The sequence below is a fragment of the Anser brachyrhynchus genome, assembly GCF_964034855.1.
Source record: "Anser brachyrhynchus genome assembly, chromosome: 6".
NCBI lineage: Eukaryota > Metazoa > Chordata > Aves > Anseriformes > Anatidae > Anser > Anser brachyrhynchus.
Genome location: NC_137700.1, coordinates 8813652 through 8957830, shown reverse-complemented (window position 1 = coordinate 8957830; position 144179 = coordinate 8813652). Strand labels below are relative to the sequence as shown.

At 40.8% G+C, this 144179-nt stretch overlaps 2 protein-coding genes and 2 long non-coding RNA genes across 4 annotated transcripts in view; 2 read left to right on the top strand and 2 right to left on the bottom strand.

The window, feature by feature from the left end:
• Positions 1–5215, bottom strand: part of LRMDA (leucine rich melanocyte differentiation associated) — a 668732-nt gene extending 663517 nt beyond the window's left edge. The window contains 2 exon segments of the mRNA XM_080597575.1: positions 406–506; positions 4096–5215. Coding sequence (XP_080453701.1) covers positions 406–506; positions 4096–4125 — 131 coding nt within the window. The 5' untranslated portion in view covers positions 4126–5215.
• A 24892-nt stretch (positions 5216–30107) lies between these two features.
• ZNF503 (zinc finger protein 503) lies at positions 30108–34157 on the top strand. Its single transcript, XM_080597567.1, has 2 exons — positions 30108–30907; positions 31989–34157. The coding sequence occupies exons 1-2, from the start codon at positions 30590–30592 to the stop codon at positions 33507–33509; spliced, it is 1839 nt and encodes a 612-aa protein (XP_080453693.1). The 5' UTR covers positions 30108–30589; the 3' UTR covers positions 33510–34157.
• A 15365-nt stretch (positions 34158–49522) lies between these two features.
• Positions 49523–130523, top strand: LOC308197319. The gene is made up of 3 exons (XR_013952812.1): positions 49523–123940; positions 127585–127720; positions 129960–130523. It is a non-coding gene; the product is annotated as an uncharacterized lncRNA (long non-coding RNA).
• An 8304-nt stretch (positions 130524–138827) lies between these two features.
• Positions 138828–144179, bottom strand: part of LOC308197321 — a 6304-nt gene continuing 952 nt past the window's right edge. The window contains exon 3 of the long non-coding RNA XR_013952814.1: positions 138828–142328. This is a non-coding gene — a long non-coding RNA (uncharacterized lncRNA). The remainder of the gene's footprint in view (positions 142329–144179) is intronic.

Sequence of the window (144179 nt, the reverse complement as noted above, 5' to 3'; positions counted from 1 at the left end):
TGGGAAAAGAGTATTACAAACCATTTACAGTAATAACCAGAGATCTACAAATAAAAAAGGAAAGGAAATAAGCACACGCTTACTTGTTTTTAGTTTAAGAAAAATTCATGTTTGATCCCATTCTTCACTTCTTCAGGTAATGTTGTTTATTTTCCATTTTGAGCAGAGAACTAACCGTAAGCTCTGCACTGACATCATTTGCATTAACACCAGAAATTTACACTCACCTGGTTGCTTGTGTTCCAAAAGTAAAAGAAAAGGAGACAAACATTGTCTATAAAACAGTATCACCCACTTGACAACAACTATGTATGTTTCTATTTTGAGAAAAACAAATAAATATTATGGTTTTGGAGCTGGTGTCCCAAATTGCACTTAAAAAAAAATCTATACATTACAACATACCTCAACAAATTGAAGCTAAGATCTAGCCTTTTTGCCATATGTCCATATTTTCTTCCCAAAAATTCTGGAATTTCTTCACAGTCTTGACTAATGTAGGACACCTGAGAATCAGAAGCAAAAAGGAAGCATTCCGTAAGTGGATTATTTACAGTTTCCTGTCCAGATTCTGCCTCATTGATCCAATGAGGACACACAGTATAATAAACATTCATTACAGCTTTGAGCTTCTTCTGTTTCACTGCTAAAGAATCTATCACAGTCTCATTTTTCTATCAATAGTCAGCTTAATACTTAACACATGCATAGCCCTACATACAACGCAGCAGAATTTTATTTCAGATAAAAATTATTTGATCAAATACATTGCATTTATTCCGTTAAGTAGTATATCATACTCCATTCCACTATTAATACTTTGACCTATCATTACTTTGGATTACCCTTCTGAACACCCTAAAAGAAAAATTTCTGAAAGATCAGCAGACTTCCAAAGGACTTTCTAGATTGCCTCTCAGTATGCAAAACGCTTAGAGATCACTTCAGAAAGTTTGGTCCAGAAACACCTAAGCATTGTACCATCAATCCATTCTCACAGCTGCTCCTTGGGGAGATTATTATTTTCAGAGGTATGCTAGGAACAGAGCAGGAAGGCTGCTCAAGATCTGAGAAATCAAGCATACAGCTTTGTTTGGACAGTGGTGTAAGTCTTAAAGGTCTCTGGCTTCAACACCCATGTTCAGGTTATACTCCTCGTTATACCCAAAATACTTGTCAATGTGTTTCCTCCTTTCCATAGCTGTCTATCTGACCCACCTTTATCAAACAGAGGAAGAATTAGAGGTAGAAAAAAATAAAATATCTACTCATATTTCTTTTTAGCAGTGTTGACGTAAGTGATGATATTTAAAAAAAAAAACAAAAAACAACTTCACATATTCTGTCTGATGTATTGTCTTGGAAGTCTGGCTTAATTTCTTGAAAGAATCCCCACAAATCGTGCCAAACATACTGTCATACATGTATTGTCTGTATTGACTCATCCAACACCAACACTTCAGATTCTGTGCTAAAGAAACACCGGTTGTCCTTAGATGGCAACCTGCTAGTCAGGTGGATTTCAATGCTCTGTTAGACCACTGCCTACAAGATACAGCTGTTACCTCCATGTTGAATGCAATTTTGCAATCATACATCACTGGTGTTCACACACTACAGGGTGTTAGGTAAAAAAACACGCCAAAGGGTCAAGCTCTGTCTTGATACTACTTCATTTTTTGCTAAATAGAGACTCCTCTGCAGAACAGACTGACAGTCTGTACTTTTGAAAATCATCCCTGTTTCTTACACTCTGAAAATGATTGCAATCTGACACTACAGTATTGCATCCAATTTAATTCACTTTGTTCAATACCTTAAGCAAACAAAGCTGACTACAGTGAATTTTTTTTTTTTATGAGCAGAAAGCAGGCAGCTTGAAGTTCCGTTTAACAACTTCTTCCCTCTTAAACCATCCCTGCTCTTACAATATATAGTACATATATATATATTCTGCTACTAGACATACACATGACTTTAGCGAGTGTAAGGATGAAAGGGAAATGAACGGTTCTGGGTAGTTCACATCCTAATGGTTCGGGCATAACAGCAACTGTCTTTCAGAATTCATTGAATTAAATATGCCTCACATTCTCTCTATATATATTTACCCTCTAGTTTTCATCCAAGAGAACCACAAGATATTTTACAATATACAAACGAGTATGCAAACAAGTATCACTTCGTTCTTCACTGAAAAGTAGATTTCTATAAACTAGCGCCTGCAAACCCTTGGAGAGAAACCCCTTAACTAGTAGAATAATACTTTGGATTAAGCAGTAATTCAGCACAACATGTTGTAATGTATATAACTAAAATTTGATGCCCATTAACATTAGGAGTGCAAGACTATCTTGAGCAGCTACAGAGACAGCAAGAACACAAGCCACCACCACTCTTCTCACCCACAGGGACCATGGGTGGAAAAGGAGCAAGAGATTCTGACCTGCACTGCCACTACTCCAGAAACTTACCTGGCCTCATCTGTCCTAGCTCCACAAGAACAGAAGTTGAGGAAGAAAGCTCATACAAATGTGTTTTGGGGCACACAGAAAGCAAAATACTTAAGATATTGTAAAGCTTCAGCCTTTGAACTGGTAAAATATACAAATATATTTGCACAACTGGTACAAATAGCTTATTCATAGATGTATCTCCAGGTGAAACATGGTTGTCATGACCGTTTAATGCTCAGGGCCTCGTGAAAGGAACTTTACTTGCACAAAGTCCGCTTCAGCTCATTCGCTATACAAGCACCGTTTTGAATTTAAAACAAACAGATCTATTTTTCCACAAAATACAAGGTACGTTTGCTTCAGATCTCTACACCCCACATACACAAACTTGCCTCAGATACCCAAGAGCTCTCTTTATTGTAACGACATCAGCAGCTGCCAGATCACCAGCCATGCAATACATAATAAGCCTTTTTAAACAAAGTTTTCAAGAGTATTATTTCCTCACTCTTCTACTCTTTAATCTTTGAACAATGCTGATATAAAACAAGGCTTCAGTAGACTGGACAAGTTGAGAATAATGTTTCTTCATTTTCAGTCTTTTGTTTCAAAATAATTTTCCCTGAAAACAATAAAAAGTACACAATCCAGTACTCTTCCTTTGGCATCCATCTCAAATACCCTCAAAATGAGGATGAGCTTTCAACTGCGTATCCAGAGATGCCACCAGTGAGAGAGGAGAGCAAACCTACTTTCCCAAGATGACTCTGCTCTTTGGTACAAGCCACATCAGTAACAGTAGGTTTCTCAGATTTTCTACACCCATTACAGGGCATCCCGTGGGATTAGAAGTAGATGTAGATGTCTCCATTGCCTAATTCTCCAAACTGAATGCGGGCTGGTCATAATCAACCATTTATATTACTGGTGCCCAGCTCAACATCCCACAGAAACATTCAGGAATTCTCTTACAGAACCCAGCAAGAGACCAGCTATGGGCAGCTCGGACACTCTCACAGGCTCTTCAATGCACTGTGTACAATTCAGGAACAAAGTATGTTTTTACAAAATATTTAAAGTGTAGGTTAATTTCGGTATCGGCTGCAACTCTCTTCTGCTTTAGCTTTAGGGGGAAATGACCGCTTAATCTGTCATCACTATAGAGTGACACTGGGATCTTAGTAATTCGTAAGGCAGCATCTTTCTCAGAGAACGCTGCCCAGTAGGCGCTGTACGAGCTCTGGACACGGCACGGTGCCTTCCCCCGAGGGGAACCACACCTGGAGCACGTCTCCCGCCGGCCCCACCGCGCCACGTGCTGGTAGCGGGCGGGACGCGGGGCTCTGAAGGACTCGACCGGTCTCAGGGGGAGGCGCCGCAGCGACCGGGCGAGCCTAAGGCCCCAGCACGCTTACACCGGTACCGGCGGCCGGGCTGCCCCCAGGGAGCCCCGCACACCTCTCCTCATCCCACCGCGCCCCCCGAGCCCCGCAGCCGCCCGGCAAGGAAGCCACGGCAGCCCCGAGCGCGCCGGCCCGGCGGCCCCGCTGCCGTTGGCGGGGCGGGACGGGGCGGGGAGCAGTACCGTGCCGCCGGCAGGTGGGGCCGGGCCGGGCCGGGCCGCGCCGCGCACACTTACTTGTGCTCCGCTCACCACGACCCCTGCCATGGCCGGGGAGAACAGGGCGGGGGGCGGCTGCAGCGGAGCTTCCGCAGTCGCCGTCGGCTCGGGGCCAGGCCGGGCCGGCTCTGGCGGCAGTCAGCTGACGGCGGCGGAAGCGCGGCCAGGCCGCGGCAGGGGGCGGTGGCCGCGCAGGGGCTCCCGCCGCGCCCCCGCCCCTGCCGCCATGGGGCCGGCTCCGGGGCTCCGCGCGGTGCCGGAGGCTGAGGCGAGGTTACCCCACTACGCGCGGGACGGGCCCGCGGCCCCCTAGCGCTTCATTTATTTATTTTTCAATTCGTGTGGAAAACATCCTTGGAGCCACCACAAATACCTCTCAAAGCACTCTTTCCGGGCATTTTAGTTGCCAATTAAAATAATGCAGTGATGGGAGGCTGCCGCTGATTAGGTAGAGTAAGGAAACGGAAGGTTTTCCGTAAGAATTCTAGTTTTTGAAGATATTTAGGTTTCTTATGCTGGGATCCTAAATCCTGTTAATCATCTCCCTACCTCTTCGGCTGCCTAAGCACCTTTAAAAATGTGTCTCTAATACAGCGTAACTCGCTGAAAGCAGAGGCATGCTGTGAGGGGAAATAAGTTGCAGGAGGAGATGTGTTCCACGCTGCAAACCACTTTCTACAGCTTATTCAGCATCACAGCAGAAACTAATACAGTACTTGCTCTGCCTCGTACTATCAACAGAATAAATTCATGGTACAACTGTGGCATTACACTTTTGCCAGGGCCATCCCTTCCTTTGTTGGGCAGGAAACACGGGGCTAAGAGCCCGGGGGTAAATAAATAAATAAATAAAAACCACCATTGTGCACCCCCTGATATTTTAATGTATCGCATGTAAATAGAAACGGGCCAACATGCAGAAGATCAAAACCCAATCAGTGAACAAATGACTCCATTCCTTTGCATAGATCTAATTTTCCTTACATAGTATAAGACCAAGAAGAATCAAACCCTTCATCCGCAGCAAATAAGCAGATCCTACGCTAATGAATAAAAGTTCTGTTTCTCTATGTAAGAGCTTTCCTTCAAGGCGTACTTGCTAGTTCAGGTCATCACTCAGCATGCTTCAAACAATCAGTGCCTGTGTTTATTTACTAGATCATGTAGCAAATAACATACGCCAATAAAAACAAGTGCTATGTGAACTGTAAATGTAAACAAAGCAATACAGTCTACTCTTCTGTATCTACCTCTTTTTATCTCTCCTTTAGTTACAAGCATGCAATTCCCATCAGAACGAACAGATATAACTCAAGGCACAAAGTGGCCTCCTGATATAGTCAGCTGTGTTTGTCTTAATGGAGTAAAATCAGTTCAATACTACGCTCCTGTAAAATTGGAATAATTATATTGAAAACAATTTAGCACGTCGTTATCCATATTATTAGTATTAATTTTAGTAGAGTGCTAGCTGTCACTTTAGGGAGATCTCTGAAGAAAGAAATCCTGCCTGAATAGTTTACCAAATAGCACAGACAAATAATAACGAGTCTGTTTTTTCCACCTCCTTACATTGCCAATTGCATTAACCTGCCATTGATCCTCCTACTTACTAGGCAAGACCTTGTCTAGAGGGAGAAGTTGCAGGTCCCGCTCCCTAAACTAGGTGACTGAAATTGACTTTATCATCTCTTCAATCAGTTTAGCTGAATTTTGTAAATTACAAAAACAATTTAAGGAGGTGGCAAACTGTTTTAAGTGCATCCGGCTTATAATCATTCTTTTAAAACCAGTTCAACATTTTCTTGTGTAGACATGGCCTAGATTATTATCTGTCATGGACAAAATAATAGATCCAAATCCCATGGTGTGTAACAAACAGGGAGTGCTACCGACCACAATGACAAAATGGGCCTATTATACTGTAGAGGAAGTGAAAAATAAGATCTCTAGCAGAGGAATGCAGAGGAGACATGACTGTCTTGCTACGATGCTTCCTTAGACTTTGAAAACTTACATCTTGAAAGTGATAATTCTGCTGCTAACTTCCTATCTATCTGATGACTGGCAACTTTCTCAAACTTTATTTTTTTGGAGTCTGTTTTATTTCATACTTTCTATGCACCTATCACCTGCACGTAATTTTCAAAAAGAAAACTCACAGCTGCGACTGTCTACCACTGAAGGAGTATTTTGGAATATCTCATCTGAAATTGTAACTAAATTAAAACATTGTCTTAGATTTCAAATATATGAGTCAATATGCTCATTAGTTATCACCTCACATTATTATGAAGCTAAAATGCATTGCACTGTTACATAAATACAGGCAGGCTTTTATTAGCTGTTGAGCCTGTTCATCATCAGTGTCATTTTATAGCACAGATTCCAGATCATCATGAAGCTTCCTCTGGTTTCAGAATGTTTTTTCTTTCACCTTACAATATATATTTATTCTTTTGAGCATTGCAAAATGCTACCGTCTCAAATCCTGGCCCTGCACAACCTGAATCATCTGAATGTTTTCTTTAGCTTTGATAGAGCTGCCTACACGAGTAAAGCTTTAAAGGACTAAATTTGTACTTACAGAATATATTTTTATTGGTGGTTGCTTAGAAGCTGAAAGTTTTGTAAGGATTCTTTGTTCAGATTGAAATAATTTATGACAGTGGGGCTTAGTTGACCTTTGAAACGTCTTTTTTTACAGTTTGTGTATACACAAAATATAAAAAAAAAAAAAGCGTTTTATTTAAATTATCAGTGTTTCACTGCACCGTTAGAAGCAGAAAGTGGCAGTTCTGTATGGGCCATTCAAATATGATTTCCTTAAATGTTCAGCACTGCTTTGCCTAAAACTTCAGTAGTGTTTAACATGAGTTGCAAACAGACAAAACCAACACAGACCTTTTCAAAAAATGTAATTTTTCTTGTGTAAAGCTACATCCAATTAGTTACACCAATCTGCTCAGTATATATAATTTTACATACACATAAATATATATATATTATAAGTTGAGCAGACCCATTCCTGGAATAAGAAGCACAGGATGTTCAAAACAAAATAATACCCATAATCCAGGCCCTAAACAACTGGGAAGTAGTGTATTGGGAGCATGACAGATAGCTTATCAGACCTACCCCTTTTTCTGTGTTCTGCACATGGTGACAGAGCTCTATGTCATTTTAGCAGTCATGAGCCTAAAATGTATACACAGCTACAATTTTGAAATCTCATTGACCATTTGGTTCAAATAATTAGCTAATACATACCGGAAAATTTAACATAGCACCAAGCACCAAACAAATTCTGTCATTTTATATGAAACCTATGTATAGAGGTGTTTTCCTAATTTAAAGGTATGTTGAAGGTTTGTAAGAGGGAAAAGTAGCAATCTTGAATGTTTTATTAGCTAAAATATTTCACACCAAGCTAACCAAAATGGCTTTCCATCTTATGGCACACTATGTATGTCTGCATGTGCGTGTACACAATCATCTTACATGTCAAAATACCTCAAGCAACAACCTGTTGTCTTCCAAAACACCCTACAATTCCACCTGACAAAATGGTGTGCTGTGAACAAACGAAGTTTTCTGTTTGTTGTTGTTGTTTGTTTGTTTGTTTTTTGTTTGTTCGTTTGTTTTTTCATTTCAACTAAAAAAAAAGTCCTAGCCAACTCACAAAATTCTTCCAATCTGACCATCAGAAAATTTGGCTCAGTGTTTACCAATACAACACATTTGTTGATGCTCACGATGAAAATGTTTTTGCAAAATATGGGAGTTTCCACAGCAATACAATGCATAATCCAAACTGAATCAATTTACATGAAAGAGACTGACTGTAGTGCAGACATTTTTGTCTGTATCACCAAAGGAAGCAGAAGGTTTTATTCATACATAGCTTCACTTACAACTGTTTTTAACCCCAAATAGTTAAAGATGGTGTTTAATGTCCACACTAATAACTTCAAACGTCTCCCAGGAAAGAGCATTACTAGGACTCTCTGCTATGAAACAAACAAAAAGAAAATAAGCATGATGGAGTGAAAACAAAATGCAACAAAGTACATAGTTTTATCTCATTGACAAAGACAGAAAGAAATACAGTAATGATGACCTCATTTGTTATTCCTAGTCTGTACTGCTAGAAATCAAGCTCTTCTTTTCCCATCTCCACACTATTTCTTATATTCTCACTTATAAAGACACGTAACAGCTAATGATAAGTTATAATGATCTGAAAAGCAAGTTATGCATGTACGCTCAATACACTAGTACACCTTTCCTTAACTATATTGTTGTGACAGTGTGATATTGTGCTTTAAAAATTGAGGATAAGAACATCCAAATTTTTTTTTTTTCTTTCTGCTGATGAATTAAAATTAGAGGTTTGTTTTGTTTTTATTTTCTCTGAAGTGCATATCCATGGCACATGTCTGAAAGACTGCACGACACTTTTTGTCCAGAAAAACAGACAATGAAAAGTGGTAGAACTGCAATATGTACTGCAATATGCAGTATAGGTACTACCATGTATCTATGTAGTATTTTTGAATTTGCTTTGAGTTTGATACTGTTAGTTAATGGCCTCAATTTACATTTTTCCATTCTTCTGGAGACTCTTACAGCAGAAAGTAGGGTTAACTTTTTTTTTTTATCTTTTCCTACAACAGAGAACCACATTGTCCAATCTGGAATGTTTCCTATGAACACCTCTTGCATCTTTGATCAATTCTTCCCCTAATTCCATTTAAATAAGGGAAAAGGTCATTTGGTAAGAATTACAGATTCTAATGTAGGCCCAAACCTTTCTGTGGGACAAGGATCTGTTCCCTCCTATGCAGTAGCCCTGTGCAGTGCAGCACACATATACTATGTGACTTCTGCCCTTCTGCTCCATTTAGTGAAGGGCTAGCACTGCACCAAAACTGGTGACAAACTGCTGTTAAGTTCTAGAGGATTACATATTATATTTACAATTAGTACAGAGCAGCTAGATCTTATGGCAGAAAGTTTCCAGGGCTTTGAGAATGGCCCAGATCTTATTGTTACACATTTTTGCCACAATCTTCACACTCTACCCTAAATCAGAGCCTGATTCTTTGATTCCTCCTGTCTGCATGCAGAGCAGAATTTTGTCTACAACCACCTCCAGGATATATTTAATTATTATTTTCCTATTACATGGCAGCAGTGTGCTATGAGCACAGTGAGGATACATGGTGATTGTGAATGAAGACAGCTCTGACAGAAGTTCACTCGCTATTTAATTGCAAAGGCACCTTGAAGTTCAGCATCTCTTGACATCTTTGGAAAGCTTCACATTGTAACCTTGTTAGTATTCTTCTAAGATAACTTTGCATATAGTCTTTATAAATTCAACATACTATAGACTAAGAGTTTTCAAAAAAAAAAAAAGAACAACCTAAAAGGTTTGATGACAGTAGGAAAAAAAAAAAAAAAAAGCCTTTCCTGACATTTTTATCCAGTAATCTGGCTTCCACCAAAGTTAATGACAGTTTTGTCCACCACAGCATGGCCCAAATACAATTAAAATCCCTTGTATTATATAGCACACTATAGCTGTTAGGCTAGAATTACGTTTAATAAGAGATGTGTTCAACAGCTAAGACATAGTGACAATTAATTGCACAATTTACCTTCTCAAAGTGTTTGTTATGATACAGGGTCTTTTTCTTTTTTTAATATGCAAGACTCTGTTTCATTTAGACTATAGAATGAACAGAGCTAAGTAAATTTAACTCAACCAGGCAAAATATCACTAAGTTCTTTAACGCTATATATTACCAGAACACCGAGCATTTTTGAATGCATTTATTCTTAACCTACACCAAGAAATAGAGAAATCCTCTTCTTCCTAGGCTACAGCAAGGGAACTGAGGCAAAGAAAAGCTGATATACTTGCGTAAACACTTATGTTACCTGTGGTCAGCTAGAACTGAACCTACATCTCCTCCCAAGACCTAGGTTGATACCCTAGCTATAGACAATACTCTGTCTTGGTTTGGCCTGTTCAATGTAAATGAGCAATGGCATTATATAATAAAAAATATTACTTCTGGTCAGGAAAAGAGGAAAGTGTAGAACCATCATTTCTTTGCTCCCAGTGGATGGTACTTGCAGGCAAAAAAAACATTCAAGGTTGAAAGGCAGTTATTCTCTACGTCCCACCTAGAGTACATAGCATGCAGAAGAAAAATGCTGGCACAGGACATCCACAAGCTCTGTAGATTATTGAAGGATTTTGAAATGTTGCCAAAACTTAAAATATAGGGTGAACCAAAGACAAGAAATGGGGTTTTTCAATAGGTTATAATTCATGCAATCTAAATGTTTTCTAGTTTGTTTGTTTTTCCATAAAGCCAACAAAAAGAATGACGGGATTATCCTCCTGCCAAGTTTCAAAGGCCTATTGCTAGCCATGCAGGCACAGAACACTTAATGAAAGATCGTAAGATTTTTTTTATTGGAAAGTATTCAGTAATGCTTGTTTGGAAGCTGTTGCTACTGCTTCTCTTGTAATTATATGTTGCTCACATACACAGAGGTTGTTTTTTATTGTTTTTTTTTGTTTGTTTGTTTTTGTTTTGTTTTTCTTTTTTGAAGCCGAAGATGACTGACTCCCAACAAACCTGAAGTGCCATGCTTCCCTACAATCCATTATGTATATGTGAATTTCAGTGGCTGACTGCACTATTGTGGGAAAGTAAATTGCAATAGTGAAACAACTGTATATCTTTGTGCATCAATGCTAGTTTGGTCATAAGAATGCAATAATCAGAGCTGGGCAAAAAAAAAAAAGGATTAAAGCTACGATAAAATCTCATTTGAGGCCATCCAACATTGCAGTTCTATTCTGAATAACTGGTTTGAGCTTTTAAAAGTTCAGTGAGGTGTTTTCTTGTTCTAGGTCTCCATCACAGTATCTGGGGCAGAGACTGCCTCTCACACAAAGACAAAACAGATTATTTCCAGAAATGCTTGAAGACAAAGATCAAATGACAAAGGAAGTGGCTGCAGAGGCCAGAGGAGCTTGTAGCTGGGATGATGTCTCTTGTTTTAGCTGTTCTGGTAGTTCACTGTAGAACTGAAATACCAGACCAGCCAGGCTGGGGTTTTTTGACTGGTCGCTTGATTGCTTCAGAAGGAACTGTTTTCACCTGATGAATCCACAGAGACACAATCTGCAATGTACTTTGCCAACATCACTGTATCATAAGAGAGACCTATCTAGAAATGGGTATATACTATTGAAAATACCTGTTGGAAAGAGTTCTCAGCCTGCCTTCACTCTGATGGAAGGTTGTGTGGTCAGGAAGGAGCTTGAGCCAAGGTGTGGAAATACCTGACATTAGCAAACAGGTTCCTTTCCTGCTTTGCATCTATGTACGTGGCCCCATTTTTTTAATCTTACATCTTTGAGCTGGTTATAGAGGCAAACAGCAAAACCACAGCTTTCCACACAGATAACATACAACACTGCTGCTGAAAAGAGATCAGGAAGCAGGTATACAGCCCAATCGGAAGTCAACATATTACAGGCCAATATGGAATAATTTCTGTATCTGAAGGAAGTTTTAGCTCCCTATTGCTCAGTTCAAAAAACAGTGGCTATTTTTCTTTATACCTTTTGAGTACCAAAGATTCCCACAGAAATGTATGGAAGTTGCTAACAATCTGGATAGCTATGAAAGAACAGAGCTCAAACAAAATCCATCATCCTCTGCAGTTTGTTAAACAGCAACTTTTCCCATTACTCAATACTTTCATCCACCCATCCTTCTGGGCGAGGAGGGATAAATATAGTTCAACTAGCATTAATTCTGCATCATCTGGAGACATTGCTAGGAAGAGAACACACAAATACATTATGCAAGATGGAAGAGCTGAAAGCTGAAAGTTACAGACGTACAATCTCTGAAAGCAATATATTGTCAATTAATATAGAGACATATAAACATAACAAGAAACAGGTTTTACACTCCTTGGAAATGAGAGAAAATGCAAGGGAAATCAAGATGGCTTAGTTTAATTGCCTCTTCCCAAGCCTTCTTGCTGGTGACTTTAGTGCTTTACTCCTCTCTTCCTGACTTTGCATGCAAATACACTAATATAGAAATCCTTCAAATCCCATAACATATATAATCCCCTTTTCTAGGAAAGATAAAAGTGAAAAGGAAGAAAGAAGCTGAGCCAATGTAATACCTCATTCATTGAGGACAGAGTGGTACGCCATAAGTTCCACCTTAAGTCTTAGTCTCCAAGCTCTCAGTAACAAACAAATCTTTAGATAAGCTTTCTCTGGTGAGAAACACAAAAGAAAGAGCAGAGTAAAAACAAAGAGACTTCCAGTTTACACTGAAGAGATTATTAGAGACAGACCAATGCTAAACTTAAGGAAATTCTTGTTTATATCTGGGAATTCCAACTTTGACTCTACATATAAAAGTATCCAAAAATATGCTGATATTTGGCTGTAATACTGGGACCCATTCCCACAATCACAAGAGGACAGCACAGAGCTTCAGATTAATAATTATTGCTCTCAAGTAAAGATGGACTGTTAAAATAATATAAAGCTTTTCACACTTAGGTTTCTTGCTGGAATTGCAGTCAGATGAGCAAAGCTTAAGTTACTGCTAGCTGACGGTGTTGGATAACATAAAAGTAATTGGGAACAAAGTATTTCAGTCCCAGTTGAGAGAAGTCTTTATCACAAAATCAGCCTAGATACCAGAGTTAGCATATTTGGGAAAAAAAAAAAGGCAATGATTGGATGGTCATAAAATGGACATAAAGACTAAAGCCACTTAAAACTCTCCCAGGCTTTGTCTCCAGACCAGAATCGAGATAGCATTACAATGATGGTGTAAGGTCTTCAATTTCAAAGTTGACAAAGTAGCATATTTCAAAACCATCAGCTTCCCAACACAAAAAAACACCACAGGGTTCTGGTTTCAGTTTTCTCTGTAAGGGTTATGGCTGTATATCTGGGTGACATAATAGCTCACATGATTATGTAGCATGTTAAACTACCATGCTATATTTGGCTCACTTACTGAAGATTCTGTACCCTGTTAGGACAATGCTGGGTGAATTCTGTAATTAAAAGCGAAAACTAAAAGAGATATAGTCACATATGACACTGTGTTTTTAGCATTCAGTCACAGCAATACTACCAAAAAAAATTTATATCAAGCCAAAGAAAAAAGTTCAGGAAGTTTAAAATATTATTATTCATATAGCTTTTGAAAATTATTTGTTTTCCTCTCTGTCTTTGAGGAAAAAAAAAGAAGTTTATTTTTGGTGGAGTAACTCAATTTATGTGACAGAACCCAGCAAAAATGAAGCTGTCATGACAAATATCATCATGGATCAGGATTACAGGACAGAAGAATAAAACACAGCTTGCAAAAAATGAGCTCTTAGAGAAGTGGCACTGACCAACAAAAAATACTTTATTCTCAGCTCAAAACTCTTGAGAAATATGCACAGCTAATTCTCATGATGAAGGGATAGAAATATCCAGATTAGCCAGCCAAGTTTCTAGCATTTTTTCCCAGTTTGTCAGCTGTCTTAGAATTCCCCACCAAAACAAGAAAAAGAAAGAAACAGCCATTACACTGTGAGTTTGTAAGAAGGTTCTATTTGTAAATAGTCTTCAAAGTGCTAACCGGTAAGGAACAGAATCTACAAAATTTTACAGGCTTGAAATCCATGTGTTGAAGTTAAGTAGTAGCAGTCATGGACAGCTATAATCTGTGTCTGTTAGCTTCTTTAACCCTATGTCAATTCATTAACCACCTATTAAAATGTTTATTGATAATTTACTAACCTTTTCAGGAATTAAAACCTTATTTTCTTCACTCGAGAACATGCCCTCTGGTTCAAATGCTGCTGGCGGTACATGGCTGGTAAAGGTTTCACCCAGCCTTCTGGCTCTCTGACACCCCAGACGTGCCACTGAAGCTGCATAAACTCAAAATACAGTTTCATACGCACATATGAAGCAGATAAAGCAGCCTGGACACAGCAAGTGGATCCTCTTGTGGAAAATCCTGACTATCTGGGACCTAACCCAGATAACCTGGATCCTTTCTTCCTTTCTCCTCAGTCTTACACTTAAAACAAATCTGACTTAAAATTGGGTTGAAAAAAACATTAAAGTCTTCATAAAGTGAATAAAAAAAAAAAAAACCTCTGGTGAAACAACCTCACAGATGCAGCAGCATGGTGTTATTCCACATGTTAAATTGTATTAAAAGAGAACAAGAACTTAAATTCAATCCTTCACCACCATTAATTTTTCATTATGAAAAAATGCATATGTTAATGAAGCTGGAGAACTGTCTATACTGTCAAAGACAGAAAAAAAGTTCCAGTTAGGAGATAACCACAGGTTTGGAAATCTTTTCTTACCTGAAAACTTTGAGAATATCTGTTGTATAGTATTAATTATAAATAGTTCTGTTTAAGCAGAAAAGCAAAGACTAAAACGTTCATCAAAAACTAAATAGGTAAATGAGCAAAAAGAAGACACCGACAAGTCCACTGAAAGATTTTAGAGATTCTATTTTAAACTTAATGGGTGCTTACATGAATATATGCATTGGCATCATACTGGCTCATAAAATCATGTATAGAAAATAACATTTTCGAAGTTTTATCTAGAGGGAAATTTTATTAGTGTTCATCTTTTTCTAGTGAATAGACAAGCATGTTAATTTCCTTCTACTTTTTCTGTCTGTTTCAAATTGTGTTCACTGTTCAGTATTATAATTTGTCTTTCAATAGAAAGATAAGTAAATGTGTTTGTAAAAAAATGTTCATAATGATCAATTCTTAGTGTTATTTATACTGGTTATTTTAAAATATAAAGAAAGCCATACCTAACATTTCTAAAGTGTTGTCTAAAGTGTCATTCATCTGCAAATTTCATGATATTTTACATCTATTAATCAATTAAGCCTTACTCTACCTATCTCAGTTAGGCATTAATATCCCAATTTTACAGTTAGTTACACTGAGGATAGCTTGAAAGGTTAGCTGTCTTGCTAATACTGCTCCGGAAAGGGGATAAAACCCAAGAATCACAATCGCTTCTCTACGGGTAATAAAAAATTAAAAGCCTTTTCCCTCTTGCAGAATGGAAAATCTCATAAGAGTAAAAGGCAAAAATAATGGACAAAAGTTTGGGCTTTTATAGAATTTTTACCTTTTCTTGTTAAACAAACTATTGTGTTATAAACCTGCTCAAGAAAGGTGAATACATGTGATCAAGAGATTTTACAAGCTGTGGTCATGGAGACCAAAGAAAACTCAGTGGCATAAAAGTATATTCCATAATAATCTTGCTTCACCCCACCTCCCAAGACACAGTAAGCATCTGGAACAGAAGAGACCTCAGCTTTGAAGAGTTTTTCTTAGCTGGCTCCCTCAGAACAGGCAGAGCCTCCTTTATCCTTGTTTGTGCATTAAAAATGAAGATACCCACTTGACCTAACTGTATAGTATCACATTAATTCTATCAAACTTGTCAGCCTAATGCCACTAGAAAATAATTTCATTTCAATTCTCTATTCTGTTTTTAGTATGCAGATTAGAGAAAGGTCACCCTGTTTATCCTGTTTCTGAATTACTGTTGACTGTCACCGATTACAATGGTAAACCAATATGTTTCCAGGTGCATATCCCAAATGTAACCTGTACGAGTAACCATAACTGGGTAATTTTTCTATATGTTTTCAAGATTAACAACTTGAATTCAAAATTGGCTGGTTTAAATGTGCACTTTATTACCTTAAATTATAATCCCTATTGCTTTTAGGCCTCTAACCTGATACAGAAACAACTACATGTTTCTTATTTTATATCAGACTGAGCATGCTCTGTGTATGTGAAGGAAAAACATGCTAGTTTGCTATCTGGTGCTATCTTGGTTTTATACTAACACTCCTCTCAGAGGGCTTAGTGACAAATTACGGTCCCTTGGCATTCACTCTGTTGCAGACTTTGCACCAGATGAGACAGGGATCACACAGAGGTGATATTGTTTGATCTTGATGTTCTATCATCATCAAGACTGTCACCATGTCTATGCACTAAACAGAGAGAATCAAGATTGCAGAGGCAGTGCTCCATTCTGGCACTTCCTCATTTTTTCCGTGCCTGACTTAGCATGCTTAATGTTCTTTTCATTTACAGTCACTGTAATTGTCATTGAGGGTCTGAGCCAGATACTCGAGTACATCTATAATGTCCATCTATCAGGGAGAAAATCCTAGCTCCAAGTCCTGTTTATGCAGATGGGCTGATCTCCAAACTGGCTCCACAACTGTCCCTTCCCACCTCCAGCCACAGGCCACTCTAGCACTCTGCATATACTGTAATCACTTAATCAATGCTTCGTGTCTGACATGACTTCTCAAGTACTCTCTGTAAAAGCAGTCTGCACCCAATGTATCAATTAATTAATTAGTGGCAGTTCCCACTGTTCCAGAAACCTGTTAGAGGACACCTAGAGGATAGCCATAACACGGTGGTGCCTGGCAGCCCCAGCTTTCTCACCATGGAAAATTAGTTTGGCACAGAGGAAGTCTGTAGCATCAATTCTCTGCCCCAGCATAGCCTGTACCAGTAACAGGTCCCTAAAGTCATGTCATTACCCACAGGCTCTTTTATTTGCATGAATACAAGAGATATCTACCTATAGTCTTCCTGGCCTACATTGATCACTACAGGAGTGGTGAACGCCATGTCCAGTTTTATTGAGAAGTTTTGTATAGGGACAGATGAGCACCCTCTCTTCCCAAGCAAATTCCAAGCAAGGAATTATAATACTAAAGTATCCAAAAAGTTAGAAATGAATGTGCGTTACATCCAGAAACTACACACCAGAAACAAACAATCAGTGACCTTCCCAACCCTGTGAATGGGCCATCCATGTTACTGAAGGGACTGCAGGAATGTGCTGGGGCTTATGCTTTCAAAGTTAGGGTGGCAGAATCAGGAAAGAAACACAATCTTCTGCCTTAGTGAGCTGTATGTGACTGAAACACAAAGTTGAGGAAAAGGCATGAGGGATGCCAGAGAGAGGGAAAAATTCTGTGTGTCCCCATGTAAGCTTAATCTGAATTCTTGCCACCTGTGGTTGTTACGTCCAGGAATATATACAAGGAATAGATAGGACTTATCTTCCCCACCCTTGTGGAACCACTTTGAAAATGGTGCTAGGAAATTTGATACAGGTGAGGAATCTGCTAGTGGGAGCACAATTGTGAATGGCCACATGCAGATGTTTTTCAGAGTGAGTCTGCGTTGTGAGCACACTGTGCACTAGTGATGGCACATGTACAATACCGCTTGCTGAGTGTGTATGCCCTGCTCTTGGCCACTAGTGAGCTAAACTGTCACTACTGGTGTATAGGCATATACTGTAGTCAGTACTATGCAAGTAATGAGCAAAGTCTGCAAAAGCATTGGTTAAAGAGGTGTTTGTTTGTTTTCCTCATCACTGTGGGTGATACGGAATGAAGGGATTCTGGAAGCCCTTTCTGGCCTTTGAAGACAGTTTCTGCGATGGGCACCCCCTGCTTGGCTGTCCACTGCCATTCAGCATAGATTCCCTACAAGCTTCCCAAGTTATCATTCCTTCCCCAACTTTGAGCAGGTATAATAAAATCAAGGCACTTACCCAAGCTGGTCTCGTCTCATCCTGGAATTTCCATCCCATGGATACCCGGGAAACACAAGACAGGCAGAAAATGGCACCTCCTCCTTTTCTCCCAAGAGGACTTTGGAGGCTCTGTGTCTACACTCACCCAACCTGACACAGAGGCCCTAAAGTGAAAAGCTGAGCAATCCAGACAGCCCTGCAATGGCCTTCAGGTCAGAAACCCACTGCAGCTCAGTGTAGTGTAGATACCCATGCAGAGGTGCCCAAGTGGTCTGAAGATGTTCCTATCTTTTAAGTAGTTGGTTTTCAGGGTTACTCCTTTGAGTTGCTTGTTCCTGTGCTCAGAACCAGCTTTGTTAAGGTGCCATCATGTCACCTCTTCTTGTGTGCTACTGAGAAACTCTTCCTCAGCATAGGCCTGGGCTACCTCCAGCAGGCCTGATCTCCTCAGCTCCCATTTCTTACCTGCGTGCCCTTACAACCTGATAGCTTTGCTATAATATTTTTGCTAGTTCAAAATAAGTCAGAATGCTAAAAAAGTAAAGGCTACTAACTCACTTATTAAAGATCCTCACCACCTCCTTGGCACCTCACAAATTGCACAAAGGTGTGAGGGGGAAAGCTTCTTTACTTTGTAACTAAGAAAAATTGTCATCTGTTTTACGGTTTGACTTGAAGCAAGCAAAAGAGTTAAACTGTTTTTATACACATTTCTATAATGCAAGACACTTTCAGTGTTTCAGGTGGCATAAAAGCACTCAAGTTAGTTCACCAATTTGCATAAGTAAAGTAGTTTAAATTATGTTAAAAAGGTATTATGACCAAAATGTTATTATTAGAAACCAACACCTTGAAAACACTAACTACTGAAAAATGTTTTTGTCTAGTTTTATAAATTATCCAAACGTTGTTCCTCATCCATTACTGACAATAACACCTGAGTGATATGCATTATGCATTAAATATTTTTAAAATCATTTAGAACTATTTGTATTAAACAGTGATAGCAGATATTCACTTAAGTTTTAGAAAATGTTAAAGTCGATAGTATGTAGTATGTATCAGAATATCAGAGATTAGATTACGGTAGATATCTTCAGGCAATTTTATTTATACGGAGTGGAAGGGTGGAAGACTAACCATTTTTAATCCAAAAAGCTCAGATTGTGATTTGATCCAAACTGATAAAAGTCGAGATGTTCATATCTGAACTTGTGACTTAAAGGTGAACTAAAAATCTTCAGCGCTAAAGGGCAAAGAATAAAAATAAGCAAAAAAAAGTATATGAGCAGGCACAAAAATTTCATGTAACTTTACTTTCAGAAAATGAAACATGGAGCCTGTAGCCACTATCTTATTTAGCTGGAAGTCAAACAAAGTCCGTATCAACAATGTGACCACACACTGGCCGTTAGGTCATCAGTGAGAAGAATTAGTGGGCAACTCTATTGCAGAAATCCAGTCACGCAACTGGTCTTTTTGCAGAATCAACAGAGAGGATATGAATGAACTGTTCTCTAATTATTCTGGCAAGGCAGAGGAGGACATTCTGCACTTCATCCTCTGGTGTCATCAATTTGACGTCTTTATAACTGTTAAATTAATTTTCTGTACTTCAGGAGTCTGTTTCAGTTTTTAATCTTACAAAGATGAAATTCACCCTGCCTTACAATGTCTGAGAAAGGCCCCAGCGCAACAAATCCATACTGATATTCTAGTGCCCACGACGAGGACTGGTAAGTGGATGAATCTGTGGAGGCTGCAGGGTTTTTTTTGTTTGTTTGTTTTTGTTTTCCTGAGACACCTCATAATATTCCACAGGAAAAGCATACCTTGGCCTTCTGGGAAGATGTAAGAGTATTACTGATAAACATTTGATCTATCTAGAGACATGAAGCCAAGACTGTGTAAAGGATACCAAACCATATTCAGACAAACACCACTCCAAGAGGTAATACTTTTATATATATATATATATATATATATATACACACTATAAACATAAATATACCCAACGCAGGGTAGGGTATCTTGGCATCCCATGATTATTTACTGTTTGCAGTAAAAATGTTATTGCTTTCATTACTCCAGCATAAACATATAAATAGAACCACAATACTGCTATAGAAAAGAAACATATTTCCTTTCAACCTTCTTCTCCTTGGTTACACCGGATTGCTCACCTAGAACCCACCTGAACTAATCCTGTCCTTTACTAGTGCAAGTAGTGCAAGTAGCAGGGATTTTCACCCCATGTGAGTCACAAAAATTTCAAAACTTGGTCCAAAAAATCATGGTCAACTTCTCTCCATATCCACAACTCAGCCCCACGCCAACCTTCTTTCATTGTCCTTGTTGCACAGGCAATTTTAAGAGGCACCTTGAAAGAAGCAGGCAGTTCTGGCCAAGAATAGCTTCTACCTCCCCTGTAAAGCGCCTGCTACAGAACATGCAGTGGTTTATATGAATGCTATAGTTACAAATATATAGTCTTTAAAAAAATCCTGTCTACTCTTCCTAGTTTTCACAATGAAGAAGGAGAAATGACATCAGATTCTTATCCCCCCCCCCCCCGTTTAACTAATATGGTTTATTATTATTATTAACAGTAACAGATATGAATGGATACCAACAGACCAAACTGAAGCATCTCTATGGTATTTTAAATTGAGTTGTAATGTTTACTGCGCTCCTTAGATATTATAATTTGGGTCCGACTATTCTTCTTTCTTATTAATATACTTTGATATTAAAAACCTATCATACCTATAAAAGCATCCTACTTAAATTTGCTTTTCCCACTGAGATCATGATAAAAATGTGGGAATGAAACAATGGTTGATTACTGAACTAAAACAGCTGCTTACTACAGTCCAATTCTGTTCATGTATAAGTAAATGAGAAAATTTTGCCTTTTAGTCCAAGGAGAGACGAAGCAAGCCATAACTGAAGTAGCCACAACACTATTATATTATCTCTGTCTTAGAGCTGTTCAACCGAAGAATACTCTAATACAGAGTTAATAAATTACATTTCAAAAAGGGTATTTTGTTAATTGATTTTACCTTTGTATATTAATAACATTCAAACAAGACAACCAAAGCTATAAAATGATACCATTTGTACCTCTGTCACACTAGCATGGAGACTATTCATGATTTCAAGGTCACAGGTAAAATAATAAGAAAACCATATTGCATAAATCTAAAAAAAAATAAAAAAAAACACCTGCATGACCACTAACTTCAAATATTATAGAAATATGTGGCAGCTACTAATTCAAAGGACCAAATAAATCTCATCATTGCACACACATGTTGTACTACATCATTTCATGAGTTTGAAAAATCAGTGGAGGAAACAGAAACCTCGAAGCATGTTTGCTTCTGGTCACCGAGTAATGCAAAACATAAAACTTGGGGCAGCACTGGCATATGAAATAACACTGTTTGTTATGACAAGAGAGCACGACACCCTAAACAGGAAAAAAGATGATTCTTGATTCAACTTCACTATTATGCAGAAAGACACAGTGCATTGTGTTACTGCACTGCTTTAGGGAATATGAGATTAAGTTCTTGGCTTTGTTATGACATGGTAATGCATTAAAGCATTTACTATTTTATCCTCATTAAAACTCTTTGTAATTGATAACTAAATAGCAGGACCCCATTTTACAGATACAAAGCCACACAATAAAGTTGCATGCTGTTAATGGTAAACCTGGAACTGGAATTTAAGAGCTGCTAACTCTGTCTAGCCTCTGTTCTTCTGTGGCCACAATTTAATAAGTTTACTTGAACGGACCACTTATTTACTGTAAGGACTTGTGACCTTGGCCAAGCTCCTGTTGCCTTTAATCTCTGCTCCTGACACTAAAGGTAGTACATTTATCAGAGTTGGGAGTACCTGAATGAAGCTGGTCTGGAAAAAAACTCTTCGCACTCTCATACTGCAGCCTTACTTTGTCATCCATTGAGCATATGAACTTTCTGTGAACGAAAAAGAAACAGAAAAAATAAATATGTTTCATAAGGCAAAGAAATGATTTAACGGGTAACTCTCTGGTCTGCTAAAGACAAAACAAAAATTAAAATTAGATGAAGAAGGATGTGGGCTTAGTTCTTAGTCTCCTTAAATTCTTTAACTTTTGAGGGAACAGGCAGCCTTCACAAGAAGACTGGCTTTTGTTCCCTTAAAAATGTATCTTCACTGGCACAGATGATTCCCACAGGGAAACTTTTACAATGCACAATTTTCTTTCTTAGTTTTTGCTGTTTTCTATACAACTCATGTTCCAAAAACTTGCCAGAGAAAACAACAAACATGCAAAAAACACATAAGAAAACACATCGAAGCTCGAAGAACAAGTTTTCACTGTTTAACCCCTCTTCAGGTAGTGAAAGTACTGGCTGAGAACAAATACTGCTACAGACCTTCGACTACTGCCTTTTTTTTGTTGTTGTTGTTTTGTTTTTAACAGGAAACTTTGTAAGCAGATTTTCTATCATCACCCCATTAGAAACCCTTTTCCTTTTGACACTTTGTAGGTTTTTTAACTTACCATGTGATTTTTTTTCCCTCTCACCTTAGTGGTGGTGGCTAACTCATTTTGTCTCACTAGACCACAGGGTGGAAGCGGCTGTAAGTTTGGTTTTATGCGAACTCTGTATTTCCTAATATTTGGTGTGTTTTCTCCCTCTTCTTTTCTTTCTCTAACACCAGGTAAGCCACATAGCACAACAGTGAGCAAAGAGGTGAGATTCCGGTTGGAATGATGTAATGCTGAAAATTAAATTTACACACAACTGTTCAGAATCTGGGTCATAGCTGGGTCACTTCTCTGAGTGGGAGGCAATCCAGCAAGGAGCACTGGATAATGATTTCTCTATGCTGAGGCCCCTTTCGTGAAATATAGCACAAAGCCCCACCTTGATATCTGAATCTAATCTGATTCAATGCGTGTAACTATTGGGACTGGTGAGGGGTTATATTATTTTGTTATACGCTGTGCTATCTCTCCTTTTCTTTTGAACCTACTAGCACCCAGAAATAAGCTTTCCAATGTCTGAACTCTTACCCAGAGATAGCAGTTTAGATAAGGGCAGGTTGGCTGAGGCTTTTTACAGAACATAGCACACTGCTCAGAGGTAAGGGGAAAAAAAATGTTTCTTGTTTCTTGAACAAAGAGGGGGTTGTCTTGGTTGCTCCTGGACTGTCTCCTCTAGCCAAAGCTATTCTTCCCCAGCCATATTTGTCCAAAGTGCTCATTTCCTTCCGGGTACAGCTATCACGCTCCTTCGCAACCTCGAAACGAGCTTTGTGTAAGGGCTGCCAAGTGGGCTCCTCCTGGAGATGGTTGGAAGTGTCTGCACCGGGCCTTCAGGGGAGGCACAGGCTCATCTAAGTGATTCAAGCTGGTGGGATGGGCTTTGCAAAACACCTGAGAGACTGAAAAGCAAAACAGTAACGTCGAAAGGTAAAACAACCCTTGCCGTCTCCTTCTGCAGTACCAGCCCTTGATCTCTCGCATATTGCCTTGCCAATGAACTTGCACTCTACCTGCAAGATTTCCCGCTGCCACATGACAATTCCGCACTCAGCCACAGGCTGACAACCGCGGCACCAGGAGAGCGTCTGTCAGGGCCATTTTGCATGAAGCACACGCAGCTCCTACCCAGCGAAGCCCTAATGTGTTGATTTACAGAGTCCTCTTGGCTGACATGGGAAAATGAGTCTGGTCATGGTTGATTTAACATTTTATGGGCAAAGAGTCAGCCTGTTATAGTAAGTTTGGACTACTGCGAACATTTTACACATTCACACGCGAGTCCACAGCAGAAAAGACTCAAGACGCTAAGCGATTCCGACGCCCGCTTCGCTCGAGCCCTGCCGAAAATTTAACTTTGGTTAAGTTGCGACGAAGTGCGGACGGAGGCACAGGGCAGGGGCCAGAGGAGCTCGAGCAGAGCTCGGGGTGGCTGCGGGGCGCAGCGCCCGCGGCTCTCCGCTCCGCGCTGCGGGTCCCGATGCAGGTCCCGGCCGGGGGGCGGGCTGCGGGCGGAGCGCAGCGCTGCGGCTCCGCCCGCCCCGGCGGAAGTGGCGGCGGCCCCGGGGCTGCCTGGAGGCACCAGACCCGGCCCCGGCCCCGGCCGCGGCTCGGCCCCGCTACAGAAGCGAAGCAAAGGAAGCGCGGGGCGGCCGCCGGCTTCTGCGCTCGCCGCGGCCGGCGGGCAGGGAGGCGGCGGGCAGTGCGGCAGCTCGGCCCCGGGGCGCCGGAGCCCCGCACCGGCCCCGGGAGAGCTGCGGGGAGCCGGGGCTCCGCCGGTCAGAGCCGGGACCGGCTCTCGGAGCGGGGTGCCGGGAGGAGGAGGAGGAAGAGGAGGAGGAGGAGCACTCCTTCATCGGCCTCGTGGGAATTGCCGGCGGGCTCCCGTTTGGTCGGTTTCACCTCCTCGAAACCGAGCGGCCGTACGCGGCACTGACAAAATCAGTAAAACTTCACCTTCGACTTCATTGATCTGAGCAGACAGGCAGAGATTTCTACGGTGTTCAATTTAGGGAATTAAAAAAAATCACTCCGCTAACAGCATTTGGTACGTTTCTAACCCATATGTCACCTCGGTGCTTTAAATAATTATATTTGCATGCAGGGAGTGATTCATAAATATGTCAGGATTGTGAAATATAGGCAGGCATTTCAAACTTTCTATTTAAAAAACATGAATTATGGCCGCGAAAAATGTGTTCCCATTTAAGGGTGATACGAAGTATTTGGTGTCTAGTACGGAGGCCCATCCATCATATAGACAATAAAGAGAGTTTTTGCCTGACGTTGGAAATTTATGGTTGCCCTTCTCTGCCCTAATAACTCAAGCATTGTGTCAGCCTGTGACAGCCTTTGCAGAAAAACAGCAACCCTGTTATCAATCAAAAAGCCCTTTTACATTTTTAGCAAAACTCTGATCATCCAGACACCCTTTTAATGTATATATTACATCATTATAGATCATTCTGCACTTTTACTGCAACTCAACAAAATGATCCATCACTTCAGGACAGTCCTGATGAACACTGATGTAAATTATTTGCACGTCGCTAGTACAGTACAAAATGAAAAATGAACTTTAGGTGGAATTAATTTTAGGGTGTAAAAAGCTGAAGATGAAAGCGGCTGGGATCAGAAGACACCTAAATGCATCATTAGGGATGACTGAAAACAAGCTAATAGTTATTAAAATTAAGATTATTTTAACCTTTTCGGATCGTGGACCTAGGCTGTTTCGAGGAGGCAGAGAAGACGCAGCGCTCGCTTCTTCCTGCCCCTACCCTCGCCCCGACGTGGCTATCTTGTAATTACTTCGAGGATTATTGTTCGTTTGGGTGCCTAGATGAGGTTAATTATTGGGGTTCCCGTGCCTTTTCCAGCCATAGCCTTAAAACTTTTCCGCCTTTATAACAAGACGTTGTTCCTAACGCTGTTGGGGACGCATCTGGCTAATCCGTTCAGTTTCCATAACAAAGTTGTCAATAAACACTCCGTGCCTTTTGGATCCAAGCGAAGAAGCTAAAGATCGCCTCCACTTGTGTGCCATGGTTAATTTCTGAAGGATTGCTGTAACCAAATGTGTGCGGAGTTAGTTGAATTCTCTCACGTAGCCTCCAGGCTTTCGCAGAAGATAAACACAAAGATGCCTTTATGATTGCTGAGCCTCAATGATCAGACCAAGGTGTTACAGAAGCTAAAAGACTCCTTTTCACTCTTAAAATGCAGACAGCAAACACTAGGTCGAGTACACGTGCACGAATTAGGAAACGTGTTCGCTTGCTTTCGGCTGGTGGTTTTAATCGCGGTACACTCAGTAACCTGAAAGGCAACTAAAAATCTCTGCGCTTCGCAGGAAGCAGCCAGCCTTTGCCGTGCCACCAGACTCGTTTGGCTTGCTCCGTCGAGAAAGTTACCTTAAGGCTTATTTAAAATAAAAGCTGTTTGCATAAAAACCACCTTAAACATGAAAGGGGACGCTTTGGGGAAGTGGTTTACCCTTTGGTAAAAGGGTTTCAACACGGGCGTAAAAATCTTCACATTCATACATGAAACTCGCAACGTCAATAAAGGAATCTATCAAATGGCTTACAAGAGAAGGGCGGTTTTTGTTAGGTGTATTAATCGCTTCCCCCACCTCAGCGGAACAAAAGGAGGATAACTACACAAACTCATTCGAAAACATTTTAGGAGGAGGTATATTTCCGAAAGCAGTAAGCAAACAAACAAACAAAGTAATTTGCTGCTCGTTTAGGAAAATATCACAGCCAAATAAAACTCGTGTTCACTTAAACGTGACTATTATTTTGAAGACGGCTTTAAAATCATCTCTGCTTATAAGACGATTACCTACGTGTCATGCAGAGTAAAATATATATCTCATATATATTAGGAAAGTAATTACAATCATAAGGGTAAATATTTTCAAGTACTGTGCAAACAGAGGAGAGGTTTGGAAATCTTGCTTTCTCTTGGCAAGCATTCAAACTATTTGCTTTAATAACATTCGGGAAGAAATGCCCCACACCTCTGCCAGATACCTGGGCAGATGTATCAGCTGTTATCTGGGTGCATGCAGACTCATATGCAAGAAGGAAAAAAAAAAAAAGAAAGAAAAGAAAGAAAAGAGAAAGAAAGAAAAGAGAAAGAAAGAAAAGAGAAAGAAAGAAAAGAGAAAGAAAAGAGAAAGAAAGAAAAGAGAAAGAAAGAAAGAAAGAAAGAAAGAAAGAAAGAAAGAAAGAAAGAAAGAAAGAAAGAAAGAAAGAAAGAAAGAAAGAAAGAAAGAAAATCCAAAATGTGCGAATTCGTGGTGTGGTATTTCTCATAAAGCAGCATATTTCTTATCCGAAGTATTACCATCTGGGGAGGTTTAAAAAAAAAAAAAAAAGAGGGAGATGCATCGTTTACAAAAATCGATTGCAATGCATCATACCTTCATAAAAGCCTTGGGATAGACGGTGAAAGGCAAGCACTACCAAAGCAAATAAAATTGACGCGCAGGACAGACAGGTAGCTGAAACGCGCTATGCACAGAAATACAGCACAGGCACAACTCAGCAACTGTGTTTCTGTTAATTAAAAGCTTAACCTTGTTCTAAAGCGATAGAAGAGAGAGGGGGTGGAAAGGGGAAAAAAAATCGAAAGGGCCTGTAGGGTTGTTGCTGTTCAGTTTAAAAGACTAAACGCCCTTTACCAACATGATGTACAGAACCTGACACTAAAACGGCAAGAGAGCGGGCTCGCAGATCAGGCATGCTGGTGCCGAGGTTTCCGCAGTTCCCTATCCCGAGGGAAAAACAGGCAGTCCGGGTTTTTTGGCTGATCCCGACCAGGCTTTGCAGCTCGCCAGCCTGACCTGTCAAGCGGATTATTTTAGAGGGAGATTAATAGGGGAGGCGGGCTGCAATAATAATCGTTTTGTTTGATGTGACAACTTTGATAGGCGTTGATTTACTTACAAACTGATAGGCTTTTAATTGAGCGCCTCCATCCAGCTTGAGATGAAAGGAAAACCGCATTGAAAAGCTGCCCGAGTGCCCTCGAGCCTCAATACTGATTAGCCATCTCGACAGTGAATAGTTCAAGGCATTTTCAAACTTTTTTTCCTCTCTCGCTCTCCTCTCCTCCTCAAATATATGCCAGCCCACTCCTTTTTAAGAGAAAATAAATCATTTCCATTGTGTGCAAATAAAATCGACTTGACATGCTTGCCAATAGCTGGTAGGTAAAGGAAAGTGTGGACTGGCACTTGTTAATTAATTCCTCCTTTGCTCTCCTTTTTTTAAGTTACAATTTTCCTTTGTAAGAGGAGGAAGACGGGTTCCAACCCTCACTTTTTGTTGTTGGTCTTTTTTTTTTTTTAAAATGGAGAACAAAAGCTACAGCCACTAAAACTTCAACAAGACTGCACAAGTAAATGCCAAAGAGCAAACCGTCTGCGCGGACTCATTAAAGAAGGATCCCTCGCAAAGGTAACGAGCAGGACGGAATCCATCTTCTTCAGCTCAAGAGAGGCAGAGGGCCGGCCGGGGCCGAAGCCAGCCCACGGCCCGCTTTCCACGCGTGGGCAGCCCCAGCCCGGCGGGGGGACCCGCGCAGAGCCCGGGGGCAGAGGGCGGGGATGTTTCAGCGCTGGTTTTTTTTTTTTTTTTTCTTATTTTATTTTACAAGCTTTCACATAAAAAAGTTTACAGTACCGAGTGTGATTTAAATCTCATTTCAAAGGCTCGGCGGAAAAATAAATAAATAAATGAAAAGCTGTCCTCTGAAGTTACTGCTTAAATGACCCGCTAGTGCTCCTGCTTCAGCCGGGGAGCTCGGGGTTCGCGTTCCCCATTCCCCCCGCCGGTGCGCTGCCTGTTTTACACATGTCCCGGGGATCGCCTCTGCTTCCCTGCCTCGGCAGTCAAACAACCCCTTCCCGAAATCCCCCTCATCTCTGCAAGAAAAGGGAGAGAAGGGAAAATGGGGAGGGGGAGCCTTCCCACAGCTGACTCTACCTTAAAACAATTAATCTTTAGTCTTTCACCCTGGGAGGCAGGATAAATACAACGAGAAAACAGATAGGAGTCTCCCCGGTCCTGTAAGGAAAACAGCTGTTCCAAGCACTTTAATGCAAATGAACACAAATGAAGGTTTCAGCTTTTTTTTTTTTTTTTCTTCCAGAGTTTTACTGCACTCCATTTATCAATTGGACTTGACAACAAAAGAAAGAACTGGGGGAAAACCTGGGGCAGATTCAAGTCACTTCCACTCTGTATAAAGGAAGGGGGGGAGCTCCTTAAGGGCAAGTTGTAGCTCTTGTCTATCCTACAGCAATATCATTTTTATACAACATTTCTTTCTCTGCTCTCCCCTTCTCTCCCCCTTCCCCCTCAATCCTTTAATTTTCACTGTTTTACAAGACGACCGCGGCGACTGCGAAATGAAAGTACGTTTATGAGTTTCCACCGCAAAGTTCTGGCAATAAGCTCTCTGTTTTCAGAGAAAACGCAGAAATTAAAAAGTTTGTTAAAATTATCTTTATAGAAGCCGGGGGAGTTCCGCGTATTTACCCTATTCTACAGACTACGTTGAAAGAGTGAAGTGGTTTTAATAAAAGACAGCAGAGGTACTTACTTGGCTGCAGGATTTAAAGGGTACCGCTTTACGGGGGGGGTGGGGAGGATATCTAGGAAAACGTGCCTTATGTCTACCTCGTAAGGAGCGAAGATCATTAAAGGCTATCTGATCCATCTGCTAAGGGGCTGGGGGAGATCGGTGTTTCGAGGGAAGAAAAGGGACTTGGTTCAGCAGATATAAAGGCGAGAAAGTGGAAGTCCTTCCTCTCGCCCACCCCTTCCAGGATCAGCGCCTGTTCTGGTCGGAGTCCAGGTCAGGAATTGGACGCGACCCCTAAAGCACTTGCCTTGTTCTTCACTTGTCAAACGTGTTTTATCTCTAAGTGACCTTTTTGTTAATGTTGTAGATTGTGTGGGCCACCATGTCAGATCCGGAAACAAAAGTAAAAGATTGATTAACACATTATTCCTGTGGAAAAAAAAAAAAAAAAACGTTATGGGATGAGGAGATGGGGGGTACAGCGGGATGGAAAGTACAAAGGGAAAACAGACAGGCGGGCGGGGGCGCGGCGGCAGGGCTGCGGGCTCTGCTCGGGGCTGTGCCCGGAGCCCCGGCACGGCTCGGCCCGGCCTGCCGATGGTGCAGGGCCGCGGGCCGGTGGCGGCGGAGAAAGGGGAGCAGGAAGAGGAGGAGGAGGATTGGGGGGGGGGCACGAAGCGGCGCGTGGAGCCCCCCCGCCCGCCGCCGCCGCAGCGCCTCGGCTCCCGCCCGCCGCGGGCGGCGCCGCGCAGGCCGCCCGGCGCTCTGCAGGTTCTCGGCCGCCGCGGCTCGCTCCTTGTCGGGCGGGAGGGGGCCGAAAGAGCCCCGCGCCCGGCCTCGGGGCCCGCAGGCGGCGGGGCCGTGCCGCGGGGTCGACAGCAGGGTGGAAGGTCGGGGGCCCGGGGCCCGGCGGAGCCCCTCGGTTGCCCCCCTCGGAGCCGTGCGGCCGCCCGCGCTGGCTGCGTAGGAAGGAAAAGGCTGGCGGCCGCTTGATGTGAAACAGAGAATTAACGCCCAGCCCGTCCCGGGAGCGAAAACAAGGAAGGAGGGGAGGGGAGAGGGAAGGCGGACGAGAAAGGGAAGGGAAAAGAAAAAAAAAAAAAAGAGCGAGCGAGAGACCATTAAAAACAGCGCAAAAAAGCCCCAGAAAAGGGAACGTCACATCCCCTTGACCCTCCAATCACCTCGGGGTCCCATTTGATTGGAAGGCGGCAAAGGCTTTAATCTCCGGCTAATTCAGCTGCTTTTGAAGTGAGTTTCTCCGCCAGATCCCGGGCTGGATGGGCAGCGGCTCGCAGCGCAGCTGAGCGGCGGAGCCCAGCGCCCGGCCCCGCTCAGCCCCGCCGAGGGCAGCCCGCAGCGGCCCCGGGGCACGGCGGCACACGCTCGCAGCCCCCCCCGCCTCCGGCGCAGCCCACGGATTACTCGGCTTTTTTTTTTTTTTTTTTTTCCTCCTTTCCTCCTCTTTCTCTCCGGCCAGCTCCCCCTCGCCCCCCCCGCTCCCCACCCACGCCCTCCCCGCCGGAGCGAGCCGCAGGACGTTTTATGGTTGTTTTCCCGCTCGGGGGGCGTGCGGCTTTTTTCCCTCCCCGCCCGCAGAAGGCGAGCGAGCCTTTCCGAGTGCGAGCGGCGCGACTTGCCCCAGTTTTCATGCGAGGTTTTGGGTCATGATCACATCGCCCTCGCTTTCTGCTCCGAGAAGTAGTAGTAAGCGCAGCAGCAGCCTCAGCGAGCCCGGAGGCAGCCCCCGCCGCAGCCGCAGCGCCGCCGACCTCGCCGGGCCGCCCGGGCACGCTGGGAATAGCGGCAGCAGCAGCAGCGCCGCCGCCAAGCCCGGCTTCCACGCCGTGCCCCCCTCGGACCCGCTACGCCAAGCTAACCGCCTTCCCATCAAAGTCCTGAAAATGCTCACGGCGCGGACTGGACACATTTTACACCCCGAGTACCTGCAGCCTTTACCCTCCACGCCCGTCAGCCCCATCGAGGTAAGGAGCCGGGAGCCGTCCCTGTCCCCCCCCCCCAGCCTGCCCCTGCCCGGGCGCTCGCCGTGCATGGCGCCCGCTCCAGCCAGCCGCCCTGCCGCTCGCCTCCGCTTCGAGACGCGCTCCCACCAGGAAACGGGCTCCTTCTGGCCGAGCGCTAGCGCCGGGAGCCGCTCCTGTTTATTGTTCCCATGTTTGCTGGGCTCGTTCGCGAGGCCTTTTAAAATAAACTTCCTATTTTTCTCTTTTTGTCTTTTTCCCCTCCTTTTTTTTTTTTTTTTGAGAGAGAGAGAGGAGGGTCGAGTGGAAGGAAACGACCCGCTCTGGGGTCACGATCCGGCCACGGAACCCAGCGGCGCTCGGAGCAGCGACCAAGCGGGCTTCTGCACGGAGAGTTTGGGGCGGGGGGGTGCGGAGAGGGACAGGCTGAAGCGCGGCTGCGGCAGGCCGGCCGTTTCGGCTCCCCAGCCCTACGTGCCTTCGGACTTGGGGGGCCCTATTCGGCCCTTTTCTCCGGTGTCGGTCCCCCTCCGCGTACCTCACTGTGTTAGGGACCGAAACTCGGAACCGAGGTGGGGGTGGGAAGGGTGTGTCCGTGGGAATGAATGATTTCATCGGTGTCTCTGCGGAGCGAAGGCGCTGCTCGCCCCTGGAGCCCGGCTCTTCGGGCTCTGTTTATAAATAGTGTCAGCAGTCAGGGCGCAGAAATGCTGCAGCCGCTCGAGTTCCCGGCCGGCTTCGTGCGTCTGCCCGCCCGGCGCGATGGGGAGCCGAAGGGCGAAGCTCGGCGCTGCCCGGGCCGCTGCCCCCATGCCCGAGGCGGCCGCGCTGGGCTCGCCCGGCTCCGAAAAGCCCTAGCCCTCTTTAAAGGCTTTGTGGAAAATGGTGCATGCAGGGGAGGGTGCTGTCAGGGTGATGAATGCGCACGAAATTGTTCATCGCTTCCAGGCTGTCCCCTGCAAAACGTGCGGGACGAGTGTCCTAGGTACGCTCCGGGTTTTTGCTTTTTTGTTTGTGTTTTTCCCCCTCCGTAGAACCCCCCATTAAACCTCTGTCTTTATGTGCGCCCTTCTGATTTCTGCAGCTGGATGCGAAGAAGAGTCCCCTGGCCCTTTTGGCACAAACTTGCTCGCAGATAGGGAAGCCGGACCCGTCCCCTTCCTCCAAACTCTCGTCGGTCACCTCCAATGGCTCCGGAGGCGACAAGGACTCCAAGTCGGGCCCCTTGAAGCTCAGCGACATCGGCGTGGAGGACAAGTCGAGCTTCAAGCCCTACTCCAAGCCGGGCGCCGAGAAGAAGGAGCCGGGGGCGACGGGCTGCGCGGGCGTCCCCGCTGCGGGGGTCGCGGCCGGGGAGAAGTCGGGATTCCGGGTGCCGAGCGCCACCTGCCAGCCGTTCACCCCAAGGACAGGCAGCCCCAACTCCAGCGCCTCCGCCTGCTCGCCGGGGCTGCTGCCGGCCGAGGGCAAAGGCGGGGAGGACAAGAAGGACTCGGAGGGCTGCGGAAAGAGCGGCAGCTCCGGCTCGGAGGGAGGCCCGGGCACCACCAGCATCAGCCACAACAGGATTAGCGTGAGCTGTGCCGGGATTAACGTGGAGGTCAACCAGCACCAGGAGAGCACGCCGGGCTCCAAGCCCATCGCCTCGGACTCCGCCTCCTCCTGCAGCAGCACCACCGCCACCTCCTCCACCTCCGTCCTGGGCTCCGGACTCGTAGCCCCCGTCTCCCCCTACAAGCCGGGCCAGACCGTCTTCCCCCTGCCCCCGGCGGGCATGAGCTACCCGGGGACGCTGGCTGGAGCCTACGCCGGCTACCCGCCGCAGTTCCTGCCGCACGGAGTGGCGCTGGACCCCACCAAATCCTCCAGCCTGGTGGGGGCCCAACTGGCCGCCGCCAGCAGCCTGGGCTGCAGCAAGCCGGCGGGGTCGAGCCCTCTGGCGGGCGCGTCGCCGCCGTCGGTGATGACGGCCAGCCTGTGCCGAGACCCCTACTGCCTGAGCTACCACTGCGCCAGCCACCTGGCCGGCGCCGCCGGCGCCTCCTGCGCCCACGACCAGGCCCTGAAGTCCGGATACCCCCTCGTGTACCCCACGCACCCCTTGCACAGCGTCCACTCCTCGCTGACCGGCGCCACGCCGCCCTCGCTGGCCGGCCACCCTTTGTACCCCTACGGCTTCATGCTCCCCAACGACCCCCAGCCGCACATCTGCAACTGGGTGTCGGCCAACGGACCCTGCGACAAGCGCTTCGCCACCTCGGAGGAGCTGCTTAGCCACTTGCGGACCCATACTGCCTTCCCGGGCACCGATAAACTCCTCTCCAGCTACCCCAGCTCCTCCTCGCTGGCCAGCGCGGCGGCCGCGGCCATGGCGTGCCACATGCACATCCCCACGACGGGCGCCCCGGGCAGCCCGGGCACGCTGGCGCTGCGCAGCCCGCATCACGCGCTGGGACTCGGCAGCCGCTACCACCCCTACTCCAAGAGCCCGCTGCCCACCCCCGGTGCCCCCGTGCCCGTGCCCGCCGCCACGGGACCCTACTACTCCCCTTACGCACTCTACGGGCAGAGACTCACCACAGCCTCGGCGCTAGGCTACCAGTGAGCACAGGCGGGGGGGCTCCGGCGCAGCCCGGGGCCTGGTGGGGAGGGAAGGGAGCCCTCCGAAACTTTATAAAAGTTGGAAAGGAAAAAATAAAAAAATATTAAAATCGGACTTTTTATAAAATAGTGTTCATTTGAGGACTGGATCCATGAGCACTGTATTTATTTATGTTAGCTTCAAGCGGGACAACGACTCATAAAGTGCATTACTTAACTGAGCTCAATAGGTAAAAGTGGAACACCCATTGTAGAATATAAATAAAAAGATAGAGGTCTTCTCTTTAATGTTACTTTAAAATTGCTATGATTGTATTGTACGTTCTTATTTAATGTCTCATTGAAACAAAAAATTTACATGCATGTTTGTTACTAAAAAACAACCCGCAATTTGTCAGTTATAATTTCAAATTGCAATTATTTTTAAGGTGTATACCCTTGAAAGAGAATTGGTATTTTTTTGTATGTATTCTGGAAGAAAAACAAAAACAATTCTATTCCAAAAACCTCATTTGCCTTATTTTGTTCTTTAAAAGGAACATAACTATTTTTAATTTTTAAGTCCACCCTGTAAAAAGGGTTAAGGTTTACGTCATGTACTAAAATAGACAATGTATTGCTTTAAAGATTAAAATTCCGTATATTTGATGTATTAAAAGGTTTTACTTTTTTTTTTTTTTAATACGCTTTGATTCTGTTATAAACCCGAGTAGGTCTTGGATGGAGGCGATTGCTAATTTCTCCTTAAGCGTTTATTCAATTTTAATTAAAATTTAAAAAAAAAAAAGTTTTTTTTATTGTAACCCCAGGGCTCTTTTTTTTTTTAAAAAAAATCATGGTTTTTTTTTTCCCTCCACTTCTACTTCAGTAGAATTCATAGGCACGAAATAAGAAAACTAAGAATCGTTTACATCTCTTTCACTTTCCTGAGGAAAATTAACTTAAAAAAATTACTGTGAAAACCGTTTTCTTTTTAAACTGGGTTTCAATTAAAAGACTTCGTTCTTTCTTTAGGAAGAAAACCGGGGAAGGCAGGACTTACTTGTAAAAGAGTAAGAAGATTATCTGAAAGCTTTTTACAGTGTAATGCGTAACCATTCATCTCCTTTTCTAAATGAGAAGTTCAGAAGTAATTGGGGAAGCGCTACTTGATCTCATCCAGTTATTTTCAATTTCTTTCTTCAGTTCCTACCGCAGCACAAATGATCATCAAGTTTTTATTTTTTTTAAATAAAAAACCGGACGCTCTGAGAACTCCTTTTCTTTTTAAAAGGAAGGGACGGGGAGGAAAAAGACCACAACCAACCAAACAAAAAGAAGCCCGTCCGCTACTCAGCCCGAGTTTGCTCTCTCCCGAAGCGCAGTGCCAAACTCGACGTGATGCCGAGAGGGGCTGCCCCTGCCCGTGCCGCCTCCCTGCCTCCCAGCTCGGGCTTCCCGGGGCCCGCGCCCGGTTCCGGCTCCAGCTCGTCGGCCCGCGCCCAGGTAGGAGCAGGGGGCTGCGCCGCGGAAGCCCGAGCCGCCGCCGCCGCAACCGCGGGGAGAGCGCTTGCGGCCGTGGGAAGCGGAAGAGCCGCGCTCCGCCGCCCGCCGGGCGCTTGCCGGGAGAGGCGCAAGCGGAACGGGCAGCCCCGGCCCCACAGCCCGGCCGGCCCCACAGCCCCACGGCCCGGCCGGCCCCGGCCCCACAGCCCGGGGGAGCGGCTGCAAGCGGCGCCGTGCCGTGACAAAGGCCGGCGCTTTCTCCCGCGCTCTGGAGCACCCACAGGGTAATTACTGTTCAAAGTTTCCCGTGGTGCCCAGATGCTAATTAGCCTAATACATTTACTCCCGATAATTAGTGGAAGTTAGCGGTAATGTGCAAAGCAGAGAAAAGCGGGCGGCTAATGAAGCTCCAGCGCCCGCCCAGCCGTCCCGGCACGGAGCTGGGCCGGCGGTGCTCGGCTGTTCCGCGGCTCTTCTGGGACGCGGATCCGTAACGGGCACGGGAACTGCTTTAACCAAATGCCTCTTTTTTCCCCTTACATGGGAAAAAGACCGGTGCGCGGCTCTGCCTTAGGGAATGTAAATGGAGCTCTCGCCGTGAACTGTTGAGCTTGGGGAAGGGAGGGGAGGGCAGCGCTGCGACCCGCGCCAGGCAAACTTTGGCGACCAAGTAGGACACGGCCCCGAGCACAGCCAGCTCCGGGGAGCGGGGCTCTGCGGCCCGGGGAGGTGCCGGCGGCGGAGGGGCCGACCAGCGAGCCGGGGCAGCGGGAAGGGCCCGGCCTGCGCCCCGCTGCTCGCCCCCGCCGCTCGCCCCCGCGGCCGCAGCCCCAGCGGCGCGCCCGCCCCGCTGTGGGGCTCCGAGCGCCCTTCGCTGGGGGAAAATCGCGTCCCAGGCTGCGGCTGGGAGAGCGAGCGCGGCTAAAAAGCACCGCAGCCACACAGGCGCACTGCTTCCATGCGCGTTTTACGGTTACAGCTTTCTACCAGATGCACCTCCGTCTTGTCTAGCTAAAATCCATCAGCCGTCAGGTGTGGCGGCTCTCGCTGAAACAGACAGCGAGGGAGATCTCTGCGTGCTGGAGCCCTGATCGCAGTTTTGTGCATTTCGGCTCTGGAAAGTTGTACGCGAGGATTTCTGATGCGAGTGCTAAAAAGAACACTTAGCATTATTACTGCTGATTTGCTCAGGTACTGTCACCGACATAAATGAAAAATTAAGAGAGCTTATTTTACATGTAGCATGGTGGTGGTAAGGAGGTCTCTCTTCCAGGCTTGTTAAATATTTGACCTGGCAAGTGTCACGTAGTATTTTTATATTAATCTAGGAAATTTGCTATTTTTTCTAATAGAGATTGACTTATGGACGCTAATGTTTTTAGGTAAAAGGGTTGCATTTGTTATTTTATTCCCCCGTTCTTACTAGCTGGATGGGTTGTGGAGTTGACAGAAGCCGCTGGTCCATGCCATCGAACTAAAATAATTTCACAGTGAAAAACCAGCTCGAGAGGACAAGCAACAGAAGGGCAAAACCCATCAAAACCCCAAATTCAGATCAATCTGACCAGTCAGGCATACATTAGTTTAAATTAAACAGTTTCATCCTTCTCACAAATCTTTTCTGAACATTAAAGATAAACTCATGTAATATTTAAATCAACTCTTGTCAGATGCTAAGTGCAACTGAAGAATCAAAAAAAAATTAATGAATTTCCATCTGCTCTCAAAGGCTTACTCTGGATGCCACTTCGACAAAATACTTCTGATAAGCAACGCTTAGAAAAGAAGGGTTCTGTTTATCTTATCTATGGGGAAATGTAATTAAGCTAGTTTTATGAAACAATAAAACACCAGACTCCACAGACAGCAAAGGAGCTTCTGCAATATATCCGAGCCTATATGGGCATATGTAGCTTGGCTTACACGCGCAAGGCGATACCAAACACATACATACATGTTTGTTTCCCTGATTTCAGAGTGCAAAACGTACGCTGGAGCTAAAATACAGGGGTGCCTTTATGACGGAAAGATTTTACTCAGCGATAGGAGGCTCCATTTTCTAAGACTGGAAAGTTACTCACTGCCCATCCCCTGCCTTCGAAACTACCCTTGGTACAGCAAGCAAGGTACGCGCAGTGCGAGGACTGGATCTGACGCCCTTCTCTTTACTCTGAGTTTTTTCCTGAACTGTCCACATCTGCACTCGAAATCACCCAGCAAGTGGAGTCCTGAAAGGCCCAAGCTTTCTGAAACGAAAGTAAATGTGCATTCCTGTTCTGCAAAAACGTAGATCTTCATAGAACTTCAGTCTTTCATATTTAGAAAGGACGGAGAGAAATATTGCCTTTCTTTAACACCACTGGCTTTCACTCCAGGCACTTAGTAGAGCACCGCTCAGTATCCCCTCCTCACTCCCCCCTCCCCCCCCCCAAACAAAAAAAAAAAAGGAGAGAATCTAAAGTTGGAAAACTGCTGGAGGCACCACCATCAAATCGCCTTTCCATCCAGATTTTGAGGAGCATTTCAGACCTTCCTAGCCCGTCACCCCACGATCCCCTCTGCGCCCCGCGGGGCAGCCCGCACCACTTCGCGAGCAGACCTGCGGCAGGCAAACGCTCGTTCGTGACCGGAGGTGTCTAATCCCTGCTAAGTCTCTCTCGCAGCTCACTCCGAGGGAGTTCGGGGCACATTGCCTTTTTTTTTTTTTTTTTTTAATGCAAAATGTTGCGAAGAAGTAGAAAGGTGTCAAAAGAAAAAAGACGGACCCTGAAACCGTATGCTCTCACCTCTTTGGAGGTGGACTGCTTTGGCAGCAGAGACAGGACTAAAATTCGAGCAGATTATACATTTGGATCTGTGCATAAACACGAAGAGACTGGCTTGATGCTGGGTATTTCTCCATCAAGATCAACCAGGTGCTGCTGCGAGACTCCCACCTCTGGCCGCTCGCTGTGTGCGTGTGTGTACGCACAGCGCCGCACGGACTTTGTTCTCTCTTCACGTCTGAAACTCATCAACCGCTCTCCCCTCCCAGCCACCCCGTCCCCTCTGTGAAAAAAGTAAATCCGTTCAGGCTTTTAATATTGTAAGAAGCCTTGTGTGTATTTTTTTTTAAATCTTCAAATGAATTAAAGACAACCTGACAATGCTGTCATCTGTCTTCAACGTCACATCAAGGCAAGAAATAATGATAACAGAGCAGCAGAAAGACGCCCACTGAAACCTGGAGGATATATATACACATATACACACACATATATGTATGACTCGAAAGAGTTTGAAAGAACGAAATTAGATTACCGTTCTTAGTCTACCGCGGTAAGACCGTCTAACGTTTTATTTTTTAGCAACCACTCTGTATTTCCCGGTTTATTTGCGAGGAGGATCCGAAACCCTTGTGGGAAGGGGTCGGAGAGCGAGCAGGCACCTCTCTCGCTCCGAAACCACAGCGGTCCACGCACAGCACCCGGCCACCCTCTCCCCCGCCGCGGCTGCGGGTTCTTGCCCTTGCTCGGGGCCGCCGCCCGGAGCGGAGCCTGCCTGGCGAGGACCCCAACCCGGAGCCGGCTTCCCTTTGTCTGCGGGGCCCGGGCAGGCTCGGCGCGGCCCGGGGCCGGGCTCCCGCCCGCCAGGCGGCGCTGCCGGGCCCCGCGGCGGGGGCAGCGCAGGGGCAGCAGCGGCCCCGAGCCGCGGAGGGCGCCGGGCTCGGCCGGCGGGCGGCGGCGCGGACCTCCGGGACCCGGGCACAGCCCCATGGGCAGAGCCCCCGGGCCTGGGCCCGGCCGCAGCCTCAGCCCCGGGCCGATAACATCGCCTAGTGCGGGGCAGGAGGAGCCGCCGAGCTCAGCCGCGGGGAAGCAGCGCGGCGTGAATGGATTTCGCGAGATATACACAGATAGGGCGGCCTAAAGAAAAAGCGTGGTGCTGGTGCTGTTGCTTTTCTTTACTTTTTTTTTTTTATTATTTTATTTTCCTTTTTAAATCACTCTTGTAATCTCATTCAGTCTGAAGGGTAAATAAATTGCAGTTGTATGAAAAACAATTGGTGCTACATGTGTTCATAACAGATGGGATCTTATCACAGTTTAACTGTAATAAATTCTGACTTCTGGAAATTGTAATCTTTACTCCATGTTAGATGTTGTCTCGCTCCTACTGTAATAATAGCGCTGCAAACTTCTGAGAGCAAGAAAAAGTTTTCAGTGCTCGGCGTACTCAGCAGCCAGCGCATCCTCCTGCAGCCTCTTCCCCTTGGAGGCTCTTGGGAAGTTTTGGTGAAACACGTTTGAAAAAAATCCAGAGGAAGAGAAAACTGGCGCCCATGGAGGCAAACAGCTCATCCTTCCCTCGGTGGGCACCGTTATTTACTGAGGCCAGTGATAATGGTCCTTAAAATACATGCAACAAAGCTAAGAGTGAGCTCCCTGTGTGGAGAAGCCCTGGCAAATGACAGATCACGCTTCGCTCTGCGAGCGGAGAAAATGTCAGAAGAAACCCAGCTCCCGAGGAAACCGAGACCAAACTTTAGATTAATCCCCCTGCGCTTCACATCACAAAATTACAATATAAATTTGAATAACCACTGAAAGAATAAAATTACAACAATAAATTGCTAAAATTCACTGAGGCTGCGGGACTAATTATTTTCCCCATCTCGGCTTCCCATTGCTGTTTATCAAGTCGCAGGATAAATGCTTGTAAATCCATTACATTTCCATAAATCCTTTCGCCGCTTTCTTTTTGGCCAATGCTTTTGCAACATTAATTGATTTTATTGCACTTTCTGAAGTCACTGTATATTAAACTCAAGCAAGTTTGCTCCGAAAGCGCTGCTTTTTCCATCATCACATGAAACCCGTGAAAGGGAATTACTGAAGCTACCGCAGACTCTAGTCTCCTTCCCCCCCGCCCCCCCGCTGTGATCTTGATGGCAAATGTGAACTGCAAATTACAAGTTTCTAATAATCTACGCTGTTACAGAAAACAGCCCCTTTATCGCTGGTGAAAATTATTATGAATCCAAACAACACATTTTTCCCATTGTTTTTAAACGGGGAAAGGGGGTGGAGGGAGAAGAGGGGATGAAACGCTACCGGGCAGTCGAGATGGAACACTTAGTGAGTCATTAAGGTTGCTGGATGGACAGCAGTTCGAAGAGGATTTGCTATGTATAACCGCAAGTTTAATTCGATTTACAAGGACATGGGCTGCAGCTTCCTCAAACCCTCCCGCTTTGTCCCTGTCGCCTCAGGAAAGCAGGACCCAGCCAGCCTTAAACCGAGGGCTCATTTCGCACTTGGCACCAGCCAGCCCCCGGTGCCTCCTGCCACTGGGAGCCGCAGCGAGCAGGCAGGGCGCTGCCCCGTCCCTCCGGAGGAGCCGGCACCTCGAGGGGCCGGGGAGCCTCGGACCCCGGCTGGGGACAAACTGCTGCAGGCGACAGAGGCTCGGGGCGGGACAGCAGCACAGCCGGCAGCCTGCCCCTACCCCGCTCAGTCGCTCACAGGCGCTGCTGCCCGCCGGGGATAGGGGCACGGAGACACCCGGCTGGCTCCCGCCTGCGGTCACCCCGCTGCCCAGCCCCGCAGGAGCAGGCACCTGCAGGCTCCTAGCTTCTCCAAGAAAGGGGCCGGGTCAGGCAGCCCCGGTGTGAGGACATGCACGCTGTGGGAGTGACCCCACTCCTGACACCCTTTCAGCCAGCACAGAACTGCAGCTGCAATATGCATCAGTCTCACTGAAGCTCGTAAGCTTAGCCCCAGGTTCGACTCTCTTTGGTGGAGACCTGCTCTCCTACCAGTACAGATCAACTGCTATCATCTGCTGCTTTTCTCCATCTGAAGGCATAACACTACATATCAATTCCCAGATCTGAAAGATTCAAGCCCACAATTCTCTCTTCTTATTAGGCCTCCTAATCACTGGGCTATTCTAGTGTGGGAAAAACCTCCACCCCTTCTTTGAAGATGTTTCACTTTGCATAGAAATGCACTAGGCCAGGGAAAAGAGAAGGTAGGAACAAGACTAGTCTACTGGTTGTAGTGCTTGCCAAAGCCTGGAGCTCAGGTCTCCCAGTCAGCGCTCAGAAAGAGATTTAATCAGGTTCCCACCTAATTTATCTTCACCCAAGAAAACAAAACAAAAGCAAGCATTCTACAGAAAAGAGGTAACACTTTCAACATCCCCTTTGCAACCTAGATGGTAATTATAGAATTGGAAACGAGTTTACTCAGGCAGGACAGGAAAGGAATACAGAGCTATACCCACTAACTAGTTAGGTAAGCAACAGAATAGGGACCTACAAGTCACCTTTTTTTTTTTTTTTTTTTTTTAAGAAACCAAGAAGCCACTACTGCATGTCAAGTGATGACAGTAAGCTTTGCCTAAAAGGCCTTAGTAAAAAGAGCAAAATTTCTCACCACATGCACTGATTACACAGCAAAGTAAAACTGGTAACAAGGGTCTTGTACTAGAGCTGGCAGCACAAGGAGAAACGTTTCTCCTCTTGGGTCTGTATTTGTTACTTGGGCCCACCCCATAGGGAAGGACTGGTGACCATCCCATCTTAACACACTCATGCACACCCACTGCTGCTCATCCCTGCCAGCATCAGGCTCCCCAAGTCACCAACAGAAACAAAACCAGTTAAGAAACCATTAATTGCCCCTAGTGGTATTTTTCTCAGATTTCAATTAGAGATATATATATTTTTAAATAGTGTAGCCATTTTCTCTGACAGAACACTTCATCTTATGACTCCAGAACATTCACTTCTTTTTTGTCATCCTCCTCCCTACCCCCAGATTTCCCTCCCTTTGCAAGATTACAATTTCCTTAAATATATATTGCACCAGCAGGCTCTGGGAATGTGTTCCAGATAAAACAGATGAGTAGAAATAAGTTCTTTTTTAGAAGGATCAGCTGCTAAAGACATTCCAGTAGAGGTGTCAAACAGATTTTATGAAGAGAGCTAATCACATTTTTAATTATGGTCTTCATGCTGACATTACAGAGTTGGGGTGAAAAGCTATGCTTGATCAAAAGCAGATATCCTATTTACATCAATAGGTTTATAAAAAGATTGAGAATGGAATTTAGACCAGATGGATTTTTTTTTTCTAAGTTTATTAACTGTATCTTTTGGTTGAAAAACAAATGGCTGTTGATTTATCTACAAATCAGGTACTGACAAAGTTTGAGAAAACTGGCTCCTAGGAGTGCCACAATCTTGTTCTAGAGTTAAATGAGTTGTGTAAGTGTTAGAGCAGGTCTTACCTCCTCAATAGACAGCACATTTTTTACACTATTTTAACTTAACCTGCTTCTACACTGTCTGAATTAGAAGGGTACAGTTCCCTACATGGAGATATTATCAGAAGTAAGAAAGAATACTGGTAAAGCCTGCTATTACTGATAAATGCTACCAATAGAGGTTATCCCTATTAGAGAAGGTACTCGCGTACCATCATAGCTGCATATATACCAGATCACAGGTTAGGGAAAAAGCTAAATCACTGTAAGGAAGAAAATATTTACTTTGCTAACTAAAACAGTTAAACTTGTATAAACGTCATGTTCCACACGGTTAATTGTGCTTGCTGGTTAATGGGATTGTGTCACTTTACATTTATACTTTTAAGCTATTAAACATACACATACACTAAATTTAAAACCTGGTGTGAAATTCTGGTCAACCTGAAATCAAAAGTTTTCTAACAAGCCTAATGAAGTCAGGATTTCTCCTAGGATAAGAAAAAGTCCTAAAACTTTCTCATTTATATGGAATTAGAATTTGTATTAAATATGTGCAACACAGTTCTGTTTCATAGAAATTTGGGAAGGGGCTTAGGAGTGCCTTAGATGAAGCCCTGGGAATTTTGGTTTTACATCCGTGATGAGAAGGTTCAGATAAAATCTGGAGACCGTTCAAGGTGGATCAGAAGTAAACAGGTTAAAAAAAAAAAAAAAAAAAGGACCTTGAACACACACACAATCATGTGTAGATGTAAAACAGAACAAAGAAGTAGGTTTTGGCCATTGTATCACACGTGCAATCAACTATGAGCTGATGCCTCCCAAGGTAGCAAGAGTATGGAGAGTTTAATCATCACATCTGCCCAGTCACCTCTCAGCTTTACTCAAAAGATTGCTACATTTCAGCAATGGGTAAAATATGTGCATTTTCAGCTTGTATATATTATTTACACTGGGTAGACTTGTCCAGGCCTTCTTCCAAGAAAATTATGGAAAAATAATTTTAAAATTAACTAAAAAAATTAAAATCCTTTTAAAATCCTTTTAAAAAAAGGCAAAATTACAGGTTCTATATGTAAAAGAACAGCTTTTTTATGCAGAGCACTTCTGAAAATATTTACATCTGTTCTGATTGCAAATCATACTGAATGAAACTAACAATAGTTTAGTTATATAGCTCTGTATTTAGTTCAGTTTCTGTATGCACAGATACACAGACTCATTTACACACTAACTTGAGTACTAGCAGAATGGGGTGGTGAGTTTTACATCTTCATCTTGAAAACAATTATTGCATAACCATGTTATTTCATCATCTATTAAATGTTAAGCTCATTTGTGCAACATTATCCTAGTCTTGGTGTTGCAGACACTAAAGTGAGGACAGACATTTCTGTGAAGTCTCTTTTGATGTATTTTGTAATAGTTCAGTTCTGGAAAGAAATGAATTGTGAGCTTTAGAACAGATAAAAGGAAACTATGCTCTCCACACCCCCGTCACAAGCTCTCCTTAGGAATGTGAGTACATATAATTCTGGAAGTGTAATAATCATCATCTTGCTCATTACCTGGGACCTCCAGGGCTAAATTACAAACCTTTACACCTCAAGTTAAATACCCTAGAAAGCAGCTGTAGCACACTCATATCCGCTGCTGGCCAGACGCAGACAGAGTGGGAGGCATAGTGCAGTGAACAGTGGGCTACATATGCATACTTACTCAAAAGCAAGTTAAAGATTGGCTAGAGACTAATCCATTTTATAGGCTAAGAAATTGATTTTCAGAGGAGCTGAACTGCAGGTGCTCAATTCTCTTTTTTTTTCTTAAAAAAAAAAAAAAAAGCTCAGCTTAACTCTAGTCATAGTATTAACAGGGTTCACTACAATATAGGAAAGCATGGGAAATATCTTAGATTCTGGCATTGCCTAAGTCAGGGTCCATTGTGTGCCATGTGTCAGCTATTTTTTTTTTTTCCTGGAGCTTGTAGCTGCAAATCTAGAGACAGAGTGGACTACAAATGCTACCCAGAGCAGCAACATCCAGTTATTTTTGGATGCAATGTTGAATGCACTTCATCAAATCCTCATCAAAACAAAAGAAAGGCAACAAGATGCTTTATGTTCTACTACTAAGTAATGAGAATATTAGAAATAAGCCAGTTGCAAAGTCAACTCTGGATCAAGTCAGACAAAACTGATTTACATTTATCAGAAGAACAAATAAAGTAGGTCTCTAACTAAAGGCTTCAGTTTCAGAAGGGCAAACTCTTGTGTGGTCACATCAGCTGGACTGGGGAGCTAATAGATTGAGTACTGAGCAAAGGCTTAGCATTGCTTTATGTCAGGAGTGTTAAAATGGTCAAGAATCTTTATTCTAAATACCAGAGAAGAAAAAGAAACCCAGAATAAAGTATCCCAGGCCTAACTGGATGTACTATCACCTCAAGAAATGTATTACACGTAAACAAAAATAATATGTGAAAAAACCCTTTTCTTTGCTAATCAGTCCTTATCTAAGAAGCACGGAGGCGAAGCAAAGACTGCCAAAAGAGAATCTGTTCAGCTCCGCAAAGGATATTAAAATGGATGAAAATTATTTTTCAGTTACATAAATAAAATCAAAGAAAGAAAGGAATGCAGCAGAGATTAAGGATAATGCAGGCATGTTCCCAACCTCAAATTGATACATTGCATTAATTTAAAGAAGTGCAACACAGAGCATAGGGTGAAAGGTGAACAGCTAATAGGAATGATGTTAGAAAATGAAAATCAAGTGAAGTAGAAACAAAATCAAGTCTGTTAACTAGGCTTCTAGAGTTTAGAGCTGTAATCTCCACCCCAACTCTGAAAGTTCTAGAATGAGAAACCATAACAGTAGCAAGGACTTTCTACCAAACTTAATCAAAACAAAACTACCACAAAAAGAATGAACAGACTATTCCAAGAAGGGAAAAAGGAGGTCTGAGATTGGCATGCTTATCATTCTGACCCAGTAATAGACAAAATTTTGCAACGACTAATTGAAAGCAAGAAGGCACAGAAAAGAAGAATATTTTAAAAAATACAGTCTGGAATTATTCAAGTTGGATCACAACACACTAAGAGACTTTGATAAAAACAAAACAAATACCAAAACCCAACCCTAGCGTTCTGAGCTACAGCAGCATCATCAGTATCATTCCTCAGGATTAATAAGGCTCTCCTAAAATACAATCGGACTGTAGATCATTGGTGTAAGGCAGCTGGAGTAATTTCCAATAGAGACATGGAAAATTAATAGCACAGTGTAAAACACTGGGATGAGCTCACCTGAAATACCTCATAGAGTCTAGTCACCTGTATTCAAGAGACCAACTGAAACTAGTGTAGGTAGAGAAGAACTACTTGGAAGATCAGTGAAATGGAAAACCTATTTTATGAAATGAGATTAAACAAGTTTGATTTGTTTATTCTACTGTAACAAAAGCTGAGAGGACAGAATTGCTGTTTAAATTTGTTAGTTAAAAAGCTGAGAGGGGGGAAAAAAGGACTATTTAGAAGAGAATTTTGGCACAAGACCAAATGGATTTTAACTGGCCTCGAATAAACTAGGTTTGAAATTAGAAGATGGTTCCTAATCAACACAGCACTGGTGATGAACTTTTTTGATGGTTGGTGCAGGGCTTTTTTTTGTTTTAAAGCTTATAGTGGTAGCTCTTTTTTTTTTTGACTCTAACCCAAGTCAATACCAATGACGAAAGGCTCACCAGCAATGCTGTAAAGCTCTCAAGTTTTTTTTAACAGCTGTCCTCTGGGAACACTGGGATTAAAACACTCAACTGTTTTTAAAGTAGAGTACAACACATTTTGGAAGAGAATTACATAACCCAGTGACTGTGATGGGAAGGGAAGGACTCAGCAACCCAGCTAGCATCATCCCATCTTAGGGCCTTGCAGCGGAGGAGTTAGTAGACAGGCCCAAAACACAGCATAAATAATAGCTTTGTAATAGAAGGAACCTGAATGGTACTAATGGTTAGGCAAACAACAAACTAAAACAATATATTTCCTTCTAACACTTAATTTCCAACCCATTTTTTTTAAAGAAGCTAGAAATAAATCACAAACAACCAGTTAGAGCCAACCCCATTACAAATAAAAACTTCCTTCTGAAGAGAAATACCATCCTGACAAATTATTATTTTTCCTTTTGGAAAATAGATTATTAACAAAACTCACAAAACCTTAAGTAAAACAAGTGAACTTTCCTTTAAATGAAACACCATGCTGCAAGGTGAACATATAGTGAACATACTGAACAATCAGAAAGGCCATTTTGATATCAAACATAAAATCATCTGTTTTAAAGAAAAACAACACTTCATAAAGAAAGATCTCTTTTAAAAGCAAAGGGAATAACATTTGAACCAAACAAGACCTAGGTAGACAATCATTTGTGACAGGATTTTCCTCAACATACACTTTAAAAAGACGTTAAAGAAATTAACGTGACTACACAAGATCTTCTTCAGGAAAAATAAATAAAAAGTTACTTATTAGTCACTAACCTGCTTGCAACTCTCACAGGTGCTCCCTGACATTGACACGTGGGCTCCTCACACCAATGCTTAGCCTGTGACCGAAGTTCGGGGAGAGCGAAGAGCCAGGCATTTCAGCACCCAAGCCTCCATCTTCTGGGGAAACATAAAAGGGCACCTACATCCCTCTTCCCAGACAACAAGATACTGAGCTGCCTGCACCAAAATCTCACAGCAGCCCTTCTTCTCCTTTTAAAGAAGAGCCAAATGTGACAAGAGTCAATACTTCCCAGGTGAGCAACTTGAATCACACAGTTTCTCTTAACTAGTGTTACTCAACGGCCCACACTGTGGATGGATTCTATGGCCTAGCAGATTTCTGTGAGGTGGCTGTAAAGCCTGGGAGATAGCTTCAGTGGCTGTGCTCAGGTATTTTACACCTCGGCCTGGGTTTCCTCTCCACAGAAACTTGGGAGTGGGACACACAACCCCCCCCAGCAGGCATGTCTGGCTCCATGCATGGGTTCAGGGCCGCAGTGCTGAGGTGTTGTGCCGCCTCGCCTGTGGGGAAGGCACTGGGGAACCTTCCAGAACCCTCAGAGGGTCCCAGCTGCCCCAGGGGCCTGTCAGCCCTGTGAAGGCCTCCACAAACAGTGCCTGTAGCTGCAGCAGTTGCACCAGCTTTGCTCTTACACACAAGGAAGAAAGGAATGGGCATTTTATATTCTGAGTCAAGGTGCTGTTGATATGACAACCCTGAGGAAAACTCCATGTATAAGCATATCACGTGCTGTACGTCCCCTTGCTCCAGTTAGCTGAGGCAGGTGAGGGAAGAGTGGTTTGGATTGTGCCGGTTCTGAACATCCCAGAGCTGCAAAGGAGAGGCCTTAGGCCATTAGGAACGGTCTTTTCCCAGGCAGCTTTACCTTGAGTACTGGGCAGCTCATGATCTCTGAAATCTATACCGAGCTTGTGCAAGCAGAGTGACACAAATATAGATTGCATCATTCCTAAATATACCTTTATTTTATTGCAACATAGATTAGAATAACCAATGATGGGTAAGGCTGATGATACATATTTAAAGAACAAAAACGTATCTGAAATGAAGGAATTACCTTCTTCACTGATCCTATTTTGTAAATTTTGAATGACCTCGCAGGCAAGAAAACCAATTGGTCTCGTGCTTGCACATTTCTGAAAATCTTTACCACTGAATGTTTGTATAATGCCTGGTATCTGTAGTCTGTTGTGACAGGGATATGGACTCATGCCCATGGCATGGAAATAGTAAATGTGATAATAGTACTGACCTCTTCATTAAACCCTGTTTGGGGACTAAATTTGTAACTGCAGTAGGAAAAAATCCAGATCGATCTTCATGGGCTCTTCAAGAATTGTTCTCTGACAACTTGCCAAGGCAAGTTCATGTTAAACGTGCCAGAACCCCCAGCACCACCTAATTTCTTATGGACAAGAAAGTAGCCATTTAGTGGCTGGCAACTTTTAGGCACAACTGAATTAAAAGATATACTTGATTATTCAGAAAAAAAAAATAAAAGATACTAATCAGGCCACCCAGTCTGTACTTGCTAAACACTGTACTGGAAAAGAATATTAAAGGCTGTGTGTGCGTGTACAAAAACTACACAACGTAGAACATGAATGATTTGAACTACATATTAATGGTTCCTACTGATATTTTAAATCATGGGAACAGGTTTCAGTTGCGTACATTTATTAATCTTATGTCTCCCTTTAAATGTATAGCTTGCTGTTTTACTTTTTTTAAAAAATAACCACAGCTAAAAGCAGTAACAGGGATAAATAATAGAAATGTAACAGTAGAAGTTCCAGGGTTTGGACATTAATGTTTTTTTAAGGCTTTCAGACAGCACTCATGACAGGACAAATACCAGTGACAAACACAAATACTTAGACTAGGCAAAGAAATGAAACCCTTTATGTTTAAAAGGACTAACTCTTTTAAATGAGGAAAAATGAACTAGTGCAAAGATTTTTCTTATTTTTCCAAAAGAAAAACACGTTTGTTCTCCTCTTATGAACTTCTATTTCAAGTTGGTGTAACATTGTCACATTCAAACTCTCCCTCATGGCTATTCAGCAAACAAAGGAAGAAAAGGTTTTTCCTTCTTTCCATAGAACTTATTAGTTTGCTAATGACATTGAATGCAATATATGAAGGATATGAAGTTCATAAAGTCTCCAAAGAACATGAGAAATAACAGGTTCATAAAGGTGGGGGGATTGTAAGATCTATGCTTATTCCTAAAACAAAGGCGACCTTTTCAGATCTGTCAGCTGCATTTAGCAACAGATTTCCTGTAAATGCAAGCAGTGATAGACTGATGATTTATCTATGTACAGAGTTGCACCGATTTGACTGAAGGCTTGACTGCGCATAGAATTATTCAGGAATAAAAGCATCATTCTTACTGAATAACTTCTTGCGCAGACATGCTTGTTCTGGAATACAAACCAGAGTAAGGTAATCATGTTATACGATAAGCCTCTATATGTAGAATATTTATACAGGGGTGTTACCTTTGAATTCCCACCATGACTCAACCTAAAATCATTTTCCAGCACAGATTTATTTTAAATAACTATTTAAAAAAAACAATCTTTATTCAAAATTGTGGGAATTCCTTCAATTGAAAACAGATTTTAAATACATGAAATCACCACAGATTTCTTAGACTTTCCTTACAGATTTCTCTTAACCCAGATTCTTACCTGAGCTCAGTCTGGATTTACGTGCGGCTTGAATCCATGTCCTCTCATTCTGGGGACATATTGACTTGATGGTCTTCCAGTATCAGGTCCACACTTCCCAAGTGTGAAGATTTTGGGCCCTTCTGTTTTTTATTCCCACATTCGTTCTCTGTGTTAGACATTGCTTCTTACAGCTGGCTGTGCATCAACAGTTGCTGGTCAGATGTCTCTATAAACTGATTGTCGGATGGAAGATCACATGCGAGTTCTGATCACGTTCTGGTGTGAGTAAAGAAGAGAGTGTAATTTTGGGAGGGACATGCACAACTGTACTCTGTATGAAAGCTTGTGCAAAAAACAGCAAAGAGCAAATGATTAGCCTTTGGCGTGAAATAACTAAAAATTTCAGCATCAAATCCTGCATAATGAAGATGCCAAAACAGTTCTAAAAATGATCTACTTCCTTCCTCTCTTAAAAGGATGTTCTAAGAATGTTCTACCTTCTTCGTCACTTCATAATCAGCACAGAGTTTGCAGTCTCACAAGGAAAGTCTTTAATACAGCACAATGTGAGCCTTAAGACATAAAAGAAATGTTCAGAGGCAGTACTATAGGAGAGACATGAGAACATACTTCTTCATGCACTTTCAGTATATAACTCCATATTACTGTTATAATCTTAAATATAGTTTTACTATTTCTAGCTTTATGGCATTGTCTATGATGTATCACAGTGGATTAAGTTAAGGATTAAATTAAGAAATTATTTTGCCACAATTGTAGTGGGCATCTGGTCTCTCCCTTTTCAGAAGGGGAAAATAAAGATGTGGTTAGTAAAATATGGACATAATTTTAATTTTTCTCCACTGCTAGTTGTTAATGCTTGAGAAAATTTTTAACTGGAAAAACCCAAGACAGCTGGAGATCCTGTGCAGGTCAAGCATGGCCTGTTCTGTAGAGTTCCCTCCTATAACTAATCTGCTAAGCAGACAGCAGGAATGGAAAATCCTTTTAGTATAGGTGCTGTCCTGCTATAGAATTGCAAAACCTTAGGTCTGTACAAAATAGGGATTAACATCATTTTAGGAATGATGGAAGGAAGCCTGCATCCAGGCTTCCCTAATCTGAAAAAGTAGTAATGTGTCAGCCTTTTAGTCTGATCCCTTTGTGCCACAGTCAGGTCTGACAGTTTTTGATCTTAGGTGTATTAAATCTGTAATTAACTAGCCTCTCTGTGAATTAGTAAACTGGCCTGAAACAGCTTGTGAATGAGTAGAGATTAAATAAAGGCAAATTAATTAAATAATATTATCAACTTCTGGCCTTGCAAGGTGCTTAGTGTAGAAGGAAAGGGTTTTTTCTTTCTTTCCAGTGATAGAAAATCTTTGTTCTTTCCTTGATTTGGTAGAACCTTCTACCTTAAATAGCTCTGAGACAAACATCCAGATTACTGGAGAGCAGGTGGGGATCCAACAGGGATTTTTTTTTCTTGGATAACCTGTGACAAGAAATGCATATAGATATGTAAAGCAGATTAAACCAGCACCTCTTATTCTTGGAGGAACTGGAAAAGGTAGAAGAGAAAGAGAAGCAGTAAGAAAACAGGGATGAAAATGCAGCCCCTTCATTCTTTGCTGCTTAGCTACAGAGATGAAGGAGCAGAACTGACGGCAGTCAGAGGATTACCCTACTGCCCCACTGCCGTACGTTGCTGATTCCTGCTTTAACATGGGTACCAGCAGATTGCCCTTCACCCTCACAGCCCTGCAGAGACTAGCAGGTGAGGAACAAGTCTATCAGCAGCTATTGTGCAGTGAGCAGCTATTCTTGGTTCTCACTAATTCCCACAAAACCACCCAGCTTTCCACCACTTATGAGAGTTTATTACCTGATATGAATGTTCCTTTAACACAGACCTTTTCAGTGTTGTTAATTAGTGCAGGCAGTAGGGATTCCAGCAATTGTTTTCATCACCATACTTGGTATTTCAGTACTTTCTTTTGTTAATGAATTGGTTTAATTATAAAATATGTTAAGGTGTAAGTACTTGGGGGGAAAGGAGGGGTTATTATGAAAGGCTTCTGATATGTTCAAACTATTTTACTATATTAGGAAAAAATACAGTAAGTAAACAGTACAGTACATCAGCATGCTCTATTCCCCCATTATAGCATCACACAGGTTACCTCTCAATGTGGAGATGATGCACACAGTCCTAAAAGTATTGCATATCCTTTTTCTCAGTGATGGCAGATGCTTTCTTCTTGTTAGTACTAAGCCTTCAGCCTTTTTCTCAGTAATTTTCTTAATTTTCATTCTGCACCTAATTTTTAGGTATACAGACATAGCACAACAAAACAGCATAAAAAACACTGGGCACTCTAGCGTCCTAGCAGCATTAGTGGCATTTTTCCTTCATATATATATACACATATATTTTATTTTTTTTCACTGATCTGCAACTGTGTACTTAAGCTGTATACCATAGTCTCTCAACAGATTTGATTCTGTAAAATAATGGTAGACGCTGTTAGAAAGTCTTGTCCAGAAAAATAAAAGACGTAACCTAAGGACACAGCACCTTCCTGTTGAGTGATGCTCAGCATCTTTGTAGTCAAATGAGTCCTGCATAATAATGATGTAATACTTTGTAGGTATCACCTATATAAGTTGATGGAGATAATGGACTGAAGCAGAGCTTCTGGGTCTGAGGGCAAGGGCTGGGAGAGGTCCTGGGTGGATCGGATCAGGGCCATTCAAGCCTGTTGGAGCACCAAGGGCCTTCCACTTCAGACTGACAACTTGACAGAAGTACTATCACCAACTCATGTCTTGTAGGCTATTCAAAACTCATTAGTTGTTAAGAACTCTTACCTTCTGATGTTCAAAGACTTCCTAGAGATGAAACAGTCATTCCAGAGTTGTCATGGTCCCTGGAAAAACTGTTAGAGTTCAGTTTTGTCACTCCTGTATGTTTTTTAAGTCTGATACACTACTTCCACTCAAAACCAAACCTTTTCACCAGTGAAAGAGAAGTGGAAAATGCAAATTGCTATTCTGTAGAGGTGGGTGTGTAATTCTCAGTATGTCCAGGACTCACAGTTGAAGAAAATCATCCCTGGGGTTTCTCTTCAGTAAAGTTTCACTGCAACAAAAAAATGTCAAGTCATCTTTCAATCTAAAACTTTTTATTCTTTTCATATGGAGCAAGCTTACTGACTGACATGCACGGGCAATTACCTCAAGATAATGATTACTCTTACTGCAGAAGTGTGTGAATTTTAAGCTATTCAGAGAGTCTAAGTTTGGACCATTCTAAAGGTTATTCACTAAAGGAAAATGAGTGTATATAACAGGCTTTCTGTTTACAGTGATTTTTAAATACAGTTAATATTGGCTTATTTCATGTAAATAAACTAGCATTGAGAAATTTAAGGCTGGGCAGAGGTCAGATTTTGCCATTTAGGGTCTGTTCCTAGAAGCCCTCTTCTCTCAAATATACATAATGCAAGAAAATTAACGTTTTAGTCAATTAAGTTTGTTTAAATGACATTAGGGAGGATAAGCCCAAATTGTTTCAGAAAGTGTTATCCTAGTGTTCAGAGACCTTGTACTTAGGCAGCCAGCCAGAATCTATCACCATGGCTTCACAACAATCAAGGCCTTGACAAGTTTTATGTCTAAAGAAAACCAGTTAGTCAATTAATGGTTAAAGACTTCAAAACATCTTTTTGTTAGTATGACACTGGTTCAAAAGATAAAAGACTAAGCAAATCTTTTCAACAGTTTTCTTTTCTTTTCTCCACCTCTTCTGAGGAAAAGGAATGAAAAAAAAATCCAACCACAAATCCTGCTAGAACGCATAATAGTTAACTCGTAGCCAGCCGTTTAGAGTAACTCTTCCATTAGCAATTGCTACATTTCCTCTAAAACAGGAAGTTTCAATAGATTTTACGGTTTCAGACTTGAGGTCTTTTCTTTAATTGGATGTCTCCATTTAATTTTGAATGAAATAGTTTTTCTTTTATTGCATTCTGATACATGCCAGCTTCAACAGAGAAAGCAAGCAACGTAATGCTCATACGGCACATTAAGAGCCACATTCTGTTGTGGCTTTGCACTTCAGAGACCTTAAATTCTACAAAATTTGTTCATTAAAAGGCTTGACTACAGCAGTCTCTACATTAGCGTTAATGCAATAATTGAACGAGGCAAAATTGCTTTTTTGCAAAATCTATTTTTGAACTCCATGAAGGGAGTGAATAACAAATTGCCTGCCTTAATTTCTCTGCATATTCTTTACCTAGCTCAATCAAACATAGCTGTACTTAATGCAGAAGTTCCTCGATGAAATTGCCTTGGTAATACAGCAAATCAGTGTACCACCACAGAGTTTTTTCTCATCCCGAAGTCCAACAAGATATCTTTTTGGAATCTTTCTGTCTTCAAAGGACACATGGTTGTGATTCCTAAAGCTGCTCAGATTTCACTGCTGCAAGTGTCGTCAAGCAGCCTCTCAATATGAGTCTCCCACTGGATATAATGTCAGTACCTGCACACACTGTCTTGTAGATTTTCCTTGCTTACACCTTCGGCCTTCCACAACAGCCATTTGGATGCACTTCTAGAGTAGTCAAGGACATAGGGTGGGCTGATTCCTTGAGAGCCTTTTAAAGAAAACTTGGCCCCAGTACATGCCTACCCAACTCTGCTGGCATTAGCAAGTTTTGGAAAGAACAGAAATTGATTGCTGAAGGCAAATATAGTGCCTTCTCTTAGTGGCCTAAATTGGGGAACCTATCCCTATTCAGGATTAGTTTTCAAGTAGAAAACTGTGCTACTGCATTGCCAGACTCAGGTTTCTGTCTGTAATTCTGCAATTCAGTTTTCAGCAGCTCCCATGAACAGCACTGTCTTCCACAATACCACAGTTTCATAGACAGCTATGTGTAGGAAATACACCTAGGATATATAATTTAGATCTTCAAGTGCATACAGTGGTTGTAACATCTCCTGCCTGAGTTTCAACACCAGTCTGGAAAATTATTTGGCCTAAAGCTACCTGGGACCCTTCTACTGTAGACTACAACCTTTTCTTTCTTTTTTTTTTTTTTTTCTTTTTTTTTTTTCTTTTTTTTCTTTTTTTTTTTTTCAGATTAGCTTTCTTCCTTTACCAGTGAACAGATCTTCAACAACTCTCCTGTTGCAAAAAATTATATATGATTTCCCATATTCTGCTCAGAGTTTCAACTGTCCTTTAACTGAATCTGTCCAAATCATTTTAAACCTGTCTTTGTGACTTCTGTCTTTCTCTCCTGGTTCAGTAATTGTCATGCTGGAAGGCACCTGCAGAGAAGACTGATGAAGCATCTTCCAGCAACCTTCAACTTCCTAAATGTATAAATTGTTTATTTAGGGTTCAGTCATCAAGATCAAATAGTCTCTTCACTTCTATCCTGGTAGCAGCTTCATCAGTAAGGTAGGCACACATAAATTACACATTGACATAATTTTCAAAAAAGCAACTTCAAAGCATCAGCCAGAGTTCTTCACCTGCATTTAAATAGATTCCCCAAACATCATGGAGTCTTAGAAATGGCAGAGGACAGACTGGGGACTGCTTGTAATTGAACTAACAAATTGTATACCATTACTCATCTTGTCCTTATTAGTACGAATAGTGGTTAATGAAAGTTGTGGAGATGGCTTCAACTGTTCAGGTTAAAGGACTCTCTTTCCACAAAGCTACCATGACTCTGTCAACCTGGCTGATAGCCTCTTCACCTCATAGTTCTAGGAAGGGATTTTCGTCTATGCATAAATTCCCTAAATTAACCATTACTGGCAGGTGGGTGGTGAAATCATATATTTCTAGTGAAGCCAGCAGTTGGGATTTTCAAGGGCATTCTTAGTTTCAACAAGAACATGACTGAAAGAATGTGCACCCTGATAAATCCTGCCTTTGCATTTTCTTTTTGGCCAGAAACCAAATTGCTGTCAAAAGGTGCTGCTCATCAGGAAAGGAAACCTTTGTTTTGTTTAATTTAGAAGTTATAAAGCATAAAACTGTGAAACTGTGGTAATAACATTTCAGCCAGATTAAGCAGGGTTGTAATATATTGCCAAATGTTTCCTGAAGCAATGAAGATTCAAAGTGTGGTTTCCTCTTTTTGCCCCAGCTGTCATATTATTATTATTATTATTATTATTATTATTATTATTATTATTATTATTATTATATTCGTATTTATTTTGGAGGGGGGCTGGGACAGGACGAGGGACAACTACTCATGCAGTTATTTTCAAGGATTTTCCTTAACTCAGGTCTAGAGCAATTAGGAAAACTGGAGAAAATGTTTACCACGGTTTTCTTTTGGTCAGTTGCAATGTTGCTGGAAATACCAACACTTCAACACGTGAAACATTTTCATTAGCTTTACCAAGGTTAACAGGGACTGGCTCTGCAAAAAGTCAAAGGTGGTAGATCTATGCCCAGGAGCCACAATATATTGGAAAGCTAAATCATCTCAGTAAATCTGTCCCTAAACCACCAGAAAGAACTGAGATGCAAGCATTATAGTTGTCCCCTCTTTCCAAATCCACAGCATGAATTCTCCTGAAAGAATCTGCTTTCCAGAAAGTATCATGCATCAGCCATTAAAAACAAGCAAGCAAGTAAAAAAAAAAAAAAAAAAAAAAAAGACTTTTCCAGATATCTCAGGTTGGATGCTCAGAACAGCCAAGTCATGAAACATTTGTAAAAACCATGACCATGGTCATTGCTGCAATGCATTTGGTAATCCGTGGATACTCTAGGATTGACCTAGAATATCCTTACAGAGCATGTATAAGACTATAGCTGGGTATAGTTCCTCTTGGGGTTCCCAGTTCTCTATCTGTCGACTGAAAAGTTTTGAGATGGAGATTGGATTTTCACTAGGTAAAAGCTAGGGTAAAAAAAAATTCACAAATCCACCACAAACAAGCCCACGTTTGAACATATTATAACCCAGCTGATCTCACACACAAAGTAACTTCAGCTTTTTCCCTGAAATCCATTGGGAACCAATTTGGGGGTTTAAAAAAAAAAAAAAAGAGGAAAGAGGAAGAAGAAATTCCATTCTATTACAGTAAGATGTGCATATTAAGCTAATCATTTAAGCATGTTCTTCAAACTTATAAATACTTACATTAAAATTAAGCACATGAACCAAGACTTAATCAACTGTAGTTATCGGATTCAGCCAGCAGTAAGCCACAAGCTCTGAAAGGCCCCATTGAACTGATAAATGTAATTTATTTTTTTTAAATCTACAATAAAAGTAGTAATATCATTTTATGTGAAATGTTAAAAAATTATTGCAACAAAAATTCACTCTCTCTCCCAAGCTGAGGGCTTGGCCCTGATCCTGGTCTCACTGGAGCTGCAAGTGTGGTTTCACAGATACCTCTAATTTACACGGTGAGAGAGCTCAGCGTGCCCTTTTGTATACAAAATTTTAGCATATGGCAATCTCTGATGGCTGATTACCACCCTCCCTCTCTCCTTCTTCCTTTATAACTGGGTTTATAAAGAAAACGTTGACACAGCCTTAACTATGGCAACATTAGCATTTGCCATTATAATTAACAGATTCTTTTTTTTTTCTTTGTGATTTACATGCATATACTCTTCCCAGTGCTGTAGTTACAGATGGTATATCTTGTAACGTATACTATCCCTAAAGAACAAATACATTCTTTTTAGAATACGTCTCTGATAAATTTTATTTAAATGTAAAAGGTAATAAGCAGAAAATGTAGTTTGTTTACAAGTTTTCTTTATGGTTGTTTGACTGTCACTTTTCTGCAGATTTATGATAATCATTCTTGCAACAAAAACGTTTACTTCACTGTCTAAATAATAAGGTAATTTGTTACAGCTAATTACTCAAGTGCTTCCTTAATCTCAATTAAAAGATTCAGGCTGATTTTCTACATTTCTGCAGCAGTATGTTCTAGAATATCGTGTTAATGTATTCCCAATCACATATTTGTTAAGGAATGCATGGTCCATGCAAAACTGAAATGCTAAAATACATAGCTGTAATTTTAAACAATGATTTATTGTGACATGGGATGTGGGACATTTCCACAGCTTTTGTGATTGCAGTAATGAAGCTGTAAACCAAATAGCATGAAATGAAGCAAGGCCTTACAATTTAATCAGCTCGTAAACAGATCTACTGCATCAAGCAAATGACATTATTATCCATCCGAAGTAAATCATGCTAATCTCAGGAGATAAAATCAACATCATTAATGGTCACATGTCATATTCATCAACACTAAACCATCCCTTTTGACAGATTAATCCTAACTACAGCTCCCACGATGTATGGTAATAGGGCTTGTAGCATACATTTCATTCAGCAGTAAGGCTAACCAGCACTCTTAGTCTGCTATTACAAATAATTTTTTTATTGATTTACATATTTTAAAATGCATTTAAGGTGAGGTACCATTAAAAATCCTGTCACTATCACATATTTCTTCCTCACATTCTCAGCCTGTATTAATAGAAACTACACGCTGTATGCCATATAAATGCTTTCTTTAGCATGCTGTTAGTGGTAATTAAAGATTTCTGCCTGTGTTTTTCATTCAGCAATGAAAATGTGTCCTTTTTATAGGGTGTAAAGAACTATTGACAGTATTATTCCAGTATCTCATTTGTAGTGTAGTAGTGCATAGTGCCTCTGGTCATGGATCAGGGCTCCACTGAGCTAAGCAGGATCCCTATGACTTCATTATCCATTATCTTGTAATTAATACAACATGAAAAACAAGGTGCGTTTATGATATTCACTCTTCATTGCAGTTTATTGTGTCCTGCAGAATGGTTGTGTATTTCTGCTCAGACTCCAGCTCCTGTGTATTGCCTATTTGTTCCAAACACAAAATATATTTATTTATCATGAGACTGACCCTGTATGAATGCTTTTGAAAAGTGTCCACTATTCAAAGTGTCACTTTCCTTGAACAGGCACTGAATTATATTGACAGGCACATTATCAAGGGCTGCTGACTGACAGAATGAATGACTGCGGCTACATGCCGCATTGCCAGTCACTGACTGAGTGGGTGCAAAAATTATCTACAACCTTTGTAGATCTAAAGGAGCCTGAACTGAGGCTAGAAAAGAAGATATATGCAAGTGATTTACTAGCGCAGCATTTATCAGCTTAGTACAAACACCTCAACTATTACCCAAACTACTTCACTAATGTAGTAATTCATTAATGGTTTATTCTCTCTCCTGAAACTGTTTTTTTTAGCATTCCTTTTATGCAATTATTAATGTCATGTTATATAATATGTGTTTATGTTTCACCAGGGAAATGTTTGGGGTAATAATTTTGAAAGTAACCACTGCCTTCTGCATTTGTTTTTACGGCAGCGTGGGTTAAGATGCATCTCAGTATGACTGTAAGGGCGAGGCAAAAATGGTATTAGAGAGTGCCTGTGGCTGACACATGGCAATCAGTAAGTTGGGTTAAGAGAGAAGGCAGAATGCTTCCTGGGCTGTGCTGGGACTTAAGGAAAACACTAAACTAACCACAAAAAAAAACATTTTATTTATTTGCCAAAATAATTTATTAGCTGGACTTATTTTTGATTGACATAATGGCAGCTTAAATAAGTAGGCCACAAAGATCGACTTTTTGTAAAATCACATCTATTGACTAGAGTAAAAAATGTTAATGAAATGTCTCAGTAAGTGCATTAATTTCAAAACCTCAAAGTACTAATGTCAAATTTACTGGAATCCACTGACCTTTGAAGAGCTTTTAAAGATTTTATGACTTAGATTGTCACATTACTTACCAAGAAACCTTAGGAATCTGTTGTATTTATCCATGCTGTTTGTGATGTTGGGGTTGTGAAGACTTTCCGTGTTCTGTCCTTGTCCTTTTTACTCTCAGTACTCCAATACCTGAAGTCCTGTATAAGAAGTTTCTTAATCTTTGATATGCTAAGGTATCTACGCAGCTCATCAGTGATGGCTGTTAGAGGACTAAAAGAGTCACTGGTGAGGAACAACAAAAAATCATCTTTCTCATAGGATGTTGTGCTATTGCATAACGTCTTAGTGAGATCATGGTGGCATTGAGTGTCATTTGTCCTCCAAACCCATGGCCTAGTACCTCCTAGATGCGTCTGCTTTTACAGGGGTTCACTGGTAAAGCCAAGATGAAAGTAATGTTTATGAAAGGATATGACTTAGGTAGACAACAGGAACAAGCCTGTTTCTTAAGCAACACAAGCAAAACTGACAAATGGACTTTTTGGTGGTATACATGCTTATATAGCAGAAGTTTTGCCAGCTCAGGTGTGGTGGAATTGAATGGAAGAAAGAAACTCACTCTTCTATAGCTGTGCCACCAAAATTTTCTTGTGAAGACCAAGTCTTAGTAAGAAAAAGCACTTGGACAAAAATAACTACGATCTAAAAAGACAGGACAAAGGATGGTTTGTCTTATTTTTTTTGTCTGCAAAGAAACAAAGGAACAAAAACATAGTATTATCTGCCCAAACATACACAAGAAATCTGAGGCAAAATAATGTATCTTTTTACTGGTATAATTAATTTAAATTTGAAATTTTGATAGTAGATAACATCTGATGCCTTTTCCACATCTAAACATCGCTTTCTGTATGGATTATCAGAGAATTTTTTTTTTTGAAAATCACAACATCTTTGAAGATATGGTCACACATTAACACAGCTGCCTATCTGTGGGCTCACAGGTCACTGATGCACTATTTGAATGCTCACCTAAGTCCCTGGTTTACCTTTCTGTGGCTCAGGTTTTTCAGAACAGTCCTTGGATCTTACCCAGGTCAGCACACAGCTTATATGCAGGCTGTTGGTCAGCCGCCTCAGTCTCTTGCTCCAGCAGTATATAATACAACAAATATTGTCATCTGCATGTACATTTTGAAGGGAAATTACATGGGCGGATCTTTTTTTCCATTGAGATGACTAAAAACATCAGAAGTAGTAGGTTAGATTTCATATAATGGGCAAAACACAGCAGGAGTGTCTCTAATAGCTCACTTTTACTTTTATGCCCATTAGGGATGTGGATTAGAAGAAAGAAGATCATAAAAAGGATAAGGACAGTCCTATGGGACTAGCTGATATTTAAGAGCAAAAAGACATATTATTTTTATTCTTATTCTTATTTATTTCTTCTTCTCAGAGTACAAGTTTTAATCAATAAATGATAAAAACTTCGAGATTTTTTATAAGGTATTTGGCAGTGGGACTCATATAATAGCCACTGTTGTACTAAAATACCATACCATCTGTAACTTTTTCTAGCAGAAGACTTAATAAAAATACGATTAACTAATGATAATATTACAGAGAACTAGTTAATCCATTTGTTTCCCTTTTGACATACATCTGTAATAGGAAGTCCTGTTTGTTTTTATTAAGTCATGAAAATATTCTATCAGTTTAAAGAGCTACATGTTGAACTCATACAGATAAGTGGTTCATTCTCAAAATGATAAAACCTGTCAAGATATAAAGATAATTTCATTCCTTGAAAATGAAAAGATGTCGTGATTTAAAATACTGTGCTTTGGTTCCATGCACAGGATTCCTATAATCAATCATCCAAAATAGACTATACTCTTTAGGAGCAACCTGAAAGGAGACAAGCTGAAAATATGCCTAAAAAACCATCTAAAAATATTTAAGAATAGAAAGCATCTTAATTTTTATGTGTATGTTTTTTGCTATTTTATAGGTTTTGCAACTTTATGTATCAACATACTAAGCAAGATAGTGCAAAACAATGTTTTAATCCTAGTAAAGTCACTAGTTACATGTTAGTAATATTATCTACATTATCATCTCTCTATTATCAGGAAGTGATTACTGAGGAAATGACCCTTAAACAGTCAAGAATAATAAAGGCAACTAGAAGATGCCAGGTACCCAAGACTGATATACAAGGCTGGAGTCTCCTGTGTGTACATTTGTGAAGGATATTCAGAGCAACATACAACAGAGTCATAGTACTATTATTTTACTACCATTGTGTGCTGGTGAAAATGATGGTGGAATATGCAGCACTGGAAATTCAGGCCCTGTATTTCTCACCAGTATGTTGTCAGTTTGGATTTGGCTCAGGGTTGTAATGACTAGTGAAAAAAATCGTTACATTCTCACGTGTTAGTCAGTGTGGAATAAGTTGTTGGTTATTGCACTGTAGCTCTGAGGTTGTATCTGAAATCTAGAATGTCTTTAAAAGTCAATGTAAAGGATAAAGGGTGAAGCAAAAATTAGATTACATGAAGGGTTTATGCTACTACAAAAAAGCGTTCAAGAGTGATGGGAATTAACATAAGCTAGATGTGGGGAGTTCGTTCTGTAACATCAATAATAGAGTGAAAAAACAGCGGAACATGCCTCAAACATGGTGGCTTGGCAATGTGAATTCGATAAAGGTACCAATGCAGCAGAGGCCTCGTGATAATAACTAAAAACTCCTGATAGCTGATTTTCCATTTTGCCACTTGGCATATAGAGTACGTTTTTGTGCCTATGCAGTGACAAACTAGTGCCTGCTTTATGATCTACATCACTTCTGTGACCCAGCTTTTCCTGATGAGTAATCTCCATTGCCACTGTTTGGGTCATTAAGAAGAAAACCTTAACCTTGGAGTTGACACCTTCATTTTCATCTCAGCTGACTGTGGAGCCTCTAATTTAGAGAAATGGAAGTTCTTATGCATAGTAGCAAGGGGAAGAGTAACAGAACTGCAAGCTCAAACCTAAGGAAAGAAGAAAACACTGAGGATCTCCTAAACATGCAAAATATACATAGCTCACCAGTAAGCAAAATTAGGCTCTCCCATTTTCTCATCTACAAACTTAACAGTGACATAAACATGGATTTCCATATACAGTCTTGCAGCTTTTTTTTTCTCCGTGTTTAAAAAGAGGAAAACCCAGACTGAACAGAAAATACACCCCCTGTTAAACCTGTGCTATAACAACATATACATCTACACAGAAGTTAATGTACTCGTGGCTTTAAAGATTCCTTTCAAAGTTTCCTTTCTCACGCAAGTTACAGGAGATCCACCATGCAAGCATGGGGATCATTACAATTAATTTAAGGCACACTGAAAAAACACAAGCTGGAACAAAGCTCTCATTTCTTGTAGTTTTAGCCAATCTTTACCACAAAATGCATTAATTAATTTTGAATTTTTATTTTAGAAGAATCATTTAGAAAAGGCCTGTCTACCTTCCTTTTTTTTTTTTTTTCTTTTTATTTCCTTCCTATCAAATGCCATTTCTGATGCTGGAGAAGAAAAATCAGCTTACATCTTTGTACATACAGAAGAAGACCAAAGCATGTGTGCTGTACCATTTCTTAGCTGTTGAGAGTGGAGTTGGAAACAATTCTTTTTATACAGTTTGGATTATAAAAGAACAGACTTAACATGGAAAGACTGATTGGCTTCAATGGATGAGCCACAGCTGTCTTACAAACACTTCAGTGCTCATATAGGCAATTCCCTAGGTCTTCATTTTAATGTGAAGTTCGACTCTGAAAAGCAGTCATCAAAGCAACAGCTCTGTCCAAAAAATACGTTTTATTTACGCGTGTAAAGCACGCTTCTTTTAGTAGCTCAGTTAACTTTTGGTTACGTATAATACTCAGAGGGAGCTTGAGTAGTCAGGCTCTGAGATCATGACTGCATTCTTAAGTGAATTCCAGTGGCAAGATCAGATAGCATCTGGCCTTTATGAATCAACATAGAGTGCTTCCTAAGAAGGGCAGGGTAGTCCTTTGTTCCCATTTACTTTTGCATGGGAACAATCATAATCTACCTACTGACCAGAATCACTTCCTCCTAGCCTCACCTGCAGCAGGTAACGCAGCCTGTCACTCTTACAGCCAGCCTAGCGAGCCACGCAAACACAGAAGTGTTCATGCAGTAAGTGACATCTGAGCTCTTGGGAGTCCTTGGCACCAGTACCTGAGCACTGTGGTTTGACCCCAGCAGGCAGCGCAGCACCACCCAGCTGCTCGCTCGCTCTCTGCAGAATCACCAAGTCCAAGTGCCAGAACCCATGGGCTGGGATAAGGACAGTTACTGGGGAAAGCTAACGCCATGCATGCAAGCAAAGCAAACCAAGGCATCCCTTCACTACTTCCCATCGGTAGCTGGGAAGCAGCCAGCAGGCTTTAGACTTCATGAAGTTCCTGAGGTAGCATTACACCTCTGTGTCTCGTCCCACCCCCTGCCAAGGAAGCAGTGCATCTCTGTGGGACCATCTAGCCTATGGCTGACCAGGAACAGTCCAGTTTGACTTGCAGATGCTAGAGCATTTCTCTTGGGTCGGCATATAGAGAAGTCCTTCTCTTGCAAATAGAAAACGTTTTGTTTAAAACAAGTAGTGAAGTCCTCAAGGCTTTTTTCAGTGTCATTTAGTGGAGGGAAGGAAAAAAGCCTTCAAGGAGAGCGTATGAGTCATGGGATTGGGTTTCCAGAGGGCTCTTTGGGATTCTTTTAGACCAAGAGTTTTCTAACACTGTCAGAGCAGGGGCTGTGTGAAACTCAGCAATTTTGACTGTCAAGCTATTTTTCAGTTCCAGCTTTCATCACTTTGTGCCTTTTGGGTCTAACTTTGCCTCCACTTAAGTGGTTGTCAATGTAGAATAAATCACATGAAGAATACTTAGGGCCATGCTCTTTGCCCAGCCCACATAATAGAGGAAGGAGCTAAATCCTCAGAAGTAAAAGGGGTACACTCTCCTTCTCAGTATGGTTATTGAAATCCTGGAGAACTAACTGATAAGCTGAAAGTGAGAAATAGTTGTTTTCTCTAGCATGCACTCCATTAAAATCTGTGAGGACTCAGGGCCCTCTGCTGCTTTTTAGAAAAGCAGGAAAAAAAGCTGCTGTGACTTTTGAGCACAATGTGTGAGTAGGAGAGAGTAGAAATGAATGTATTGCACAATGCATGAGTAGCTTCAGTACAAATTAATACATTGTGATGGGTTTAGGGGACAAAGGGGTCTAGATCTGGACCTGGAACAGTCAAATTCATGGCTTTCAGTAGTGAGGCCAATGATTCTTGAGTTCCAGCCTTTGCAACTGTGCCTTGCCACTCATTCTTTTTCAGATACAAAATATTGCAGACACTCTTTCTGTAAGGGGCACATGTTAAAAGACACTGTGACTAGCTAACAAATGGGAAATTTAACTACTACTTCTTTACATTTTAGGGTAGGAGGTAAAGTGGTCTCTTGATGTACAGTTTTAAAGAAAAAAAAAAAAGTGTCCTGATTCAGATAGACTCTTTCATAGGAAGCTCACATAAGTCTGAAGACTTTACAGAGGAGTCAGCTTCACAGTAGGAAAAGCTTATTTTGTTATTATTAGCAGTCTGAGGTGTGCTGATTATTTTACTCCTGGTATTTTGCCATCTCTTTTAGCATGTGTTGCCACAGAATGACTCATGAGAAGGGGTTTTTGAATAGAGCTCAGTCATTTTGGCACAGACGCCAGCTCTGATCATAGGGAAACCATTTACTTTTCCAATTACGTGGTCAAGGCACAACCCCAAGTACTGCAGAGTCTTCTCTTCCCATATTAACCTAGCAGTACTGGCCAACTAATAAACAGAAGAAAGTAAGTGTTTGGTGAATATTATAGTCAGAAACTGTACACAAAAGTCTTCAGGCAGTCAATTTCCCTTCATTATTTGCATGCTGCTCTTGAAGAGTCTTCATGGAGTCAGCTTTCAGAAATGTATTTCAATAGCAATACTACAGATATAAGAATTAGAATTTCTTTCTTCAATAGTTAAAGTTAGAAGTGACACGTAACTGACCTGTCAGCTCCGATCCTTCATCTGGTGAGGGTTTAAATCAGCTCTCTAGTGGAAAACAATCTGGTGTAAAGCTGAGCTAGACCTTAGCTAGACAAATCTCATTAAAGCACAAACCTTAAACAAACGTAAAGCTTCATTGTCACCTACACACTTGTTCTGCCTATCTAATCCACACAATGGTCTGTTGACCATGAACCCTTCTCCCCTGTGGGAACCAAGAGCAATCTCCTTCACACTTCTTAACTTCAAAACATTCCTTTCCTCCCCTCTTTTTCCCTTAATTCTGCTCTCCCTCTGATCATAGGAATTCTCTCAGTAACTCTTTTTCAACACTGGAAAGCATTCCAGTGTTTCAGTGTATCGCAGATCCTCACATCAGTTACTGTTTACAGGGCTGCAGCCCACAGTTCGGCAGTATTGGGCTGATGCCCCAGTCATTGAAGTCAGAAAAGATTTCACCACAGACTATAATGAGCATAGGACGAGGACCATGCAGCAAATTTTGTATTACATCCAGGTGCGTTTTTATGTAAAAGGTATTTTTCACTTAATGTAAATGACAGGGCTTCAGTATCCAATGGGTATATTCTTTCTAACTCTGCTCTGTGCAAAAAGCTTTTTCATTTACTACACTTTTGTTTCAAGCACACAAAATGAAGCGGGGTAGTTAAAAACAGGCAAGTACTGTACCTGATGATTTACCATATTTTATTTACATTATTATATAGCTATTAGATGTAATATTGTCTGCTCCTGTCACTCTCTGCAATGTGTTTGATGATTCAGGGAATAAATAAAACCCAGGGTTAGCAAATAAATGAGAGCAGAATTGGCAGAACACCAAGTCTGCTTTATTTGACTGAGAGAGAGATGTGTTACATGGCCTGTTTGTTTAAATTTTGCCAAGAGCTGAGATACACCAGGTGTTGTAGACTGTGGAGTAGAGTCCTTATAGTGTTTGCAAAAACCAGATTTCTGTTTACTGGTTTGCTGGAATACAAAGCCAGAAGGTTTACACTGAAAAGTTTAAAGAATGGAACTCTGTGCTACTCTTTTTCTATCATTTTAATTAATTAAAGTACGAGCAATACCACATATGTACTAACAGTAACTATCCGGTCCCTGTGTGTCTGCCTCTGTGAGGAAATACACAGTATATGTAATTATGTCAAAGTATTTTAATGATTATCCTAGTGATTCTGAAATACCACAAGACAATTCTTTAATGCAAATTAAACCATGCTAACTTTATTCGACGGAACTTTTAAGTTCAGTAAATGGGAGCCAGGTCTGAAAGATCTGCTCTGCCAGGGCTCTTCCCCCAGGTACCTCTTCCAACAGAGGTGGCTACCGATGGTGGGTTAAAGCCAGGCAAATCCTGAGCTGGTCTTTTAGCATGGGTGTGGAAATACACAGCTCCAGTGCCACAGAGAGACCTTAGTAAAGCAGATCAAGCACAAATGATACTTAAAAATGTGAACTTTTACTTATGATCACACTGTGGATGTGCTCAGACATGCTTTGCAGAGGTGGCTGGGCCGCCAGCTTCGTAGAGGCCACCAGCTGTTGGTGCTGCTCTCCACAGCTTCCTGCAGAGCCAGCAGAACAGGGCAGGGCAGTGATCCTCAGCCACTCTGTGCACAGTCGGCCAAGGCCCTGTAACCTACCATATAAGACTGTTTGAAGTAATCCACTTAACTTCGCACTGCTATGGGGGCAATAACCTTTGGCAGTGGAAGAGGTAAAAACAGCAGGAGTATTGTCTTAAGCTAGTAAAGCAGTTTCTGCAGTGAATGTCAGACCACAGCCTGAATCAGGTTCAAAATTGACAGAGGGTGGGGGTGAGGGAGAGAAGGTGTAAGGAGGGGGAGACAAGGGGAAGGAAAGAGAGGGGGGAGAGGAGAGAAAGACAGAGAGAGAGTACTATTTCGCTCTAGCTCTATGATCTGTTACCAGCCCTCTGAGCAAAACATATCTGTCTACCAACAAAATAAAGGCTAATGCATGGGAGGCTTCTTTAAGTTTCACCCAGTCATTAATTTGTTTTAGTGATTTTCTTTTCTGCCTTGAATAGAAAAAGATTACTTTTTAAAAACCAACTGCAGCAGTGGTGACATGAGTTATCTTCCAACCAAAGTACATTGTCTAGGATTCAGTTATCTCTGAGACTGTCTTTTTTCTCTGTATCTTCTAGTGGTTATAACTTACAACTGCCTAGAGTGCTTTTATTGTCTGGTTCAAACATCTTGATGGACAAAACATTCCTACCGACTCTCTCTGGAACTCTCTCTCTCTCCCTCTCAAAGTCTGCCAAAGCCTGAGTTTCTGCGTGCACAGAACATACAGCAAGTAAAGTCTGCTTAATCTCACTTTGCATTTAGCAAGAGGATATTGGGATAGTTCCAGAAAAAGGCTGAGAAATTTGTGTTGATCTAATGAAGACGATGATAATGCCATGCATATGTTCAAGCATGTACTTTTGTATGTTGCTTAGGGTGGCTGAGTTGGGATAAATAAAGCAAGGAGATCCCTGGGATAAATTCCTAATGCCCGCAAAGTCAGAGGTAAAATTGCAATTGACTTCAGTGGGAACAGCATTTGTTGTCGTTGTTCTGTAATTTGCTAATGGTAGCATATCAGTTCTCTGTCCATACAAGAGACATGGAGATTACTGCTGTACAAAGAAATATACACATTTCTTAATATAACTTTCCCCAAAAGTTTTCTGACACCAAAGTAAAAAATCCACTCATTTTCTATTAATATGAGCACAAGTATTAAAACATAGGATGGGTTGTATGTGTGAAACTACTGTTTATCTCACTGCTGAAGTTCTTTTAAAACCATTTTTAATGGTTTTATGAGCAAAATAGACTCGATACGTCTGATCTGCCATTGTGTTACTCCATTTGTATGCCCGTGCAACTCCATTGATTTTTGTGCTATTACGGCAGCGTAAAAATGAAATAACACAGTGTTGAATCAAACCTATTCAAAGACTGACTGATGGTCCTGTTCAGAAATCATATGAATTAAGAAAAGCAAAATATGTTGAGAGGAGGTGATGTTCCAGCTGTGCTGTAGTGGGAGGAAAGATCACACAATGTAACAAATAAGCTGGTTCCAATGATAAAACACATGTTTCACAGTGGAGAAATGATGTGAAATGTCAGGACTATATACGATTTGTTTAAAAGCCTCACCATTGTCTAAAAATAGCCTCTAGCTTGTGTTTTTCCTCTTTGAGAACTATGCCGATCTTCAATTCTACATCTCTATTTCTTCACAGAATAAAGTTTTCTAAGTATGGGTTGCACAGCCAGTAAGATTTGTTGCTTTGGGACCTGGGACAAAATCTAATTTTAGTAGGCTCTATGCTTCTGCTTATAGTGGTGAGGCAGAATATCAAATGAGCTGTTTAGTGGTGTTAGAGCCACATGTTTGCACTGGTTACAAGGTTCATTTTCATAATTCTTTAAATGTCTGGCCTTCACCCTAACATGAAAGTGAGCCTTATTCCATTAAGCCCTCAGTTCACCCAAGTTACTAAAAAATGGGTCCTCTGTATATTCTGAAGTTTAGTTCACATTAGCCAGCTGCTTGGTTAGGGTAATTTAAACCAAAACGAGACTATTGCTTCTCTCTAAATAGGTGCTGTAGGCCACAGTATGTTGTGGGCTTAAAATACATTATATCACTTTAAGACATAAGCCTCAAACATGAGAAAAACGTGTGTGATAAAATAAGACCAACATTGTTTTTGACCTAGTTTGAACAAAGGTGCAGAAAATCAATGAGCCCCAGAGCAGCCTAAATGCTTTGTTAGCCTTTTACTACAACATTATATATTACATGCAAATAATGGCACAAATTTAATGCTACTATTCATGTCAAGTGATTTCTTTGAATCTATATTTTATATTTTACAGATCTTGAACAGTAACATTTTTCTTTTTAGTGCAAAGTTGCTCAAGGTTCACTGGAGACTCTTTTAAATTGCTGCTTTCAGAGAAATAACAATGTAAAATGACATTATGATGTATAGCACCCTTCTGAAGACTTGAACCAGTGCAGCAGCAAGCCACTAAAGCCTCTGGGAATGAAGCAATCTCCAGAGCACTATTGTCCAATTGTCCTAACTGGATCATTTTTAATTAGTTGCAATTAATTTCAAGTGACAGCACACTGAAATATCAAATCAAAAATCACAGGAAAACACTGGAATTTGGAAATTATCATTGTTAGATAGCTTCTCCAATAGAGAGGAGAAACAGATCTGAATATTAACTGCCTTAATCTACATAATTTTTCATTAATTTTCTTTTTATCTTAAAGATAAGACATGCAGTGATGTTGCAGAGGCAGTGACAGAGTTTTAGCACTTAGCCAGCTGACACGCATCAGGCTAACAAGTAGTCCGCACCCTCTTTCTCCTGGAGAGATTAATATCTATCAATTCTAACAGTTGTCCTGTTATGGCTAAAAAGGTTTAGGGTTATGAAGACAATGTAACAGGCTACAAATTATCTACATTTTTGTCCTGTCCCAGTGGGTTCATTATTCCTGCAGGGGACTCAAAAGATGCAAGTTGAGAGACAGCCCTTATCAGTAGATTTCAAAAGAACCCAAGATTTACCCCTCTATGAAGGCATGTTGGAAATCCTGCCTCTGTCGGTGCCAGAGGCATCCAAATGGAGGGCTTTTGCTACCAAGACTTGAAACTACCTATGGCCACCCAAGCCTCCAGGCAATGCTAGCCTTGCAGCAGTCAGTCATCTTACCCCTGCCTGCCCTTACACGAGTAACCTGTACCCATTCCCCATGGCTTGAGGGTGAGGAGCTGCTGAGTCTTCTCCTTGCTGATCAGTACAGTCAGAGCACTCGAGAGTTCACACAGAGGTTTGCTGTATCCTAAGGCTAGAAGAAATACATACCAGAGAATGGCTGCTTTTCCTTCTGTGTCTCCTTCGCTAGGATCAATTGGCACCAGCGTGCCTTACAGATATAGACAGAAACGCCATAGATCATATGTATCGCACCACAGATAGGTCACTGAATTTAGAATACTGAATTATGCTGTTAAGTGTTTCGATTTTGTAGATATTGTCAGGCCATATCTATGACAAATTAAAATGCTACATCATCTAATCTTGACACCACTAGAGACAAAATATGTCTGTGAGGTTAAATGGGTTCAAATTTTCAATAAAGTTATTTTAATGACAAAATATACCTCTGCAATTCAAAGTCCAAAACAAACGTTCTCAAGTGAACTTAATGTGAATGAAAGAAACTAAATCACCATCTGCAGAAACTGGAATTCTAGACTGACAACACAATAGACTGGAGAAGACAGAGTACTCACTATTCTGTGTGCCACTGTGCTTCCTTCGTAGCCAAAAGGGAAAAAGTATCCTGAGGAGCTGGTGTGTGCTCATTCAGTCCTTACTAACTGGCACTGAATTTGCCTGAAGGAGATTGGGTAGTATTGTGAGGTGCTTGTCCCCTTCTCTGCCAGCTCCTCTAAAAATAAACTAAAATAAACAACTTAATTCACAAAACATTTTTCAGATTATAACTATTGATATGGTCAAAGAGCAGAGAGGTCGTGCAGTTTGGTCCTTGTGTAGTTTCCGTTCTTACCAACACCATGTTATTCCATCTCTCTGTGATTACTCTGCAATTTCAGGTATTTTTACTCACCAGATTTTTAGTTTGGGAATTTGATCATGAAGGTGACTGAGTTAGGGGGACTAGGAACTGTCTGAAATAATAGCAATACTTTTCTGAGCACTAACATATTCATGTAATATGTGGGCAAGGCAAACCATATTTTTTCATGAAAATGCACTGTGAGGAGCAGTGATAGTTCCATCACCATTTACCAAACAATGCAAAATAGAAACCTGTGTAATTCTCAAAAAGAAACTCGCACTCCCTCAAACAGGCCTCTGTTATTGAGTCATGTTTGTATAATGAGAATGTTTCGTTAGCCTTATGAAATCAAGGAATCTGCTCATTATTAAATGATTTCATGCTGGCAAATATGATAACTAAACATACAAAAAGACTTCCATAAAAATCAACTTATTACATCCTGTATCTAAAACACTTTACCTTCTTAGCTGAAATTATCTATATTTGTTCATGTAGGAAAGGCAAAATGTTCAGAATGATTGAATAAAGTTAGCTCATACATTTTTAAAATATGATTTACTCAAAGCAACTCAATGTTTCTGTCTTATATTAGAGCCCCCAAAGACCAAGTTTATTTTATTACAGCATCTTGCTCCTCCACCTGAAATCAGAGCTTCCAACAGGCCAGCTGCAGTCTTTTGGGATTTTACACTAGGAGTAGGCAAGACTGACATAGATACAGTAAAAAATAAAAGCCCAGCAAAGTGAAGCCTCAGTACAGAAGACCCATGAAAAACTAGGGTCTGATCCAGAATTAAATTCTGGTGTCTTGATACCCTATCCAGGCTCCTCGTTACTGGACAAGTTCATCTTTAATGAGAAACTAGACAGATTTAGACTAGCTCCTTTTTACACCACTACCTATCTAATTTCTGCTGCACGGAAGCATCACCAATACTTTAATTTCTTTATTTTCTGTTAATACTTTCAAGGGTCTGTTTTTCCTTAGAGGGACAGAATCTGCCTTTAGCTGAGAACCAATGCAAACTGCAATAGGATTGAGGTCTATCTATTGCTAGAACATAATTTACACATTCGCAGCAAGACATAGAGGGAAAAAATTGTTAAAATATATCTTTTTAGTGATGTACATGCTTTTCTTATTACACAGTGGATTCTCCCAAATTAACAGATGTATTAGTAGCAAAGATAAAATAACCTGCCTGTATCTCCAAGTGCTGGCTAGTGCATGGGTTTAGTTGTTTGTTTTGTGTATGTGTTTTTCCTTCTTTTTAGTTATTTGGCTTGATTAACAAGATTCACAATAATAACATGACCTTTGACGTTGTTCTATAATTCACTATATTCAGAAGCATCTATTTTTATATGTATAATATCACACCATAAATGGTGTTGTCTTTTAACAGTGTGACAGGAGCTTAATTCCTGGTGCCTATGAATCAGGTGAAGAGCTGTCGATGATAGTGAGTTAGAGATTTACAGTAGACCAGACAAACTATAAAAACTTATGGTAGGGATTATGAGTTATCAAGATGTGCTGAGCTGGCACATGCTGCTGAGTCTGTGGTCAGCATTATACAGGGGGAAGCTACAGCGCCACAGCTGCACAGCATTCTATTACTACCGGTTAGCATCAGAGCAAGTATCAGCAATGGGAAGACTTTAAAAAGGTTTGAAGGCAGGAGGATAAAGAAGGGAAATCAGGAGAAAAATGCATGACGAACAGTAATGTCTCCAGGACTGGCAACTCTTAAATCCAAAGGCTGCTAGCAAACAAACTGTATGTTCAGCACTTTAACAAAACCATTCAAGGAAATAACGTCAACATCAAATTGAAAGCCTTCTATTCCCTTGTTCTGGCAGGAAGCGTGAGGAAAGCAATAACTGTGGGAGGCTGCAGTTTGTCATGCAGTGATTCTTTCTTCATTGCACGTATTATCAACTGTTTACCTGCAATGGAGGAATGTGCCAGGTAGGAAAAGTGTCTCGTGTTTATCATGCTTTTCCTTGAACTCTGTTCATTCATTTCTGGATTTATATATACATATGTATATAAATATATATAAACACATTGCTTATGGCTATACGTATGTTTGCATCAGTAAAAGCAGAGAGGCAAACCAGCTTTTTTCAATCACTGACCTTTCACAGACCACAACAGAGTTACTCTGATACAAACAGCTGAAGGTTAAGTGTAAGTTTTATTTGCTCGAATTTGACTAGATATTCTGAATGAGAGTCAGCTTGAGAAATGAGGTATGTTTACCAGCAATGTGCCATGCTTCCAGCAGTTTCAGGCTTCTTCACTGGAATACAGATGTGACTTACTAAGGCCTTTTACATTCAATTATTTCACTTTTCACTAAGGCCTTTTACATTCAATTATTTCACTTTTCCCTTAGGTGCTGCTGGCCCTTTGGGACAGACTCAGAAAATCATGGCCACAGTGACAACTTCTGGGTTTCTCTAAATGCTCTCCTTTGCACATAATTTGGAAGAGAATGAGAAGCTGGGGATATGGTACTTAATCCAGCCCTAAATTGGCCATTGCAGCTTGCAGTTTGAGGCAGCAGTATTCTGTTTTTCTTTTAGTGACCTGGGCAGGGAAGTTGATAGTACTGAAAAAGGTACAGAAAGTCACAGCAGCATATTGGTTTTGCCAGAGGAAAATAAAAATGTAATCCTATTTCTTTAGAACAAAGAGAACATTTGCCCTGTCAGCAACCATCTTCAGGAACTTCCCCCCATCCTTCCAAATTCCATTTTATCTGAATTGAGGTTGGTCCAACTTGCCTTTTAGCCTCCCAAGTGATCTGGTTCTACAAGAGCAAAGAGATTAAACCTTCCGGTGTGACAGGAGAGAGAGACAGCTGAGTGTCATCTGCACATTAATAAGTCCACTTATGGTCTCAAATGTTCTCACATACATATAAAATAAAAAACTGCCCAGAATGGCATCCTGTAGAGTTTCCCATAACAAAGAGCCTACTAAAAGAATCATCCCGTAACATTCTTTAAGATTTATTGAAAGGAAAAAGAATTGACTCAGCGAAGACCAACCAGACCATTCCTACCAGATACCCAGGCCAGCCAAGAACATCTTGTAATTAATTGTGGAAAAAGCAATCAAAAGATACAACCTGTAGGCCTTTTGGTCTGAACTGAACAAAGTATACATGACTTCCTGAAGTAATCAAATGAACTGCATGCACTTGTGTCTTGGGGCCAAAGCTCTTCCTCAATTTCTGAGTTTGATCTCTGTCAATTTAAGCACCAGAATGATACGAGGTAGATGCACCGCTTGTTTCTTACCTATTGCAGGAGATAGATTTTTGATATGCATCCTGATGACCTGCTAGAGGTTACCAATGTCTTAACCATCTATAGCAAAGTGCTGAAAACTCAGTCAGTGAACCACTGCCTCTTTTCCGGTCACCCGGAGCACACAACTATCTGTCTGTAGAACAAAGTAACTGAGCGGTGTCTCCAGATTCCATATGCAAGAAGAAGAAATAAAAAAAAAACAAACACCACCACCAAAAATTTTGGTATAAATGTGTCCTCTAAAAACACTCTCACTTTCTCAGAATGTGCCTAGTAAATTTGAATATTATGATCTGCAAAGTACACAGAAAATTGCCTACCACACAGGAAAGTGGTCTGTCTACATGTCTGCAAGCAAGATGCTCACTGACCTACCAGCAGTGATTCTAGCATCCAGGAACTTATTAGTAGAAGACAGCCATATAACATGTGGTTTTATTTACCACTTCCCAAATTTTTCAGTGTGCAAGAGCAACTCAATGGTTACTAAACCAAAGACTATGTTAAACACAGACACTCCATGAGCAGATTTTTTTTTCTCCCCAGTTTAAACAGGGATGCTACTATTAACATACTGGGCTGTGGCCAAGTCAGTACTCATTGTACTGAAAAGCAAGGTTAGTGCTCACAGATGAGCATTACTGGTTATGAATAGATAATAGGTTACTATTCTTAGATTGAGCTGTGCCATAAGGGCTGAAGTGCTTTGCTTGAGATAGTCTAAGCAGAAAAAGTTCAGTAAGCCATCCTTCTTTTAGAATTTCCTGTTTTCAAGAATGCATGTTAGACAGATGTTTTCTCACATGCAGCAAGCCTCCATTTTAGGATACAATAAATTCTATAATAGGAGTATGATTGCTTTAAATTTGAGTAACTGATTTATGTTGGTGACCTGAAAGGCATTATAATACATGGCAGAAAAGAGAACTAACACAACATCAAAAGCACGAGCATACGAGACTACTAATCATGGCAGTAAGTGAAGTAAAATGCTTTTTCATAAAATGCAAGATTTTAAAAACCATTACTTATCAAAGTCATTGTAGTTGGTAAGGCTGAAGGAAGAGACTTAAAATGCTACAGTTTGGTGGCAGCACATATGTGAGAAAGAGAGAGAGGAGTGGATTTTAAGACCAGATACTTCAACAAAGCTGACTGAGAAATAGAATTAGCTTCTATATACAAGACATAATTAAGAATTTAATTTTGAAAGCTTTACTGTGCTATTCTTGTGCATCAGATCAGACCCTACAGTTACAGGGGACATACTGTTTTTCCCCCCTTCATCCAGAGCATGCTTCAAAAACAGCCACTCGGTTTGGTTTCTGCTCACTGTCCAGTGCATAACCTACATCCCAAATCCTTTTCATGCCTTTTGTGCCATAAGAGCTACATAGGCTACACAGCACTGTCATGCATTTCTGGCCAGAGTACAAACATTAAGCAATGTCTCCTCTGCTCAGAATGGCAGGTGGAAAATGAAGGAGATAGGACTGTTCGAGAAGCAACAGTATAAAAGTCTAGACAAGAAGCTAGTTTCACTGGGGCAGAGAAGATTATAGCTGCAGTTCATGTCCTGCAAATTGAGCCTAGTATTGGGTCAATAAATAAAATAAAATCTAATAATCTAAAACCTGTTGAAGACAAACTAGCAGTTATGCCGTAAGCACTGTTTATTTTAAATGTGGAACAATAGCACAAGTCATCTTTTCAGTCTTTCCAAGTCTGTCAGTCAAGACTCAGGTGATGAGAACCAAACTGGCCACACAGCCTTGTTTTGGTTCCTTTTGCATATGCGCCGTGAAGCATTCTATCTATTCCATACAACTACTGCCTTATTCAGAGCACATGTGGGATGCTGCTCTGGACATGCCCAGGACAGCACAGGCAATGAAGGCGGTGTGTGGAGGATTCTCACCGCATCTATTCCACTCGTGAAAACACATGGGGAAAAAAAAAAAAAAGAAGAAAGATAAAAAAGCAGTTAGGGTTAAAACTATTGAATGCCAATGTAAAGTATTGGAGCTTATCTTTCTTCTTTTACAGGCTTTTGGAGATTTTATCTTTAAAGCTGCTAATCTAAATAAATTCAGATATCTACCCTCACTGCTAACATTGGTGTTTCACGCATCATGCACCTGATATGTATGGTGTAGACAAACAGCAACATAAGGTCTGCCATGTAGTTAGAGAAGCATTAAAAACATTTATGTGAAAATAAATCTGGGAAAAAAGAACGTAATTGGGATTATCTCTTTGACATCTCAGTGCTAGGTGTACAGTATTTGGTACTTTTTGAGGGGCTGTGCTTTCCTTATAAAAAGACAATTTCAATCTGCCATTCAACAAACATCAACTTCTCACTCACTTCTGTGATCTCTTTTTCAAAAGATCTCACAGCATCTTAGTTTCTTTCTTGTGTTTGGAGAAAATGTTCGCTTTGGCCCATCTGCTATGCTAATCACAACTACTTGCAAAGGATTGCCTTATGACCGTTATTTTAGTATTTTTGAAAGCTTTATGAATTTCTTTATGCTATATAAGCATGCTTTTGGATAGCCTGTCAGTCAATGCACTAGAGTTTTGAAAGTATTTTAATCTAGTACACACTGATTATATATATGGTGCTTTCCATTACATAATTACAAACAGTTTCACTTCAAACAGATACAGACTTCCTTCATCCCAGAAGCACAACCACCTCTAGCTGGAAATACCAGCAGCTGGTTTTCAATTGGAAAGGACATTGCAAAACCATTTTGGTCAAAATATGAAATTGCAGCAGCCGGAAAATCCTCTGTTGAAACTACTTGGAAAATTCAAATGGGCATAAAGCCACATCGCCAGACTGGAACACAGCACAGTGTGACAAATAACACGGTCTTGTCAAAATACTCTGCTGCTGTAAGTCACTGTCACCACTCTATTTTCAAAATAGCAATGCTGATTTACCTCATATGATGAAGGGGGTCCTCTTTCTCAGTTTAGGATCATTAGAAAGCTGGCACATCCAGCAGCACAGATACCCCACTTTGTTTTGCTGGGACACTGGTGTGGGGAGGTGCCACAAGGCTCCTCCTTACATGTTTTTTCTCTGATGTCTGTCATCCAAATATTGATCCACTGCTCAGTTCATGAAGACTGACAGGATTGCAACTTTTGCTGGTATGACAGGACAGTTTAATTGCAATCTGTTTTTTTTTTAAGCACCACCAACTTTAACTACGCATTTTCCCTATAAGTTTACAAAACTCAAAGTTGCCTCTTAAGGATAAAGAGATGTCTTCTTCCTCTCTCTAAGGAGAAGCAGGTAGATTAAAAAAAAAAAAAAGTTCAATAGCTTTATCAGAGGGAAGTGAAATTTATTACATGAGAAGGACCTGAGAGGCTTGGGATTGAAGACTGTATTGATATATGTCTTTGAGGAGTTTAACTAAAATGTTATTTTGTATCTGCCATAAAGTATAAGAAAATATTGATGGTGCTTTTTAAACTTGATGTCAGTGGGGTATAATCAGAAAAGGAAAGGAGAGAATAAAACACGGAAGATCTTTCTTCCCTTGCTGAAGGGAACTTCCATACCTTTATTTTTAGAGATTAATCTAATGTTATGCTTATTGGGTTAACTGGGCTTCAGCTTGTGGTTTGGTTTAAAGATTTTTGTTCACTTTAGTCTTATAGGGATTGTCTGTGTGACTGTAATGTCTTTTGAAGGGACAAATTGGCAAGCACAACTATTAGCTGGGTGACATCAAAGAGCATTAATCTTTTGTTCTATAGCAAGGCCAAGACCACATTAGTGCATTTCACCCAGTCATTATTAAGACTGTAGCCCAAGGGTGTAATAAATGTTTTATGGCATGCAAACCAAGGTAATGGAATGCAAATTCCATAATACATCCATACATTTATTTTCTAATAGAGTAAATGATGATGTATTTTATCCAAGAAGAGCTGCTGAACGACAGCACAAGTTCAGAAATTCAGAACTGAAGATAAATATAGCCCTTACTTGTTTTGGGACAACTATGTGAAACAAGAAGAATAAGAGATCTATTCTGTTAGAAATTGCCCAGTTAAAAAAAGCTTTAAGAGCAAACACTTTCATCTTATTCTTTAATGTAAATCTCTTTTCGGGAAGGTGGATGTGGTTATCTTATATTTTTGTTTCTAATTACATTTCCCTCTTTGAATACTAATGGATTATCTTGCTTATATTTGCCTTAGAAATATATGAGAGTATTAATGTGTGAGATTTTAATAGGTATCAGGGAAGGCATTTTCCCAGCAGAACTTAAGTCATGTTTTATTACTTTGTATTCAGAATCTGATAGATTAGGAATTATTCCTCAAGTACAGCAGTTTAAGTAACCTAAATAATAATATAAATACATGTCAGTGTTCTTGCTACTTTAACCTGTCAAACTCTGTTGTAAAGGTTCCAGTAATCACAGTGCTGGTTGACTGGATTAGCGTGTGAAACCTCTGTAAGCCATTTTATCTGCCCCTAAGAAATGTTTTCATTTCATTCTTACCTTATTTCCTGATGATGCACAGTGCTTTTGATCTGACCTAATAGACAGTTTCATGTTCATTCATTGCTGTGTTTCTCAGATAGAAATACAGTAACCGAGAGAGTAAATTGTATTACAGAGTATAGCCCAAGTACACACTCAGGACTGATAAGTAAGTTTGAAGACTATAAAAACACTCATAACTAACTAGGGAGAACAGACAGGGAAAGTTTCTCAGTGACTGCTGCACACCAAGGTCTGTCTGGAACTTACACAGCCAGAACAATTCAGTAACCTATACCGCAGGAAAGCAAAACTGATGGAATTCTCTTTTCTCAAACCCTTTTCCCCAGGGCCACATCTTTCCCATTTCATTCATACGGCAAAAGGTCTGTCAATGCAGTGTAAAAGCTGATGACAAGGACATCACAGTCTTCTAGCCCCTCACATCATTTTTCACCGGATCAAGTTGCATCAGTGACCTTGGAGCCACTATTTGTAGGACCCGGTTCCGAGTCACATTCCTAACTGAAAGCATTTATAGTCTGATCCAAAGCATACAGGGATGATTGGAAATATTCCCACTGACTCCACTGGTCTTTGGATTAGGTCTTTTATAGAAATACAATCTTTAATATGTCTCTGCTAGTGTTTTCTATCCTCGAGTGTAAGTTCAGAACAGAATAACTCTCTGGGACAAGTTCATTGCTAACATCAGCAGAGTTGCCCATAACTAAATCTGGCACCAGGGAGCCTCATTCTGTGTATGGAAGCAGTTGCTTTACATTCTGGTGCTCCTGATGGCTACGGCATGCAAACACTATTTTTGCAGTGAGTGAGTATTTGCAGGTGGGGGGAAAAATTTTCTGCCAAAGGGAAAGAAAAAGAACATCAGCGTAAAGGGATCCTTGAGTAACAGCGGTTCTGACTGAGAAAGCACAATCAGTTGTTGCACCGTGATTCCCTCTGCAATTGGCAGGATCTCACAGAGGTGGCAGTGCACTTATTTAGGCTTTATGGCCCAGAAGTTCTAGCATGGGGTGATGAAAACAAAGACAAGCAAAACCAGACAGAAAATATTCTGAAGAAAGCAAACCATTGCAGTTAATTTCAATAGAACAACAGAGGAAAAACCTGCTGTTCAGACACACAGCCTGGGGTGTTGCTGAAATATGACTCTTTTAGCACACTAGGCATTCAGACCTATTACTTTGCAGTAGAGAAGGAAGCCAAAATGAGGAAGAGAAGTCATACAATAGAGTACATCTCTCTTACCTAATTGTGATAAATATGTCCCAGAAAGAAGACATGCAGTTGTATTTAAATTTGGGAAGTTCAAGAAGGAAATAGATTTCTTCTCACAGATTCTTCACATACCGGAGCCACTAGTTGCCAACTATGATAGCAGCCTCGCAAATAGCCCAGTATTACTTTGATGTTTCTTTGAGTTTAGTAAACATGGAAGCCTTCCTAAATTACATCTGTGTCCTACCTCTTAGACAAAAGCTTGGGGTTGATGAGGTATGAGATTACCTGGAATACCTATCTGCTGTGAACTGCAGTCTGCTCACTGCTTTTTCAGGATTTGGAAGAGACTGGGATTGAAAGCAGCATGTTGCTTCTTACAGCACTGCATCGTGGAGCTTTCACTGAGCTTCAGGGGCTAGTGGAAGTTTTTAGCTGCAGTGTCCTCTGTGACTGGGCACGACCTTATTTCCACTTTATAATTTACTTATAAGACCTATTCAGAAGACTCACAACACTATGCAAATCACCTGCTTAATATTCAGAGTCTACAAAGACTAATATAAATGCTGTACTTCATGTAACTGAGCAGCAACTTTGACTTTACTCTTCCTGAGAACTGGACAAAAACCACCAGGATTAGACATAGTTTGTTACTATTAGTAATCTGAGTTCTGGCTAGTAAATTCAATAACTTCAGTAGCAAAAAGGCTAAAAGCTGTAATGAAAAAAAAAAATCAATGTTCACCTGTCATTTAGTATCCAAATCGAACAATTAAAATAGTCTTTGGCATGACGTAAGCACTTACTATTGAAACAGAGGATTTATTGAATATCTGATATGGGGTGGTGGCCTTTGAAGACAGTTGTTAGAAAGCATTTAAATTTACTGTCCACTTTTGTAATATTTTTTTTAATAATTGTTGTAAAACATGATGCTAACTTAGCAGTTATAAACCTGTCTGCTGTATAAATTAACTAAGTGGTGGAATCTCGCTGATATATCAATGAAAAAAGTCAATTTTTATTTAATCTTTTGAACAGAGTCTTTTGCTTAAAAATCTGAAGCAGATTGAGATAAACTGTATGGTCCATTTTTTTTTGACTCTTAACAAAAGGAAAAAAATGTGGAAACTTGGGCAATACTAAAAAATAATAAGAACTCCTCTCCCAACTTTCCCTGGGATTTACCTACTTAGAAATTCAAATGTAATCATCTCAAAAATTGCTTTGGTTTATATATATGTTACCAGTGAATTTCGCTTGCAAATATTGACTATATTCATCATTACTTCATCAGCTCATTCCAATGACTGATAGCATTAACCTCTGCTAAGTGACATTCTAAACTTGCAGTTTTCTAAGTGCCAACTCTGAAACGTAGTTCACTTCTTGGTCCATCCTCCCCCTTCATTCTAGGAACAAGAGCTCTTTCATTTGCTATTTCCTTATGAATGATTAAGGTGAACTTGTTTAAGTTAATAGTTAACTCTTAAGCTGATATTAAAGAGCTTAAGAGGTAAAATGAAAATGCACAGAAGTTTATGCATTTTTGAAGATGACAAGAGGTTTATTCCATTTTATGGTTGAAACCCGTAAAGGTTAATTAATTTCTATACATCACTAGTGCAAACATCTCTGGTTTGACTTTAGATTTTTTTTCTTTTACTGGTGGTATAGATTTTAGAAAAACACAAGATATTCATGAATAACCCACAACACAAATCTTTCTTACTGTAACAGCTTCTGAAATTAGCCTACATGCACACATTTGTGCTAGTCCAAGACATAGGTTAAGGACTGAAAAAACAGCTGTGAGCTTGGTTGGGAGAAAAATAGTTCAGAAGTTTCTGCTTTCAGATGTCTCCTGTTAACCATCTGAAGTCGTTAATTAATAATTAAAATCACAGCTACTTACTGTAATTTTCAACCAATCCCCAGTGAAATACTCAGTAACATTCTCTTACTGTTGTGGTTTGAAATAAGACTCTTGGGTACCAGTTTCCCCACCCAATTCATTCAGACAAGGGGATATCAACTTAGCTGAAATGCACCTTCCCTCATTTACCACCACAAACAACTCACAGTTTATAAGGATCATAGCATTTATTCATGTGAGTATAGCTGCATAGCTGCTGAAGCTAGAGGGAATAATGATCAGCAGTGTCCTTTGATGCGCTGCAGCTCTATTTCCCCTGCACTCCTCCAGACAAAACTAGGAGAGCCAGCACAGTTGTTGAGGTGGTTACGCAAAGGCAGAAGAGTGAAATGACACCATACTAAGGAAGGACACTATTACAAAAGGGAAACCAGTAGGGTGAGTTTTTTTTTTACTGCTGTTGGTTTTTAATGGATTTATTGAAGAAAAAATTAACTTGTATTCACAGTGAAGTAGTGTAACATGGCAGAGTTTATTGAAATTGGGATCTTAGAATAAAAAAAAAAGTATAAGAACATGCTCACAAAAAACCTATACTGTTTAGAAGTTCTCCATGCATCGATTTCAACTGTAAACAGCATGAATATGCTGTATAACCCTTAAAATGCTAATGATTTATTCTGAGTCAGGTTCTTTCTATCAACCTGAATATACAGAAGTGTACAAAGGTGGAATGGGAAAGACTGCTTTACAGTTTCCCTTTGAGCTAATTGCTTGCCTGTGAAATGAAGACACCACTGAGTCTGGGCAAAGGCCTTTTAAATAGTGGTATATTAAGGGACAGTGAGTGATTCAGCACATTCCTGTATGCTGCTTCATTCTGTATATAAGATAGACAAGTTCAAGTGTTTCCAGACATTTTAAATGCTTTTGTTTTGCCAGATCTCTCTCTGTCTTTCTCTTGGCAGGTTAGGAATGTGTTTTTTTTGTTTTTTGTTTTTTGACTTGCTTGCAGCCTTGGGATATTTTCTTTCTTGAAAATTTTGTTTTATCATCATATTCATCTACTCAGAAAAGACTAAAGCAGAAATTACAGTCACAAGTTAAAAATCTTTCTGATAGAACAGCGTGATGTAGACAGTGGCAACTCACTTGTCACTTCTACCACTGCAAGTAAGAAGATTAAGATCTATTTTTCAAGCCAATTCATTTCTCTGTACCATCCCAGGAAAGAGCCGCCCTTACATCTTTAAGCAACATCTGAAAGATCAGACTTAGGTATTTAACAGAGATATAAACCAAGAGACAAGGGAAATGGGACTGTAGGCGAACATAGGTTTATTTTGTTATTGATAGCATCAATTTCCTGGTGTATGGCACAAGTCTATGATTACAGTAAGTCATCAACACAGTCATCAACAGCATGATGAGGAAGGGCAAAAAGGAGAAACAATTTTGAGACTGACACCTAAGACACCATTTGGCTACAAATGTTATCTGAGATGTTGCAGATGTTCCTATATTAACTCACTTATTTGACTGAGAGCATCAGCCACCAGGTCACAAGGTGTGAACCCCATTAGTTTGATAACTTTTAATGTTTTTGAATTTATTCCAGATTTCCAGCACCAAGCACTTTAATCTCAAGGAGCCTCATCTAGTTCTGCACAATAGGGGTTGGTGGGGATAGGGTGTAGACAAGTCCTTTTCCAGAGTCATATTACTACTTGAAGGGGAAGGGTAGAAGGATGTTCTCCTAGTAGAAATTGTACACAAGGCTGCAGAGTGGTTTTCAGATTATTCCACCCTCCAAGAAAGGAAAAAAACTCACACCTAATTTTTTCTGCCATTTCCTCCAGAAGCAGCATGTGCTTTCAGCTAGTAGTTTTCAAAGTTTTCAACAATTTTAATAACTGGAAGGCTATGTCTGTGGCTTGACCACATACAAGAGAGAAATACCTCCATCACATCTCCTCATAATGATATATGTGCCTTCAGTGAATGAACAACATACACAGGAATTCATTCATTTCATTTCTAGATTTCATTTCAGTGATGCACTGAAACACTACTCTGAAACACAGGTCAAATCTCAACCATGAGCCAAATCTCAAAAAATGGTGCTGAGCTATTTCCCTGAGCATGGAGAAGTTATACCTAAACAGAATTGGTTAAACATGTTTGATTGGAGAGTTTCTAAGGAAAGTGTAGCAAGAAGTGATTAAAGCCATTCATTTAGCATCATTTTTACCTTCTGAACCACGAATAAACCAGTAATAAATGTGCCTGATAAATGAACTATTGCCTGTTAGAGAGATGCTGTCTAGTAGAGCTGACGTTTTGACAAACGTGACCACTGCAAATTCCTTTGTGCTCCTGAAAGAAGTCCTGAGAAAATTCCAGTCTGAGGAATTACATTGCATGTACCCCAAATTCCCCTTTAAGTTTCAGATGAAAAAAAGACATTTCATATAGTGACCATTTAAGGGATAGCTAGCTCACCAGGGACTGCATTTTGTCATTACTGTGAGAAATGATTCACTCATAAACCCTTATCCGTGGAAGGACTTTTATCTGTGCATACATCAAAAAGTTAAGGAATAATGTCTCAGTGGAATCAGCTGATGGCTCAGGTCCTACCTTGCAAATGATTTTCCAGTATTTCCAGAATACGCTGGGTAGACAACAGATGAAAGAGGCCTTTAGTACTTTTCTCATTCTCCCTGAATCCAGCGAGACTGCAGTGACTTTACAGGAACAGTCTCCAAGCACTCAGAGGACAACAACAATAAGAAGAGAGTCCTCATGGTTTGAAAATACTGTTGCCAGTGCATCTTTGTTTTACAGACTGATTCTGACATCTGCTTTCCGTTAATACTCACAGGGGGTAAAAGAAGGGATTTTTACTAGCATAACAACAGCTTAATCCTAACATGCAATTGCCATGGAAATTGGTGCCTCAGCATCCTCTAGGATGCTTTCAGACCTGCAGACTTGACCCACAGCGCTGTCTGAATTGCCAGTCTGAATCTCTGTTCTTTCTCACAGTGGGGTCACAAGAGCTCTGCCTGTGTTAGCACTCTTAAGCAGGACCCTGACTTTCTGGAAAAACCCACTTTCATATATAGAATTAGATTAACATCTGAGCTCAGGACCAGTGGCACATAGACTTTGTTTTGACCTTCTGAGCAAAATCTACTTTAAAAAAGGTGTCTAAGTCTGTTCAATAAGTGAAGGACTCTCAGTATGGACAGATCGTAAATTCTCATTACAAAGGATCCAGTTTCGTCAAGAAAGGCTCAACAAGATCAAGACAATCTGGAAACAACCTGGCCAGCTGTAACTCCAATGCAATGGCCCTGCAAAGAGTTAGAAAAATTAGGCTAGTGCTGCCCTCCCCCATTTTTTTTTCCAGTGAATGTTTGTTATCATTCTTTATTTGCAGCGAGTTTCAGTTTGGAGTGCCTGGTCAAATTAGCTATATCTACTCATTTCATAAGGGACTTCTGAAAGGCTCAGCCTGAATCCTTAAACACTGAGGGATATACCTGAGTGAAGGTCGCTGTCCCACCCTATAGCTGTTTTTTGATCAGACTAAACTTATGGTCAGAAACAAATCAATGATATATTTGCTCTGAAAATATTCTGTAGTCCATGCAAAAGTATTTTGTCCTACAAAAAAACACAAATTTTGAAGAAGGACGTAGTTATCTATACGTGCCACCATGGCCTATCACATTGCTTAGAAACAAGAGGAGGAAAAGTTATGATAAAATGGGTTCCCAATCATAAATAGGAACTTATTTCTTCAAGTGAGGAGTAGATCTGAGAAGCTTTACTACTTTGATCAGCTGTTATTTGCCTTACATTATAGGTTCTTGTAAACTTATACTTTAGATTTAGCATTTCTAAATTTTGCAGCATCAGTGACCCACAGTCACCATTTGTCCTCCAGTCTCACTCTTCACATGTCTTTATGTCATGACTGTTCTCAAGTGATAAATATTTATAGCTAGCTGCAGATGTTGTTTCATTTGCAAAAGAAAGATTTACAAGCAAGGAGAAACTGGAAAAAATGAATATTAATAAACTGCACAAGAAGAGAAAATGAGAAATACTATATGGCTTGGATCCATGAGAAGAGCAGGTCATCAATTTGTAATGGGCAAATAATTCATAACAAGTAACATATTCAATACATTTCATCTCTTTTTTTATTCTAGCACATTGCACACCAGCAGATAGTGATTTTCTCTAATTTACTTGTAATTCACATTTTCCAACTAAGTACTTTCTCCAAAAAGTTATTGGTCTTAAATAGTTTGTTGCAAAGTATTTCACAGTAAAAGAGAAAAGTTGCGTTTGGGCAATTTTGATTGGACCTTAGATAAGTTTTTGTCCCCTTACTAGATAGGTGTAACTCTTAAAATTCAGTTTTCTGATCTAAATTCTCACATCTATGGATTTCTGCTTTACTTTCAATGAACATTTCCAATACCTAATGAAAATACCGTTGCTACAAACTGTTCTGCTAGAAAACTCATTGCCTTCAGTAACTCTAGATGACTAGAAAATTAGCAAAAAAAAAAAAGCAAAATGAACTGCCTAAAAAAAAAAAAAAGAAATTGATATTCAACAGCAAGTCACAGTAGCCTTTAAGTATGTAATCGATTAGCATTTATCAGAACTTCAAGACAGACTGGAGTCAATGCATTCAACAACTTACTATGTTAGCTAGTAAAAAAAAAAATGGGCAAAAAAGACCTGTCCTTTCTTCTATGTGTGACTGCAAAAATGTATACATGAATGGATACAAGTTTGCTTTTGTATTCTTCTTTCCACAGTTATGGACCATTCAGGGTTTTTCTGCACTGATATTGCCTACTTGGGATAATCCAAAAAACAAACAGAAAATCAGAACAATGTTGGAAAGGCTCAGCTAAGAGAAACACCTGAATTTCTATGGATGTTTGACAGTCAGAGGAGGTACCTTAACGTGAAGGAGGCCCAGACTACTGATGACTAATACAAATTCAATTTCAATAAAAAAAAAATCAGATGTAAGGAAATTAGATATTAGGAAGAAATTCTTCACAGTTTCACAAGGGTGGTGAGGCACTGGCACAGGCTGCCCAGAGAAGCTGTGGATGCCCCATCCCTGGAAGTGTTCAAGGCCAGGCTGGATGGGGCTTTGAGCAACCTGGTCTTACTGGAAGGGGAATTGGAAATAGGTGATCTTTAAGGCCCCTTACAACCCAAACCATAGAATATGATTCTATGAAAACCTCTGCCCTATTCACTTTCCTTATTCACCCACAGACTCCGAGGCAGGATGACTGGAGTGACCACTTTAGACAGGCATGTTGCCCTAGACACCTCTTTTGTGATGCTAACGGTGAAGCATCTCAAAGGAACAAGATAACAAGTCTATGTATCCTCAGCCTGTGGTGTTTTGGGAAGCATCTGAGTGGAGGGATAATCTTGTGCACAACTGCAATGCTGTTCGACAGCTATGTATGCATATATTCAGTCTGCAGAACTCTCTAACTGATGCTGCATCTACATATTTGCGTGCATTCACGTATTTGTAAGTGTGGGAAAAATATTTGATTTTACAATGGAAAGAGGATGCAATTTTTAGCTGTTGAAGGGAACTCTTCCTTTGTGAAGTGGGCTGAGGGGAAAAACCACAGAGCCATTTTCCAGGCACTGCTCAAGGAACTAGCGTGCAGTGACATTAGCCTGGCTCCAGCTACAAGCATCAGGCGTACATCGCTACGCTTATGTGCAATTCTGCTGAGAGGGCACTCTTTCCAGCATGACACAATAGACTGCTAAAAGCATTTATCTTCGGAGTTGCACACTTTTAAGTGTTGTCATTTTTTAATTAGAGTTCAGGGTTCTTGTTTTGATGGGCAACAGAAGATATGCATGCCTTCAATACATACACATCACAGAGGTCTACACGAAATATCATGCAAGCTCAGGCATGCCAAGGTGGAAGCTCATGAAGGCATCGGATATAAAACCTCAGTCTCAATTACAGTGTGTGAAAGATTGGTATCAAAATTCAGATAGCTGTGTCATTTATTAACACGATCTTACTAAGGGCTTGTTGACTCAGATCTATTTTGTTATCTGCAGTTTTTTCGGTTAATATACATTCTGTTGAACTCATGAGTGTGTTTCCAGTAAGAGCGATACTCTTCTGTGAGTGCTCAAGGACTGCAAAAGCACTCACAGTCAGAGCGAGAAATCAAATTGATTCCTCCAGACCCTATCCTGTTGTAAGACATTTCATTTGTGTACTGCCATCTTAGTCTTGAAAACGTCCTATTCAGAATTGTGGCTTAGACCTCCCAGGACCTCATCAAATATGTTCAGCTTGTCACTAACCTCACTGGCAGGCATTCTAACATTTCTCAGCTGTATCTTGCAGATGGTATGAGTGACGTGAGCTTATTTAAAAAGTGGGATATATAGGAACTTCCCCAGGAATGTAGAATGTAGATAGATCCACCATGAACACTATCAAATATGCTTGGATATTTTTTGAAAAGGAAAGCAAAAATGAATATTTTTTAAACAAACATGGTTTCTTACAGCAATGCTATCTATCCAACACTCCATATACTTTTATATGTACGCTTAGCATAACGTTACCATTTTTCCCTTTATTTCTTTCCCAGACCAACCCCATCGTGACAAAGCAGTGGAATAAGAGAAAGGCCACTTGGGAATCTGTGGGTAAACTCAAAAATATCTTAACTCAGGCTTTATGAAAGTAGTAAATATAATAGTGGAAAAAAATATTTTGCTACAGTTGACAAAACTGATTCTTCTGCCCACAGATGAAGAAGAGTATTTTTTATTTTGACCTTGTTGCTGGGAGTAACAACATTCTGTGCTGCAGCAAAGGAAGAATGGGTGGCGGGGAAAGTTTTTTCTCCTCTTCCTCTGACCGATGGGCAACTGGGAAACTAGGATGCAGGAAGATTTGGGGAACCTAGCAGAAAAAAAACTATACTCTTCCTCCCTTATCTTTCCCTTCCACCACTTACCTAACTAGTCTTTTACCCACAATACCTGATTTAACTTGCCGTGACATGATTTTGTAGCACTTCATACTATAGCATAAGTAAACATCCTGTTAACCTGGACCCCAATCTGGCTGGTGAGGGGTATTTACTCTGCTCCTCCAGCCTACTGTCCTCAACCCCAACACTCCATAAAGACTCCGCTTCATTCTAGCATGCCAGCCCTTGGTTCCAAAGCTATGCAACAGTAATAGAGTACTATTAATAAAAATAAAGAAAGACAATGGGACAGACTGTAAATTTATCACATCAGTGATATTTTGGTTTGACTCACATGCCACTTTCAAAGGGAGCACTCAAAACACATGAAAACCTGGGCTGACTCTGCCTTCTGATGTATTGCTTCTGTTGTTCCATGGCTTGATTTCTACAACCCACCTTTCAAGTTTAAGTAAATTTTTCAGATTCAGATTTTTTTTTTTTGGAGTTCATTAAGGTCGCTACACTTTGCAGTTTGTTGTTCACCAAGACCTACTTTTTTTCAAAAGGAGAGTTAATACAACATGTTGTCCTTCAGAGACAGCTTGAAGGAATAATGGAAAGATCAAGATGGCAAACAGGAGATATTTTATTTATTATTTTTATTAGGGACATTTGCCTGTCCTAGAATATGTAGCCTGGTTGCTAGTTTGCATCTACAGTTAAATTAATACAGACCATCTCAATCTGTTAGACTATTTCGTTTATCATTTTTAACTTTTTTTTCCCCTCATCAAAATCATGTCCAAAGTGATGGATCTAAATTCTCCCAAGCTTCCTTGAACATTTTTCACGTGTTTTATGAATAAATTAAATTCCCCACACGCGAAGTCCTACTGTGTAAGAAATCTCAGTGTACTGCTAGATGGGAGGATGAAAATGATTATTTAACAGAAGTTTTCCAACTCTCCCAGTTCTTTACCCTGTGGGCACAATGCTTTGAACTGGACAACTTCAGAAGTTTAATGGAATTTCTCCTACTTATATCAAGGCTAGATCTAGCTCTGTGAGAAGAAAGTAGTTTGTTGTTCATGAGCAATGTCTTTCACCTTTAAGGGCTAGTCAAGATGTCACGATGTCTTTCAAATGGGGCTTCAAGAGGCATTGGAAGTTATATGAAAAAGGGTGCAGTGCCAGGAGCAAATGAAAGAATAGCAATGTTCCAAAAGTTACTCTAATAAAATCAGAGCCAAAAGATACATTTTTCTAAGTCCTTAAAAAAGCAAAATTAACTTTGATATAAATGCAAGTTTTGCCTGCTTAGAAACAAACTGACTGTGGTCTATGTATGGAGTTGAACAATCAACAGTTCCAATATTTGAGGGGTGTTTTTCACCACAAAAACACAACTTAAAAAGACAGGTTTATCATTTGAGACATAAAACTGAAGGTTTTATGGACAATTCTGTAAGAACAAACACTCATTATTGCATTAGTTAGTAAATAATAATGATAACAGCAGATTGGTGATTGCTGTCAATGAGTAATGAGCTGATGCTCTTTGTGTATTTATTGTTAGATTTTCTGTGCTCATCAGAAATTGAGTGTAATTTTGTTCACTGCATATATCTTCATATTGCAATCAATATAACAGTACACTTTTCATAGACATCAGACTAATATTAATTTGTTTTTATTTATACACCATGGAAAGACAGACAACATCTTCACTTCTATGATAAAGCCTTCATTCAAAATAAAGTATGGTTATATCATCACTGGGGTTAAGAAGATTTTATGTTTACTACTCAAAAGATTAATGGGTCACTCAAGCATTTACATTCTCATACATTTTTATGACAGTGCTATGAAGTAAATTTGATGTATGTTCAGAAGAGAATGATAGGTTTAAATGTCTAACAGCTGCTCTTTTGAATTTCAGCAATGTTTTAAGTGTTGCTACCATTTAGCACTTCCACTGCTCAGTGCAATTTACTGTTCGCCTGCATTAGTTATTTGTATTTGCACAGGAAGACAAAAGGGAAAGAATTAGGTGCAGAGTAGAAACAGTTTTACTTCCTTCAAGCCACCTGAATCTAATCAATTAGGCAGTGCTGGGAGAAAAAAAACACACGTGTTACAGAATGTGTATTGAAAGATTTCATTGGAAAAGTATCGTAGGTACAGAAACTGTGTGCACAAATACACACCCTTTGCTGGGTCTGGTTTGAAGATTATTTCACTTTTTGAAATGCATTAGATGTCCTCTATATCACAAAAGCAGTTTTGATGAGTAAACAACCCAGAGGGGGGCTGATTTCAGCCAAACAAGCCATTGAAACAGCTTGGGGATGGGAGTGGCAGTAGCAGCAGGAAGTTCTGGTCTTTTGGCTCCAATCAACTGAAACAGCTTCAAATGCTGCTGCAGTCTTTTTCTGTGTGAAGTACACAACACTGGATGTAATGCACTTGGTACACGTCACTTAAGACGAGACTGTTTAACACAGCAGGGGAACATGGTTCTCTAATAACCCCCTACTATGAGCCAGAGCCAACACAGAGGCAATCAAATGAGAAAGATCAGAATGTCACTACAGGCAAGCACAAGCTGTGTTAGGGGACAGGGTAGTCACTAGCGACCACACAGACCTGCTTTTGCATGCCGTTGCAGCTCCTTATTCCATACATAGCACCAGTTGTTTCAAGAGCACCTGTGGGCTTCAGCTGTCCTCACAGTGCATGTAGCAGGGAGCTCGGGCTGCTGCGTGTAGCCCTTCTCCAGCACAGCCTGTGCAGCATACAGAGCCTCAGTTCTAGGATGAAGGAGCATGTGTGTGACCACACGTTCCCATCTGTCCCCTTTTTGAAGAGGGCTTAGTTCGCCCCTGAGTCAGGGTTTCACAACTGTCTCATTATGTGAATGAGCAAAAAGACGGCTACACTGCATTCCAAAAGCAGTCAATAAATCTTTCAGAAGCCTAATTTTATTTTAGGAATGGTGCCTCAGGCAAGACTTGTGTGGCTTAGAAAGGAAGATGTTTAAAACATTTGCAAAAGTTCTGTAAACCTGGTTTGCCCCGTTTCTGCTCTCTGTGTTACGAGATTCTGAAGAGACACAAAGTTTAACGGCTCCACTAAATTGGAGAATAGAAAGCACTCCCTGACACTTATAGGAGGCACAGGCTAGGGTTAATCTAGGGTTATCATTGCAATACATTTATTTCATGGCCAACTTCGTGACTGCCTGGAGAAATACAGTCAAATTTAGTCAAAGAGGCACTCTGTTAGAGTTCTAGAGTTACGAGCCAGAGCTTTAACACCATCCTACAATCACTTGCTGGCCATGCAGAACAGACAACACAATTCCGGTAAACATCAACTACGTATGTTACTGGGTTGGTCTTATCCTTCAAAAAAGGATTTTCACTATTCCTAGACACATTACTCTGTGACATCCTCCAGTCTTAGAACAGCTTGCAGAAATGCAAGCGTAACAATTAGCCTTGGTCCCCAGCACCACTTGGCCCCTCCAGTCCCTCACCTTGCCCACCCTTCGGCACCTCCAAACCAAGAATCCACAAGAATCCCATGCCTTCTGCAGAGGCAGTCTATGACCACATACCATGTCCCTGTCCGAGGCACTCTGCCATATGGGAAGGAAGGTTGCTAGCTCCTCAGCAAGTCTTGCTACCTGAGAGAGGCTAGAGTTAAATGGGGAGGGTACAGTCAGTGACTATTTTTCATAATATGGAAACTAAAGGTGGGGGGGGGGGAGGGGGGCAGGACTTTATACTTATTGTTCTCTGAATGATGTATATCTAAGACACTCAGCCCTCCTACACTAGCAGACATCCAAAATCTATAAAATTTAAAGGAAAGAACAAAAGAAGAACATGTCTTGTGAACTTTTTGATGCCTCAGAGAAGTGAGGCCAGCTGACTCAGGCATGCAGAGAGAAGTAACTCTGAACTACAAAACAGAAGTAACACAATAGAGCCGCCCATCCCTAATCTGCATGCTGGCTAAGCAATGCTTTGAAATGATCCACAGACTGCAGAAAGACAAAAGAAACAGTTTATACATTTCCAGTACAGATAAGCTACTTCTTAAGACATTTTAAGTAAAGCATACAAAAATATGATCATTCAAATTATTGGTCACTTTATCTGAACCCATTGTACCTTGTTTTTCCAACGCCTGAGTTTTCTGCTGTATACAATGAGGCTCATAATAGTTTTCCACTTTCCTCATATGTTGATGAATGATTTTAAGGCACTTGGACTGAAGGAGATGTGTCAGCAGAAATACAAATTCTTAAATTTAGTGTGTGGCAATACATCTAAGAAATAACTCATTCCATTAGAAAACTGCAGAATTTGAACTTCCCTAAGTTGGTAAAAATGCTTGAATCAAACTTTTTCTCCACAAATATTTCCAGAAGAGATGAATTTCCATAATGAAGTATTAAATAATTGTAAATTAAGTTGGCATTAATTTCCATAATGGGCACCTTTTGAACAAAAAAAAAAAAAAATCAAGATCATTTTTGAACGACTTCCAATGTCAAAGTCTTTTTTTTTTCCTATTTTAATTGTTATTTGGACAGCTTTTCCTCAAATTAATATTTTCAATATTTTAAGAATCCTAATCACAAATTTATGATATTTTTATTCCCATTTGGTAAACCAGAAAGTCTTATTATTATAATGATACTGCCTAGCATTATTTTCTACTATACATAGATTAGTTGCCTCCAAACATACTTAATTATGACTAATAAAAAACAGATAAATAAGTGCAGATACAAAAATTAGGACAAATATAATGTTATTAATGTTGCTTTAATTTATACTCGCAGGAAAACTTAGAGCAAGGTATAAATTTACTAGCTGAAGAAAATAAATGAAAAGATAATTAAACTCTAATTAAAATTACACTGATGTACAGCTGCAATGATGAGCAATTCTGGCTAGAGCATCATTAGCCATGTACGTTAGCATTTGTTTGTACTTATAGCTAGGCATGAATTTGGAGAAAAAAGATTTTATTTCAGCATCCAAGCACATACTTAGTTCCCCTAAAGATGGTGTATTTAAGTCGCTCAATAGCAGTGGATTATCCATGTGCTTAAGATTAAGCCTGAATGAGCGCTTTGCTGAATTCAAGTCAAAGTGATGCTTAGTGACAGGCTTCATTTGTGCATCTGTGCTAGCTACTAGCAGGGTAAGAGGATGTGGAACCAAACCACACCAGCTTTCATGACTCCGTGTTAGGGATGTGTATTGGGTCTGTCCAAGTCCCAAACTGTCAGGATTCAGTTCTGGAGAGCGGGCAGACAAGGCAAGATCCTGACCAGCAGAGCTGGACTAATCACTGTGCAGTTAAGAGCAGAGGTTGGCTCAAGGTACAAAGCGTAGCATCAAGTGAGATCAGTCTCAGCACTCTGCATGCAGACATATAGGTAGTGCCTGCAACTGACAGCACATCGTGCACAGCTGCAGCAATTCTGTGTGCATTTCTTTAGGAGGGCATACAACAGCCAAAATACCATGCCAATTGCCAAGGCAAAACAGATATGCAAGACTGAATGCATCTTTGCATACATGCAAGATGAAAACCATGGTGTCATACAGTTTTTTGAGCCACATAATGAGTCACTGAAGAATCATGAGTGGGAAGGGGTCCTCTGCAAGTGCATCTAGATACACACATACCCTAATCTGTCTCATCTACTTGATACGCAGCTGAATAGCATTAAATATCTACATTACACTTCGATGTCCTCAGACACTATAGGCAGTCCTTATATCCTACGGCATGCTGGCAGACTACACTAGACCAAGTAGTTTGGTTGTAGGTTTTCTCCCTTCATTACCCGTCTGCAAGCATATTTTTGTGGCATCATGTTTCATAGCACCCTATTTTTTGCAAAGACAAGTGATAGATCAGTTAAGAAATAACCTCTGTAAGCACAGAGAATGAGGAGTAAATGAGTGAACATACCCTTTGAAGTCCACAAGGTGGGAAAAAGTATGCTTCCAAAACTTAGAAAACAATTCACTAATTTCTATATCCAGAGCAATCTCCTGCTGGCTTCTAGCAGCTGGCCTGAGTAACCTTGGTTTTAAGAGAGCTGTAGCTACATTCTGACTTGCTCCAAAGCTTATGCCACTTTTTGCAACTGCAAAGAAAAGAAACTGGATTTAAACTCTAGCAAGTCAAGTTGATTTGGTTTTACACTCGCTTTCTCTAGGCTGAGGGGAAGTAAAGATACTGAGCAACCAAGAATTACTCACTAATTTCTATAGTCAACTGAACGCTCTTTTATAGAATTAGAAATGAAAGCAATTTAATGTAGTTGCAAAGAATTCTTTGGTGTCAACAGCTGTTTATACGCTTATGTTTTCCCCACTAACTACATAAAACATTTTCAGTCAAAATAAGAAAAAGACAGCATTAATTTGGGCCTTTGGCTTTCTTCTCCTTGTACCTTACTGACTATTCTGACCCACCTTTAGACTAGCAGGACCACACTTCTAGTTTTTCACCTTGGGGAAGGCCTCTTTGTAGTTCAGGAAAGAAACATCATGGGACAAAATACAAAGCACTCTGAACTTGAGCTCTCACACTGTGGTCAGCATTAAAGCCTGGATTATACAGCTAGAAAAATTACAAAGGAAGAGGCATCTCTAACCGTCTTGAATTAATTTTTATGAAAGAAGAGAAATCTATGTTATAGTCCTTTCTTAAAAAGCCTCACAGGAAAGGAATAATTATGTCTATAGACAAAGCATTTTAAAAATCCTATTGTACTTGCATTTAAGTTAATAGTAAAAACTCTGCTGACCTCAGGAGCATAACACTTTACATTTGTTACCAACACACAACCGTAGGAAGTTATATAACATAATTGATGCTATTTTCCCTTTTAAATTAATCTTGTGGAATTAAATCTGTCCACACTGTGTTTTCAGGAAAGATTTTCTGCAGTAAGTTCTTCCTGGTGTACTATATATTAATTTCTATTCCAATTAGCATCCAGAAAGGTCTAGGCTCCGCCCAAACATTTAATTGTTTCAGGCAGGGAAGAATCCAGCATCCACAAATTCTGCTTTATACTCTTCTCCCCATTCTTAAGGGTATCCTGATTTGCAAAGCTAAAGCATCAAGATTATAGCTTAAGAAAGCTGTTCTGAGCACTCATGCTGTGAAACACTCATAAAACAAGGCACAAGCAGAGCTAATGCACAGAACAGGGAGCAGATGCATCAAGTGCATGACGAGATGCCCCTGGTGAGAAGGGGCTATCTGAGAGGTGCCACTGCTCTCTCTGGTCCCTGCCCTTTACATCTTACACTATTATGTTGCTGAGCTCACTCCAGCAGTATATCTGGCCATACAAGAAGCAAACTTGAGCAGACCCAGCATAGACCCTTGTGCTAGGAGAGCGAAAGACCAAGCCATGCAACACTCAGCAATGCCATACTTCCCAGGGAGTGCTGGGGGCAACACTGGTGGCTGTCAAGGCTCCTTGCACAACCCTACATCTGGAAGAGGGGACAGTGGCTCAAAGTACTTCGGAAGCCATGCCTTTCCTAACCTGTCTCTCCGTAAGCAGAGGGAGTTGGGGCCTGATATTTTGATTTTAAGTTTTATAATTCTCATTCCTGACAGGCAAAATCCTTTTCTGCTAGTTGCCTTAAAGTAAAATAAAAAGAAAGGAAAGAGGAGAGAAACATTTCTAGAATTATTTGTTAATATTTTTTGGCAGCTGTACATGTACTACTCTCTTGCTGTGACCATAATCGAAGCCTAATGTTGCTCCCAAGGAATTCTGTGGCAGTATTCCCACCAACTGGAGTGCAGGCAGATCTGTGGCCTTTGTTTGGTCAAAGCTGTTCCAGATGGAGGCCAAAGGATTCCCACCCGGCATTCCAGTTATAAAGAATGATTCTGCCCTTCTCTTCCAGAAGCAGTTTTCTGGCTCCAGCTACAGTAGACCTGTTGGGACCAACAGTGGAAATGTTCCACTGCCATCATGCAGCATGACCCACCCCATGGGAGAAAATGGGTAATGCTAGATTTTACTAACTGCACAGCTGCCTCAGCAATGCTGAGATAGTTACATTTGGTGCAGTTCAGTTTAGAGTTGCAGATAGTGAAAGGGTTTCAGATAGTCACAAATGTAGCCACAGCTGGGATAGAAATGCAATTTTTACACACCAATGAGACAGATTTTGAAGGATGTCAACTGTCTAGTTAGTTTCACACAGAACACTGAAATTCCAGTACCACTACACATACCCACATAGAACCACACCAGAAACATAATGCAGGAAAAACATAAACTACAGTAAAAGGGAATCTGACAATCATAAAAGTAAACATTCTTTAGTTTACCAGTGAGGTTCCCCTGAGATCTTAATGATGAAATAAATGGACAGAAAATAAAATGCGCATCTTCATAACATACAAGAAGCTTAGCAGTAGTTCTGTACCAATGGAAGTGGGCCTAGTTCTCAGAGAACAGACACATAGGAACACTAAACTCTTCAGTATTTTCAGCTGAGCATCAAAATAGCACCGGTCACCTTTGAAAGCTTAGGCTGCTATCATCATTCATTGTGTATCACCTTTTGAGCAAGACATTTCCTCCCTTGACTTTGTTAGTAACTCACTGCTGATGTACAGCTCTAATTCTGTAGGCAAACTGATTCTTGTTCATCCAAATAGGACTTCTGCGCAGTGACCACAACTTTAGGTTGGTAGAAAAGTGCTGTCTCCCAAGTTACCATAGTACCCAGCATGATTTTTTTGCCCTAATATGCTTGATTTGACAATACCATAAGAAAGTTGACAAGCTCTCTATTCAGATGGGAAGATGCACCAAATCACACATCAAGTCCCTGCACATCTCCCATCCCTGTGACCACTGTGGCCTTAGCAAGGCTTATCAAACTTAGCAAGTTATCAAATCCATACTTACTCAGAAAGTCCAAGTATAGGAAATGAAACTTCTTCCCATACACTATGTGGCTGAGCCCGTGCAGGCTAAAAGCCTTGCACCCTGGTTAGCACTGCATGAAACCCTGCAACACCAGTGAAGAACGCGTGTGTTTAAGGCACCCACATGCTTACATGGAAGACTTCTGTATTCCCAAGTGGGATGGGTACTGTTACAGCACAGCAGTACCTTCGGTACACAGTGTAATCGCCAGCTTAAGAATTTGTTTCATAAATCAAGGTTGCCTTGTCTTTCTGGTCAATTTAGCCATAGAAACCAGACAGATCTCAAACACAAAAGGACATACAAACACTCTGTTAACATTTTCTAAGAACTAGTATGCTAAAATGTAACCCTTTTGTCAAGTTTCATTAAGGGATGGATTGAGAAACAAGGGAGCATACGAAGCAAGTTATTTAGGCATCCCTGTAACATATCTAACATTCTCGTACATTGAATCAACAGTCCAAAAAAAAAAAAAACAGGGAGTTCTGACTGATTGTTTTGCTTTTCCCTCTGCACAACTACTATATGGGCTTGACTTTTTTTTTTTTAAACAATTGTAGACTGTACCTGTTTGCCAGAGGCACTTCATTGGCTCAGTTATGTTACAAGGCTAGAGAATAAATACAAGTTTACAGAAGTTGACAGAAAGCAGAAACAGGAGGGTAGGGAACATGCTTATATATAAACTACTATTCACTGAAACAAGCTTGTTTCTTACTGTCTTGGGAGGTGCTGATTTAAAAAAACCACACAACACAACCGAACGCTATTTTTCTATAAGCAAATAGCTTTCCTTAACTTTACCAGACACCAAACCCGGCTTTGAGTTTGTATTAATACGGGTGAAGTTGGTGACTGTCTCCAAGATGACGTACTAATGAAACAGACTTTGTAACCAAGAGGCAGAAATAACTATAATGCTTTATAGGCTTCTGAAACCTGTCCAAAAGTTTTCCCTTTGCTACATTTCAATCTGATGAAAGAAAGTCAAGGAGCAGGAAAAGCACACATGATAAGGTATGTGATGCTTTGTGTTCAGCAGGCAAATTTTGTATGACATTTTCTCCCTTCCGTTTTCTCAGTGAGTGAGTGAAAGCTTGTGCATGTTTGTCAGACTGGCCCTCCATTAAATGTCTCTTCATGGAAATAAGGGGATATTTATGCACAGTGACTAATGAATGGATGCATTCCAGCATCTGCTATTGTGTATTTCCTGTAAAGTCATTTATTATTCTATCTAACAAACACAGTGTTCTTGGGTTGATGCTTAAGATTAATGAGGCATTTACTCCTATTCAAGAAACAAGTTCAGAAGACACATTTTCTCCCATTCAGCTGGGCAGATAGTTTAATTAATTCCATTAATACATATAAGTCACCAAAAACTGTTTTATGGTAACACTGAACAAAGTTGGCAAAGCAGGGAGATTTCAGAGATAAAGCTACAGCATAACACTTCTCTTTGTTTCCAGGTAGTGCAGGATTCTCCAGGCAGAAGGGTGATCTTAGGGACTGTACAAGTAACAAACAAACAAGATGTAATGAGCTGAGGTAATGACAGAATATCAGTCTTAACTCTGCTTGTGTGGGCTTAGCAAAACCCTTAATGTCATTTAATTACAATTTTTTGTATGTGGATGCATGTCATATCTTCCCCAGTAGTACAAAGAGAGGAAAAGAAAGAAAATGCCTTCTCTCTGAAATGTATGAGTTAATACAATAGGCTATAACCAGTGCCACAGCCTATGGCTTAAAGATATGTTAGGGGAACTTTTCGAAATGTGTACTACTGCACTGATATGACAGGAGGAATGCAATGGCTCTTTCAGTGCTCCTAGAGTGCATTGCTGAAGTTTCTGTATGGGGCCTTTTTTGTTAGGGATGCATGAACACATTTTACCTAATTGCCAGGCCCACTCAGGCCAGCATAGAAAGCTGGAGCAGGACTGTTGCTGGGTACACATTCCAAAAGTTGAGAACTGCAAAGCAAGGAGTGAGCATGCAAGTATGTATGAGGTGGGGACACACAAAAAAGCAGTGAAAGGGGGCATGTAGCAGGGCTTCTTAGCCCTTTTCTCAGGAGCAAACAACACACCAAAACAAACGTATACCATACTCTTATGATGAGGATAACCTCCCTGCAGCAACTCAAAGTGATTATCTGATGACCCCCACTCTCCTGAATGCTAGAATAAACAGAAGACATTAAGCAGCTTGGAGACAGAATCCTTACTGAATTAGAACAATAGTCCAAGGACAACTTCCATTGGTGATCCAGACAAATAAATACAACATACATCCATGTTACAAGTATAGATGGTTGCCTGCCGAGCTTCTGGAGGCAGAACACTGACTTCATTTGTTTTAACCTCCTAATTATAAGTTTTCTTTTCTCACTTTCACTGTCTTTATCTCAAAGACTGATTACAGGAAGGAAAAAAAAAAAAAAAGGCCAACACCGCCCCAGAAGCAAAGAGACTTTCAACATTAATTGTCTCTCCAAACAAGAGAAATAAGCAAAGCACAACTGGAACTGCTTATAGAGGAGCAGTAGATCACCATATGCCTCAGTTGCTGGTAGTGCTGTGCAGTGCTCTGTCACCACACAGCTTTGCTACCCCAGCTAACACCTGCTGAAAGCAATCCTCCTCATGCAGTGGATGACTCCAGGCACAGGGATGGATGTAAAGTTTAGTATAGTGCCTGCTGGAACAAGGAACTCCTGGACAATCGAATAGAGAAAGGCCATTAGCTTCTCTGTGTTACTGTAATTCCTGAAGTAAAATAACAAAGCCAATGCAGCCTAATATGATAACCAGGAGGCCTTGAGGGACACACTTCAAGACATCTAAAACCTGTCCTACAAAGAAACAGTTTTGCTTACACTGGAAATTCGTCAGTTAAAGGAATCTCTATGAACATCTTGCTTGTAAGATCACCTTATCTCCCTGACAGTCCCAGCCAGAAGCTCTAAATGGCTGTAGGACCATGAGGACTTTCTCAGCCTGAAACAGTTGATACTACCAACAGGTGAAGGGACGTACTATGAACAACAGACCTACACCTCCCAGAAATGCACAAACACACAGATTTCAGCCACACTCCCCAGAAAAGGAAAAGAGTAAGAAAGACCCAGGAAATAGTATTTTCTTCATAAGAAGCATTTCAAGGAACATCTAGCTATTTTAGATACTTATCCCTCTATTGTGGGAATAATATAGATATCTGAGGATAGGCAAAATAGAATAGAATATGATGTATGATCTAATTCTCAGTTCAATTTAAGAGAACAAACTTGATATTTAAATGTACTACTTCAAATTGTTTTGAAGAAGTTTGACCAATAGCCTCAAGAAATTTTATTTTTTTCCCCTTCCAAAGGTTTTCGAGTGCTTAGCCTGTGGCTGTTAGCATTAAGTTTCAAGACACACTGTACTAAACTGTATTAGGCATGTGAAAGGACTTTCATTCCTCATTAGCTGTGCATAAGAAAGGATTGCAACTTTTAAAGAGAACTAAGCAGCTTTGTAAAAAATTCAAACTTCTCTTTAACAAAAATCATACTTGTTAAAACTTTTTTTTTTTACTCTGATCCGAACTATGCTTCAACTCAAAGCAAATAAAGTCATCAGTTGACTCCATTCTGTTAGAAGACAGCATTCAAAAAAGCAAGTCCAATGGGTCCTTGAACAGTGGTCCCTTGTCTGTCACATCAAGACATGGCTTATACTTCACACACTATTGACCATGAAAAGCAATCTTGCGACTTTTGAAGCCCTATCACAAAAAAAAAAAAGGCAAGAGAAAACTTCTTGAAATGTCGAGGATTGGGGGGGGGGGGAGGGGGGGGCTGACTGCTCTCATCTCCTGTGATTAATGACTTGTGGCCTTATTGTGTAGAGGCTGTTAATTAGCTTCAGACTGATTAAGGCTGCAGAATGCAAAATTCAACTTGATAAATCTGGATGGCCCCCACTTCCCACCCCAAGCAAGCCTGATGCAGAAACTGGCATCTACTTTCTTGAGAAAAAACACTATACACGTTCTCACTAGGAACTAATGTAATCCCAAGTGGCTCTGGAGTTCAGCTTCACCCAACCAGAAACTTGAACTGTAGCATTTTTCTGCACAATATGATGATTATTTGTCAGACCTATCCAGGTTTCCTGTTTTTTGTCTAAAAACATGCTTAGCACATTTAGTAAACAGATATCACATACTAACAAGTCTTTTTCAAGACCCTTCTAAAACTTAGTTCAAAAGCAAAACAAAATAGCTAGTGGATACTTATAATCTTTTGTTATCCGTTTATTAACAAATGAGAGCCAGTAAATATTAATGTCATAAACAATTACAGCCTTACTGCCTAGCATTTTGACCACGTCCTTTACTGAAACTTTAGTTTGCTAAAACTAGCTTGCCATAGCTGTGGAGGTGGAGGTCTAGCACACCAAATTTCAATCCCTTCTGCCCCCCTTCCTGACCTTCCCCCCCCCCCCGCAACGTCAGATTAAATCTGCTTGTTAAGTTGATCTTCTCATGGAAAGCATTACATTCTGCTAACACAGGAAGGTCGCAAATACTTATGCCAGATTTTTAACACTAACCTCATCAAACTGATGCGCTACAGCATAAGACTGATTAGCTTAATAACTGATTACTCGTCCTCTGGGCACCAGCAACCAACTTGAAAAACTTTAGCAGCTCATATAACAAAGTAATATGAGTCTGCTTTTACAGAGACCTACATTTCCAACAGGGAGGAAAACAACATACATTTGCAGAACACCTCTGAAGAGGGAAAGCTTCTTGGTTTTGGTGGGATGGATTAAAATACTGATAATTTTCCCCCTACTGAGTAATACCTAGATAAAGAGACCATGTAAATATTTGTGCACAAAGGACAAATTAACCAGATTACCTTACTGGCATTATTTTTAATTTTAATTACATATACACTTCTGAATAACTTCAACATGTCAAACAGTCAGAATTCAAGAGGCTTCCTTTCATGCTCTGCATTTAGAATTAGAGTCATAGAATATCCTGAGTTGGAAGGGACCCATAAAGATCATAGAGTCCAACTCCTGACTCCATACAGGACCACCCCAAAGTTTCCCAAAATATCATCCACTTGTGTCTCCCTCCCCCTCCAACCAGCAGTCGGATTGATTGCTTTAAAGACACAGGGCACCTGTTATACCAGATGCTGTGTGTTGTATAGTAAAAAGACAGTCATACTCCAAAGAAACAAGGTCCAGTACTGCAAAAATAATTCCATATAGGTTATTACTATGAGTAACTGTAGCAGGCCTCCCCAGGGGGCAAGTTTCCAGGGGTGGTGCTAAGTTTGTGATGAAAAGCAACAGATGGTCATTGGAAATAGTAACTTCAGGTAATGTGAGATGACTATGATAGGCAATGAAAATAGAAGGGCATCACTCACAGCCTCTTTCACACCCTCAACAAGAAGCCTAAGCATGTGTCTATCCTGAAACATTTCAGCAATCCCTTTAAAGTCAGTAGTAATCAGTTGTTTTTTTGTTGTTTTTTTTTTAAATACTTCTGTACTTACAAGCTTATTTTCACTTTAAAGTGTATACACTGCACAGTACAAACATTAATAGACCAAGTTCAGCACAGCTGTAAGGTGGCACAGTTCCTCTGACAGCAACGGATCAATGTCTCACTCAAGATCTGGGATTTCACTTTATAAGCATTTTCTAGACCTTACCCTGTTTCTCTTTCGCCTTATTTTGCTTTCAGCAAAGCTCTTTGTAGCATAACAACTCACCATCTTTCTAGTCAGACTTTGTTTATAAAACCTTTATTGTTCAGGAACAATATGGTTGTGACCTGTTAGAAGGAAGGACTGCAATTGGGGCCCTCTCCATACTTTCTCAGGGCACACTTTGGGATGGAGTGAATGGAACACACAGCCCTATTGATGTCAGCCAGAAGAGGAAAAATAGACTCCCCCAATAAATCTAAACATAAATCTTTTTGCTCTATCTCACCATCTGTATGAATGCACCTAAAGCACAAAATTACTAACTAGAGCAAGTATCCCCAAGCCTACAAAACTGAAATGCTGCTTGCAGACCATAATGAATTTGGTTTATATTTAGGAAGTTTTGGAGGAATTTACAGGCATAAAAAGCAACAGGTGGAAACACAGCTTGGGTCAAGACAAAGTGAATGAGACTGACTCTAACATCATGAATTTGCTTCAGTCTTGTGTGTCAGTTCCCTCTGACCCCTTATAAATTTATTTAGGGACGATATTTGGTACTTCTTATTGTTTCTTAATTTCAGGGCTCTTAGGGCAAACATTTCAGTGAACTTTAATGGGGAAGCACGTGATTTTCAAAACCACAACTTTCTTCTGCACTCTGAGTAATGACTCATGCAATTCAACTTAAATGATCAAAGGGCAAATCAAAATACATTGTCCTAATACCTGAGTGGCATTTGGGGCCTTAGCTGGTAGCAAGCAACTCAATTTCATTGAAGCCAATGAGCCATGCTGGCTTACACCAGCTGTTCAACTGCCCCTTCTGCCTTAGTTTGGTCCTTTTGCATCACACAACCCATTATAAAAGTTATTGCTGTTTTTTCAAGCAAGAGTAAATCAAAGCCATCACTTTCTTTTTCCTAGTCTGTAGGCACCCTCAAGCCTCCTCTGTTGATTTTCAGCTCAGTATTTATCAAAGCTGCTCTCACAGGCACATATGTAATTAAGAGAGGAGCAGACCATAAAGCAATAGCAGTAAGTAGCATTAACTTCTTTTCCTTCCCCTATTGTCATCTTTGTAATGCAAGTTCCTCAGGGCAGAGCACACACAGTTTTGCCTCTATGACTCCATGCACAGATGTGATACTGACTGTATCAGATATTCAACCAACTGGAACCAACTATACTACAACTGTAATACAACCAACAAGACCAATATTAATTTTCCTCATTCATTTTCTCTAATTCATTAGATTTTAGATTAGATTCATTAGATTCATCCTCCCCACTCCAAGCTCCCACCCTGATGCTTCATTTTCTGTGCCTTCTTTGCATGCTTAGGGCCACTACAGCTACTTACAAGATACTAAATCCCAACCATTTTAATTACAAAAGACTGAGGGGCTAGCAGAGGCCTTTACAACTATCTAGACATATCCTGGTGGCTAACAGGGTAGATAAAAGCTTTACTATATTTGGGGGGGGGGAACAATCAAGTAGAAGCGAGTACAAAATATTATTAGGAGATTGGAAAAAGTATTGAAAAAGTATCTAGACCTGGGTAATTTTCAGGTCATAAAGGAAATACAGCTTCACCAATGAAATGTATACCTTCTGCCAATAGAGATTGGTTCAGTAGAATTCATTTTCTGAAATCACTGATCTACAACACAGAATAATTAGTGCTAAATATATACTTAAAGAAATTTACTCAGTTACTTTGGCAACATTTACAACTATAATGAGGTAAGTTCAAGCGTACATCTTAGACACCTTTGCTATCTAGATTCTGAAAAAGGGGAAAAAGTTCATAAGTCTTAAATAGTTTAGATTTCATCTTATTCATTCCATAAAATATGTCTGCAAACAAGTGTTTCTCTCATTTATGCATTATGGAAAAATCCTGGGGGATTTACATTAACATCTATACACTGATCAAATTAATCACAGCTATACTCAAAGTTACAATTTAAGCTTCACTACTATATGTATGCACACACCACACACGTATGCGTAGACGCACTCATACATTTCCCTTTCTGAATCCCACAGGCCTTGACTAAATCAGTGTTGCTAGGAAAAACACATTAAAGTGTTTTAAGTTTATTACCAGCTACAGAGCTTAAATATAATTCACACCAAGTATTTGGACAAGGAATGCAGTCCTCTTTCTGGGCAAAGGAAGGTCTTAGACCATTCAAAACCCAATTCTACCCCAAGGTGAATCAAAAAAACCTCTATCAGCTCCAGACCTTAAATGACCTTCAGATCACGACTAACAGATGAGTGCTGGGAACACAGTATTTTTGTGAGGCTGAATGGTACTGGTACAATAGGCTCAGTCACTTGTGGAATACCACCAATGACTTGGGTTTTCTAATTTTGCCTCCAATGCCACAGAGCAACTATACCACAAGCTAAGCACTTGCAATGAAACAGCCACAACTTTATACATTATTTGAGAAGCCTACATTTTATCATTCTGGTTTTGGAGGTCAGGCTACGTCCATTCAAAAGTATAGTTCCTCTAGTTGGTAGTCAATGGCACTTGCCTTCATTCCGATTAACAGTGTTCTTTGAACCTGTTTAAGAACACAAAGGAAGACAGCCAAAGAATAGAGAGCTTGCTTCAAAACAGAGCAGAGATGTAAAGGGAAGAGTTTTCTGCAACTTTAGTGGATGAGGCCTTCCAATAACAGCATCTAAGCATGTTTTAAGTGATTAATACATGTGCATTCAACATACATTTTCATTATCATTTAAAAAAAAAAAAAGAAAAGAAAAAAGCCAGAGCAAGCATCAAAGCAAGCAAACAAATTGAACCGTCAACCTGATTACTTAAGCGTTTGTGGAAAAACTGAACACACTTCAGTGCAGTGGCTACCTTTTTGTCCAGTGCCACTGCAGCTTCAAGCACAGTAGGGTTCCAGTTTGTAAGACTTTCAAACACACTGCATTGAGCAAAAACAACACAAATCCTGATTCGGTGAAATCATTTCTATATTTGCACTATTACTTATGTTTTTCTAGCTTTCATTCAATTTTGACAACAACAGAGTTTTTCTATAATATCTTCCATCTGAGCAGAGCATATGAAAGTGCTTTGCAACAAGTAATTACTGCTCGAGATACAAAAAAAAAAAACACAAAATAAATATTTAATTATTGCAATGAAAGGCAAAGAATCCCATCTTAATCAAGCTATGCTAGAGGGAAACATTAGTGTAAATGCATCAAAACTAAAAACATGACAGTAACTGATTTTGTAAAATAACAGTTCTGCTGAATCAATGCATATTCATCACATAACCTTATATAGCAAACTCTAGGCAACTTAATTTAAATTCCTACTTAGAAAATATTTTGATGCAAAATAATTATTCAGGTGGCTTAAGTAAGTTGCATACCTATTGCTAATACAAGTTATTCATATTTGATCAGCATTCTCTGCTTTGTATCAGCTGACCTGGACATACCTACTTAACAGCTATCTGCTCCTAATGACAGAAAAAAAAGGGGAAAAAAAGCCCTGGGGGAAAAAAAAAAAAACACTCTTACCTTATACAGTCTCAAAAGAAAAGTAGGATACCAATCAAACAGAGCTGCTCCTTACTCATGAGACAAACACAAGGAACCATACTACAATCTGAAGCAAGAGAAGGAATCCCCTGCGGTTCCTCCAGGACTTGAGAAGGAGTTGTCCATCCAGCAATTTTCACAAAGAATTCATTCTATTCTCTGTTTTGAAAGTTCAGAACAAAAATTTTGAAGAAGTTAAAAAATAACTCTACTACAATACTCCTTTCCCACTTCCAAATAGCCAGACCAATTCACAACAGCCACTGCCTATCCCTTCAGTACTACTAAATGCATTTAGCAACATACAGAAGAATGTTTAAAAGTTTAATTGCATATGTATTTTAAACCCCACTTCTAACAAGGGTAGAATATCTATGTTTTGTTCTAGCATAAAGCACTTTATGAGAAATTATACAGCCACCCTACCATCCATAGGCAGTGCCCTTGCTCTTCAGTGTTGAGCAAAATACCTTGCTAATCCACCTCATGGCTTTCATAGTCTAGTGATTGGTTCAACAGCTCAAAAAATCACCACTCACCCAGTTCATATGTCCTCATTAGCACCTGCTAATGCTCATACCTGCAACCCCTGCTGTCAGCAGGGACCTGTGGGAGACTGTAATGACAACCAGAGTTCAGGGGATGCTGTGATACCACAGGAGAGGGTGGGGTGGTTAGAGGTACAGTTTGGCCAGGCACTCCTTTTTCTACCAATGTACTGTGTGCAAAGTTAATCATGGTAATGCAGAAGTGAAAATGCTCATTTCTGCTTGAGAGCCGTTGTGTCCCAAGCACAGCAGTCAGGTAGACAAGACAGCAGAAACAAGAACTTGAGAGATATTAGAGTGCTGAGGTGCACTAGGAGGGCACAAGGGAAGACAAGCAGAGCACAGATTTGGGAAGTGAAGACCTGTGGCAACAAGCCACAAACGTACATGCAGGTTATGCATCTGCTTAACAAATAAAAATGTCTAAAAACAGATTGTCTGCATATTGCGTACTAGGTCTCATGATGGGAGGTTTACAAGATAGTAGTAAGGGCACACTGGTTAGCACCAGGAATAACAGAGACCATTTTAATTTACAGACATCTTTGAGGCAATATGCATTTTTAGGCCAATTTAATACAAGATATGTAAGGAGAGAAGGAAGGACAGGAGGCTTTTTAGCATACAAACACTTTTTTGATGGCAGAAAGGACATAAAAATCAGTAGAAGGGGAAAACCTGCTTTCTTGGCTTTTTGGTTGTGATGCAGAAAACTTTGGAGAAATAAAACTTTTATTGCTCAATATAAACCAGCTCTCCCAAGCCAGGTCATAACAGATTAAGGGGAAGCCAGAGCGTCTATTTCCACTTAGCAACTAGGAAATTAACTTTATTTTCAATTGTTTATTTTGTACTACAAAGCTACCCAGAAGAAAAACACTTAGCATATTTTAGATGCCTTATAAAAAATGTGCCTTGTGATGTGGGGGGGGAAATCACCAGTACTTAAAGTTGGTAATTAAAATTATTAATTACAGTGAAAATAATACATCCATTCTCCAAGCAAGCCATCGTAATGCTTAATAATTAATTGTAATTTCCTGTAATAAATACTAATGAATTCATTTACAAAGTAATGTAGCTTTATATGTTTATTCACTTTTCTATGAAATATTTGTATTTGTTATGTCAACAATTTAATATGCTAAAGTCATTTATAAATATTTATATTAGTTTCAACACTTCTTAATAAAAAGCAGTTGTTTCACATAAATACCAAAGCAATCTTCAGAGCACATCTGTGTCCACAGCAAGCACTCAGGCCTGGCTTGTGAGTCCTTTTACCATCTGTGAGCCTGCATGTTGACAGTGCACCAGCCAGATTAATGTCCCAAAGAGCAGACTGAGCAAGCCTGAGGGGACCTTGCCCTAACCTGGGCTTTACCAGCATCCAGCCTGCCTCTCTCCAGAGCCCAGCCTTTCTGTGGGAAAGAAATTCAGTCAATCCTTGGAGAGAAGAGCCCCAAACCACTGAGTTTAGCAGCTCTGAGTAACTTCTCCCACCCCTGTACAATTTCCTATCTTTCTTGAAGTCTTGGTCCATGCTTCTATCGCATCAGCTTCTAAGCATTCCTCTTCCCACACAGTCTGCTAGGACAGCAAATATAAAGTTATGACAGCTTTTTCTACTCAGCTGTTTGATTCATCTGTGAACGTTATTAGGCGCCGTGTTAACCTCTGCTGTGCCACGTGGGATGTGTACCTCCTGCTGCACTTGTGTTCCTGCCTCAGAGGGTCTCAGCAAGAGCGTCAGCAGCACGCGCGGCAGTGCCCTCCACAGAGCTCAAGGGACGTGATCACAGGCAGCTCCTGCAGGGCAAGGAGGCGCGAGCCTCCTGCCCATGGTGGGCCCACACTAACGCTGAGACTGGCTGCCACCTGTGTCACTTAGCTGGCTGTGAGGGCGACCGCCCTGCATGTTAAAACATGAATCTGCAATCCCTGACTGCTTATGTGATCATCACCACTCTGCCTTGTGCTTGGGACTGAAGCCGGATCGAACCCGGCGTTGTACTTGTGGTCATGGAAGATCATGTCTTTTAGAGCACTGGCACGGCAGTAGTGGTGAGGCATGAGGTAAGACAGGACACATCAAAACCTTCTTCTTTTATACCTGTCACACCTGGGCCCCAACTCGTGTCCCCTGGGTACAGCACTTATGGCCAGCTGACGGTGCCTTTCTGGTGCTCTTTCACCTGATTCATCTCCCAGGTGCTCATCCTCCTCATTTATGCCATCAGCACCAAAGTCTTAAAGCAAACAGGACTGAAGAAAGGGGATTCATACTGCCCTTCTAAAATTTATGAGTGTTGGCATGCCCTTTCCATTTCTCTGAACATGAAATCCTAGCAAATCCAGTACCTGCCTGCTTTCTCAGGCACTGCCATGGTTTTTGCTTGTAGCTAGTTGTCCTCTGATTTAGGAGGGAGTTACTGATCTGACTCAGAAGCAAAAGAACCAGAAGATGCAATACAGGTTGCTGTGAGTCAAGGGGTAGACCTTACTTCAGCCCAAATTATAACTGAAATTAAAAATTAAAAGGGCACCGATAGCTAACCTATTCTGGTCCCCAGCAAAAGAGAAAACAAAAATAACAACAACAAATAAAACCACCTCTATTGCAGGCCACAAGCAAAGAACAGGCTCTCACAACCAGCTTCTTGTTCCTTTGCCACCATTAGAAGCTGTAAATGACACTGGAAAAGGAGAAACTCCATCTTTTTTTCTGTTTGGGAATCCTCTGAAACAGAATGCTTCCTGAGGAGTCATGCCTCCATGGTGAAAACTCCACAAAAGACATGAAAAACAAACAGAATAAGCCTGTCTAGTCACAGTCCTTCACAGAAACTTCTGGAATTAATTATACTCTTTTGTCCGTGTTTGGCCTTAGGCAGTCAAGAACCACACTAAAGATGCTCTTGCTCTGATCTTCTGGGCTTGTCTCCAGATAGAGACTAGAACTCAGGACTCAGGTATCTCACTGGGACAGAACATCACAGGGCAACCTTCCTCCAAAACAGGAAAAAATCAAAAACAAAAACAGCATCAAAACCCTCCTTCACACCCTTGCTTGATCTCTTTTCTTGCTCAGTGCGTGGTTCAAACGTTTGAGATCTTAACTCACAGGACCAGGCCCCTAGGGAAGGTACCTTCAGAACTAACCTCAGCGGTCCCTCTCAGCCATAGGTCTGTGCGTTCCAACCCCATCAACGCAGCAGGTTCCAGGCTGAAAAGCAGCAGCCCTCAACTCTTAGCAGGGCCCACAACTCCCTCTTATTCCTTGGAGCCACCACTTCAGAACACCAGAAGGGCCAGGACTCTGATATGTCCACAGTAACAATCTTTCCGAATGAAAATCCCCTTTGGGATTCCCCCATGGCGCTGAGGTGTGTCCTTCCTCTCAGGTGGGCTGTGGTGTCCCTGCTGTGGCAGGGGGCTGGCTCCACAGGCGAGGAAGCCCTTGGGCAGGCTTGCTGTGAGTGGGACTACGGTAGTACAGCACTGCTCCCCTGCCCCGGCGGAGGGCACAGGGACACCCGCTGTGGTGGCAGTAGCCGCACCTCTTCCTCTCAAGGGCCACGTGACAAGAGGTGGGCGATACCCTCATGCTTTGCCCTCTGTTCAAAGGTGGGTCTCGATACCCCCACCCAAACTGCATGAGCAGCTACAAAATCCAGCCTCCCAAGGGGCCTTCTGGGGTACTGCAATGCATCTGTTGCCACAGGGAGGGAGCTGCTCCCAGGCAGCTCAGAGCTGGGGCAAATTTTTGTAAATGTGAGGCTGCCATTCTACTCTCACCTTTGCTATCAATGTGAACCTCTACAGTACAATGCTAAGACCTGGACTCTGGCAGACTCATCTAGCAGACAGAGCTCCTGTGGTCTGTGCTCAGAGAGCAACACGTAAGGAGTAAGGGGATTAGATTGTATTATAGCTCGAGAGCCAGGTTTGGTAGAGTGTTAATCTCCAAGAGCATCATTGCCAAAGTCACTTCTTAATCTGGCAGTTCAAGAGAGACAGACTCTGTTTTAGGACCTGGGGCTAACTTATTTGATGTCACACTATAAGCAGAGCAGGTGCTGGGTTTGCAATGTATATTTGATGTCTAGTGTTGAAAAGTGAATTGATTGAAATGCTGTCAGGCTGCATTTTGAATGATTGCACTACTAATGTCACCTACAGGCATCTTGATGGACATTCTGCCTTACACAGAATACAGTAGGCTGGAAATCATCATTTGCAAATCATCACCTTTGAAAATACAACTACCAATTCAGCTGAAAAACAGAATTGGAAACATGTTGAAGAAACATTAACCTGAGGAAGTGAGCAAATCAGAAACACCAAATATTTAGGCTCATGGATTTCTCATTATGGGAATTTTCAACCTACTGTATTTCTTCTGGGGTGTTGCATTTCAAAAACTTTAATTTGTTTGATAATATGTTTCTACCACAGGAAATCTAATCAGGTTCTCCTTTTTTTTTTTTTTTTTTTACTGGCATTCATCAGCGTGACACTTCTGGATCTGTTCATTTATGAAAGTAGTTTTACAAAATCTGTCACTATGTAGGAACGTGACAAAATTAGTAGGAGAACACTGGCATATTTTTGAAAGGATATGAGGATTTAACTAAATTGTCATTGAGATTAACGGGAAGTTGGTGTTTAAATCCAATAGTTGAGCATATAAATCACAGTTCTGACCTATATTTCCTTACCCTTGACACGAACCTGGGTTAGAGTTAGTCTTTTATTAACATTCATGACAAAGAATAGGGGCAAGCAAGGTTTCCTTATTTCCAATGGCTATTATTCTCTAAAGGTAGAATTCTGTGATTAATTTTACATCAATCTGGAGATTAATTTTAGCAATGTGGCAAAACCATTCGCTAAGTTGGCTCTCAGGACCAACACCCCTGAAAGAGGAAGAGGCAGGATTAAGACAGTGTCAGTATTTCACCAGTCATCTGCTATCGTCAGCCTAAGTTAGCTAGTTACCAGTAACAGTGAAGCCTTTCTTCAAGTCTCCTTCTGTCAAATTTTCTGAGATTTTATTTACCATGAATGTATGCTTCTGAAAAACAATAAACAACAGCAGGAAGCGGAATACAAGCTATACGCTCAACTGTTTCATTTAGAAGTACTGTTTTCTCAGATGCCAGGGTATTTATACGTATCTATATCCCCAAAGACATTAGGCTCTCCTTGAGGATTACAGAACACTGCATCTTGTATTGAAGGAAATTTCAAATTCTATATAAATTTGGCACTGCACCAGGGAAACTCTACCCCTTCCACTGACAAATGGAGACAGGGAGGCCTTTCTGAATGTGCACAAATTCACACAGCAGGTCAAAGTGCTCTGTGCCTAAACAAAACTATTACATTTTGAAGCAATAACTGCTTATGCAGGTGCAAAAACAAGTAGAATCAGCAATGGACTTGTTCCCAGTCCCTTGACAGCCCATACTCATGGGCCTGAGGAGGAGCCTTCAACTTTGCTGCAAGAGCCTTGAGCAGAGTTTTACCATGTGTGGTAGTGCAAATAGCAGCAAGATGTTCAAGCAGACCCCCTTTCTCTTGAGCAGGGAACACATGAGGGGACTGTGGAGGGGCCAGACCCTGGGAGGAAAAAAAAAAAAAAAAAAAAAAGCCAAGGCTGGCTGGGAGCTCTCCTGCTGTGTAGCATGCTCATTAATGTTAAATACTAAAACGGCCCCCTGTCAGGGAGCAGCAAAAGCAGGGCTTCTCCAGAGGCAGAATGAGCTAGGAAATGAGGGTAACCCATGTGCAGCCCCACATCGTCTGAATGGGGCTGGGCTCGATGTTGTGATAGGGTCTATTGATCATCCCAGACAAGGTGAGGTAAATTGGAAAGTGCAGGATCCACCCAGGAAGCCTAACCAGGACAGGGGCAGAAGGTAAAGGCAACCTTGCAGGGCAGGTCTGGAGTCCACCCATGGTGAAAACCAGCCCATAAGCCTGGGCAGCAGACAAATGGCACAGGAACCTCTACAATATGGCTTAGGGAACAACGGGGTGCCCAAAGCTGGCCCAAAATGGGGCTCCTGGACCTGCAGGCAGGGGCTGTGGGTGGTGGTCACAGGTGAGCCTGGTCAGGGCCACTAAAGCCCAGCAGGACCCTGACACAACCCAACCTATACTTTGGGGGGAGATGAGAGTCTAAAGCCCTGTTTAAGCAAGAGATGCTGGTGATTACTGACGACCTAGGTTATACCTTTCAATAAAAAATGTACACCCACTGTTATGCAGAAAGGCGGGCTTCTAGCCAACAGGAGATCAGGTGTTTCTTCAGTACCTGACATCACTTCTCATACAGGCACCTGGTGGGGCAAATGCAGTTCTGCCAAGAAGGTGCAGGGCAGTTTTTCCTCTTAATTGTCTACTGCTAAACTGAAAAAAGCAGTTTAATGAGGTAAAGCTTAAAAACATAAAGATATACAAAATGGACAAAAAACAAGCCCAGTTTTACATTTCTTATTGTTTTCATCAAATTAAGCCTTAAACCATTAGCTCCTATTAAAAATTGGGTAAGTCTTTCATGAGTAAGTGGTAGGCTCATTAGCTTGTGTGTCAGTTGAAATGTAAATAAAATTAATGGCTTCAAAAGGAATCTTTCAATATTGAGAAATTAGCTGGCCGTCTGATTACCAAGAATCTGTACGCACATTCTTTTCTTTCACTGATCTGCTCTTTCAACATCAGGAATGGTAACACTCTGGGAACTGTTTACCCAAGATCAGCGTGGTTCAAGTGTTACTTAGGATCTCAGTTAGGATTTCTTGGTTTTTAAATGTTTAGTCCTCCGGGGGAAGTGAAAATGACAGCAGGAAGAACCTGGAGGTATTAAGCACTGCTGTAGCTGGCACTTGATGACAGGAGGGGAATGAACACACCAGGCACTACATTTTATGATATAGCAAACAGGGAAGTTTGTATTAGATTGTATCAACTCTTGCTGCGCCTTAAGCACATCTGAAAGGAAAGAAACAAACTGATGAAAGTTACAGGGTACAAAAGCAAGAAAAGTGCAAGGAGGGAGGGAAGTTGGGAGCACGTGTAAAATGGAAATAAACATTCTGAAGAAATAAGAGACTTGTCACCCCTCATGAAAACTATTGTAAGCGATAGGTTTGCAGTTCAGATAGGAGTGTGCTCCTTCCTTCCTTCCTAGCCCCCGGCCCCACCAGAGATAGTCACTTTGCCCAGGCAGGGATGGCTTTGGAATCTGATGAACTGAGCCTCAGGTCAGAGGAGTGAATAGAGTCATCTTCTCCAAAAGAAGGCAGGCAGCCAAGGAGGTGCATAAAGCTAGTATGCAAGAGCCTTCTGCAGATGATTTCTTTAGAAGGGGATCCATCGCATGCATAGGCAATCTTCTCAAGAAATTCTAGAAGCCACAGATTCTTGCTTTCAGAAAGTTAACGTCATGCTGATTTGGAGCCATGAGGCTTACCAGGGCATACTGATTTGAAACCTAAGTACAAGCACTCCAATTCTGAGCACTCAGATGGAGGTTAGACATGCGGAAACTGATAAACAACTTTGAGTCTGTTGTAGGTAACCTTTTCCAAACCTGGATAGATGTTCCATGTGGTCAAGGTCCTGCCCTCCTTGGTAGTGTTACTGAGTGCTGAGAGCAGACCTTTATTTCCTGGTCCCATCATTTGCCATCGGTCAAACTTACAGCAAAGCAGCAGCCCATGGCAGATCAGGTAGGCTGTATGCGCTCTTCCAGAAAGACAAGGTGGCAGATAGCTACAGCACAGTCACCATCCACCCTTGCATTTGTAAATCAGTTGGTTTAGTAAAAAATCAACAACAGAAGACAGTTTGCTCTCCCTTTCCTATGTGTTACCCTCTTCTCCAGTGGGTCGAAGTCCTCTCTTAAAGCTGCAGTCATCCCCGGGAAATCCTAACAGAGAAAGACCCATGTCAGCCTTTCCTGTGCTACTTTCACAATAAACGTGTAAAGCGGCAACACTGAGTGGGCCGTGAATTCCATAGGCCAAACTATAAACACTGCAGGAATTCAAGGTCCTTCACATTTCACAGAAAGCAAAACCGTGAGACTGAGGAAAACAAGCTAAAGGCTAAGTTAAGATATGTCTACCAGCTCCTAAGAAGGATCAGTTCAAATAAGGAACTGCAGTCACGATTTCCTGCTTGATTGTCACTTTCTTCCAGTGAAGAAATAGTCTGCTACTGGCCCTTGTCAGGAACAAATTACTTTCCCTTCACTGCCAGCTCAGCTCCACACACCCTGCGTAGAGAAGCAACACTGCAAGAAGCCAGTTTTCCCCAGAGGATACGAACTCCACAGACTGGTAATCTGCACAGATAATTTAAAGGGGTAACTTGCTCCTCTGTAGTGTTCTCAGTAAACACAGGGTAGTGGGAGTATAAATTAATTGGAAAAAAATTGTCATACAACATTTTGCATAGGAATTCTCATCGATGAAAAATTTTAATCCCTTGAGAGCAAGCTTAAAGGGTTGTTAAAACAGAGTCTAATCCAGCTGTAACAGAAATGTGATGAAAGAGTCTTGGTATTTTAGCTTGTATTCTTGGACAGATCCAATCAGTACAAATACAAAAAAAAAATTTTTAAATTAACATTAATTACAAAGAAAAATGCTTTGAGGCATATTAATTTAAACCTTCCAATTTGTTTGCTTTCAGCGTGGGCAATATACACACTGAGAAAAAAACGCATTCTGCTCAAAACATCCTCACCTTATCCTTTCAAAAAAATTTAGGTATAAGAGAAAAAGGAAAAACTGTCAACAGTGCGGATCCCAAATGCAAGGCACTCATGCTGGAGAGCTATTCAGAGCTTATTCTATGGTGCAAGCCCAAAGTCCTTACTCAGCAGCAACATTAATGGTAGTTCTGCTGAGGGGGGAGTGCCCTGGGGAGTTCAGGATTTTAACTTTACGAAACAATTTTAATAAACTGAGAACAAAGTCATTAAAGCAATGATGTAAGCTTTAAATGCATTCCATCAAAAAGATATTCCTCTTCAGATGGAAATATCCTAGTTACTTGATTAGGAGGTGCACTTTGGTGCCTTACTTTTCTTTATCAGGATTTGTTCAGCCTAACCGGCTCTCACATTTATAGCTTTACTGTATCTATCACACTTTAGTAAGTCCAGATTTGGACAACTCTTGCCTGCTTACTCATGTTTCTGGACTTGTTCTCTCCTAGGCAAAGAGTAACTTGATCCACGCATCCTGTTGATTCTTTCAATGTCTAAAATTAGGTCTGTGCACGCATGCTTCCTCTACCTGGTGGCATTCTCCCTGGCTCCAGACACTCACACACAGGCGGGATGCAACAACTGCCCAAGTGTCGCTTTTTGAAGGAGAAACCAAAGATTTATACCTTTTACTTTATGTGCAGGGAAGAGAGCCCAATCCACTCTCACATTCAGCACACATGACAAGTATTATTTTGTTCAGCTAAATGCTTAAAATGATAACAGGCTTTCTGAGCACAAGTGGTGGCATCCATCCTAACGTATGATTATCCATACCCATGACTCTAGCGAGCCCAGACTTGGTAGAAATTACTTGACAGTCATAGGACTGCACGGTTGGAAAGGTTAAAGAGAATCCCCCAGCCTCCCATTCCTCCCTTCCTTCACTCTTCTGTTCCCATGAGGATCGCCTGGGACACCCCTGCTAGAATAACATTTGTCAGAAAGCGGAAGGTAACCCAATGGGAAACATCAGTGAACCTGTGTTTACTTTATTTAGAAATGACACCCCATCCCTGTCCCCCGGGGGAAAACTTCTTTTCTAGACATGACCTCAGAGATGTGCTACACGCACCCTGCACAATTTATCACCATGCTGCCTATAATTAGGTTTGTTAACATACAGCCTAGTGCAGTCTTGTTGACTGGGAACTTAATCAAGTTACTATTGAGTTCTTGTATGCATTGCTTCGGGTGACTGTTTTACTTGTAGAATTATAGCTGCGACCAACGTGAGGAAATTAGCTCTGGACACAAGTTTTTTACTTTTTTCCCCCTACATGTGAAAATATTTAGCAAACAGTGACAATGATGGAAAACAGTAGGAAACAAAATGTTCTACATTAGTATAAAACATGAAAAATGCAGCAAGGACCCTCAGTGGTACAACATGTGTTATGCTGGCTGGCAGTCCATTAGGCTTGATAGACATTTCACTTACCTAAGTCAAATATAACAGTCTAGTATTCATTAATATAAGAAGGGGGTTGTGGAATCAAGCCTACCATCTGGTTAGAACGACAGAATAATCTACAACTCATGATTAGGTCTAAGGAGTGGAATTTCACTTTAATCTTTTTCATTGCTCGAAATTTCCATCTGCACAGTACGGCACATCATTTTTCTTCAAGACAAATGTGCTGTTTTTCATGTTCCAAAATTAGATCAGAAGAAAACGATTAATCATGTCATGGCCTGGGAAAGGAAACAAAGCCCTGATATTTCTCTCTCTCCCCCTCTCTCTCACTAGCTCTGGCTGTTTGCAAGGTCCTTTCTTTCCCTGCCTTGATTTTCATCACAACTTTCAGAGATTCACATTGTGTTAGGCTAGGAACGTTCAGGAAACAGGAATCTGAAATAAAGACATGGCTTTGATTTGCATAGCCATTTTTATTTTCCCCTTGCATCTCCCTCCCCCCCAAGTTTGCCACTTCATCTTTTCCTTGTCTCTGCCTCGCTCCCTCCCTCTCCGCCCCCTACCATGTGCCCCCTGGCACAGGACGACAGATGGTGACCTGTTTGCATGTGACACCGTAACTGAATCTAAACTCAAGGAAACAAGTCACCGGGCTGCAAATTAGTGAGACCACACAACTGTCAGGTGGCAGTCCCCTTTGACAGTTGTAGGCCATTATAGGAACATTGATGTTTTCGCAGTGTGACAAAAAGGAATCCTTTTTGCAGCAGACCTGTCTGTCAGCTGGCTCTCAAGTCATAACAAATCCCTGGCACTCAGCTGAGGCTGAACATTCGCAGCGTCAGGAGGATGATAAATGACCTGCAGGGCTTTGAAGTGCCTTGGCAGTTCAGATGGGTCCGCAGTGCTGACAGAGAAATATACACAACAGCGTAACCAATAATGAGAACATTAAACATTCCTGCTTTGTGACAGGCTGACAGAAAAACCCAGCCTCACATCAATCATCTTTGGAGATATAACCTTGACAATTAGCCCCCTCTCTGATACTCAGAGTAACCTTTTTTTTTTTTCCTCCCCACCCCCCTTCTTTTTCTTTTTTTTCTTCTTTTGCCTGGCTTATCTTCCATAATTTTTTTTTCTGGTATGGCAGAAAGGGAAAAAACAGCAGAAGGGAAAAAAAAAAAAGCTCACATCAAAAAAGATCTTTTCCTTTTCCTCCATGCAAAAATAAAATATGCTAGGACAAAGTTTATTTGATGGACTTCCACCTATTTCCCTTTAGGAGAAAGGAATTTATTTTTTGGCCCTATCTACCAAAGCATCTGTCACTACAAATACTCCTAGCAGAATTTTGTTTACATTTTATGCTTATTTTGTTCCTTAGTTTTTTTTTTCCCTTCACCAACTCTTACATTCATATCAGTGCATTCTGTTGTCAAGCATCTTTTCCACTTGTAAGAGTGAGATGATTAAGCAGGCAACTGTCCCCTTGTTACTGTATTCTAGGATCATTCAATAAAACAGATATAATCTCTTTTCTTTTCATAACCTTGTGTTTTCTTCTTTTTGTATGTGCCTGTGCATTGGTTTGCCATTTCTTAAATCCTTTTTACAGAGCAAAAATAATCTCCAAAGGACAAACGAAAGATGCAGCTAATCCTCCTGAAAACTAAACACTAAATACCCCTCTGGAATTATTCTCACCAAAGTGCTGGAATGAATCCTGATGTTGAGGGTGCTCTCTCTGTTCACGGACAATTCCTCTTGCTTTACTCAGCATAGGATTGGCAGGAATTTGTCCTGGTGCACACTACCTCTTGCCAGTACTCTCCTGATGGCAGAGGACTTCAGGCAGTCCGGTCAACAGGAGCGGTCTGTGCTCTGTAAGACATGAATTAGGCTCCTGGGCACTTTCTCTGCTCCTTCCCTGGAGGCTTCAGTCTCCCAAGTTGTTACTTGGAGCCCCACAAAGAGGTTTCAAAGGAGTTTAAGCACCTTTGTGAAATAGCCTCAAACAAAAATGAGTTTCAAAATGGTGTTTACTGCAGTGGTATTCATCTGGAGGAATGCTAAAAGCCTTCTGTCATTGAAATTAGTAGCAAATCCTCTAAGGTGTGCCATGTTCAGGTCTTTGTCTCCATATTCCCTAAGGTAGTTCTGCTTTGCTTATGCAATGACAAACATGCACTCTTGCTCTCAAGCACAGCACAGCTCAGATACTTTGATGTTAAGTTCAGGCAGCGAAACAGATTTACACACAACCAAGCACTTGTAAATTAAAAAAAGCTGGGTTTCTAACCCTGAGGTAAAGCCTGTCCCCAAGGCCAGTTTTCCTACACATACTTTAAGGTCCCTTTGCAATGCTGGTGTAGTGGAAAGAAGATGAAAAGGAGACAAAAACCTAGGCCTTCAACACAATTATAGAAGAGCCAGCTATAAACCCAGATGACGCTGCTGGAATAATTCATTCCAGAGTCTGTCAGCTGAGTCCTGCTGCTGTCAAAGTATGTCCTGTGCACGTGGCCACAGCTGCTGACTTCACTACTAGGAGAGGTCAGTGTGAAGGAGAAAAGAAAGGTAACAGAAAGAGGATCAACAGCAAGTGGCAAACACTGTTCAGCAATTGCATGGCCTCATATGCACTCCAATTATATTATCCCGATAAAGATTCAAACTATGCTGTGCAGGTTTCATAAAATAGCAACAGAAGATCGGCCTTTGCAGGACTAGGAGGAGCCATTTTGCTTTCAAGCAAGTACTTTTTAAGAGACCAGGCTGACAGTGCTGGAAGTAGAAAACCTCTTTGCGTCTGTTATACTTGGCTAGTGGCTACTGACTGACTTTGTTACAGCACACGGATAACATACTGTGTTACCACATCACACAGCCTACCTGGAGGGACTGGAGCGGGACATCGTGACTGCTAAATCCTGCTGAGGCTCTGGAAAGCCCAGACAGGTTAACAGCACAGCCCAGTGCCTGCTTGGTGCGAGCTGAGGATCCGGCAGAGCTGGGCAGTGGAGGACTGCATTCAACAGCAGGAGGCTCCTCTCTCCTTCCTCCAGGTCTGAGACCTGTTTCTTGCAACAAAGGGACATCACTCAAACTCTGGCTTGTCTGATGAGAGAGTCATAAGTTAATTTGCACCACTGATTTTCCAAAGATTGATTTCTTAACTCATTAAAGCTACCGCTTTGTTTGTTATGAGTCTGACTCACAACTGGAGACCTTTTCTCACCATGATGGCCAGTGCAAAGGCAAGGGCACTCCCAGCCCACACACTGCATTCGTGCAGTCTCTCAGGTACTTGTTTCACCTGTTTCACATACTTTAAAATAAGTGACTGTACCTCACTTCTTAAATTCCAAGGTACTTCAGTTCCAGGCCTGCCAGCCAGGCTGGATGATACTGTCCCTTCTGCTGACAGGAGCACAAAGCGGGGAGCCTACGAGACACACTCATTGAGCCACAGGCCTGTCACAGGCAGGCTCTGGTGGAAGCAGGTAAGATTTTCAATCCCTGATCATTGAAGTCTCAGAAAGTATATCCTCCCACCCTACTCCAGGACGATGCTTTATGGCCTCTCCTGCACTATCACCAGTAGCTGTGTTTGGTTACTGGGTGCTGATGACTGAATCTATAAAACATCTTGGGAAGAAAAATGCATGGAGTAAATGAACACTTTCCTTCCAGCAGCTTTCTTCCATCTGCCAAACAGCAGAAGAGGACAGACCACTTTCAGTACTTTTCAACAAAGAGAGGGATGAGAGGCTCCCCCTTTGTCACTGGCAGGGACTAGGCAGGGAGCCCACGCTTTTTGCAGCTAGTATTATGGAGTTTGTACTGTAGAACACCAAGGCTTTGGGAGTTGATGGATGCATTCAGATCCCACCCTAACAAGACTGCCAGTGGAAATGGAAGATGACTTATACCATGTGCTGAGAAAGAAACTGAGGTAGAATGCAACCGTCTACTTGTTTTCTTCTGACCATGTTTGGAGGACCGAGCAAACATCCGGCATGTCCAAACATCTGAGAGGCCCTGAAAGCAGACCGTGGCATAAACCAGCCAGTCATCACGAAGCCTAGAGAAGGATGAGTCTGGAGAAGCCATTTGGCTCCTCTGTTAGACAAGGAGGCCATCATTTTTTTGTCTTTTTGATGAAATCTTTGAGAACCAAATCATGCTGGATTTATACAAAACTAATCAGATCTCCTGGACCCCATAATTCTCACTCTGACATATTATTCGGTGCATGGCCTTTAGTTAATTACCACTCCTTGCCTCAGTTTCCTCACAAACAGGAATGGATGCATTCAAATTTTACTCACCTGAGAGACGTGCTGTAAAATTTAATTAAGCCCTGAAAAGCACTCTGCAATTGTGAGATGAAAAGGTGCCATTAAAGGCTTCAAGTATTATATTTCACTAAGACTCCCAGAAATATTTTGGATGGAGTTAAAGAGAGAAAATAAAAGGGGAATAAATCATAAACATTGCAGCATAAATGCTGCCCACCCCTTCTTATCTGTAACTCACAAGGCATATAGATTACATCTAAATAATCCTTTGTATGAGAAACTGTCCATACATTTGCACACAAGATGTAAGGACAATGCTGGTTTTATATGAAAGGGAATATACATGTTTCCTTGCACACACTCAGTGAAGTTAAAAGGGTTAATAAAATATAAGTTGAGATCAAAAGAAATCTGAGGTGACATTTTGGCCTTGAGGCCTTCTCTTGGCTGTGGGAAAACAGAACGAGGCTGCTCTGTAACCTACAACTGGAGTACAATTAGGCGTGTTTTCAGACTGCATGTATTTTTCTAGGTTAAATCTGTATAGATATGAGCATATGCACTGAAAGCACCATGAATTTAGTTTTTCCAGTGGAAAATTATTAACAGTGTTAAACATGGAGACAAGCTGAGAAAATTCAAAGTTATGTAATTAGAAGATTATACACGCCCAGATCAGAACCAGATAAAACATTAAAATCATCATAAAATGCACTCAGAAGGGAAGGGCTTCATGCATGTGTGTGCAGCTGCAGTGTCATGCACACATCCTGAGGACAACTAGAGGCACTTGGCTTTTCATCTTTTGACTGGAGACCTCTGCAAGACCTATGCGTTACAGCACGAAGAACCACACACTCTATCAAACCTTGTTATTTACATAACACATGGCAGGGAGCAGTTATAGAATAAATCAATACTTTGTGATATTTGTTACAAGCCACATGGCACAGCTGAGCATTTCTAAGGCCTTACCCAAGGTCTGGCTTAAAGGAAGCTAGTTACAGCTATATTAAAATTGCCTAATAACTGAGGTTCCCAGACAATTGCACTGAGCCTTTTTTTTTTTTTTTTAACTGGACTGTAGCCTAGTGAGGACAGGGCTTTCATTTACAGTTGGGGTCCTGTTCTGTCCCTCTCCAACAAGAACTCTATTTCTGTGCGAACTACAAGCTGATCTTTCCCTGCTGTCCTCCTCTCCAATAACCCTGATTCCTAAGCATAGCTGTGGTTACAGCTGTGGGTGATCCCTCCAGATTCAGTGAGATGCTTAATAAAGAAATCTAATTGTTCACTACTGAGACTCTGAATATCCACACCCCTGTGTAGGGACAGCAGTGCAGCTGCCAAGTGGGACACTGATACAGTCTTTTCCCTTAGGTCTCTGGGTTAGGAGGCTTTATGTGAAAGTGGAACTTCCAGAGGATGAAGAAGAGAAGCACCTCTCTCTCTTTGTTGAGAGTATGAAGAACCTAGACACCTACCTCATACATGCAAGTTAGCTGCCTAAAGTTCGACAATGTAAGAAAACTAATGCTGAATGCTCTACACAAAAAGCTGTGGGCATCGGGAACAACTCCCATACAGACTATCTGAGCTGATACTGATATGATCTAAGCCTCACTTTCCTCTCTTCTATCACTTAGAAATTAGATTTTTGTTTAAAAACACCATCAGGGAACCCAAGCAATCTCTCCAGTTTCGGGGTGCTAAAGCATATTCTTTAAAATGTCCAGTTTGGAGAAGGCGATGTTTTAGAACACTAACAATGCTTAAAATGCAACGTTAACAGTTCTACAGGCCAGAATGGCTGAACGTGTGACAACACTCAACAAGCTTGAAATTCACTGGGACAAGGCCCACACTTTCCTTTCATATTAGCTCAGCACCTAGCACCTGCTTCATGATTAGTCCTAATAAAGTATCTAAAATACAACATATCAGTAATTGAAAAATATGATCCTTGATACAGTGGATATAGTTGTTACATAATTGGAAAAATTATCTAAAAGCCACTGAGCAAAAACTCCTCTCAGAATGCAAGACATAACTTGTGTTGTGTAAAAAGAAAAGCAGTAAGCAAAGCGTCTTGTTCTGTTTTTTCTTACCTAATAAGAATGTAGGCAACCACAGACGGAGGGAGGAGCAAGCAATTCACGAAGACGTGTCAGGCCAGTAAGGAATCTCCATTGAAGCCAAGTACAGGATGGAGTAACCTGCATGAACTGTGAGGTTGCAAGAAGCAGTAACAAGCAGGTTGCATTAGGAACTTGCAAGAAAAACTCTTCTTACTAAACTGTGGAAAAGCTAAATTTATAAAAAATGATGTATGATATTTACAAGTTAGTAAATCATTTAATGGAAAGTCAACTGAAATATTCAACTACGCTTATTTAGATGCTACCAGAAAACTAGGTCTAAAAACTTTAAAAATTCAGCCTTTTCTTTATTCCTTTTCTCAGAGTTCATACATTAGTCATCTGCTGCCTCAGCTGTATCAATGATTTTTTTTTGTCTTGCAGCTTTCTTACTCCCTTTGTTTCAATGGACATTTTGATTATTCTTCTCTTTTCATGTCCTTCCTTCTCAGCTCCTTGATTTCCAGTTATTATAAATCAAGTTCAAAACACCATTTTAAAGCACTGCAAAACACTGCCCTTGGACCTCTTTCTTTACTACTTTTTTTCATTAGTCCCACTCCTTAAAAAAAATACCAGGCTTGTTTGGACCATCTCAGTATTTTTTTCCTACCACAGTCTTTATTTTTCATCTATGTCATGAAATATGTTTATGACAGCTTTGAATTCACTTTTGCTAGAGGCTTCCCACAGAAAACTCAAAAACTCATACATTCAGTTGTACAACCATGCCCCCACTCCCTAACTATTTATGCTATTTCTCATGTTTGAGATGTCTGTAGACTAAATTTTTCAGAGCAAAGAAAGCATTAATTGACGTCTGTAATTTCTATTGAGTGGTCCTGTATGCTTCCATAGTGTCATATACATTAAACATATCACCAACCCACTCACAAATAAATGCTTTTAGGGAACTTCCCATTGGGAAATTTGTAGGGACTGTGTTAAACTCAGGTTTTTAATATTTCATTAATATTTTAAAACCAATGATCAGGTGATACAAAGAGCCGAGACAATAATTAAATTTGCAGATGATACTAAGTTAGGAAGTGTTGCAAACATAAGTGAAGACAGAGAAATAACACAGAGGACCTAAGAAAGCTTAGAAATAAGAGCAGGAAATAACAAAATGAAATTCATCCGAGAAACATGCAAAGGTACAGTACATCTGGGGGAAATATTTCAAAATTAAATACCAAAAGTAATCCGATCTTGTGGTTCAAGGTGTAAACTGATTGCCACAGCTGAAATAATCCTCTCAACCCTCCTGCTCAGCAATATGTAACTGGCAAGGTACATTATGAAGGGTTTTGAAATATCAGGCACAAGTTATTTTTGGAGGCAGGATGCTGAAGAGGAGGCCTGTCTCTTACAGAAAATCCTCTGCAACATGTTATTCAGGGAAATAGCCAGGTACATTGACGGCACATTCCCGCTCTTGGGCAAGCAAAATATTTGCCTACTTCTCCTTTCACACCCAACAGCTACCTTCATCCTCCTGCTCTTATGCCTACAGACAATTTAGCACAGACAGGCTGGGCAGAGACATGGTGGCAGTGGCACTAGTGGGTTAGAACAAGTTGATGAGAACTGGGGATGGGGACGGCAGGCTGGTTAGAGGATGAGTTATCGGGGCTCTTAGCATTCCCAACCTCTGAGAAACTGCCTGAGCTACTTTTCAGTCTCAGCGGCCACAGGGACTGCTATACAAGACAAGCAGTAATGTTGTCAGAAACACAGAACCAGATATTCAGTTGATGGCAGTCACGGTTTTTCTGCTGACTTCAAAGAGAATAGCAAATTTAATGTGAGTTTGCAGTGAAATAGGATATTGAAATGCTTCACTGCAGCTTGGTTTCCATCCTCCAGCTCACCACAATCAGAAACTAGGGAAGAGATGAGGCTTTGTACAGCATTTATAAAACCACAGCAAATACATCACAAGGCTTTGGCCCTCAAATACCATCAACTTATAGAGAAGCTGGAAGGAGTTGGATGGAAATCAACAACAAAGAAGGATCTCAGATAGATGGACTTCGAAGAAAGTCACTATCGTCCTTTGTTACACATGAAACAAAGAGCAAGAAATGTCATTAAAATAAATAAATTAATGATATCTCTATAGCAAATCACTCTCCCCCTCTCACTGCTTCAGAGCAGAGCTTCTACCTAGGAATTAGCTTCTTACTACATATTTAAATAAACAGCACATATATCCTTACACATTCTCTACCCTTTTCTTCCTAGATAAACAATCTGAACAGGAATGAAATTAGACACTGAGATGAGCCATGGGTTTCACCACTCATTCAGATCTGTTCATTGTCTAACCCCACCATCACGTTCAGTTTATTTAATTTATTATGAAATTCCAGAGGTGCGAATAGCTGGACGGTAACTTAAGGACCCTTCGCAGCTGGATTTCCTCCCATCACCAAGGCTGTGGTACAGTTCCACACAGGCCAAGAACAGGATTTCATAGAAATTAAATTCGGATTGGATATCTCTCCGAAAAGATTTGACGTACCTTAAACAACAAATCATAAAATTTTTCAGGAACTTTTTTGAGTCAAATTTGCAGTTTGTGTCAAGCTAAGGTGACAGCCTTTTCTTCCATCTGATCAGTCTGAAGCAAGTAGTCTCCCATGGTGCAGCTATCCTTCAAAAGTCATACTGACACATTGAAATACCCATTTCATCCTGGTCTCATGGAAATTAGCTTTCTGACGGTATTTCTGATAGCAAATGGAAAGGAACAAAAAGGAAAAAACAAATTTTCTGAATTATTTCATTACAGCTGTTGTCATCTTCTCACACCAGAGTGGGCTGGAAGCTCCAGGGAGAATTTCTCAGTGGGACTGAAAGCATCTAATGAAAAGATTGTTAACATGTAGGTAGAACAGGGGTAAGGATGGACTCTGGTATAGACCAATACTTGGACTTGAAGTTAGTTGGTCTATTCCTAACTGTGCCACATACTTCCTGAATAAACCCAAACAAATCACTTTATATGTACCTTAATTCCAGATCTGTGAAGTTAGAACTTTCTCAGCTATGCCTATTCATGCTGCAAGCTATGTAAGTAGACAACGCATCTCACAACAGGAGACAGACTTTGAATGGAGGAGAGAAGGGATTTCCAAAGCAGGCAAGACTATTGCAGGTAATAGACACTGTCATGTCTCATTATACAGGTAGGTCTACAAAATCTTCTCCAACCAGAAGAGGGAGAGTATCTGTGGTTTGCAACCTCTGGACCAACAATTCATTATGAATCACTTTGGGTGGGCTGAACTTGCATTCAATCATTTCAAAACCTATGCAGAGGTTATGGGTAGCACCATTATGCACAGTCAAATAGCTTTGGCTCTCTATGGTTCGCAGGTTTTCCAGCAGTCACAAACCCCCACCCTCCACAAGCTCTTTATAGTTGGGCATGAAGATGGAAATGCAATTGTTATATAATGGAGGGTGGTGCTTGATGCTATCAGGGCTTTTAATATTAGTCTCATGGCTGCAGGGTCTGAGCACTTCCAGCTCCAGTTTGGTGCTGGCATAATCCAACCGTCTGATAAAGAGACCTGCAGGCAAAGTTGTGGTTATGAAACCTGAGATGAGCAGATCTTCTATCTGTATAATGAGCTAATTAAAAATTAATTTAAACATAGTCTGTATAAAGTGCTGAAGCATATGATGTGGGGTATAATCCTATGCTGGATTTGACAATCCACAACTGCTACTGTATATTCAGTGTCTACGGACAAAATTACATGCTCCTTCTGCCAGACTTCTTGAAAATTTTGCCTGAGAACTTGAGGATCTGACTCAAGGATGCAGACTGAATGGTTAGTTCATGTGATGATGTGCAGAGATAAGAGCTCAAATCTAAAGGTCGTTTGGCTGCATTTGCACAATCATGCTGCTCTTGGACTGAGAGATGTTCTCCAAAGTGATCATAGATACATCTGCTGTCCTTCCCCGCCATTCCTGGTTCCAGACTGTTCATGCTGAGCCAGCTTGGGTCCCTCAGCACTTACACCGTTGATATACCCCTGAGGTATTTTGTCTGCAAGGCATGGAGGCCTCTGGGAGCCATGTGGAAAGCTAAAGGCAAGCTCATATTGCATTCCTCTGCCAGCAAGTCTCAGTCGTGGCACAGACATAGATGAGGTGTCTGGAGCAATGAAAGCAGAAATCACTGTGGTAGGTGTGCACTGAGGAAGTCATGCAAGTGCTGTTTGGACAGCCACCTACCACAAGGCACAATTGAGCCCTGCCCCAAATTAGGTGCTAATTTTCTACTGCAGAGACATACAGACTAGTGAATTCTCCTATCTCTGGCCCTATAGCAGCCAGGCCAAAGCTATGACATGATTTTATGGCACTGCTTGAAGAACAAACTAGAGGTGTTCCCTTGCTCGTCTATTTCTTAACAAGATATTGAAATAGCCTAGATTAAACACATACAGCAATGGACTTGTGTTTTGGTTCGAGTGAGGACAACTCGGTGGTTGCCTTTGGCTTGGAGACTGAAAGCGATATGAGTTCAGCTATATGAAGTAAGATAGGAATAAAAGGATTGCTTCTGAATATACTTAATGTGATAATTTCTGAATGTGAAAACAAACACTATAACTGACGTTTCACATAGCATAGGTATGTTGGTAATTTGTTTACTATATTAGTAAATAAAACATTTTCCCTTTTGCTCAATAAACAGGTTAATTAATTGTGTGGAGATATATCCTAGAGACACAATTACGTAAAAATTACACATGGCTACACTTTTGTGGTGTTACCAGCTACAGAATCCCTATGACTCTTGATAGGAATAGCCTCAAACAGTCCAAGCAGAACAGAACAGCATTCATATGAAATAATATCCTATGTTTTGCATATTCAGGAAGCTGGGAAGCTTTCTCAAACAGCACAAGCACATTTGGCCATCACTCACCATCATCGATCTGCCAGTGTTCCCAAAGCAGGAAAGACACAGAGGCACCAGGACACTCTGTGTTGCAGTAGAGGAGCCCAGGGATGGTAACTCTGACTCCTTTGGGTCAAGAAAGTGAATCAGAAACAAGAGGTACCATGCCCTGCCTGAGATGCACAGTATCTAATTTGAGAAATAGCCTTCCATTATCCTCTTGAAGACAAACTAGTAAGGAATCAACATAAAAGAAACCCACATTTAATTCACTGATTCTAGTCAACTACTGTGTATTGCTCATAGAAGTGTATTGCTCATGGAAGCTCACAAAGCAGCTAGCAGGTTCCCGTGAAAAGGAACGTCTGTGCACTTTCTCGGCTGTACTGTCAGCAAGTTACCTTTGTTCTGTGCTACCTACAATGACTTTTCATAAAATTTTAAACCAGATTCATTTTTTATTTTCTCTTCCCAGCGTACTTACACATAAAGAGAGGATGAGGATCACAGTCATCAGTTATGGCCCTCTGTCCCTACAGGGCTCTCCACCACAACAACAAGGCTAGAGTTCTTCTGTACAAGAGGTGGGATCTCCCGTGGGCTGTTCATGACACTTCATTATGAAATGAAGAACAATCATCCGAAAGAGCTAAATAACACTGCAAAACTTAGCCTCTTCTGCTCCGTGCACATAGTGCATCTCTTTGACCTTGCTTGCTCTGACATAAAAAGGAATGACACGTAGATGATTAATTAGAGAGATGACCATATGACAAGAACATATACAGAGTGGAATATATAATAAGAGATTGAATAAAACAATCCTCCTCGCCCCTTCCCCACACGTATATGCCAAAGATTTGGTGGTTCCTGACAATGAGCTTAACATTTACCAGACAAGATCTGTTTGGTGCCTTCCCTGTTGGAGCTGACCAAATTTGTGATGGTTTTCTGTCACAAAAGCAAAGCAATGTATTTACTGTTGAGCACATAAATGTAAGTTAAAAAAGAAAAAAATCCTCTTGGTCATAAAAAGAAAGCAATCCTATCATGTCCTGCTCCAACCTGTACCTCACACATCAGACCTCTGTTTTATTTTTCCTTATCACACATAACCTTGCTGCCTACTTTATACACAGAGAAATTTTACTTTAAAGTTTTTGAACATCTGAGTGAATTTTCAGACAATGCTGAATAATTCCCCAGGAGCTGTTTGGAGTTGACCTACAGTCCAAACTGTTGAACACAGAGGCTTACCACAACTGCTTCCCACAAGGAATGAACAGAACAAGGTTCCTGTGGCAGCGTAATCAACTCATGCACAGGAATCATTCTGAAGATCCATAATTCAACTGCTACAAATGGAATTACGGAATTTGCCTATATTCCTTTTTCTCAGCTTCATTAGAAAGGGAAGAGCAAAGCACTTTTCATGAGTGAAAGATTTTTAAAGCAGCATTATTTTATATTTTATTTTATTATTTTTAATTTTAATTTGCTGTAGATAGGTACTCAGTGGCTGAATCTTGTGTAGGGGTCCACGCAGCAAGGCTTTATTATGCTGCCTCTTTCCATGCACATCTATACAATTTTATTTTATTTTCACCTGCTGAAAAAATCACCTAACAAGCAAACTGAGCCCTAAACAGAAAGTATGGATGCAGCTACAGTAAGGATGTGCTTTCATGGCCAGCTTCATCTAGCTGAACTGTGAAATGCTGCTCAAGGGACAGATCCCTCCTTTCCACCTTTCCTCGCCCTCGCCTGCCTCTCCTGCACCCTTTGTGTCAGCACACGTGGTTGCACACCTCAGCGGCCACCCAGATCTGTTCTCCGTGCAGCTGCCTGCACAGCTGGAGGAGTGCTGCTGCTGAGGACAGACACTCACCCTTTCACCACCTTTTCAGCAGCTTAGAAACAGATTAGCCTTTGGCTGATACAAAACTATCCCTGAGTATCACCCCTTTTTGGTGACAGAAGTAAACAAAAAGCCAAGAGGTTCCCATGTTATTTGCTGTGCAGCAAATCATATTACTGATAAAGAGTAAGAATTTGGGATACCTGCCTTTATGATAACATGGTCATTCTTAATACAAACGGCAACGGATAGAAGTCAGACAAATGTTTGTTTCAAGAGATGGGACAATAAATAGGAAAATCAAACCAAGCGAAATGACAGTCTAGGAGCAGGTTTTGTGGACAGAGAACTGTAAGGCTTAAACATTCATTTTTCATTACTTTCTCATCTTCATCTCAGAGAACACTACTTCCAAAATAATATTTAATATTGGTGTCACGCTAATTAGTACTACATGAGAAGCTGACTTAGAAGGCAGATCTAAACCAAATGGTGGCAAGGCAATACACTAGCAGCTTCGGCAGGATTTGGATTATGCTTTTAACATTTGTTTCTTCCTGTTATGTGTCTCTCACTCTCTGCTAACTCCCGAGGGGAGACTGCAGAAAAACTCCAAGATGTGGAAAAAGAAAAATCTACAGAACTTCAGAATGAAAAGTGCCAAACCAACTTTTTTTTAGAAACAGAAAATCTTATTATTGTGGGAAAAGAGTAATTAAAATCCTTTTCAGAGAAGGAATTAAATAATAGGAGGAAAAGGGACAGCTTCCTCTACAGCAGTTAGCGCTATCCATTATCAGTGCCAAGATATCAGATTAGATAGATCACCACTCTGATCATGACTGGCGACTTCTATCTAACTCATTGCCCTACCCATCATCACGGGTAGAATAGTGCTTCAGCAAGAAAGTCTTGCAGGAAAGCAGGAACACAGTGCTCTGCTCTGCAATAGGACATACAGGAGCAGTTCCTACCTCTGTCAGGAAGAGATGCATGAATACCTGGTTCCAGGAAAGCTGGGGTGAGAGCATGTAGAATGCAACTACAGAAAGTTTAAATCAACAGGTCTGGAAATTTGGCAAAGCCATTGCAGACAGACAGCCCAAGGGTTGCATGGCAGCTCCAGGACTAGTATAAATCGGATGAGCACCACTCAGCTCAAGGGAACCTGCCAATACACAACAGATGAACACCCACTCATTTGCAATACTCCTCTGAATCTTGATATTTGAACCATTTGGATCTCCATCAGCTTCCTAATGCTTCCTCCAGGCCAGGAAGAAGGTGAAAACAGTGTCTGCAAAACACTATGATATTCACAGAGCAAAGAAAAATAAAATCACATTTGATCATGAAAGCTGATCCTCCATTTTCATACAACGCTGAATACAGGAAGAGACGATGTAAGAATAAGAAACTTTGTCCTGTTCTTTCACACCCCCGCACTCTGAGTACTTTCCTGCTGCTGACAGAAATGAAAATCAGGCCTGGATGAACCAAGTGCAGATACCCAGAGGCACCAGAGCAGTACTGGGCCCCTCCCAATACCACACTGCAGTTCAAAGCTGTGAAAGACTGCAGAACTCCCACCGTGCTGCAGTTTAGCTCCCCACCCAAAAAGCCATATACCTGGCAGCATACTCTCCTCAACATGTCTCTGCTATGACAATAATCTCAGATCTTCTCTGCCTTCTGCCAGTATAGTCACATACTGCTATTACTGTGCACACACGATGAGCATCTCTGCTCCTCCTGCTCACTGTACCTCCAGATGCAGGTGTCAGCCAAAGCTCTTTTTGCTGAGCTTTACTGACTGCTTCTGTCCCAGCTAGCTCCCACTTTACACGTTTACCCTGGTGGTTGCCTTTCTAGACAACAAGGCTGTTTTAATAATTTTTTGAGACAATGGGCTCAGTGGCAAATGGGGACCTTGATAATGCCAGGGAGATCAGACTTCATGTGGTGTCGCTCCATGTATGTGTAGCAAGTCCACTGTGCACATGCAAATCAAAAAAAAAAGCAAAAAAGCAAAACAAAGCCTTTTCAAAATGTAGCAGGATTTCATCCAAGGTTGGGAAGTTCATTCCTTACCGTGGTAAGGTCTCAGATACCTAGAACATTGATTTAGCCAGTATATTACCAACAGCATAAGATAGGTCCAAGTAGCGAGACCTGACTCTATTAATAATCAGCATCCAAAACAAATGGAATTGCCAACCTGTTACAGAAAGTTGGGCAGGTCCCATACTCTGTTTAGAGTTGAATTTTACAGTATTTCAGGGCTGATGGTGAGAAGGTTCAAATACAGAGTTCTAGGTTTCCCTTGACATAGCCTCAGTAAAACTATCATGGTTCCCTAACCCCAGTGCTTTCCCAAGATGCTGCTCTGGTGTGTGCTGAAGGGCTGGGAGAAGAAAGGAGTGGAGGAGGAGAAAGAATTTCCTCATTCTTTCTTACTGCTCTTCCTGTTTTCATGACCGTGTATTCAGAGGATTGCCTTTCCACAAGCAAACAACCAGAGACAAGCTCACCCCAAATGTATGTTCTCTCATGTTTCAAGCACTTGCTCTCTGTTCCTGCTGAATGTTTAGTTACAGCGTGAAAAATGGATATGTGGAATGAAGACATTTCCCCTTTGACTAGCACATTTGCAGAAGGTATGTCAAGGATCTGAGGCAAGGGGTATGGGCAAGCTTTCAAGAAAGTTTTTCCCCCCTTCTCCTTTGCTTGCTTATTGGAAGAGCAATAAATATCAAGCAGACAGGCCCTTCTCACAGTTACAAAGCCTACCTGTAACTGAGCTGGATAATTAGCAGCCTTGAAGATGATATATGACTTTCATTACCCTTTGGGACTGGAGACTAAATGAGGACAGAGCTAATTGCCGTGCAAAGCAGTTTGGCATGAATGAGAAAAATGCAGGCGCTGTCTCCTGCCAAAAAAGGGCCCTATTGCTGCTCTGATCTCATGGCTGGTTTTTGCCGCAGGAGTTCACTTGGTGTCCATAAATCATGGTCTGCTTACAGCTGAAACTGCACTGAGTCATCAACATGCAATAAGCTGAGTGACAGATTCCAGCCTGACTACATTAGAACTTCAAACTTAGTCCTCCCCCCGCAACACTACCCATACTTAACAGAAAATTAAACCCAGACTACACAGACATGAAGGCAGTGAGAAACACAAGGCTTGTTTACTTGACAATAGTTTTTTAAGACTAATGTTTCCAGGAAATAGCATCATACGTTTTGAAAGGGAGAGGGCCACAAGTACTGAATTTCTAAAATGACCCACTGCTATAGCATTTAGTTTGTCCTTCCTCATATAATTGCTGATTAAAATGTATTACCCTCTTTTAATGATCTAAAGTGGCACTTTGTCATCTTAGTTCTCACGGAGATAGATTTAGTCAGCTATCTGAGAAAATATTTTGCTCTTCTTTAAAATTAGGCCAGAAGAACCTGAAATCTGATTGCAAATCTGCTTTCAAAGTGACCCAGGGCACATTAACATCCATCTTGTGCCCTTAAGAAATGTGGGCTTCTGGGGAATCTAAACCACCAGTGCAAAAGACAGTCCTTGAAGATACTCTTTTGCTCTCCCCATTCTGTTTCACATAAGATTTTTTTTGCTTTTCCCTAAAGGTACCTTAGGTCTATTTTTTTTAATGGGAGAGATTGTGCTGAATTTGCAATATGGTATCCTGTCAGATCCTAATCAATTAGCCCACATCAGCTCAGTATAAGGCAGATACCAATTTAACTCACAGAGCTAAGCCTTCTGATTTTCTCTAAGGGCAGTCACATAATTCATTCTTTGTAGTGCCAAATTATATTTGACATTTAATTTAAAACTCAAGGTACCATAATGCAAAATCTCACTAAAAATAATGGTGATAAAGCAGAGGAACATTTCATTTGACAGTGAGGATTTTTTCAGCTTATTTATGCACCCAAACTTTCCCCTCCTCCACCTTCCAAAGCCCCCAGACTCACCACTGCTGGTTATCCAGGTGCTTGCAGACGACGTTAGGCTCTACAGGTGCTCACATACTGTAAAGGGGCACTTGAAGGTGAAGCAAAAAACCTTCTGGTGAGTGAGCAGTCCTCTCCATGAAGATATGAGCTCAAAGACAACTCGTGTATTATTGCTGCTGTTGCTAGTAGAAAGCAATATTTCAGTAGTGTGGCTGGGCTAACTGGAATAGTTGCTTGTTCCCTGGACAAGGCAAGGGGAAGTCAGCCTGAAAAGGCTGTGTTTTGTTTTGTTTTTCTTTAGAAGATTCAATGCAAAAAACGCCCATTTAATGGCTTCATTTGCATTCTCTGCCATGCCATGCAGCAGCTCCATTCACAGCCACCTGGCACAATGGAAGCCTATTGGTCCATGAAGCATGTCCATGCTGTGATAATACAATTTTATGCATGGATAATAATAATAATAATAATAAAACAAACGAGTTCTCCTCTTTTCTTGAAATAACACACAACGCACTGCAAACCATTGGGAGTTCTAGCCATGGGCTCAGTCAGCACTTTCAGCAGGTGAACAGTCAAACTCTAATATAAACACTAGTTTGCTAAAAAACGCACCCATCTCTGTCAAGGTGAGTTGCTCACAAGGACCAACTATTACTGCTGGCAGTGTGCAAAATGCTAAGAAGCCAGCGACTTGGCTGGCTAATCCAGACCAGCTCTGTGAGAAGAGAAAGTAATGGATAACAGTAGGCTCTGCTTTGTTGAGCCAATACCATATAGCAATATGCTAAATAGGTTGGTAGCACAATCTTTCTGAGAGCGACTCAACTTTTGTCCTGTTGAAGACCAGCTACTACTCTGCAATAGAAAGAAACAAATGTCTAATACTCTCATCCTTTATAGGCCAGATTAGCTCTTGGGGGGAAAAAATCATCACTGGTCCAAAGATGCTTCTCAACATAAAATGGGTGACTTGAATTCAGGGACTTTAGGCCTTCTTGTGGATTTCAGTCCCTTATTAAGATGAATACAGTCTAGGGCTGAACTCTGCTATTTTTGGAGTGAGTATGTAGGCCTCAGGATAGGCATTCTTGCCTTATTTCACATTTGCATGTAGGTACATGAATATGCTACTGGGAGTTAAGTTCAAAATCTTCTGCATTTGATCAGGTTTTGCTCCATTTATTTTAGTACTTGCTGCATTATTATATTATTATAGAACACAGAGGGTACTATCTGGCATATGAAATGTGAACAGGAAATAAAGTTGCTGTGTACCAGAGAGAGAGAGAGTACACTATCAGCGTACTTGAAAATGAAAGAAGCTATATTTGATGTTGATGCAGTGTGCCTATGTGATAAGTTTAAATTAGTGAAGCGATTGTGATGGCGTTACACCACTGTAGATTTTCCTACATTCCATGAAATCTCATTGTAAAATACAAAACACAAAACCAAAATCTTCTGCAAAAGCAATGCTTCAGCATTACATAACAGAGAGGACTTTTTTCGTTTTTTGCATATGTCCTATAATTCAGCTCTCTGAGACTTCCCTGAGCTGAGGCTGTATCAAGAACTTTGTTGCCAGTAGTAAGGGTTCTGTTTTTTAATTATAAAGGACAAGCTTACCATTCATGAATCCAGATAATTGCTTTCTAAATCTAATTATACTTTGGCTTTTGTGGCATCCTGTGGCAATGAGTTCCACAGTTTATTAATGCTTTGTGTGTGTGTGTGAAAGCACTGACACTTGCTTAAGCACTGTTACTATAAGAAATAGAGAATAGTCATTTCCTATTCTTCATACAATTTAAGGTTCTACCAACAGGAATTATGCAGCCATCAGACCTCTTTTCTAAGCTCATTCTACTTAGCCTCTTTTCATATGGAAACCATTCCAGAAATTGGCTCACTGCTATTGGCATTTCCTTATCTTTTTTAAATCTTGTAGGGTCTCTTTGAGTTGAGGACAAAAGACACACATCATTTTCAAGATGTGAACATGTCAGAGATTTGTGTCATACACTTCACAGTCGGCATTGTCCCAGAGGTTGTGTTTTTTTTCCCAATCGTGAATCTAGGAAGATACACAAAAGTGAAAAATCTATAGCTGCTCACCAAATTAATATGTGTATTTTGACACACAAAAACATACATGCACAAAATCTTCAGAGCATTTCCAGAAACTGAAGATTCTGCATCATCTTCTTAAGAAAATTCACCTCGGTAAATATTGTTTCAGGATAGTTTCAATGTTTTCAGAAAAGAAATTATGAAAGTACTAATGTAACTATCACACTAAGGAAACTGGATTAGCTGAATGGTCGTTTAGGTAGCCTATTTACATCAGCAAGGTTTTACTGTTGCATAGACAGAAGCTTTAAAAACACTGAATAGTTTAAAACAGTACTAAAAGATACAGTGAGTAAATATGCAGATTGAAAAAACAACACATTGTACCACGAAGAATATCTTTAAATGGAAGTAAAGAGATAAATGCATTGACTGAGATTTCAGATGCTCAATACCTAGGTTGGCTCAAACTGCTGAGAACTTTGGCGCTTCCACTGAAATATATGTAAATATGAACATAAGTCTAACATTTAAATGTTTCTTCTTTTTGAAGGCCTTATCCTTAATCTCTTTTCATATATAGGATTTATCATATTGCTTTAATAAGGGATGTATTAAATATCAGGAACTGACTCAGAGCCCTTGCATTCAGTAAGGAAGCTGCTTTTTAATTACACTGTGCACAAACATCAGCAATAAACTCCCCCTTACAAATACAAACAGAAAACTAAATCATAGTGGGAAGCCAGAAGGACTGGAATGCACAGAGAAGTTGAAAGAGAGAGAGAAGATAGAAATTATCTCATGGCACTTAAACAGTCTAATTTCTGAAGAAAATTCTTTTTCAATTTACACTGATGTAAAGGAGCTCAGAAATTAGCTTGTTTACTCCTCATTTAAAATACTGCCAGACAAATGGATTATGTTGTGGGTTGTTTTTTCTTTTTGAATTCTTTATGATATGGGATTCTACAATAAATAGCACAAACACATTTGTCGCCATTCTTAATCACAGATATTTGTGCAAAGATTTCAGCAAGCTCTATGCTGCTCTAATTTAAACTCATTTAAATCCTGCACAGCTCTGTCATAGAATTAACTCTCTACAGAATTTAAGCCTGTGTTTGACCACAACTGTGGGTTGTTTTCATACCTGTATCAAGAAGCATTTTCCAAAGCATAAGCAGCAAATGCTTAGAACAGTTTGAATTCACTGGTTAGTCACTGTCCATCCAATCTGAGGAACCGTAACTTCTCTCATTCCTCAACATGGATTGATCAAAATACTTCTGGAATTCCAGCACCACCATATTCCAAGTCCCACAGGAAGCTATAACTCGCTTTTCAAAATGGATAGCAGGAGTTGCTGCTGGATCCACATGCAGTAAAAATCAATCCCCTCACCAATAATATTAAAATCTAAATTGACAGGTAACAAAATATGAAAAAAAAAAAAAAGGAAAAAATATTACTATCACTTAGTAGTTTAGGAAACAAAAGCTAAGAGAGAACAATTTTTGCCCAAGACTGGCAAAATAAAGAAAAAAAAGAATCCAAATTTATCCAGACTTATTATGGATCTTGTATCACAAAACCATTTTGCTCAGTGAATAGTAAACACAGCCTGACCAGCAGCCTAGTGAACTCAACAGGAAAAGCTCTTGCTGTTTTCATGAGGGACTTTGATCAGTCTGTTGGGTTTCTCAATGAATTTATCCAAAAGAAACCTGCAGCTAGAATAAAGGTTATAACTGAGGCACTACCACAGCAGACTAGATATTTTGTTTTTAGGGCACCTCTAATTCAATAGCCATGAATAATATAATATTCATGGAGTCCCATCTGCTGTTCAGTTCTGTGTAGAGAAATATTTTGCATTGTTGGTCCAATAATTCTGACTAAAACTGGTAAAGTGACATACAGGCCCCTGAAAACAGTAGTGGAATAAAAAAAATAATAAATTGAATACAAGAGAAAAAATAAGCTTGTTTTAGTTTGAAGGGAATAAAATTGAAGCCTTTTAACCTTACACATAAGTTCCACACCATTGCTTTTTAAAATCAGTTGAAAATCATTTAAAATCAAATTGATTTTGGCTTTTACATTCAGATGCACTTCATCCTTTCACTTACTCGTCTATACAAGTAATGTCTTCAGCCAACCTGTGTTTAAAATGGGTTGAAAATCAGTTTGTATGTTCACATGCTTATTGGAATTTTCTCATTTCCATTTCACTCAGAGCCAATCACAATCAGATTAACTTGCTAGGGAATATGTCAAGAGGCTGATTTCATGGCTGTTTTAGCAAAGAAATGGTTCCTAATGTAGTGAAACATTTTTTTGCTTATAGCACGTTGTCTATTGCCCATTTGTGTCAATAAGTGGGAAGATGTATAATCAGAACTGTTCATATTTATTCCGAAAAGCTCTCTTCTCCATCATGTACAGGCTCATAATCAATCATGAAAGAACTATAAAATCACAGGAAAATATTTCCTAGTTTATATTTGCTTCTTTCCGTTACCAAGACCTGGAATATCTGCAGCCTTCTATGTGTGGAGTGCTAGGGTAGGTTCCTGCACTGGACATTCCTCTGTTCACCTGCTGCCATCCAACTGTGGATCATTTGGACTGGATGTCTGCTATCTGAACCGACATTTAGTCATCCAGTCTGAAAGCAAGTGTGCTGAAATGATGCAATGTAGCTCACTATCAGGGCTGTAACAGGATGTAGAACACCTGCTATTGACTTGGATAGAAAGGATAAAACCTTCTGAATTGCTTTGTTTTCAACATCCTTTTGCCCATATCCCTCAAGTGTCCACTTGTACTTAATTTGTCACTGATGGACAAATTTAAGGAGGGGGGAATGGCATAGCAGGAGAACAAGAAAATGTGAAGCAGATGCCCAAGTTCTATTACTGACTCTGTTGGTGACTGGGTAAGCTGTTTATAACGTTCTATCATGTTCATTGATTTAGATGGATCAGTTTTAGGTTTCCAACCTGAGAAGATGCATATGGTCTGCTTTTCACTGTGAGTCAGTACTTCCACACTTCTCATCTTCAAAAAAGAGTTTGTACGAGTCTGCAAATAAGGTGGTAAATGTCTCAAGCTGTGCATACAAAAGCTGAACACTTGCAATTAAATGGTATCAGGAAAATGTTGACTGTAAGCTCTCAGTAAGTCAGTTTACTTGCTTGCAAATGAGAAATTAAAAATGCATCACGAGGAAAGTTGTTGTGGGTTCAAACAATGTTTTAAAGACCGCTCCAAATTGCAAATGAGAAGTCAAAATTCCACGTGCAAATATTACATTTCAGAGATGATGAGTGGGAATGGAGTGGGAGGTTATATAACCTGATAATATCAAGGATCAGAAAGAGATTAAGCTATTTAACTATTCAGCAGTGAAAAGAAGTCAAGAAGGATCAACACAGACAAGGAATGGAAAGACAATATAGAAACTGAGTTGCGCAGGCTGACGTTCTGCTTCAAAGGGTATTAGTGCTAGGGAGTAGTTACAAAACTGTAAGTCTTAAAAAAACAAGTCTGATTTAATAAATATTTACTAAATTGTATAAGAATTACCTGGCATCAAGCTATAAATATTAAATTCTAATGTAAATATTAAAAGAATGATGGGTTTTCAAATAATCAACTTAAGATTCTAAGAATTTTTGGATTAAACATGAAAAATAATAATAATAAAAAAAAACAGAGTCAAACAAAAGCCCTGACAGTTAGATTCCAAAAGAACAATCCACTCGGAGTTCCTTTTATGTGCCAACAACTATTATTTATATTGTTTATGCACTTTCATCATGACAGCCCTAACACTGAACAGAGCAGATAGAGTCTAACAGTTACCACATTTGAAAAAAAGCTCTCAGAAGGTAAATAAAGTGAAGTGAGGCTATATTTTTGGATCTGGGGAGATGTAAGACCATTCTGATACTCTATTTATATGGATTATTTTATATTGTTTAATGAATTTCTGCACTCTCTCTACAAAATAAATGTTGGCTCAATAAATAGAGCCTGCATTTAAAGGAACCACCCTATTAAAACTGGTTTTGTTTGTGCCTGGAGAATCAGAACTGTTCCATGCTTGTTTCAGATTTTACTTGAAAGCTCCCATTCCATTAGTATGACATTGTTTCTGAGACAAAGCTTAACCATAGTGTCTTTCCCCTTTAAAAGGTAATGACACCATCTAAGCAAAAATAATGGTGGGGGAAAAGAAAAGACCCCCATTACAGCAAACTGTGGTATTAATGAAATTCTGTTTGTATTAAAATTTTCTTTCAACCCCAGTCTTCCTGTTCAGGGGGATAGTGTCAACCTGTCAAACATTTAATCAAGAGCAGCTCATTGATGCTTCCATTATGTCAAAAAGCCTCACCTAGGTGACTTCAAGGGGAGACAGCAGGTCTGACTCTTTCTCAACATCCAAGACTGAATTTTTCAGTTCTCACCCTCAACTTCTAATTTCTAGTGTACGAGTATGAATATAGATGACAGTGGGTTTTTTTGTTTGGTTGTTTTTTTAATTATTTATTTTTGTTATTACAGCAAATCTATAATTAGTGTAAATTGAAGTTGTAAAGCCAGAAGACAAAAAAAGAAGTCCACATACGAAAAAGTATTTTCTTAATTTTTAGGTTGGTGGAAATGGGCTTGTTAGAGGGCCAAAATCTGCATTCAGAATGCCTCTCACACAACAGCAACGTTAGCCAAAATTTCACAATACAATATCAGGATTCACAATCCAGACTGTCCCTAGAAGTGACCTCACTGAGGTGTTGCATTTGAAGACATGCTGCTGTTAACATTGATATTAATATTAAAACTAAAGAATAGTCACTCCATTGCATACAACTCAAATTTGGGGCCAGATGCTAACCTCCTGCTGTAGCTTCTTTTCAGCAATAAGCTAGAATGAAACAAGAAAAAAAGTCAATTTAACCAAGTACCTGCTCTGTCAGGAAAATGCTAGATTTGAAAAAAAACAAACAAACAGAAAAGAAACAAAAAAAAAACCCTTATGATAGCTTTACGATGCCTTCCTCTAACAATGTATTATTTACTAATCCACTACAGGTGAACTTATAAGGAAACTGGTAAGGAACATCTGTCTCTCTCTGATCCTAGGGAACTGAAATCATTTCTTGGAGACTTTAAGAAGGTGATGGTAACCAGGAGCAGCCTTAAGACAGCTCTGATTTCCAACTCAATATTGGCTTGGTATGTGGATGACTCAGTGCAAAAGCCAGGAATATTTTCACACCCTATGCTACTGGCAGAAGAAAAACCCCAAGGAAAACTCTAGTCCTCCTAGCTTCTGAAAGAAGTCCTGCAAGAATTTGACTGAATTTCTGTTAAAGAATTTCTACTTCTACAGTTTCTACCATGACCAGGAACAAAGCCATCTTTTTCCATTCACAGTAATACCCATTATTTATCAGTTAGATATATGGTGCGATGAGTTTTGACTTAAAATACAGTGTTGCTTCAGTATTCAGGAAGTGAAGTCAGAGAGAATTATGATATCCTGAAAGTATGGTTAAAGGAGCCCCTAGACCTTGGGCTTTTAAATAAGTTTGCAAAGACTTATTAATGGAGAATGTACCACATAATCCATCTAAATAATTTACTGTTAACTATTCTGCCAAAGGAAAGATTCTCATTCAAACATAGTTTGTGTGTGTGTGTGTGTTTTGGGTTTTAGTGTTTAGTGGTGTTTTTTTTTTTAAAGTATCATATATAATTAAAAGATGACTATATGGGTCATTTGTAAAGCCAAACAACAAGACCAAAACTCTAGTAATGTGAAATGACCAGCTAATTACAACACTGGTTTAAATTATGTTCCTAGGTATTACTTGTTCTTTCCAAAGTGGGCTGGATATCTGTACTATTTATTCAGCCCCAAAGACCAATTCATTCTTGCAAACATATTGCTCCTTTAAAATGTAGCAAGGTTTAAATCATCCACGCTTATTGTTTTAACTTCCAGCATTTCATTATTCTACTTAATGGTTTGCACATTGTTTTACACAAGGAGAATATAATTTTATTGTGCGATGTCAAAAAAAATAAAATCCATGTCCCTTTTGCTTCTAAAGAAGATGAGAAGTGATGGGACAGGAGACCTAAACTACAGGGATGTTTAGCCTATAGACAGGAAAAGTCCAACGTTCCTCAGCATATGTTTAATCAGGAAGACATGCAATCAAAATATTAGCAACATACACACATCTGAATTAGTCCACCCCTCAAGACTGGATTGGCAGAAATATAAAGAAACTAGGCTGGCCCAATCTTTCTCCCATCAGAGTCAACTGGAATGCTTGACAGCTTTAACTTAGCCAAGAGAAGGCCCTGATTTAGATCCTATGGCTTCTGCACTGGAGCAGGGTTTGTGGCTGGGGATCAGGGCTTTAAGAGACATCCAGGGGTAAAGTACTAAAAGAAATGGTGCCAGGTGGTCCCTGAAAATTTAGCAGAACTGAAGCTAGAGCTTGCAGTCTCCTTCCTCCAAGAAACCTCTGTTGGCAGAGCCTGGGCATCAAGAGCCACACAGAATTATTTTATTTCATGTCTAGGACTGAAGGTACCACTGGCTAATGAGACGGAAACAACAATGACAGCAGAGTATTCTGATGGATTGTCCATACAAAGTGGAGATATTTGCCTTTAGCATAAAGAACTCTACTAGGAATTTAAAAACATATTTCAAATTGTTCTTTTGGGTGAAATGCAAAAACTGCTTTTTCACATGAAA

Bases quoted from the DNA above. Each gene is read 5' to 3' on its own strand.
- ZNF503 (XM_080597567.1), top strand. From the start codon at position 30,590: ATGATCACATCGCCCTCGCTTTCTGCTCCGAGAAGTAGTAGTAAGCGC. The intron at 30,908-31,988 runs GTAAGGAGCCGG...TGATTTCTGCAG, and splicing joins CGCCCGTCAGCCCCATCGAG to CTGGATGCGAAGAAGAGTCC.